The sequence below is a fragment of the Pleurodeles waltl genome, chromosome 5 (assembly GCF_031143425.1).
Source record: "Pleurodeles waltl isolate 20211129_DDA chromosome 5, aPleWal1.hap1.20221129, whole genome shotgun sequence".
Lineage (NCBI taxonomy): Eukaryota > Metazoa > Chordata > Amphibia > Caudata > Salamandridae > Pleurodeles > Pleurodeles waltl.
The window spans coordinates 1,551,774,675-1,551,918,853 of NC_090444.1; the positions used below are offsets into that span (position 1 = coordinate 1,551,774,675).

Here is a 144,179-nt window from a genome sequence, read left to right on the forward strand (position 1 = left end):
AAATCTTACCAACCTTTCTGGAAATATAAAGTCCCCGCTCTTACTGGGCCCATGGTCTATAGGATCTTTGCTGTAAATAAGTAATTAATCAGAAGCTGCAAATTAAAAGTTTATTTATTATCATGAATCAATTATGTTTTCATGGGAGTCAAGGATGAGATTTTGGTGTGGGTTTCAAAGCTTTATTAAATCTTTGAGTAACTTTTTGTATATTGAAAGTCATCAACATTAGTCAATGAAAATATCAGTACAATACAGAACAAAGCATAAAGCATGTTTAGAATAAGCTGATCCCTATTCTAAGTGATGGAGGGTGAAAGAAAAATGTCAGATAAAACCCATGAAGAGCTCCAAATTCAAGATGTGAAAGCATAAAGCTTTTCACATAAATTTCAAATCATAAGCAGAACCTCTCATAAAGAGAGGTTCAAGAAACTCAGTAGAATCTCAGAGCATCATAGATTCAGGCAGGAGAAATAAAGGATCTCCCAATATAAATCTGAGATGTATCAGCAAAGAGTCTAGGTCAGAGTAGATCTGAAGTGAAGGTCTCCTCCCTTGCTCTTGTAACACTCAGTTATATTGCATTTTTGTACCAGTATGTGTAACATATAGTAGCAGTTCCTAGTTGTCTCGTCCAATCAGGCAGCAGTCTCATCAGGGAAACAGGACATCGTCCGTCAACTAAGCAAACTAAACAAAGAGCTTCTAAATATAATATACAAATGTGCTACACATTGTAACCTGGCTATAAAGTCAGTCTTGGTTCCTATCGCCTCTTGCTATAAGGCAAAAACAGTTCATAGTTAAAGCACTCCATTACTAAATTAGACTTTCCTTCTCCCATAGCTTCTCTTTACAAAACGTATTCATAAATAAATATTCTACGAAAATTAAACTAAACATTCTAATACATTATTATATTTTATGAAAACTATGCCTATTGAAAAAGTTGAAAAATAACTCTTTTCTATTGGGTCTATTGTTTTAACGCTTTTGAAAGTTTCACTGAAAGTTTATACCTCATATTCTAAACTTTGGTAAGGGTAAAAGAAAGAAAGATAAATGCATTAGTCAGTGGTTTTAGCTAAAAAACATGTGGCTATGTAAGCTTACTGTGCACATCTGCGTTTAAAATACTGTTTTACGTTTAAGACCTACACGTTTATTCTACATGTTAATTACAATAATTTATATTTAGGTAAAACGCTCTCACACTTTTCTGCATCTTCCTAAGACTATCACTTCCAAACCCAGTGCAAAAACATTTGATTTTCCTTGAAGGTGTTGTCCTCTGCCAACAGCCTTCATGTTTTCAACAATGGGCGATATCTTTGTGGATATTCCTCTTGAATCGCTCCTTCAGACTTGATGTCGTGCACAGTCTTATTTGAGATTCTCCGTACTAGTATATTTGAAAACAGGATTGCTTACTGCCTCATCCACCTACTGCTGACAAAGAACCTGCTTCACGGAGCCAGGATGAAACGATCACCTTTGCTGTTAACATGAACAAATATAAAAAACTTACGATTAATAGTATGACAAGAACCAAATATGAGTTCCGTATGTAAATCTTTGAAGCCTTAAGCATAAAGAGCAGATTGCTGTGTGCATGCTTTTTATGTTTTAGACCTCTTGCGCTCCATTTGCACATACAAGTTCTATATTCACTTCTGTTGCTACAACAATAGACACAGTAAATGTTGCCAGTGAAAGACAAATGACTAATGTCTATGTGACTAGACTCTAAAATTAGCTAGATTTTGAACATATGCAGACAGTTGGGTGTGTGTAAAATTGAGCTTCAATGTTTGAAAATGTGTGTGAGTTGTAAATCGGAGTGTGTGTTCACAAATGTGATAAAAACCACCACAAAAACACTTGCCTTTAAACTACCAACAGCTGGAGCTGTCATGAACTGGTCCAGGGGAATGTAATCAACTTTTGGTGGAACACTACAGTCCAAAATAGTTTAGAACTCTTTTGTAAATTGACACAAAAATATCTAGATCATCATCAGCATGTGCGACTGCCGAAGGTAAATATATTGAGGCTGCCAGAATGGGAAAATGAGAAGTGGGAAAGCAATGGTTACTTTGACAAGCATTTTCAACCCTATTCCATCACTAGTATTGTGTAAAATAGACTAAGGAACGAGACTGACACTTGAGCATTTGTGCTTGCCCTTAGTGGTAAACACTGGTGCATGTTCATGATCCTCCACCACACGGTGGCGCAATCTATCTATTTTTAATAGAGTACTTCCACTTTCAACTATACAGTATATTTTAAAACAAGCATTTGCAACGCAGTTGGTCTCGCATTTGCCTAGTTAGACCTATTAGCATTGTAAACTCCTAACCGGACTTTTCTTGCCACATAAACTGAAAATTAAAAGTAAAACAGTTTCACATAAGTGAGATGATTCACAGCGCCACAACCACCATAATAATCAGCGTGAAGAGACACACAAAGGGAAAAAGAAGTTCACTCACAGGCAAAGTTATCTGCAAATGTGCAATTAGCCATTTAACAGGGATGGTGGCCAAGTAGTAACAAAATCTCCCCAAGGAGGGACAAACCATAAACCATTTACCAATGTCATCAAAGGATTTTTGAAGGGCAAGCCCACGAACGAGTGGTAGTGATGGGCTTGAGGTGGGCGTTGTTAAAAGCCCAGATACATACCAACACGTGGGAAAAGCAGCGCTTGCACGCTGCTATGCTCGACCTAAAAACTATGCAACTAGCACTTTCAGGTTATCCCTACAGTTCAAGATGGCCTGAAATAGTCTAATATATCACAATTGTTTAAGTGTGATTTTAAATATGTAAAGCTAGCACTGGCAATCAACAGCAAGGTGAGGAGAGGCGGGTGTTTCTAACTACAATGCAGGCCTGAGAAATACCTTGGGCTCGCGCACTTATGTTTTCGCAAATTAAGTACTGGATGTGAGCACCGGTCAGGAAATGGGGCTGGATACACCAAATTAACCTATATTTTTTAATTCAGCAAGTTGTTATATTTGGTGATTTGGCTATGAATGCTTCGACGAGATAACCATTTTTCACATATTGCAATTACAAACAACAGTTCAATAACTGGATCAGCCTATCATCTCCATACTGGTTAATATGAGCTCAATTACCATGCCAGCTTCGCTGTTGACTACTTGTCTCTCTTTATCTGCTCTCCGTTTAATCCCACATAACATCTCAGTGCCCTTTACTTCCGGCTAATTACTGCTGCTTGCAGCGTGGGGTGGGTGATTGCCCTTGGGTATTACCAGGGGGCAATGGCAGTTGTTAAGTGGCACTAGCTTTAGGAACTGAGAAGTGGATTTGCTGCGAAACTGTAGATTAGTTAAAGAAGGGAAGACCGACTCAAAAGTGGATACCCCATTCGGTCACATTTGTTCCTCCAATATTGTGTTTCGAAACATAAATCTTACTGGTGCCACTGGTCTGGTTCTAGGATGTGAGACGAAGAGATCCGTAGGCATGATCAACTACCAAATTGGGAGGAAACTGGGTTCTAACCATTGTAATGGCTGAGTACAAGAAAGAATGTTCCCAGACATCCAAGAGTAGGATGTGACAGAAGTAAGAAAGGGATCAGCAGCGTTCAGTCAGCTCATGGCCTTCACTGACTCCCAAAAGCTCCAGATCTGAGGACAGAAACAACCAAGTAAATGTGCCCAGGTGACAGTGCTCCCAGAAGCAACAAAGGGGCTGTGAACTCTACTCAGTATTTGCATTAACTTGAAAACAAGCTTACTAAGTATGCAAAACAGCGCAAGGAAAACAGCAAATGAAAAGGAAATCAAAAATTAAATGAACGAGTTAAATCCGAATACAGGGGATAAAAGTCCGACTAGAACTCGAAATTCCAAATTTTGTAATTCACAGTTCTTGAGACAAATTTAAGGGACAATTGAAAGTTATTAGAATATAATTAAGCAATACTAAATAAATACACATCATCCTTGTGGTGAAGCTGTGCTGCCCTGCACGAACACATTAATGATAGCTGTACAATACAGTATAAAATCTACAGAGCATGGGATCAGTGAGCAAAGTAGGGATTAAATCCTTTCGTGTGAAAACAGTCTAATGAGCCAGGGGAGAGAAAATCAGCAAAGCTCGGATTGTATTGAATGGTAAATTTCATTAAATATGTGTTGTTCAGTTTGGGGGACTTTCTGTAATACCCCGGTACTACCTCTTACACTGTTCACAACCAAAACCAAAGCTACCAATGAAAAGTTTACAAGACATCAACACTGGAAACCAACCGCAGGAGCACAACCCAAGAAATATCTAATTTAAACATGAATTAAAAAAATTAATCTAAAAAGATGAACGAAAAATGTGTGTAAATTAAAAATCCCAGATACACTTGTGAATACAGAAGAACCTCAATCAGCCATTGCTGCAACATATGTACTCAAATCCCTACAAAGTCGCCATCTGTTCACATTATAAGAATATAAACTCCTAATTTCTGGAAACCTTAGATGAACGTACAGAACACTGGGGAGAAAGGCATACACCAGTAACTCGAAACACAAAACTGGTTAAAAGCCAATTAGGAATCGAATCAAACTCAGCGAAAAGGAGCAAGAAAGGTCAAGTGCAGGTGAACCTCAGCTATACAAGGATAGATGGTGTTAGAGCCCCTGTGGAGGTCTTCTTCCTGCCTCGAGTTCAAAAACCACAAGCGCTCAGGTAAGTCACCATCACTATTCTCACCTATTGAGGTCGACTGAATCTTTGGACTTGGCGAAGAGTGTAGCAGTCAGAATCATTCAATCACAAATCAATTGCATTATACCTTAAACAATTCTAGACACCATGAACAATTAAACACTAAATCAAACTCCGAACCGGATAAAGTATCAAAGCTTTATTACAATATTACAATCCCAAAATCAATGTCACATATATGCTGTGCAAAACTGTTATAAACATAAATGAAAACCATAGGCTGGCCAAAACATCTGAAAGAATCAGCCTACTAAACATCAACACTGTTAGACAATCGAAAAGATTAACTTAGATTAACAACATTACAATATGCACATTATTGTTAGGATTTAAAGCAGATGATGGTGACATCAGTAGATCATCAAAATACAGTTTTCACAATCAATTTCAGAGCTCGGCCATCCTCATCACTTACTAGAATTGGAACTAGCATGTGTGGGAAAGGGCTAACACATGCGGGCAAAAGCAAAAATAAAAGAAAGACAAAAGTAATTTTTAAAAAACATCTGACTAGAGCAACTAACTCTAAAAACGCACTGGTGTAAATGCCTAAGATAAAAAGAAAACAAGAAATCACATTTAGTTATACCTTTCCTTATGGGACGGCAGACAGTAGTAGTTCATCAAGACAGGGCGGTCACCTTCTTCCGGCGACAGCTGACACCATCATTAGGACTGTGCAGAACATGGGCTTCACTTAGGACAGATCAGCAGTTCAGAATTAGTTTGTCTTACTAGTACTGAACCACGTAATAATTGGGGCAATTAAGACTATGATGAGAAAATCATCAGAGGACATATATGTGAAAGAATATCAGCAAACTTAAGCAGACTCTGACATAGTTCTGGACAGCTTCGGGACAAGCATAGGACTGCCTCTCAATTTCCAAGTTCTTCAATAATTAAAATATACTCAATTCTTGTGATTGGTCCTTCAAGTGAGCACACTTTGGACGTCAGTGTCAGCATCCAATCACTGAAGATGGCACTACCAAATTCTGTTACTTTTAAAAATCTTCTCAGCAAAATTCATTGTCATCTATATAAATCGCATGTTTCTAACAAAATATTACATTCTCTAGCTATTTGTTACTTGAGATCCTTTCTCACAGCACACAATAAACTAGGCTAATACTTTTCAAATGAGAACTACAAATTTTGTGTCCTGTTTGAAAACTAGAAGCAATAGTGTTACTTTGTTGCACCTAAAACATGTCTCTTGCCTACAATACAATAGGACATTGAGTAACATTGACATTAACAGCCTAGGAAAATAATTCAGGTCAGAGGAGACAGAATAAACAAGTGGTTTTCCATCACTGCTGCAAAATGAATCTTTTCAGGCCTTGTGAGCTCAAGAAGCCTTAATACACATTAATACACTCAATACAATAATAAACCTATTGTTCACCTTACAAATCATATATGTAAAGCAAATTATTTAATTGCAAATATTATTCATGACATGTTAAAACTAATTTAAACATGCATTTGTTTTTCTGGACACATGTAACTCGCAGTACTAAAATCCATTTAATCCAATATAAGTACGATTAATTCATATTCAATTAATGCTTTAAATAACACTTTTAATATTAATTCACATTAGTGCTTAATTTAATATGAATGCAAAACTCTCATGTTAAACATGGTGCACGATATGAATGGTGGCGACATGGTTCACCATAATTCAACCATGCACATTTTACAACTCATGGTATTTTCTCTATTAGGCCTTTAAGAATAGGTCACTTTGTCACCATATGCTAGCTTCTAAGCCACTAATATATAATCAACATTTGATCTCTCTCAATGGCATAGGGATGCAAACACACACAATACTAATTAAAATTGAAAAAAGGCACAATTCACAAAACGAGTCAATCAATGTGGAAACAACATTGGAGGAACTAGAGAAGCTTAGCAATACACTGGAGATGATATTGCAATTATAAAGATATAAGTGATAATTCCTTGAATTTAAGGCTGGGGAATAAAAGAGATAATTACAAAAACAACCTAAAGTAGTACTCAGGAGAGTACGCAATAATCCAACACAAGCTCAAAGTCTAGGCAGTTGAAATAAATCAAGAATGAACCTAATACCATAGCTAAATGCCTAATGATTTACTATCTGAATTCAGCACAAAGAGGAGGCAGCGCACATCTAAACTATGAGGAACAATAAATGAAAAAATAAGTGAATAGGCTGAATAGAAGAGGCTACCGTATACCCATCCTGGGTAGAGAAAAACTGGAATCCAAGGACTGGTGCAGTCAACGTACAACACTTGCACCCAGAATTCAGAAGAGGGCAGCTGTTGTAAATGACATTTTCTCCAGAATGAACACAGCAGAGGTGCTTGTAGAAACCATGCCCTAAATAGTGTCACACCACTCACCTTTGCAGTGGAAGAGGGGGGACAGTCTAAGGTGAGATGGTGATGTGGTTGTGTGTTGTTGATTAATATGATCTCTTCAAGTCAAAGGGAGGAAATCTGATATGGACCCAGAAAGGGAGGGAAGTATTCAAGACAGAGATGGTGGATCTAACCAAACAAATGTTTGACAATGTAAATGGCATAGTTTCCATTCAGGAATTTGAGGACAGAAAAATAATCAAGTTTATCAACAGTGATAAGTTTCTTGCATGTTTATGTTGTCTGCTTTGATAAATGAGATTAATTTTCTGTCCTTATGCTCACTGCTTCATTACCTCCCTTCTAATGGCATTTTTGATTACAGCAATTAGTTAAGAATAAGTATGGAAGTAGAGGTACTAATGTACACATAAGGAAATGGGTACAAAATATAGGAAGTGGTAGGAGTATTAAAGTATAGACAGTTTAACTGGAATTATGCATCAGTGGATGAACAAATTATGTGACACAATTTACACTATTATGCAGCAAAGAAAGAGAAATTGTGCACCAAGGAGTGGCATATTATGTGACAAAATATGTAATTAAGGTCAAATGATGCAATATATTCTTTGGCAATATTGTAAAACTATTGTAGCATAGTACTGGTACACTAGTGACTCCAGTGTTTAAGAAAGAAAACTGTAGACCTTGCGCAGATCATATTCAAAATGTTATTAACCAACCATTGTTGTTTTCAAATTTTGGCCCTCATTACAAGTTTGGTGGTCTTCGGGCAAGACCGCCATGCGAAATGGCACCACCATCCCGCCACTGGTGGCGGTAAAGCGACCGCCGGATTACGAGTCACAAAACACAAACCACCCAAAAACAGACACAAATCCAACACCGCCAGGCCAACCCACGGCGAAAGAGTGACTGATCAACTGCCGGCCCCACTGACACTATCCTAACTGTCATAGTTAGAGGCAACATCCAGCACAGTGGTACATGTACGGCGGTAAACCGTTGGCGGTTCGCAACGCGGCGGTACAAAAAGGCACCTCCAATAGTAGCCAACACCACATTGGCTAGTTCAAATATCCCACACCTGAAACTCACACACACACACCATGCACACCTGCACACACCACCATATACCACCCCCACGCACACACCCACAATCCCTAGTGACAACTAAGAACAGGTACACTCGACATGAAGCACACTCCAAACACAACAAAAACAGTTACACAGCACACATTGTATAAATTACCACCATAGCCCACATGCACCCACAGCCAAACACCCCATACCACCACACACCCTGCACTGCTCCTGACATGCACACCCCATACCTACCCCACAACATGTTACGCCAGAAGCACCCACGGTTCACCGACAATGAGTTGCGGGTCATGGTGGACATGATCATCACAGTAGAGCCGCAGCTGATGGGAGTCCAGGTACAGCAAACATCAATATGCAGGAAAATGGAGTTATAGCAGAGGATCGTTGACAGGGTTGACGCAGTCAGCACCTACCCACGCACAAGAGGGGACATCAGGAAGAGATGGAACAACCTCAGGGGGAAGGTCCGTTCCATGGCGTCCAGGCACCAGATAGCCATCAACACGACTGGCGGTGGGCCCCCACCTCCTCCCCTTCAGTTGACATCCTGGGACGAGAAGGTCCTGGACACCATGCAACCCGAGGGCCTGATTGGGATCAGCGGAGGGCTCGACTCTGGTAAGTCAACAATACTGCCAATCACCAACCACCCCTGCCTACCATGCTTCCCAACCACCCTCCAACCTACTCCAACCCACCCCACTACACCCGTCCCAATCTCTCCACACCCCTCCTCCACATGCCACAACACCCCACTCCCTCCATCCCTACTCACTCACTCACTCCTAATGAACGGATGACAACCACAACGTGAAGAACCACAGCTACCACAACCCAGCACAACCCACACTGCAACACACCACAGACCCACTGCACAGTGGAATATCTGCATGGTCCCAACACCTGGCAATGACAGCAATGCCAACCACCATCCACAACCCCCATGCCACATGGAAATCATGCCACAAACGCCTACAACAAAACAATGTCTGCATTGCAGCAACTGTCATTGCCATCACTGGGAAGAGCAAGTCGAGCCACTGCATGCATCACAACAGGGACATAAAAACTACAGTTACACAACTAATATCTACCATTTCCATCCACAGGTACCACTGCCACAGCCACCCTGCAGAGGATGCCAGGCTCAGACAGCTCTCCCGAGAATGAAGGCCCCACTGGATGTCTGGATGGGGACATCTTGCCTGGACAATCTGGGGCTACTGGACAGCCACCAACAGCAGACCCACCCTGGGCATTCTAGATGCCCCCATCCATGTGGCAACAACACCACAGCCAGCCCCTGAGCCCCAAACCTGTGCCCCAAGGACCTCACAATCAGAGGTGTGCCCCATAGTACAGGGGCCAGAGTCAAGGGCACACACCCCAGATAATGAAAGCCCTGCTGCTACTGGGAGTGGGCATACTGTGCCGGGCACAGGGGGCCTGGAGTAGTGGGAGGGGAACCGTGGTCCATAGCTCGGTGCAGCAAAACCAACTGACTGTCCAGGAGGCCCTCAACCAAGTCCTGGGTGTATACCAGCAGACCCAGGACACAGTGGCCCAGAGGCTGCAGGGGGAATTCCATTAGGAGGCCTTGCAACAGTTGCAGGCCCACAATGCTATAATGGCCTTCATAGCAGGGGTGCTCAAGGACCTGACCACCATCCTGTGTGAGTCCACCACCCACCAGCAGGCCCCTTCCACTGGCCACATCCCATCAGAGCCCTCCACGTCAGCGGCAGCCAGTGGTATGGAGGCCTTGCCACAGGACCTGCAGGACACCAACACCCGACCCCTGTAGCTGAGGAACCCCCACGCAAGTGAGGACGTCCACCTAACATCCAGCCGGACATGATGCCAAGACCAAGACCATGGCCAGGAAGTGACCCTCTCCTGAACATCCCCCCTTGTGTGTGACTGAGACACCCTGTCGTCTGTTCACTCCCATATCTCCGTTTCCTACAGCCAGCATACTGGACCTGGAATACACACAGCTGGCCTCACCACTCTGATGATCTCAGCCGCCATGACCCCACTCATCACCCGTTTCACTTGTCCCTCCTAAATGAACACCATTGAGCACAGTTACTGCCTACATCTTTATTTGTCATGAGTACGAATGGAACTGCCAATACATGTGCAACAGGCAACCCATCGCCCAGCACATGCATGGGAGGGTGACAGAGCAGGGAGCAAAATTCCGGGAGGTCGATCATGGAGCAGCCAGTGGCTTGAGATATGTGTCAAGGGAGGCAAAAGGTCAAGCAGGGCCCAGAGTACACCACTACAATGTTCTGAAAGGAGAGCAAGACAGGGACAACAATCACTGTAGGAGTCACAGATGCCAACTCAACACAAATGCACTGTAGCAACAGGTATCTAAGGCAGATATGGCAGTCAAGTCCACAACCATATGGCCAGTACCAACACACAAAAACAACATATACCTACCCAATGGTCCCACCCTCACAGCGCCCAGCGCCAGACCTGACCCCATACCCACTGTCACCCGATGCTGACTCCCAGGATAGATGCTTCACAGATAGCACTTGAACTGGCAGCTCAGGGAACATTGTACATACACGTTGATGGCACTAGTGCACCAGCAAAACAGCTGCCTGACCTGTGCACTGTGACTACCTAAGTCATGGGCACATGTGACACCCACCGCAACCCACCCAGAGTCAGAGCTGCAACCAATATCATCAGTAGTCACAGGCAACAGGTGGTAGCAGGGACAAGGCGAATAGTTGCAACATACCTGCATCTCATTCGAAGTACTGTTGAATCAGCTCTGCCCTGGAGTCAGCTCCATCCTCATCATCCTGCTCTTCATCACTCCACATGTCACCTTCATCAGCCATTAGTACAGCTACCCCCTCCTCTGCATCCAGCAATGGGATGTTACATCTCTGGGCCAGATTGTGCAGCAGGTCACAACGATCTGGCACACCTTCTGTGGGTTGTACAGCAGGGAAGGCCCGGAGATATGCAGACACCGGATTCCGGCCTTCGGTAGGCTGAAGCACCTCTCAATGACCTGTCTAGTACAACCGTGAGCCTCATTGTAACAGAGCTGGAACCTGGCCGTCACCTGGGAGATGTATTGGTCTGCGAGACACACAACCTGCACATTAACCAAATGAAAGTTTTTGTGGTTCCTAGAGACCTGTTCAATCCTTCTGGGTGGCACCAGGGCAATGTGGCCGCCATCAATGGCACCAATGACATGAGGGACGTGTGCCACTCTGTACAATGCAGCCTTGATAGTGTGCAACTCTGCACACTGGGGAAACCGGATGTAGCTGCCCAGAAGTTTGAGCAGGACACATAGTATATCCCTCAGGACGTTGCTAAACATGGGGTGCAACACCCCTGCTGCCAGGCCCACTATGATCTGGAAGGAGCCTGAGGCAAGGTAGTGGAGGATTGACAATGCCTGCACTGTGGGAGGGATGGCATTGGGATGGCGAATGGCAGGCAACAGATCTGGCTCCAACTGGGCCACCAGTTCCATGATGGTTTCACAGTTCAGGCGATAGGTCTGGATGACGTGGCGCTTTTCCAGGGTGGCAAGGTTGACTAGGGGCCTGTACACCGGTGCATTCTTCATCCTCAACCTTACATTGTACCTGGGAACAGGAGAGAGTTGGTATTATGTCGTGCACCATAGACTGTGTTGACTGTGTTGATGTGGCCACAGGTCACCAAATGTCACCCATGACGCACTAACGTTTCACACACAATACACATTGGACATGTAAAATGGCATCAGCCTGCCCTGCATGCATGGGACAGGTGGAAGTGAGGTTATCCCACCAGTGTAATACATCATGGTGGTAGGCGGTCACGACCACCGTGCAACTCACCATTGGTTAACACTTTTGCCTATGGGAGGCAGGAGCCAATGATGATCACCACCAGTGGTGACGGTGATGTCCGCTGTGGCCGTGACCGCCATTTAATGTGCTCCAGCTCCTTTGACTCCTGAACCTCGTGCACTGAAGACCTCCACTGCGTGTACTGCTCTGTTCTGACTCTGGTAGCCAAGATGCCACGTCATGCAGGAGATAGGGCCCCAGCCTTCATCTAGGAAGAGTTGGAGCGGCTCATGGACAGGGTCCTGCCCCTGTATGAACAGTTGTATTGGGCAGCAGGTGAGCCCAATGTCATTGTCCTGTATGTGAATTGTGCACATGGGGATGGGGCCTTGGTAAGTGGCAGTGTGTCTGGAGCATGGACATGGGTGAGGGGCTTAAGGCTACATTGGGTGATGACGTGTGGGTGTGGAAGTGTGATGTGTGCTGTCCACTGCTGTCCCAGGGATGTCACTCTACATGACTGTGTCCTTCTGTCTGTGTCACCAACGCAGGTCAACACCCATCAGAAGAAGGGGATTTGGCATGCCATCGCCAAGCAAGTGCAGACCCTGGGGGTCCATGCCCAGCAGAGCACCCACTGCAGAAAGCGGTGGGAGGACCTGAAACGCTGGGCCTGGAAGACCGTGGAGGCCCAGCTGGGATGTCTTCCCAACAAGGGAGTGGTGCCCGTCGGACCCTGACCCCCCTAATGACCTGCATATTGGCAGTGGCCTACCCTGAGGTGGATGGGGGCTTGAGGGCAGCACAGCAGCCACATGGGTGTAAATACCCATTCTCACTTGCTACATGTGGTGCCATAGTGGCTCTGAGTGGGCACCAAATGGTAGCTATGGCATGGGTGCTTGGTACAATGATGTCCACTATGGGTAGTGTCCATCTGGGCAGGATTTGCATCACAGTTGTGAGTAATGCCATGCAGTCACTGGTAGTGGGGCAGTTTCCTCCAATGTTGAAACTGTGTGGCCACCTATTAGTTAGATGTGCTTGCCAGCTCACCAACCACTGTGCCAGGGGTGGATCCGAGGACCCTCAATCAGCTGGTAGGCACTGCATGTGTAGTAGGGTAGGGTGCGTCAAGTGGTCACAGTGCTAATTGACAAAAGCCAAGTAGGCCTACCAACTAGCCATGCAGGATTCTGTTGGGTTTGCTGTCCTTAACATGCCTGTCTCAACGGCCATGGGTAATGGGCAGGTGTGGCGGGTATGCCACGCTTCATGTACATGTTTGCATCACTCACACCATCAGTCGTTGACAAGTACATTGTTCTAGTTTCCCCTAGTTGTAGGATGTGCAGGGGTGGGCAGAGTGTTTCATGGCATGGCATCAAAAGCTGATGTTTTACCCTGTGTTACTGTTGTGCTGGCATTGACCGATTGCACCCTGTCTCTCTCTCTCTCCATCCCTTTCCTCCTCTGTCTTTGTGTTCATCAGCATCATCTGGCAAAGGAGAGGGGGCACCGGCGAGTGGGGAAGCAGAAGCCCCTAGGACCCAGGAGGCTGACACCAACAGATCCAAGGAGACCAGTGGGAGGGAGGGTGAGGGGAGTGCCACGGGGGGGAAAAGGATCAACCACATCATCTTCTGATTCCTCCTCCGATGGTTGCTCCCTGGCAGTGGCGAATCCATCTGAGACCATCCCAGCACTATCCTTGTCTGCCATGCCCCTTACCAGCACCACCCTCCCTATAGCTCCCTACCCAGTTGCGCGTGCCCGCTCACCCAGGACGGTGGGCATCTCCTTCGCCGCAGGCACCTCTGCCCCAGCCCCAGTCAGCCCTGCTGCCCTCAATCAGGAGGCTATTGACCTCCTTAGGTCCATCTCTGTGGGGCAGACAACTATTGTGAATGTCATCCAGGGACTGGCATCCCAGAAGCAACAGAACAATGCGTTCCTGGAAGGCATTCACAGTGCCTTGTCTGGCCTACAGAGATCGTTTCAGGCTCTGGCCTCCTCCTTGATGGCAGCGAGTGTCCCTTCTTCTTCCTTCCACCCTCCAGCTACCTGTTCCCATACCCACATCCCTCTCCCCTCACTCATCCAAGGCACACCTAATGACCCACATGCATCCACATCAACAAACATGGTATGCAAGACAGAAATAAGCACCACAAACATCACCACACCTTGCACACACACAACAGACACATGCAGACATGACAACATCCACACCCTGCACCGACTCCCCCACCACCTCCCTGTAGGAGGCTGGCCTGGTTTGTGGTGGGCACAAAAGGTAAATACATCATATTCCAGGTCCAGTTATCCCTTATCAGTGAAATGTAGTCAGTGTCTAGAAGCCAGGCTGTCTAGAGGTAGCTGTAGGCAGAGCAGCCAAGGCTGAGCCAGTAGACATGCAAAGCTATTGCAATAGCACTGTAGTCACACAGTACTTACACGCATGAAAGACAATACTCAGTGTTACAAAAATAAAGTACTTTATTTTAGTCACACAATGCAAAAAATACTTTGTAGGCTACACTCCCTTAGGAGGAAAGTAAGTCACATAATATATACACTAGTAACCAGAAACAGGTAACTACACAGTAGGAAAATAGAGCAAATAGTGAAAAACACCATAGGTTGCAATGGGCCCAGGGGGAACACAAACCATATACTAAAATAGTGAAATGTGAAAGTCGGTTTCCCACCTAGGCCAGTGTAGGTTGTAGAGGGGTACAGGGAATGTAAGAAAACACCAAAGGTAAGTAAAATACCCCACCCCAGAGCCCAGGAAAGCAGGAGTAAAACACAGCAAGTTTCCTAAAACACAATAGAAGTTGTGATAGAAGATAATGCAAGAACCCGAAGAGACTGCAAGACACCAGTGATGGATTCCTGGACCTGACGACCTGTGGAAGAAAGGGACCAAGTCCAAGAAGCACTGAAGAGTCCAGGGAGAACAGGAGCCTCTGCTAACCCGGATGAAGTTGCAAAAGTGGAACCACCGGTGAGAAGCCAAAGTCAGTATTGCACCAAAGAAGACAGATGCGGGTTCCTGGTTGGTGCAGAAGACATCCCACCCCAGATGGATGAATGCAGTCTGGTTTACATCACTGGATTCCACCAACAACCCATGGTAAATGCAAAGCTCGCTGTTAGCACAAAATGGTGCTGCCCGGGACCAGGAGGGACCTGGTGGTCTCTACCCAGGAAGGGGAGACAGAGGTGGCTCTCAGCAACTCAGAGAGCCCTCAGGACACTAGGCAGCACACACAAGAGTCCCACAGCTCAGGGACAAAGAAGGTGCAAATGGAGGCCCACGCAGCATGACACAAAGGATTCCCACGCTGCTGAAGAACCACTCAGAAAGCTTTGCATTGAAGGATGGAGTGCTGGGGGCCTAAGCTGTCCTGTGCGTGAAGAACTTCTGGGAAGGTCACACACAAGCCTTGGCAACTGCAAGTCACACGGTGCACGGGGGTACTGTCTTGCATGGGGAGGCAAGCTCTTACCTCCACCTAATATGACAGATGGATGTTGGGACTGCCGGAGTCACTTTAGTCCACCACCCGTGTCACTGGATCCATGCCTGTTGTCTGGAGAGGGGACCCAAGCCACCGGTCATCATTGCAGAGAGATGCCTGCTGAAGCAGGGACGTGACTCTGTCACTCCACGGGAGATTCCTTTGGTTCTTCTGGCGCAGGCTGAAGGCAGGCAGTCCTCAGAGAATGTATGACCTGGAAACTGTTGCAGTTGCTGGCAGGAACTGAAGTTACAAGGTTGGAGAAGTCATCTTAGCTTTTTTGTTGTAGTTTGTAGAGTTCCTGGAGCAGTCAGTGGTTGATCCTTCTACAGAAAATGAAGTAAAGAATGCAGATGATTCCTGCTGGAGTCTTGCAATCCGAATCTGAGGAAACACCCTGAGGAGAGACCGTATATAGCCTTGAGAAGGGGATTGGTCACCTAACCAGGTAAGCACCTATCAGGAGGGGTCTCTAACATCACCCGCTGGCACTGGCCACTCAGATGCTCCCAGAGTTCCCTAAGCATCCTGAAAACAAGATGGCAGAACCCAGGGACACTCTGGAGGAGCTCTGGGTACCATCCCTGTGGTGGTGATGGACAGGGGAGTGGTCACTCCCCTTTCCTTTGTCCAGTTACACACCAGAGCAGGGACTGGGGGTCCCTGAACTGGTGTAGACTGGATTGTGCAAGGAGGGCACCATCTGTGCCCTTCAAAGCATTTCCAGAGGCTCTGGGAGGATACCCCTCCCATGCCTGTAATACCTATTTCCAATGGGAGAAGGTGTAACATCGTCTCCTAAAGGAAATGCATTGTTCTGCCTTCCTGGGATTCAGCTGCTCAAGACCCAGGAGGGAAAGAAGCCTGCCTGTGAGGTGGCAGCATCTGGGGCTGCAGTGGAAACCTCAGAAGGCTGGTAAGGCAGTAGAGGGGGGCATGGTGGAGCAACCAGGGTGCATGGGATTGTGCAACCAATACTGAAATCAGTATTGGGGTACAATTCCCAGTTGTTAGACACTTTAAATGGACATATTTGGAGTTACCATTGTAGAGCTACATATATGTATTGACCTATATGTAGTGCACCCTTATAATGGCTTCCCCGCACTCACAAAGTCCAGGAAAATGGGCCTGGATGACATACACACACAGGTACTAAGCACCTAGCCTTCAGGGTCTGAAGGTTAGACATATAGGTGACTTATAAGTGACCTGGTGGCTGTGAAATAGGGCTTACACTATTTCACTCAAGCTGCAATGGCAGTCCTGAAAAAGTGTTTGTATGAGTTCCTTATAGATGGTAAAAGAAATGCTGCAGCCCATAACGATCCCCTGGAACCCCAATGCCCTGGGTACCTAGGTACCATATACTAGGGACTTATAAGGGCGGTCCAATATACCAATTTGGAGTGGAATACTGGGTTACCAGTATGTAAGTACAAATTTGGAATCAGAGAGAGCATAAGCACTGGAGTTCTGCTTAGCAGGACTCTGGTGACACAGTTAAGCATAGTAACAAAAACAGTGAAAGAGACTGACAAGTAGGCTACAACATAGGAGCACTGTGGTCCTGACTAGCAGGATCCCAGTGACACAGTAAAAACACACTCACAAACACTAACAAACAAGCCAAAAATGGGGGTAGCCATGCTAGAAAGAGGCTACTTTTCACACTCCCCCCTCACAGTCAGTACACCGCTCACACCTGCAGTCAGCACCACATCAGTCACTGATCCAGCCGCATGTCCCCTCACTGCCACCCTCACCACATTATCTGACCCCCATTCATGCACCCTATATACCACTTGCACAGATTCCACGACAGTCAACACACCTACATGCAACACATCCACCCTACCTGCAGACACCACCCCGACATACACTCACACGTCCCCCACCATCTATTTGCATCTCCTTCCCACCTCCTCCCAGTACATCTAAACGCCTGCACTCACCCAGCAAACAGTCTCCCAGCACACACATTTCATCCACCCACGCACCTGCACCCAAGGCACCTCCATGTACACACCTCACAACCACACCCACTCCCTCCACCTTCAAATATCCTTACCTTGACCTCGCTTGTGTCCCCAAAACACGTTTCCTCCAAGAGTTTACCCTGCTCCCCACCACTGCCCGAGTCCCTTTTCCTCCCAAGCTACCTGCTACCCTTCCAAGGCCCTTGCATTCCGCCTCCGAGTCCACAACTGCCCCTCGCCATGCCCATCCACCACCTGCCACTTCTGCCCCTGTCATGTCCATTACTCCTCCTGCCAAACCCAAGCCCATGCCCACTCCCTCCACTTCCAAAGCCAAGCCTACTCCCTCCACTTCCAAGGCCAAGCCCAAAACCCCCCAGCTAAGCACCCCCTCCAAGAGCAAGTCCAAGGACCCCCTCCAAACCCACCCCTAAGGACACCCCCTCCAAGCCCAGACCAAACAACCCCCCTCCAAGCCCAAAGTCCCCCCGCCACTGCTGCCCTCACCCCTGAGGTGCCTGCATACCCCAGTAATGCCCCGCCCTATGAAGGCCTGCACTTTGCAGTCAGGAGTCAGGTTGGGGTATCACCTTGTGCCCACTGTGCTCGAGGCACTGTTGGACTTTTGGACTGGCCCTCAGGCCTGTGTGTACATAGTTTTATTCCTGATTTTACCATTTATAATATATATGTGCCACAACACCATTGGTGTTGATGGTACCTACCTTATCCTGGCTTTCCTTCCACATGTATGTGTGGTGGTTGTGGGTATTAGCATATATGCATGTGTGTATGTGTGTGTGTGTGTGTGTGTGTGTGTGTTAGAAATGGGGTCTTTGGCTGGCAGTCAGGTTACCCGCTGTCCAAGCAAGCACCCTCACTCTAGTCAGGTTAAAGGAGAATAACCCCCGTTCACCCTCTGGGTAGCTTGTCATGAGCAGGCAGGCTTAACTTCAGAAGCAAGGTGTAACTTATTTGTACCACCACACAGTAATTCAGTGAAAACACTACAAGATGGCACAACACAGGATTAGAAACATAGATAATATTTATCCAAACAAAACAAGACCAAAATGACAAAAATCCAACATACACAAGTCAAGTTATGAATTTTAAAAAGAATAAGAGACTAAGGGCCAGATGTAGCAAGCATTTTGCATGGTGCAAACTGCGAAAATCGCAGTTTGCGCCGTGAAAAATGACGATTGCGATGCTCATTCACAATTTGTGAGTCGGTACCGACTTGCAAATTGTGAATGCGACTCGCATATAGGAAGGGGTGTCCCCTTCCTATTTGCGACTTGCATCGCTATGCTAAATTGCTTTGTGACCGCGAATGCGGTCGCAAAGCAATTTCTGGTAACCCATTCGCAAAAGGGAAGGGGTCCCCATGGCACCCCTTCCCCTTTGTGAATGTTGCCAAAAAGGGTTTTTCAGAGCAGGCAGTGGTGCAATGGACCACTGCCTACTCTGAAAAACCGAAACCAAATGGTTTCGTTATTATTCTTATTTTGCATCTCATTTTCCTTTAAGGAAAACGGGCTGCAAAATTTTTTTAAAAACTGCTTTATTGAAAAAGCAGGCACAGACATGGAGGTCTGCTGTCTTCAGCAGGCCACCATCCCTGTGTGTGCAGGGACTCGCTATGGGGTTGCAAAATGTGACCCACCTCATTAATTTTAATGAGGTGGGTCTTTGCGACCCCATAGCGACTCGCAGACGGTGTCTGAGACACCGTTCTGCATCCGATTTTGTGAATCAGATATTGCGAGTCGCACCGACTCGCAATTTCCGATACGCAAAATCGGACCTACCTACATCTGGCCCTAAATCCTTAGAAAACAGTGAGAATGCTGTTATTGCACAAACGTATCTAGGTAGTGGCAAAAAAAGGCCGCACGGGCGGCTGTGCGTCGAAAAAGGCCAGTGATGTGAGGATTTCTTACTCGCAAGCAAGACCGTGCGTTGTTCCTCCTCCGGTCGAGTCAGCGTACGTCATTTCTTCTCTCCCGAACGAGAGCGATGCGCAGATCTGGACAGGCACCTCAGTTCCGGGCAGGCTTTGTGTTGATTTTCTGCACCCAGCAATGTTGCACTGTGTGGGGGCTTGAATCGTTAACAACAGCCACTGTGGGTGTTGCGCATCATTTCTCCAGCCGCATTGCGTCGATCTCCCAGCCGAGCAGGTGCAATGTCGATTTTAGCTGCGAGTACGGCTGCGCCTCGTTTATCAACTGCTAGGTAGGTGGTGCGTCAAAAGTTTCCTTGCACAGCTGGCTTTGTTGGATTTCTGTCCTTTTCCACCAGTTTCACCTTTCCAGAGCCCAGAGGCAGGTTAGGGCACCACTGGGCAGGTAGATCTCTCAGCAGAAAGCCCAGGTGCCGGCAGCAAGAAGTTTTTGATGTCCCTGAGACTTCAACAACAGGAGGCAAGCTCAGTTCAAGCCCTTGGAGATTCTTCACCGGTGGGAAGTCACACACAAGTCAGTTTTGGTCCTCTCTCAGGCAGAAGCAGCTACTGCAGGCCAACCCAGCAAAGCACAGTTACAGGCAAAGGGGCAGTACTCCTCCTGCAGCTTCCAGCTTTTCCCCTTGTCCGAGGTTCCTCTTGGTTCGAGAAGTAATCTGATTTTCAGGGGTTTTGGGTGCTCTTCTTATACCCGTTTCTACCTTTAAACTAGGACTACTTCAAAGAGAGGTTTCTGCTGTTTTCAAGATCCTGCCTTATCCAGGCCAGGACCCAGATACACACCATGGTGTTGGAGACTGCATTGTGTGAGGGCAAGCACAGCCCTTTCAGGTGTAAGGGACCACTCCTCCCCTCAGCCCAGATGACCCCAGCTCCCTTTGTGTCACTGTCTAGAGGAAAGGTGCAAACAGCCCAACTGTCAAACTGACCCAGACAGGGAATCCACAAACGAGTCTCAGAATGGTTTAAACAAGAAAATGCCTACTATCTAAAAGTGGCATTTTCAAACACACAATCTAAAAACCAACTTCACTCAAAGATGTATTTTTAAATTGTGAGTCCAGAGACCCCAAATTCCACATGTCTATCTGCTCCCAAAGGGAATCTGTGCTTTGATACTCTTTAAAGGCAGCCCCCATGTTAACCTATGAGAGCGATAGGCCTTCCAACAGTAAAAAACAAATTTGGCAGTATTTCACTGTCAGGACATGTAAAACACATAAGTACATGTCCCACCTTTAACATACACTGCACCCTGCCCATGGGGCTACCTAGGGCCTACCTTAGGGGTGTCTGACATGTATAAAACGAGAAGGCTTACACTTGGCAAGTGGGCACACTTGGATAAGCCAATGTACACATACAATCTACACAGGGAACACTTACACATTAGCACTTGTCAGCAGTGGTAAAGTGTCCAGAGCAAGCAAAAACAGCAGAAACAGAGTCCAGAACACAGAAACAACCTGGAAAGTAGAGGCAAAAAGTTAGGGGAGACCATGCCAATGTTGCCAAGTCTAACAGTGTGTGTTGGTATGGGTGTTTGTTTGCGTGTGTGGGCGTGGCTTCTCGTGTTGTATGTGTGTACTAATGTCGTTCCCTCCAGTGTGTGCTAGGCTGGTGTACTTACAGTTGGTATCTTGGTAGCCGTTGCAGGTCCGGGAGTTGCATGGCCAGGAAGAGCATTGGAAGGAGTTGCAATTTGCATGCCATGGCGCCTACAGATGTACCTGTGTTCCTGAGGGGGAAGTTCCCTTTTATATTGTTAATTTCTGCCAGGCTTTTGGTGGCAGTGGATCCACCCCAGAAATCCTGGTGGTGTGCAACCTCGTAATGTGGTCGTGGGATACTGCCTGACCGCTGGCCTGGAGATGGCTGCCACCAGCGGTCTGAACGGTAACTTGGCTGTGTTCTGCCGGTGCCTTCCCTGTACTTGTGATATGGCGGTCTTCACCACCGTGCCCGCAGCAGTGCGACCGCCAACCCACTGCGGCGGTCCACTGACCGCCAAACTTATAATGAGGGCCTTTGTTATTAACAAGACCACTTCATTACCACTGTTCTTTCTACTTCACTTAGTAAACTTGGTTGTGTATAACATATACACTGATGCACTTTACAGAAAATAAGCCTATATGTAAACACATTTTTTAAATTAAAAATGTGCCTCATTTATTCAGTACATCCCAGTTCTGTACTATAAAATATCTTCAGGTTTTGATTTATCCTGTTTTGACATTATAGGACCAACCTTCCAGTATGAAACAAGAAAGGTGTTTTAATTAACTCTGCAGACAAATCTCTTTCCACAGTCCATCAAAAGGTGAACATTTACATGATGTGGGATAAATTGCCATCTATACTTGCAGCAACCAACAGCTGAAATATAGACAGTTAACTTCTGCAAAGTGTGTGGGACAACATTGCACTCTGTGTACAACAGTTTTAATAAACGGTGATCCTTTTGTGGAATGATGCAGCACAGGCTGGATTTTGTGGCAAGTGCTCTATGGTTATTTTTACATAAAAATATCACTGGCCACAAGATTCGTTTTATCTGTGGCCCTGATTATGTGCAGGTGTAGAGAAACCAAAGTAGAGACAAGGGTAGAAGTAAATGGGTATTGTAAGGACTCTGGATGTTACCCATAAAAACCATCAGTTTTGTTTTTGCCTTTGGATCTCTAGTTTTGGGACCTTTCCTGTGGTGTGAGGACCTTGGATGGAGTTATGTCCACTGTAATGATATTTTAACATAATTTTGAGTTTTAAACTACAGTGTGATTTTTAGAACACGTCAACTGCAATAGGCAGATGGGGTAATGGATTCAAAGCCGGTTGTGCACAATATGGTCCCCTAGTTACTGGTGGCTAGGGCAGACTCCCACAACCTTCCAAAATGCTGAACTATCCAAATCCAGCTGAAATTGTTCCAGCAGGGCCTGGCATATTTTAATTTTAGGTGGTCGCTCTTGTGAGGTGTGGTTTAAATTTGTGAGGTTACTTAGAGGTTGGGATCACCAGATATCCCAGTAAAATCACAACCATAATTTGCTGGGATCAAGATATAGCCATATGAAGCAAGCTTTCAGGAAGAGCAGACATTCTAAAGTGGGCTAAAAATGTGCAAGCTGCAACAGATTCCACAATTTGTTAATATTTCCACTTGCTGAACAGTTCTCTGGTCTGTGTTCAGTAAAGTCCATGGTAATAGAAGAAGTGTTCCTTGCACCATGGAAGCCCCATGGTCATACCAGCATAGCCATGTAAGTCTGGACCCTACCAGGAGCAGTACCATATCAAAAGCACATCCACATTAAGTTATATTCATAGTTCAGCCCAAACCAGCAAATAGACATTATGCCCAGTCCTGGTACCATTTTAAACACCAATCTACATGCAATCAAATCAGAACATGTTTTAATCACTTGCACACACAATTTACCAATATAGACTAAGGGCCTTATTTAGATCTTGGCAGAGGGGAATACTCCATCACATATGACGGATATCCCGTCCACCATATTAGATCTAATTTGATCCTATGGAGATCATAATACAGCAGATGGGATATCCATCACATTTGTGAGTGAGTATTCCCTCTGCCAAGATCTAAATCAGACCCTACGTTGCCCCACACCAAACTAATGGCTAAGCTTGCTACCCTCCAGAATGAAAAAATGGTTGTGTCTTTTGACATACACATCATTACATGTAATGTTTTGCATATGCATACGAGGATAGAACTCGCAAATATCCTATATAGTCTATTGGTAAAGAATACAATAGTCTTTTCTACTGTTGCTGGCCACTATCCAATATGAGGCACATCTAACCAAAATATATCACTAAAAACCAAAAACATCATCCACCTACTGCTCTGAGACTGCTCAGAAACAAATTCAAAACAGTAAAGGCTACCAGATTTCTGGAATCATTACAAGACCATATAAATTGTGGAAATGCACCATATAAATGCACATAATAAAAAATATATATATATATACTACTAGAAATGCCTAATTATTGGCTATTGAAATTGCGTTTCCAGGGAACATTTTTAGAAGAAGGAGAAATAAAAAGCTAGCTATTCCTTTGTTTAAAAACAGGCAATTCTACTCAGTGACCTTGTTTCCCCATTCTCTAGCAGCAAGCTTTGCAACTCAACTGATATGTTATTTCAGTGTAGCAGCAATGTCATTATCTTATAGTACGTGAGTACCAAGGCACAACTAAACTGTTATGTGTGGCTTTGATTGGAGGCCATTAGCATTGAATATAGGATTCAAAATTTGGTTGGTCACTTTTCTTATGTCACAGCAGTGAAAAACCAACGCAGGTTTTAACTGCTGTGGCGTCAATGAAATCCTGTGCTGCTCTGGTCTTCATTTGACTTGCTTGAACCATTAGAGTCCCAAATGGATTGTTGGAATGGAACATTGTGCTTTTCTATTGGGTTTCCTTTGTGTCTACACAAATCTGATGGAGATAGGCTTGTCCACTGCTCACTACCAATTCTCCTGTCACCTATGAGGTTGTAGAGAGCTGCTTCTGACAGGTGCGATTGTTACACTCTGAACATTTTGCTGAAAGCTACTGTCTACAAAGGTATGGATGTCCACAGTCACAATTGAGATTGGAGATCAAAGCAACCGGGTAGGGAGTGGGGTGGGGTTTTGAATGTCAATGAGAGAATATTTAGGTCACACAAGATTGTGACCGGAAGATCAAGGCCGAAAATATCAAAAGGTAAGTATGTATACATGTTTTATATCTCTGTCAGTGCACTCACCTTCTTGATATTTTCATCATGGATATTCTGGTCATGCTATTGTGTGACCTCGATATTGCCTCCTCAATGTTCCATAATACAATCAGAAGAGGAAGGAAAAAAAAAGAGGCTGGTTGTGGAGAGCGTCAAGATGCTACGTAAGGGGTTTAATCAATAATGTTCAGATAGGATGGGGAAATGGATTTACCACAGGTAGAGGGAGGGATAGAACACCAAGGGCCATATTTATACTTTTTGACGCAAAACTGCGCTAACGCAGTTTTGCGCCAAAAAAATTTGCGCCGGCTAACGCTATTCTGAAGCGCCATGCGGGCGCCGTATTTATTCAATGACGTTAGCCGGCGTTAGCCGCCGGCGCTGTCTGGTGTGCTTTAAAAAAAACGACGTACACCAGGCAGCGCCGGCGTAGGGGGAAAATGGCGTATGGGCGTCCACAAATGGTGCAAGTCAGGCTGAGGCAAAAAAATCGCCACAACCCGATTTGCGCCATTTTTTTACGACGCCCATCCCCCATTGAAATGACTCCTGTCTTAGCAAAGACAGGAGTTATGCCCCCTTGCCCAATGGCCATGCCCAGGGGACTTCTGTCCCCTGGGCATGGTCATTGGGCATAGTGGCATGTAGGGGGGCACAAATCAGGCCCCCCTATGCCACAAAAAAAAATACTTACCTGGACTTACCTTAATGTCCCTGGGGTGGGTCCCTCCATCCTTGGGTGTCCTCCTGGGGTGGGCAAGGGTGGCAGGGGGTGTCCCTGGGGGCAGGGGAGGGCACCTCTTTGCTCATTCTGAGCCCACAGGTCCCTTAACGCCTGCCCTGACCCAGGCGCTAAAATCCGGCGCTAATGCGGGTTTTTTAGACCCGCCCACTCCCGGGCGTCATTTTTGCCCGGGAGTATAAATACGACGCATATGCATCAGAGTCATTTTTTAAGACGGGAACGCCTACCTTGCATATCATTAACGCAAGGAAGGTGTTCATGCAAAAAAATGACGCTAACTCCATGAACTTTGGCGCTAGACGCGTCTAACGCCAAAGTATAAATATGGAGTTAGTTTTGCGTCTAATTTGCGTCGAAAAAAACGACGCAAATTCGGCGCAAACGGAGTATAAATATGCCCCCAAGAGTATTTGATTGGGAGAGAGAAGGACACTGCACTGCGTTGATGGGAAGTTTGTAAGTACACCCGGGAGCAGATTTATCATCACTTTGCCCCTGGGCAAACTTGCACAAAGTGAAGCAAACCAGCGCAAAGATATACGATTTACTTTTCAGCACTGTAAGGTAGCCTGTAAGGTAACACAAATAGCAGTTTGTGATACTTTGCATCAAGGGTGGATCCCATTGTTGGTAGTGGGCATTCCCACTACCACCCAATGGTTCTTGACACAAATCTAATCTACTAAAAAAAACTAATGCTTTCTGGAGGAAATCATTAAGGGCCTGATTTAATTCTAAGTACCATTGTTTTCTATGCCATTTATATTTCGGCGGATGGGATATGCATCACCGTTGCAATAGAGTAACCTCTCCACCAAGATCTAAATCAGGCGCAAGTTGGCAAAATCATTTCTCCAAACTTTTCCAATATTGCATGTGTGCTGCACTTTACAGCACACCTCCAACGTGGCGAAAGTTTTGTATTATGTCTAAGCACAGTGTGGTGTACCTTTCCAGTACAAAACAATCTAGACATCACACACACAGCTTTGAACTATGGACCCCTCCTCCCCACTGGTACAACTTAGTGCAGTGCAGGAATTTTGGCTGCAGTGCTGCCTTGCAGTGTAAATTAGTAACTGTGTCCCTCTGGTATTGTGTTAGATTTATTATTCCGGAGACTGTTGCAAGCATAGTGGGTAAGGGTGTCAGGATGGTAGGTATGTTTTCAATATATTTTGGGAGGGCCTGCTGCAGAGGGTTGCAGGAAGAATGTAAGGTGGAGAGAACCTGAGGGAGGTGAAATTTAAGAATAATATTATATGTGACTCTCCCATAACTTCTCTCCCCCTGCACATTTGCTCCACAGGATCAGCTTACTGGGTAGTAAAAATGTAGTTGGGGGGGTGTCCTACACTGTATAAAATTATCAGAACATCAGCGATAACCAGACCTTCACTATCGAAGTCCATTTTATGTCATTAGGAATATCTCGGTGGAAAACAACCCGGGTATTAATAGTTACAATTCTATACACAACAAAGAAACTAAATACGTGTTAATACACGTTTTGTCGGCTTCTGTGTAATATATACTTATTCACTGATACTATTCTCATATGCCTGCATGTACGATTACAAGCGTTCTTTTCAGCTGACCTTCTTCCTGAATCATGGCAAAGCCACAAATAAGGCGCAGTTGATTGCCCCCCCCCCCCCACCCCCCGCCAGCCCCCATCCCCCCGAGCAGTTCAAAGTAAATTGCGTGAAACATGCAGCTTTTTCGACAAATACTCATGGCGTCTGTCCCCTTGAAGACAGACGGATCTGACATACCTGTGGGAATGAGATCATGCGCGCCAGTGATGGAACAAGGTGTCAGCACCAGAGTGCAGCCCGGGGGACTGTGTCCTTTTGAACTCTGAGGGAATCAGACCCTGAAACCCACTGCAAACTTCGAGTTTCCGTCTGTGCCATTTTTGCATGACTCAGAACCAGCTTTCTTAGCTGTCTCAGTGTCCTGGGATTAACCACAGTGCATTCTCCAAACCACTATTGCTTTATAATATCGTTTAATTCACTGAACTGTCCTTTTGCTTCTTCCAGAAAATCTAATTTATCAGAGATAAATACCTCTATTCAAGGACAACGAATACGGGTCAAGCTTGAGGTTTTAGAAAACATGACGTTAGCAATAAACTGTATTTGTCCTATCCCTGGAAATACTTCCAGAGGTCTGGTATGTTTTATCGTTAATCACGAGCACTGAGATTGTTCAAAGAACGTCATAAACAAAGCTTCATTTTTTGTCTGGGTGGTGAAAAGAGGGGCTGTGAGAAACATGAATGAGCAAGTTCTGCTGACTGTGGCGACCGCGCGGCTCGACTAAGTGCCTGCGAGCATATTTCCCATGCGGTTCACTGCTGTGAGGAAGCTTTGTTTTTAAATAAATGTGGTTAGAAACGATAGGAATTATCAAAAAAGAAAGGGAAGGGAATACAGTGAACAAAAGATGATTTAGATGCCAGAACAATATACATTTTGGAATGAAAAGCCGTTAAAAATATTAATAGAAGTGAATGAATACCCATACTAATAAGATAGGGTCCGAGGAAGACTGAGGGCCTGATTATGATCTTGGCGGATGGGATATTCAGTCACAAACCTGACGGATATCCCGCCCACCGTATTACAAATTCCATAGAATATAATGAAACGCGTAATTTGCAAGCGGGATATGCGTCAGGTTTGTGACATACTGTCTCATCCACCGAGATCTTAGTACGGCCCTAAGAAGAAGGAAAGATGAAGAAACAATGTAAGGAAAAAATGGGGACAGGAGAGGATGCATCAATAGTGGAAGGTGGGAAAAAAGACAGAAGGAAGAAAGGTGGGAGCAAGTCACAAAGAGAAGAATCAAATGAACAGGGTAGGAGGGAGGCACGAATCAGAAGAAAGTAGAACAAAAGGGAGAGAGGAACAGAGGTAGAAAGTAGGGCAGGGAGGAATATCATGAGGAAGGAAGCGACGAAGGAATTAGGAAGGGAACACAGAAGCCTGTGATACAGAGAGGCGGAAGGGAGAGGGGAAAGAAGGAAAGGAGAGATGAAGGGAGGAGGAAAGAAAGGAAGAAGAGGAGGGACAAAGAGAGGCATCAAGGAAGCAAGACATAATGAAAGGGAAGAGGCAAGGGCAGAAAGGTTGTGAACGAGAGAAATGAAGAAGGCTGGAAAAAAACAAAAAAAGGAGGCTGGAGTGAAGGAAAGCAAGAAGGAAGTAAGGAAGAAAAAAAGCAAGATGGGAGAATAGAAGGGAACAAGGTTGGACAGAGGTAGAGAAGGCAGACAGAAGGAAGGAAGGAATTAATGGCCTGATTAAAAGTTCTGCGGATGGGTTACTCCGTCACAAATGTGAAGGATATCCCGTCTGCCATATTATAAATTAATGCACTTGTGGAGCTGAGCGACTGAGCTAAACAAGCTGGCCACCCGTACTAGATTTTACCAATGCCTGCATAAAAATTACTTTTTTCTGCCTACACAGGCTACTTTAACAATATACTTTCTACCTCTCTTAAGGCTGCTACCAGCGCTTTCCCCGGATTCTTCGCCATTGGATTTTTTCATGTTTTTTCAACATGTGTGTCTGCTGAGCTGCTCACCGTTCTGTCATGGGGTGAAGCTGCATTCAGGAATGGGTTGACTGAGGCAGTACCAGTCCCGCTGTTCGTTTTAGCTGCTGCACCTACTGCTACTGTGGTGATTTTCCTTTTAATCTGTTCATTATCTTTCGTTCTTCATTTTCTTGACTTTTTGCGGCATTTTACTAACTTGGAGGGAAAAAATGTCCATGTCATTTATAATAAATGCAAACCACAATTTCTCTCCCAATCAAATCAGAAATTGTTGATCCTGCTGAATCTGCTTAATCCACATTTTTGAAAAAATAACAGGCTGTCTACTCTAACCCGACAATATTGTCTCAGAAATCGAAAATATTTGGAAGGATATGGCAGGTCTGTCAATAAAAGTCTCAGATAATGCAATCAAAATTTAAGATAATAAATTAAAAATTGACACCATTCTGCCCATTGCCACCATAGTACTTCTGATGAGTAATATCTTACTGGATTTAGAAAATCATAACAGGCAATATAATTTTCACATTTTTAACCTGCCTGAAGTTGTTGAAGGCAATCACTGTAGACCTTACCTAGTGAACATTTTACCTAGCCTTTTACGTTTGAAATTTCCAGAATATTTTGAAATTGATAAAGCACATTGGATTCAATCCCATCTCAATCCAAGTAACACAAAACCTCGTCAAGTGGTACTGTGCCATCACCATTTAGTAATGATATGGGAAGCTGCAAGAGATATTCCTTCTCTTCTGGTCAGTGGTAACAATATTTTCATTCATCAATACTTCGCCAAAGAAACAATTAATATTTTGTAGGAAAGTAGCCTCTTTCTAGCCTTGTTACCCCCACTTTTGGCCTGTTTGTGAGTATATGTCAGGGTGTTTTCACTGTCTCACTGGGATCCTGCTAGCCAGGTCCCAGTGCTCATAGTGAAAACCCTATGTTGTAAGTATGTTTGTTATGTGTCACTGGGATCCTGCCAGCCAGGACCCCAGTGCTCATAAGTTTGTGGCCTATATGTGTTCCCTGTGTGGTGCCTAACTGTCTCACTGAGGCTCTGCTAACCAGAACCTCAGTGGTTATGCGCTCTCTCTGCTTTCCAAAGTTGTCACTTACAGGCTAGTGACTAAATTGACCAATTCACATTGGCATACTGGTACACCCATTTAATTCCCTTGTATATGGTACTAAGGTACCCAGGGTATTGGGGTTCCAGGAGATCCCTATGGGCTGCAACATTTATTTTGCCACCCATAGGGAGCTCTGACAATTCTTACACAGGCCTGCCACTGCAGCCTGCGTGAAATAACGTCCACGTTATTTCACAGCCATTTACCACTGCACATAAGTAACTTATAAGTTACCTATATGTCTAGCCTTCACCTGGTGAAGGTTGGGTGCAAAGTTATTTAGTGTGTGGGCACCCTGGCACTAGCCAAGGTGCCCCCACATCGTTCCGGGCAAATTCCCCGGACTTTGTGAGGGACACCATTACACACGTGCACTATATATAGGTCACTACCTATGTATAGCGTCACAATGATAACTCCAAACATGGCCATGTAACATGTCTAAGATCATGGAATTATCACCATTCCATGATCCCCCGGGTCTCTAGCACAGAACCCGGGTACTGCCAAACTGCCTTTTCAGGGTTTCCACTGCAGCTGCTGCTGCTGCCTACCCCTCAGACAGGTTTCTGCCCCCCTGGGGTCCAGGCAGCCCTGGCCCAGGAAGGCAGAACAAAGGATTTCCTCTTTGGAAATAGGTGTGAAGGGCTGGGGAGGAGTAGCCTCCCCCAGCCTCTGGAAATGCTTTGATGGGCACAGATGGTGCCCATCTCTGCATAAGCCAGTCTACACCGGTTCAGGGATCCCCCAGCCCTGCTCTGGTGCAAAACTGGATAAAGGAAAGGGGAGTGACCACTCCCCTGACCAGTACCTCCCAGGGGAGGTCCCCAGAGCTCCTCCAGTGTGTCCCAGACCTCTGCCGTCTTGGAAACAGAGGTGTTGGGGGCACACTGGACTGCTATGAGTGGCCAGTGCCAGCAGGTGCCGTCAGAGGCTCCTTCTGATAGGCTCTTACCTCTCTTGGTAGCCAATCCTCCTAACCTGGTAGCCAAACCTCCTTTTCTGGCTATTTAGGGTCTCTGCTTTGGGGAATTCTTCAGATAACGAATGCAGGAGCTCACCAGAGTTCCTCTGCATCTCCCTCTTCACCTTCTACCAAAGGATCGGCCGCTGACTGCTCAGGACGCCTGCAAAACCGCAACAAAGTAGCCAGACGACTACTAGCAACATTGTAGCGCCTCATCCTGACGGCTTTCTCGACTGTTTCGAGGTGGTGCATGCTCTGGGGGTAGCCTGCCTTCACCCTGCACCAGAAGCTCCGAAGAAATCTCCTGTGGGTCGACGGAATCTTCCCCCTGCTAACGCAGGCACCAAAAGACTGCAACACTGGTCCTCTGGGTCCCCTCTCATACTGACGAGCGTGGTCCCTGGAACTCACCAACTCTGTCCAAGTGACTCCCACAGTCAGGTGACTCTTCAGTCCAAGTTTGGTGGAGGTAAGTCCTTGCCTCCCTACGCTAGACTGCATTGCTGGGTACCGCATGATTTGCAGCTGCTCCGGCTCCTGTGCACTCTTCCAGGATTTCCTTCATGCACAGCCAAGCCTGGGTCCCTGCACTCCTTCCTGCAGTGCACAACCTTCTGAGTTGTCCTCCGGCGTCGTAGGACTCCCTTTTGTGACTTCACGTCGACTCTGGTTCACTTTCCTTCCAAGTGCCTGTTCAGGTACTTTTGCGGGTGCTGCCTGCTTCTGTTAGGGCTCCCTAAGTTGCTGGGTGCCCCTTCTGTCTCCTCCTCCAAGTGGCGACATCCTGGTCCCTCCTGGGCCACAGCAGCACCCAAAAACCTCTACCACAACCCTTGCGGCTAGCAAGGCTTGTTTGTAGTCTTTCTGCATGGGAACACCTCTGCAAGCTTCATCGCGATGTGGGACATCCGTCTTCCCAAGGAAAAGTCCCTAGTCCTCTTCTTTCTTGCAGAACTTCAAGCTTCTTCCAACCGGTGGCAGCTTCCTTGCACCCTTAGCTGGCATTTCCTGGGCTCCTGCCCACTCTCGACACTGTCGCGACTATTGGACTTGGTCCCCTTGTCTTACAGGTACTCAGGTCCGGAAATCCACTGTTGTTGCATTGCTGGTGTTTGTTCTTCCAGCAGAATCCCCCTATCACGACTTCTGTGCTCTCTGGGGGTCATAGGTGCACTTTACACCTACTTTTCAGGGTCTTGGGGTGGGCTATTTTTCTAACCCTCACTGTTTTCTTACAGTCCCAGTGACCCTCTACAAGCTCACATAGGTTTGGGGTCCATTTGTGGTTCGCATTCCACTTTTGGAGTACATGGTTTGTATTGCCCCTATACCTATGTGCTCCTATTGCAATCTATTGTAATTCTACACTGTTTGCATTACTTTTCTTGCTATTACTTACCTAATTTTGGTTTGTGTACATATATCTTGTGTATATATTTTATCCTCATACTGAGGGTACTCACTGAGATACTTTTGGCATATTGTCATAAAAATAAAATACCTTTATTTTTAGTAACTCTGTGTATTGTGTTTTCTTATGATATTGTGCATATGACACCAGTGGTATAGTAGGAGCTTTACATGTCTCCTAGTTCAGCCTAAGCTGCTTTGCCATAGCTACCTTCTATCAGCCTAAGCTGCTAGAAACACCTCTTCTACACTAATAAGGGATAACTGGACCTGGCACAAGGTGTAAGTACCTCTGGTACCCACTACAAGCCAGGCTAGCCTCCTACATATTTGCAAAGAATTTACAGCACTGCGGCCAAGACTAAGAAGCTCTGGATTTAAAAAGGGCCTTTTCGATCCTTCCACTGTGAGAAATTGGAAAGGTGACATCTCTAAATCATTCCAATGCCTGGATGACCCCTATACCTTTTTGGATCAACATTCTACTCCCTCTATGGATACCAACAAGATGCCTTCCTGAGATTAATGTAATTCGTATTTCTCCTCCCTTTTCTGATTATCCTTTCATAAGATATTACTGTTCAGGGCCTCATTTCCTCTGGCTACTCTTGTACATGCATGTGTGTGATTTTATATCTTTATTAATGTTTTCATATTGTCTTTTATATGTTCGTCTTCGTCTTTCCTTTTCATTATTTTTTTTCTTAGTGCTAATTCTTTCGTTTGGTGACAAATGTTATTCTCTTTTCACATTGTTCAAGAATACCTATCAATTACTTTTCTTTCCTATTACTTATGGGTTTAGATAACATCAGCAGAATTAAAATAGTTTTTTTTTAATGTTAAAGGTTTACAACACCCAGTTAAACATATGAACATTTTAGATTATTTAGCATGACATAAAGCTGATATCTGTTTGCTTCAAGAAACACATATTAAAAACAGAATTGACAATACTATTTTACATGTAATTAATATTTGCCGTTCAACAGTAGATGATCCAACCTTTTGGACTCATTTTACCTTTGAAGTGCTAAGATTAGGTTCCACCCCCCTTATTGTTGGAGGTGACTTTATTCTGATATGCAATCCCCTGGTAGACAGAATTTCTTCTGCTGCATATCATCCTCCCAAGGCATTTTATGTTCTCAAATCTTTTTTTAAAACTACCAAACATGTAGATATTTGGCGCTTACACCACCCAACAGATACAAATTTTACTTTACTTTTTCTAATCCTCATAATTCATATTCCCAAATTGATTATTTACTAACCTCTTGTAATTTAAATAATTCAATTTCAAACCTTATTATTAACAATAGTAATATTTCGGACCCTGGGCTCACTTCTCTAATTTTACAGCTAGATACTACTCAAAATTCTCAACCCAAATGGCATATGAATGTTGATGTTGCTCTCAATGATGATAATAAGACAAACATTTTATCTGCCATTAATGATTATTTGTCGTAGAATCCCGAAGGCTCTACTTCTCATGTCAACTGTTGGGAAGCTTGCATCAGAGGTGTAATTATATCTATAATAATGGCACATGAAAATAAATCATTTAATTTTAAACTCAAAGAATTGGATAAACAAATAGCTAAATCTGAATGCTTATTTATTGAATCTAATAATCTGACCTACAAAGCACACTTACACAAACTTTGCTATGAATTAAATTCACTTTTAAGCAAAAGAGCTTGCATCCAAGTTTCTAATAACAAGGCTAAATTTTGTAGCAGTGCTAACTGATCTGGGTGGCTTCTGACAAATTACCTTTGTATTAAATGAGATAAAAATCAAATAAATGTTATTCATGGACCCAATGGGAAAATTGCTAAACCCATGCAGAAAGTGTTGGTGAATTTATAGAATACAGTAATCCTTGTTCTATTGACACTCATAATATTGATAGGTTGACAGAATTTTGTGGTTACAATATATAACATATCAATCAGTTAAATCTAAACTAGACATGGCCATCTCCAAAGAAGAGATTTCATCAGCCATTAAAAAACTGAAACCACTTAAAGCACCAGGTCCAGATGGTATTCCAGCAACATTTTAGAAAGAGTTTTCTCCTCACCTTTTACCTCATTTATTCCAGTTATTTACTTACTTTAGTATCTCAGAGACAACATCTGTCTCCTTCACTGATGCCTTGATCATTGTTCTTCCTAAACCAAATAAAGATGTTACCAAAGTTTCAAACTATCGACCTATATCTTAAATTAATCAAGATTGTAAACTTTAGATTCTAGCTACCAGATTATCAATGATGCTATTCACACAGATCAAACTAGTTTCATGAAAAAACAGATACTCTGCTAGTAACACTAGACTGTGATTCCATGCAATTGAAGCTAGTCCATCTTTTTCTCTTGTCTCTGGACTTTTAGCACTTGATGCTGAAAAAGCTTTTGATAACGTCCATTGGCAATATTTATTCCATTCTCTTTCTGCATTCAATTTTGGCAATTAATTTATACGTATGATATCAGCACACTACTCATGTCTTTCTGCCAGACTATTTATCAATGGCCAATTTTCCAAAAACGTACAACTTTTTAGAGACATTAGATAAGATTGTCCCTTATCACCATTACTTTTCTTCCTGGCTATTGAACCATTACTTTCATCCATCAGAAATTCTAATCAAGTCCAGGACCTTACTAATAATGTTATCATTAAAACCTCAATTTATGCAGATGATATTCTTTTGTATATTAGTAGTCCAAATTCCTCCATGCCCCATCTCTTCTATCTCATACAAATCTATTCCCAGGTTTCAGGGTACACATTAAACACTAAAAAAACTGATTTATTTTCTTCAAAGGTCCACTGCGTCCCAGATATGCTCTCCAACAATGATATAATATGGCAAAAAGAAAATATTTCGGTATTCTATTCTCTTACTCTATTAATTAAACAATCAATTACATTGAACTGTGATCACATTCTCACCAAAATTAAAGATAAACTGCACATTTGGTCTTCCTTTACATTTATCTTGGTGGGAGAAAATTGAATCTATCAAATTGGTTATTGCCCCACACATTTTCTCTTTTTTATCTATGCTCCCAACTCATTTTTCCCCTCAGTTATTTAAAAAATATTGATGAACTCGTATGTAAATGTATTTGGAATAACAAAGCAACTTGTTTAATCTAGAAAAAAAATAAAAATTGCAAAACTTAATGTGGATCTTGACTTGCTGGATTGTCTTAAATATCATAAGGGTTTTATTTTAAAACAAGGTTCTCTCTGGTCTAGTCACCTGGACCTATCTGATTCACCCATGTGGCTTCATGTTGAACAAGTATTGGTTTCACCCTTTCCTTTACCTGCTTTATTAACTATGTCTAATCCTACCACCTTGGCAAAATCACCTGCCATTCTTAAACCTATCAAAATAAGTTTTCAAGGCATTCGTTCATTATTTCAATCACCTATTTTAAATACTATGGAACCCTTGTGGTGGTATAACCCATAGCTAAAACTAAATCATACCATTAAATTATGGAAGTCTCAAATTAAAGCAGGTATTTTTTATTTAAAGATATTTATCACAATAATACATTTTTTTACTTTCTCTGAACTGCAACAATCATTACCTCTACCTTCCACTTATAGCTATAAATATGTAATTTTGTGTAACTCCGTTCTTTATTCTTTCCCTAACAAATTACTTGAAATCTCCACCTCTGACTTGGGAATTTACATTCAAACACTGGCTATATCCCCACATGCTGTTTCAAACTTTTACAAAACATTACATAATTTAATTGAGGATAATATACATTTTCTTAATACTCTTTGGAATAATGAACTCGCCAACACTGTTTGTTTAGATACATGGAGGAAATTATGGATGATAAAAATTTCTGGTTGGCTTCCTGTCACGTTATATCAAACTAACTAATGTATCCTATTTAATTGTTTTTTGACTCTTCTGAAATTATTTACCTCAAGCTTTTCGATTCCCCAAATTTCTGGCACTGTAAATTGAATTCCGGCTCCTTAAGACATGTTTTGTATTATTGCCCTATTGTTTCAAGTTTTTAGAAGGCAGTTTGGGGTAGTATTAGGAAAATACTCAATATTTCTGATAATGTTTCTTATGTTGTGTTTATTTGAATATCTGTTTCCTTATCCACCACTATGTCGGATTTGAATAACAAAACTATTTGATTTTTTGCTGTCTTCTGCTCTCAAATCACTTTCCACAAACCAGAAAAATGCTGCTCTATCATCAGTCCATACGTGGTGGTCTTGGATAATTGTTTTTAGACGTGCAGCTAATTTAACTCTGAGGGGTGTTGTTCATAAAAATATTGCTTAACAAATATTGTAGAAACCGGTTGATGAATATATTGCATTATATTTATAAAGTATACTGTTTATAGGATATAGATTATTGTGTTACATTTAATATGGTTGCATTGTAGATAACTAGCTCTACTTTGCTTTATTTATACTAAAGTTCTTTCTTTTTAATTTTAACGTTATTGTATCATGCACATTTTTACACCTACATTCCTCATAACATTCTGTATTTTAATTATTGAAATATTTATGTACTTTTTCAACCCTCTTTTTTGTATGGTCTCTTCATCTTAACAAACATTTCAATAAACTATTTTGAACACAAGTTAATGCACTTGTAATATGGCAGATGGGATATCTATCATGTTTGCGGCAGAGAAACTTGTGTGCCAATATGTAAATTAGACCATTGGTTTGTTTAAAGTTTTTCATAGTCTCAAAAAGAGAACAATTTACAAATTTAATATTTCATAATTAGAGAAATACTCTATCACAATTTGAAAAACAATTCACATTATCCTGACAATCCAATGGGTAGAGGTAAAGAAACGAATCAAAGAAAGGAAAAAAGGAAGAACAGCCATGAGGCAGGAATGAAACGTACTGAAAGTGGTTGCGGGTCATCTTCCTTCTTTCTCAACTCAAACAAAGCAATTGCTGGGCTCCAGGGACTTAGTTATGTTGTGTTACATTTTCTGAAGCTTTTCTACTGTAGCACTGCACCTTTTCGAGGGATGGATGCTATGCCACCTCTTCCACTACTCTTCTGCAGTTGAGGGACTATGTATACAGAAAGGTAGGGAGAGAGAAATGCATTCAGGAATGAAGCATGCATAGATGAAAGGAAGAAAGGTAGGACGGATTGGAGAAATTGGGTAAGAAACTCATGTCGAGTTTCTTTTTAGCATTATATATTTAGTTATAGCTATGAACCTTAGGAAGCATATCCTGAGGGTGTATATACCAAAGACTAATATGAATGCAACGTGTAATCTCCGGTCATATGTTAATGATTGTAACAGTAGTCATGTTAACATCAGACAAATCCATGCAGTAATGCCACTGGCCCAAAATATAAGGCCAATGTCGCATGAAACCTCTTTTTTGCAGGCAGGGTGTTCTTCTTTGTACAGTACTTACTTAGTTGCCCCAAATCTAAAGTTTTGCCACTCTTACATGTGTTGTAGATTTGAGACATTATGTAAGGCTTTGTGACCATTTTGTGTGCCAGACACACAGCAACTCTCTTTTAATAGAAAGACAGTTACCTTGTAGGTTTGGCTGAAACAGCTTTTTTCCTCACGGAGCTAACAATATTTATTGATACAGAGTTGTAAAAGGTCAGTCTCTCCCAGCCATAGTTTTTTTTCTAGGTGTCATTAACACAGAGGCAGCTCTGGGGCTGGTGGCACCAGTTGTGACAGTCTTATTTGACGCCCTTCATGATCTCCTCCAGGAATTCCCTCACTGCCACTCTCCAGCAGTGCACCTCATCCCTCCATGCCCTTTCTCTGACATACATTTTATTTTTTTATAGTGCTACTCATAGTTCTCTCACACTCAGTTCTTTGATCTGTGTGGTACACGTTCTTTGCAGCAGGCATGTTAACCCTCTGTGCTACTTTATGATGAGTCAAAACTTCCACTGGACACAATTTTTATCTCTCACCAGGTGGAACATTAATCACTGGAGTTTTCTTGACATTTTTATTGTTGTCTGACAATAAACAACTGCTAGACACATAAGAAAGTTCACAGTGCTTTTAACCCAACAGTTATTTATAAACACAGTGCAGACCATAATGGGTCAGAAGAGGTGAATCAATATTCATGTAGTTGATTAGTGTTAAGGTTTATAAACCTTTAAAATGTGACAGTGTAATTTGTTGGAGCAATAAACATACCATACTGACTTTGAGGTGTTAGCAATCTCTATGCAAGGAAACTGTATTCAAACACTTGTATTTGGGTTGAACCACATTATTTTGCCCTCTACTAGGGATGCTGTCCGATCACTTACAAATTTTGCTGCACAGACTTAGCATTTTATGACCTGTGCCCATTATTTAGCACTATTCTGCATTTAATACCCACCCATGGCACATTACTTCTGTTTAATTCAATTAATTTACTGCAGCATTTGCTATTTACTATTTTATGTGTGCTGCTTTAAAGGTTTATAATAAACTTTCATTGTTTTCCAATTTCTAAACTCAAACTACTTTTTTGAGTCAGCCCTTCCTTACGGACTGCTTTTTGAAATGCTGATTGTTATGAATCTTGACTAAAGGGACCCATTTCCTCAAATACTGTGAGGGCAATGCTGTTCTTGATCCACCTCAATATTTAGGAGTGCCACTTTAATGCAGACTTCTTAGGGCCTTGCTCGCCTACACAGTGCTGTGAACAGAGCAATTTCTGTACTTAGTACAAACAATATATAGAAAAAAACTCAAAACAAGCCCAAGCCACAAAACAATGTTGATGTCTACACTGGTTTGTGTGTTCTTCTTGTTCTGCTTTTCTTTCTATAGGCTGCTGTGTTTGACCTTTAAACAAAGGCTGTGTTAGATCTGGCTTACTTGGAGTGGTTTTCCCTGTCTTTTTGCCTCTGCTTCCTGTATTTTTGATTGTGTGCTGGACTTCATTTTTGCTGGTTTTGGTACTCTGCGCACTTTACCACTGCTCACCAGTGCTAAAGGGCAAGTGCTCCATGTATAAATTGTGATTATGGTTGGTTAGGCCTGACTGGCATATCTGATTTACTAGTAAATCCCTAGTAAAGTGCACTAGAGGTGCCCAGGGCCTGTAAATCAAATGCTACTTGTGGCTCTACAGCACTGATTGTGCCACCCACATGAGCAGCCCTGTAAACATTTCTCAGACCTGCCACTGCAGTGTCTATGTGTGCAGCCCTGCACTGCCAATTCGACCTGACAAGTTTACCCACTTGCCAGGCCCAAACCTACCCTTTTACTACATGTACGTCACCCCTAAGGTAGGCCCTAGGTAGCCCTCTGGGCAAGGTGCAGTGTATTTAAAAGGTAGGACATGTACTGGTGTGTTTTACATGTCCTGATAGTGAAACACTGCCAAATTCGTTGTTCACTATTGCAAGTCCTATCTCTCCCATAGGTAAACATCAAGACTGCCTTTAAATATCCTCTAAGTGCAGTTCCCCATTGGAAGCAGGTAGAGGTGTGGAGTTTGGGGTCTCTGAACTCATAATTTAAAAAAACATTGTTTGGTAAAGTTGGTTTTAGATTGTCTGTTTGTAAATGCCACTTTTAGAAAGTGGGCATTTTCTTCTTAACCATTATGTGCCTCTGTGTGCCTATGGAATCCACGTCTGGGTCAGACTGACAGTGGGCTGTTTGTGAATTCCCTCTAGACAGTGACACAAAAGGAGCTGAGGTGTGTCCTGCATATCCTGATGAGTCTCCTGGGCTAAAGTGGAAAGGGAGGAGTGGGCCCCTGCACCTGAAAGGGCAGTGCCTGTCCTCACACATTGCAGTCCCTTAAGCCCCTGGCAGTGTCTGGGGCCAGGCCTGGGCAAGGCAGGATCTTGTGAACAACAGAGACTTTCCTTCGAAGTTTGCCTGCTTCAAAGGCAGAAATGAGTGTAAGTAGTGGACCTAAAACCCCAGACTTTTAGAACACTTCTGGATCAAGAGGAATCTCTGCCAAGGAGAAGAGCTGAAGAGCTGGAGGAGGAGTACTGCCCCTTTGCTGTGTGTTCTTTGCTGGGTTGGCCTGCAGTTGCTGCTTCTGCCTTAAAGAGGACAACGACTGGTCTTGCTGTGTTTCCTGCTTGTGTAGTTTCTCCAAGGGCTTGTACTGAACTTGCCTCCTGTTAAGGACATCAAAGACTTCATCAGCCAGCACCTAGGCTCTCTTGCTGAGACCCCTACCCTGCCAAGTGATGCCCCGTCCAATCCTTGGGCCCTTAAAAGGAGGAGCTGGTGAATCCAAGGTGAAAATCCACGCACCGGAGCCTAGCGCCAGAAAAATCGATGCAGCGCCTGCACTGCAGCTGAAAAATCAACACAAAAACCAGTAAAATCGATTCATTGCCAGCTCAGTGTGGATTCATTGCTGCTGTGGATCCAGATTTTCCACACATCATACCTGGGCATCAAAATCTTCTAAATCACCGCACAGACGGCATCTATTGATTTCTATGGATTAAGGCTCTTTTTACTCTAAAAAATCATATCTTTGCTTGAGTATGTTGGATTTTTGTCGTTTTGGTCTTGTTTGATTTAGATACCTCTTGGCAATTCATCTGGTGTGGAGTTATTTTGTGGTGTTTTCACTGTGTTACTGAGTGTGTTGGTACAAATACTTTACATATTGCCTCTGAGATAAGCCTGACTGCTTGTGCCAAGCTACAAAAACGGGGAGCAGGAGTTAACCTAGGTGTGTACCTCCCTACCCTGGCTAGAGTGAGGGTCTCTGCTTGGACAGAGTGCAAACTGACTGCCAACCAGAGACTCCATTTCTAACATTGGTGGCAGTGATGGGATAGGACTTGTATTTGTACTTGACATACAGTGATATGTGTACACTTGTCAAAGTTTGACTCTTGCTCTAGGCAAGACTACTGGTTTAAGGATGACAGTACTTATGTTTGTAGGCGACTATGCCAGTCCTACAACAAGTCGCAACTGTCGTTGCAACTTCCTGGCTCACAAGCTGTATCTCACCAAAAACCCAAACAGTAGAAGGTGATTTGTGGCAGCCTTTACGCATGGACTCAAGGGTGGGACATCTCAGGGAGTATTGTAGTTAATCGGAGATTACCCCTTTCTCACATGAACAGCATGTCTCGGTCAACTACACAGGCAATGAAGGAGATGCAGTAAAGTTTTCAATAGGTTTTATTAACAAGACTGCAATCTACAATAAGTTGCATGGGCTGCAATGAGTAGGATAATGAACAGTGCAAGAAACATAATTGTGAGCACAAGAGTCATTAATACAAAGACCCACAACATCTTGCAATAACATAAAATGACATGAGATATGAAATATGTCCTAATACCCTAGCATAATGAACCTAACCCCTAACCTAAAGAGAGCTAGGTGTGTTAAACCTAATCTGCCAGTACCATGTCCATGAGAAGAGCCCCCAACCCTCGTTAAGTTGGAATGAGGTCTCTAGATCAGACTCTGTGTGGACACGAAGACTATGTAGGGTAAAAGTCGCTGGGAGATGGGGGCACAAGTCACAAGCCACTGCAAGCCAGAAGGCTAAGCTAACTCCTACTTCCCATTAAAAGAAGACAGGATTCACTACACCCTCCCCATTGCCGGAACAAAGCATGATGCCATGGGATGACGCCACTGAAGGGGAAATGAATTCAAGCTTAAAATGCTCTGGACTAAAACAATCTAAAATCATTAAAAACAGGCTAAAAATCGTATTTAAAAACATGTAAAAAAAAGCTTAAAACATACAAAGAGACACAATGTTGAATATGACAAGCACAGCTGGCCAAAGTAAAAGGCAATAAACGCAAAACTTTGAATTTGGTAAGACAAACCACAAATCAAATCTATTTAACAGTGGTCATGATCTTTAAGAGTGTCTTCGAAGCCATTGAATGGAAAGGCCTTCAGGAAAGAGGCCACATCGTCAGATGTCAGATCGATGACAAGATAGGCAGATGGATCCACGGAGCAGTAGTGTGTGCCAGTCTATGTGCAGGACCTCTTGCAGGGGCGGCACTCTCCACAGTGCCAAAAAGAGCCAGATCGTTCACCAAGGGCAGCTCATAAGGGGCCTTGCGAATCAGCCTTAGTCTCAAGGGGCACGACCGTGACTGAGCCCTCATCAGGAACATCAGCAGTTCTTGGTCCACAGGAGGCACTGGCAGAACAGCAAAACACTGTAGGCAAATATTTGAAGAGGCACCACGCGCAGCGAAAGACTGGCTGCACGCACCATAGGAGTGGTTTAAATGACAATGACTAATCACGCTCCAACTCTTCCATCGATGGAGCATTAAAGAACTGAACCATGCGTTCACGGCACAGCTGGGCTGGTGGCAGTAGCTCCATCACTTTGTTTAGCTGGATAGGCACAACCACTGCGAATCAGAAGCAATAGCAGTAGTATTCCGCCTATTAACGCCAAAGTTATAGGAAAGCTGCCAAACACACTGGAAAAGAGTGAATGGATGACTGAAGGAATGACTCCGAGCACAGTCTGGAAGATGGACACAAATCCAGACCCAACAGCCTTAAAGAAATGGACAATCACCATAGTACTCGAAGCGTTGAAAATTCTGGATACCAGCACCCCAAAGTGCTTGGGGAAGGTGGTATTTAATAGGGATTGTATCTCGGCTGATGATCTTGCTATCTGGAGAGCATACATCTCTCTAGCCGATGTCAACACAACTTGTTTCTGGAACAGTAGCACATTTAGGGGGTCATTCTGACCCTGGCGGTCTTTGACCGCCAGGGTCGCGAATGACGGAAGCACCGCCAACAGGCTGGCCGTGCTTCCAAGCCCATTCTGACCGCGGCGGTAAAGCTGCGGTCAGAAAACAGGGGCTGGCGGTTTCCCGCCGTTTTTCCCCCGGCTGGGCGACTCCGCCAGGGCAGCGCTGCAAGCAGCACTGCCATGGGGATTCTGACCCCCTTCCCGCCAGCCTGTTTCTGGCGGTTGTCACTGCCAGGAAGAGCCTGGCGGGAACGGGTGTCTTGGAACCCCTGGGGGCCCCTGCACTGCCCATGCCACTGGCATGGGCAGTGCAGGGGCCCCCTAACAGGGCCCCATGAAGCTTTTCACTGTCTGCATAGCAGACAGTGAAAAGCGCGACGGGTGCAACTGCACCCGTCGCACCGCCACAACACCGCCGGCTCCATTGGGAGCCGGCTCCTGTGTTGCGGCCCTCATTCCCGCTGGGCCGGCGGGCGCTAACTTGCTTAGCGCCCGCCGGCCCAGCGGGAATGTCAGAATAGGGGAAGCAGTATTTTGGCCGCGTGGCGGCCAAATGGAGCTTCCCACCTGGCGGGCGGCAACCGCCGCCCGCCAGAGTCAGAATGACCGCCTTAGTCTGCTCAGCTTGTCAAAATTTACATTAGTAGTATCAATGTGAGGCCACATTTCTGCTACTCTTATCTCTCGTGTGGAGGGGTATAAAACATGTAGCGCAACACATAATGACCTTAGAGACTGAAACAGCGCTTGCAATTCCTGGTTGCATACCGCAATAACTTTGGTCACTCAGCACCACATAACTTCCATTAGTACAGGAAATGCTGGTCGAATCAACGGGACGGGAGTACCCTTCAGAAAACAGTCCAAGTTCACGACCCCTGCATTGCAAAGATCGTGAAGGGACACCTGCTTGCGGATCATTGAATGACAAAAGTAGTCTCACATTCGCTTCCGCTAAGAAAGACCTTTGTTTCGCCGTTCAGACACTTGTATTCAAAGGGCAACTCCCACTTTTCTTTCATATAGCTATTGCCTAGACACTTGTATCTGCCCACGGCAAGATGGTTCAAGCATTTCGAAAAAGGAAAAGTGGAAATGGGCAGATTTATAATTCCATGTGGGAGCCATACTGTTGATGGACTTTCTGCAACTGTGAAAGGCAACTTCTCTAACATTTCTATGTGAAGCATGGTAAAACTCGCTTCCCTTTTAGCCATTGTCTGTTGTTCCCTGGACAAATTAAAAGCAGCAAACAAGTCACTACCGTTAATGTACTTCCATGGAACAGAGCAGTTTTTCAGAATCTGTAGTGTCCAAACTAACTGCATGATGGAACGCAGCTGTCTTTGTCCATGGTATAAAAGGGACATATCTGTCTGAGTAATGTCAGTCGCAGACAACACTATGTTAGTTAGGGAATAAATTCTGTATGACAGTGTTCATGTCAATGTGAACAACAGCTAAAGCCTTTTCTAAATTTTCTTTGTCTATCTGCCTTAAATGAGCAGCAGCTTCTATCTGAGAAAGCTTCCAGATCTCATTGTATATGGCATAGATGAATCTTTTTGAGCGTGGTTTTCTTGGACCTAACAAGAAGTCCTGTAAGTCTAGGGCCCTCATTACAACCCTGGTGGTTGGTGTAAAAGTGGCGATAATGCCGCAAACAGGCTGGCAGCAATTACTGCCAAATTATGACTGTGGCAGATAGATCTCAGATAGACAGCCACTTTACCACACCGACCGCCAGGGTGGAAACAACAGGTACCACGGCGGTAGCCACCTACAGCCAGGCAGAAGTCAATGTTACGACCACCGTATTAAGACATGAAAATCCACCACCTGTACCGGGGCGGTACCATTGACATCAAAAGCCTGGCGGAAACACTGCACAGAAGTGAAAGGATTCACCATTGGAGACACAGGAAACAACCTCACTGCCATGGAGACCGAGCTGCATGTCTTCCACATGATCTTCCAGGTGCTGCTCCACCATGAACACCAACGACGGCGAAGATGAGGACGGTGAGTACAGACGCCTAGCACACAAGGGAGGGAGGAGAGGAAAAACAGAGTGACACACACACATGCACAACACACACCCTATACACACACACCATACACACAACCAGCTGCACAAGAAAACAAGTTATTCCCCCAAATCGGGTGAATAATGCAAGGACAAAATACATTTACTAAAGTGAGTAATAAGATCAACACAGTATAAATAAAGATTTTGCCAATGTAACAGATATTTACAATTGTACAGTTCATGGGACACTGCCCAGTCCTCAGTTTGCGTGGGCCACATGGCCACAGGCCAAAGTCCAAGGCCCCATTCGTCACCTGCATCAAGACGGAGAGAACACTGCAGGGGCATTAGTTGGTTAATAGGCAGGCACCTCAGGGGGACGGGAGAAGGGGGGCACCTAAGCCTGGAGATTAAACAAGACCATTGGTTCTGGAGGGGGCAACATGCCCTGTGCTTGGTCCTGGGGAGTGCAGTCCCTCAGGTGGGTGACTTGCGCACTTGCTCTGTAAGAGGCAACATGCCCTGTGCTTGGTCCTAGGGAGTGCAAGGCCACAGTCTCTCAGGTGGGTGACTTGCCCACTTGCTCTGCAGGGGGCAACATGCCCTGGGTTTGGTCCTGGGGAGTGCAGGGCCACAGTCTCTGAGGTGGGTGAGTTGCCCACTTACTCTGGAGGGGGCAACATGCCCTGTGCTTGGTCCTGGGGAGTGCAAGGCCACAGTCTCTCAAGTGGTTGTCTTACCCACTGGTTCTGGAGGGAGCATCATGCCCTGTGCTCTTTATCCTGGGGAGGCTGGGGTTGGTGGGTGTCTTACCCACTGGTTCTGGAGGGTCATCATGTCCTGTGCTCTTGATCCTGGGGAGGCTGGGGTTGCTGGGTGTCTTACCCACTGGTTCTGGAGGGGGCAACATGCCCTGTGCGTGGTCCTGGGGAATGCAAGACCACTGTCTACAAGGTGGGTGTCATATCCACTGGATTTGCAGGGGGCAGCCCGCACAGCAGCCCATGGAGGCAGGATTACATACCGTCTGTCGTCAGTGATGGCTGCTCACTGGTGGTAGTGGTGCTGCTGCAGCCACTGGTGGAGGGAAGCTCCAGCCCATCCCTTGTAGCCTCGGATGGCTGCCCACTGGTGGTGGTGGTGGTGGTGCTGCTGCTGCTGGCTGGGGGAAGCTCCAGCCCATCCCTGCAGCCTTGGATGGCTTCCCAGTGGTGGTGGTGGTGGTGCTGCTGCTGGTGGGGGGAGGCTCCAGTCCATCCCCTGCAGCCTCGGATGGCTTCCTACTGGTGGTGGTGGTGCTGCTACTGCTGGTGGGGGGAGGCTCCAGCCCATCCACTGCAGCCTCGGATGGCTGCACAAACATGGTTGGTGGTGGGGGCTCCATCTGAATTCCTACTCCACGTCCCTTGTCCTTCCTGCCTGCTAGTGCTGGCTCCTTGGTCTTCCTGGCAGCAGCTGGGGCAAGCTCCTTGGTCTTCTTGGCAGCAGGTGGGGCAGGCTCCTTGGCCTTCTTGACAGCAGCTGGGGCAGGCTCCTTGGTCTTCTTGGCAGCAGGTGGGGCAGGCTTCTTGGCAGCAGCTGGGGCAGGCTCCTTACCCTTGAGGCTGCCTGGTGCATGCTCCTTCACCCTGAGGACATGTGCCCTGGATCTTTTCCCACCACGAGTGGGTGTGGTGACTACTGGGCCCGTGGACTGGGTGGCTGAGGTGCTTGGCTGGGTTTTTGCCACCCTGGCCAGATGTGCAGGATGGGGGGATGGGTAGGGAAGAGGTCAATGATGGATAGGAAAAGCTTTATAAGGACATTGGGGTGAGAAGAAGGAGAAGGTTTGGGAGTGAATGAAGGGAGTGGTTGTGGTTGTAGGTGGTGTATATCTGCTGATTTTGGGTGCAGATGTATGGGCTGGACACTGTTGTGAGGTGGATGGCTGTTGGGTGTCTGAGTGCTTGCGTTTGTGTACTATAGGAAGGGGGACAGACACAGTGGGAGAGGAGACAGGGGATGTGTGCATGGCTGTTGTGGAGGTGTCTGCCAGGGAGGTGTGTGTTCTGCTAGGTGTGGTGGTGATGCTGGTAGTGGATGATGGTGTAGTACATGCAGGTGTGAGTGTTGACGAAACTGGGAGGGAGGAGGAGGAGAAGGAAGAAAGAGAGACAGTGGACATTGTGGAGGTTGGTATGTCTGCATCTGGATGGTGTTTGTGTGCGTGCCTGTGGCATGAAGTGTGGTGCTTGTGTTTTCCTGTGCCACTCTTGTGTGTTGTCTTATGTGCATGCTCGTCTGCCTGTGTGCTTGGGATAGGTTGGGGTTGAGGGGAATGGGTTTGGGAAGAGGAAGTTGGAGGAGGGAGAGTGGAAACAGGGACAATTGAGGCCATCAGAAGGGAGGCCAGAGCCTGGATCAATCTCTGTTGGGCCGCCAAACCACTGTGAATGCCCTCCAGGAATGCACTAGTCTTTTGCATCTGTGCTGCCAGCCCCTGGATGGCTTTCACAATGGTTGCCTGCCCTACAGAGATGGTTCTAAGGAGGTCAATAGCCTCCTCACTCAGAGCAGCTGGGCTCAATGGGGCAGGGCCTGAGGTGTCTGGGGCGAAGGAGATGCCCACCCTCCTGGGTGAGCAGGCACAGGCAACTCGCTGAGGGGCTGCTGGGAGGGGGATGCTGGTATGGGGGGTGGCGGCTGTAGCTGGGGTGGTCACAGAGGTGTCTGCCACCATCAGGGAGCTTCCATTGGAGGAAGTATCTATGTCCGAACTGTCCTCTCCAGTCTCCGCCGTGGTGCTCCGCTCACCCTCCGTCCCACAGGTGCCCTCACCATCGGTGGACTCTGCCTCCTGGGTCCTGTGGGATGCAGCTCCCTCCGTCACTGGTGCCTCTGCACCTCCACCAGATGATGCTAATGCACATAAGGAAATGGTGACAAAACAAAAAGGGAGGGGAGAGACAAAGGATACACTTGGTCAGTGGCTACACCAACCCCACCCTTGGCGTACACAGCACACTCACACATAGGGTTCAGGCCTATGCACTATGCATTGCACTACCAGTGATATTGCTAGCCACCAAGGCATGGGGAGGGACACACACCGGCAAATCCAGCACACCTGGGACCCACGCAGCCTTGACCAGCAGTGGATGCCTACAAGCTAGGAAGCAGGATTATCCCTTCTGGACCCTTGCCACCAAGGGACCTATGCTGCAATGTCAGGCCTGGCCTAGAGGCACCCACTGACACACATCCCCCACCCAGATAGCACCCTACCATGCGTAGGTTGTAATGATGGGCACTGTAATTACCCCCTTGTGGCTGCTGTGACACCCTCAAGTGCCCATCCAGCTCTGGATAGGCCACTGCCACTATGCAGGCCATCAGGGGGGTCAGGCTTCAACAGGCACCCCTTCCTCATTGGGAGGCCATCCCCAGCTGGGCCTCCAAGGTCTTCCGTGCCCAGCATCTCAGGTCCTCCCACTGTTTCTGACAGTGGGTACTCTGCCTGCCGTAGGGCCCCAGAGTCCGCACGTCCTTGGTGATGGCACGCCATATAGCCTTCTTTTGATGGGTGCTGACCTGCAGAGGGAATACACACAGGAAAATGGAATTAGTCAAACAGTCCTGCCTGTTACACCTATGGCCCACCATGCCACTTCACATCACCATTTCCACACACATGGCCCAGCACATAACCTGTATGCCGCCCGGGGGACATCCACCCACCCCACTGTCAACACTAGGACAGTGCGCGCTCTACAGGCATCTAGAATGCAAAAACCCAACACTTGCAAGATAAAGTAATTTATGCATTGTGATGATATGTTATTGTTTAACCTTTTGCATTGCAGAATTCCATCCAAAAGATTCATTTTTAAGGTGCTTATAAATACTGTACATTTACAATGTATTGCTGCAGACATTCAGAGTGTGTTAGGGTGTGGTCCCTTTCCAGGGCCTTCTGGAGACTTTCCCTGCAACATGCCTGGGCGTAGTTCTAGGCTGGGCCAAGACTCTATAAAAGAGAGTCAGCCCAACTTCCAGTGCTCACTATTCAGAGGTCCCGGTGCAGAGCAGCAGCTTCTTCCTGAGCTCCTGTCCCGGCGGCCTATTTGGATTTTCCAGTCTTCTGCACTCATCTCTCATTGGTGATCACTGTTTCCAGGCGGTAAGACGGTGTTTGGACATTTCCCAACACCGTAACTGAGAATCTTCATATTCTTGCTTTTAATTCTTAAATGAATAACAGATTACTTGTGCGCTGCCATTTTTTGACATTTGTATAGTGGTTTGCAAATAGGGAGGACGCGCAATTTATTCCATAAAGATTTGACTTTGTTATTACATTATTGTTCATTGCGTGCTGATATTTCTTGACATTTACATGATGTTTTACGAGTTGGCAAGACGTGCAACTCGTTTCATGAGCATTTAACTTTGTTGTTCATTGCGCGCTATCTTTTCTTGACATTTACATGGTGGCATTCGAATCGGCAACGCGCGCGATTCTTTCCTTGAGTGTTTTTTCATGTTGTTCATTGTGTGCTACTATTTCTTGGCATTTGTATGGTGGCATTTGAATCGGCAAGACGCGCAATTCTTTCCTTGTGTATAAATAATGTAAGTTACTGTGCGCTACCATTCTAAGACATTTTCTTGGTAGCATTTCAAGTTGACACGTCGCGTGATTTATTCCTTAAATCTACGTTGTGTGATTTCATGGTGCACAAACCTTTATGGTGTTTAATACTCATATAAAAATCTGCAATGTGCACAATTTGCTTCCAAATGTTTTTTCTGAGATGAACACAACAGTACCAGAATTTTAGATGTAATGCTGTGTGTTCCTGATATGTATTCATAAAAGGAGATTCATATGGTAGTTTAGAAATTGCTCAGAGTGTTTCCTGATTCTCATGCTAAAGAAAGTACTTGAATCTGAAAGTCCTATTTAACTTTTCCTGTTTCCTCCTCAGGTATTCGGTCATCTAAAGCCTAGTCAGTTTTAGGATTATTCCAGGGTTGTTCATGTTTTTTCGGAAAAGACGAAGCTTAGAGTTGTAGCATGGTACTGATTTTATGAGATGTAATTTTGATGTTGTGTTTTAACCTTTTGCTTCCTACAGGTCTCCTTCCCAGCTGTTCCCGTCCTAATCCCCTTTTCCCCGCTTGGACTCTCTTAGACTCTGTGATAAATCTAATCAGAGTATTGGAGCTGTCTTGTGGTGGAAGTGTTGGGAACGTGCCCGGCCCCGAGGATCTAGTGACTCTGACACCCACCTTACCTGAGGCCTCCACACACCACTCCATGCATTCATGCCACATGCATCATGTCCACAGTGTACTTACCTGTTGGTCTGGAGGCCCATACAGCAGTCCATACTGGGGTAGGACCCCATCCACCAGTCTCTCCAACTCCGCCGAAGTGAAGGCAGGGGCCCTTTCCCCAGTCATACGGGCCATGGTAGGTTCCAGACACAGGTCACAGCAGCACATGCAGTGTAGGTCCTCTCCTGTTGAAGATCAGATAGCAAGTGAGGAATCTGATATAAAATGGTGATCACGTATACCGTCACCGCCGGCGTACATCACCATTGGCCACGTCAGCAGAATTGCCTCTCCTCCACCTGTTCCTCCACATAGGACAGGCGGATGCAATTTCGGGGGAGGCAGGCCCTGGATAATTACTGCATCACTGTTTAAATTTGGAGATACAGGACAATTATCACTGACCCATTACAATTTGTCAGCTTTTGTTGCCCCATTGTTCAGTTTGTGACAGGCTCCTCACTCTTTTGTCCCTTAGATTGCTGCTGCTGTGGATGAATAGGAGATGGAGACATACCCCTGTGTACAGAGCCCTGGTGGACTTGGCAACAATGGAGGACAGGCACATTATCCTCACCTATAGACTTGACAGGGCAACAATCACGGAGCTGTGTGCCCAATTGGAGCCTGGTCTGATATCTGCTATCCGTCACCCCACTGGGATCCCCCTCTTGTGCAAGTTCTATCAGTGCTCCCATGTCAATGCTAAGTATCCTGGATCGGTGCATGATGCCTTTGTCCTGAGGAATAGCAGCATCTCAAATGTGATGGCCCAACTACAGAGGCACAGAGTGTGGCTAATAGATGAGCTCTGGTTCCCACCCAGTATATGTTGGCACATGGGTATGGTGTGGGCCATATGGGATGGTGTGTGGCTAAATGATGTCCCTCAATATTTGCAGGTGACTCTGGTTACCCAAACCTATCATGGCTACTGACCCCTGTGAGGAATGCCAGGACAAGGGCAGAAGAACGTTACAATGAGGCACATGGGCAAACCAGAAGGATCATAGAAAGAACCTTTGGCCTCCTGAAGGCCAGGTTTTGGTGCCTCCTTCTAACAGTGGATCCCTGCGCTACTCACCCAAGAAGGTCTACCAGATAATAGTGGCATGCTGCATGTTGCACAACCTTGCCCTGAGATGCCATGTACCTTTTCTGCAGGAGGAGGAGGAGGCTGGAGATGTCTGTGTGGCAGCAGTGGACCCTGTGGACAATGAAGATGATAAGGCAGAGGATGAGGACACAAGAACAGCAGTGATCAGAGATTATTTCCAATGACACACAGGTAAGACAGTGTTACTTCACATTTCATTGTCATTATTTGAAGTTATTTCTCACTTCTATGCCCACTTACTGTACCCTTTGGCAATTCATTTTACAGATGTTGGTGCCTCACAATAGCTCCTGGTGTGACAACTGCAGCCAACTACAGGTCTTCCATATGTGCTCATTTACTGCACAGTTGAATTGCAATGTGTTTGTACATGGTTAAACGTATAAATACTTAAAATAATTGACATACTCCATATTTCTATTTTTTCCAAGGGTGTTTATTGAAGTGCTAAGGTATTGAAGGGCAAGTGCAATGGGATGGGGTGATGATGGGGGAAATTCCAGGGTATAGTTCCAGTCTGTAGCACAGGTGCATTGTCCATAGGGACATAGGAAGGGGAGCAATGGCAGTTCAAGGTGGACAGGGTGACAGAGTAGGACACAAGGGTGACAATCAGGAGAGTCTCATTTCCCGGCAGGGGTCTTGGCAATAGTCTCTGGCTTCTGCCTGGATCGCAGGGAACGTTGGCGGGTGGTTCTCCTTCTGCAGGGGGAGGGGTGCTGGTGGCCTTTGAGTCCTGTGGCGGGTCCTGCTGTCCACTAGTGGCAGCGGAGGTGGAAGGCAGTTCAGATGTCTGGCTAGTGGCAGGGGCCCGCTGTTGTGAGACTGCCTCCCTCATAATATTGGCCATGTCTGCCAGCACCCGTGCTATGGAGACCAGGGTGTTGTTGATGGCCTGTAAGTCCTCCCTGATCCCCTGGTACTGTCCCTCCTGCAGCCGCCTGTTCTCCTGCACATTGTCCAGGGTCTGGCCCATCGTGTCCTCGGAATGTTGGTATGCTCCTAGGATTTCTGCAAGTGCCTCCTGGAGAGTTGGTTCCCTGGACCTGTCCTCCCCATGGTGCACAGAAGTTCTTCTAATTTCCTCAGTTTTCCTGTGCCTCTGTCCCCTGAAACGTGTGCCCAACTGACCCCAGGTCCCTGATTGTCATGGGCTTGATGTGTGCCCTGGGGTCCCTGTAGCGGTGGACACACTGCTGATTGATGTGTCCTGGGGACAGAGGTGTGGGTACGTTGTGTGGGCGATGTGGTGGTGTTTCCTGATGGGGGAGGCCCTGTGGTGTGTGACTGGGCCTGGGTAACTGATTGTCAAGAGGTCCCCAATGGGCCAGGTTGGTCATCCAGATCCAGGCGACCAGAGTTGCTGTCATCACTGTGGGCCTCTTCAGTTGGAGGACTGGATATTGCTGGCACCTCCTCTCCGGTGATACCTGTGGGGATGTAAATGATGTGTTATTGTGTCTGTGTCTGACATTATGTGCATCAGTGTCTTGCCCTCTATGGTTGTATTTGCCCTGGCAGCTTCCACTTGTGTAAGTTGGTATGTGGTGGGCTAGCTGATTCTCTCTAGTGTTCATGCTTTGGTGATAGGTGTCCATGCAGGGCTGAGTGGTGTCCATGCATTGGTATGGCATGCATGGCTTGGCATTGGGATGAGTGAGATGTGATGGTGGGGTGTGTGGAAAGTGGGGGAGTGATGGGAGTGTGGGTGAGGGTGAGGGTGGGGTATGTGATGGCATGCAGGTAGGGGGGTGAAAGTAGTAAAGAGTTGACTTACCAGAGTCCAGTCCTCCTCCTACTCTGGCAGGTCCTCAGGATCCATGATTGACAAGACTTGCTCCTCCCATGCTGTTAGTTTGGGGGAAGAGGTGGGGGTGCACCGCCAGTCCTCTGTACAGCGAGTTGATGTCTTGCTGCAATGGAATGTACCTTCCCCCGTAGGTCGTTCCACCTCTTCCTGATGTCATCCCTAGTTCTTTGGTACTGTCCCACGGTGTTCACCCTGTCCCCGATCCTCCGCCATAGCTCCATCTTCCTAGCTATCGATATCTGCTGCACCTGTGCTCCAAACAGTTGTGGCTCTACCATGATGATTTCCTCCACCATGACCCTTAGCTCCTCCTCCTTCCTACACGTAGCTTCTGTGAGGAATTTCACATCGCACTCACACTTCATTTAGGCCAAGTATGGACTGAGCATTGCTGAAAAGTTAATGCAAATGGGTCTCCTAGAACTTCAGGCAAGGAAAAGGTACATTTTAAAAAGTTACTTTTCTTTAATATTTATTAATAAGTTAGACTTCTCCATTGAATTTAATTCTTAATAACTACTAAAAAATAAGGCGGTCATTCTGACTTTGGCGGGCGGCGGAGGCCGCCCGCCAAAGTCCCGCCGTCAGAATACCGCTGCGCGGTCAGAAGACCGCCGCGGTAATTCTGAGTTTCCCGCTGGGCCTTCGGGGCGACCGCCAGAAGGCCGCCCGCCAGCCCAGCGGGAAACCCCCTTCCATGAGGATGCCGGCTCCGAATGGAGCCGGCGGAGTGGAAGGGGTGGGACGGGTGCAGTTGCACCCGTCGCGATTTTCCGTGTCTGCTTGGCAGACACTGAAAATCTTGGTGGGGCCCTGTTAGGGGGCCCCTGCAGTGCCCATGCCATTGGCATGGGCACTGCAGGGGCCCCCAGGGGCCCCACGACTCCCGTTACCGCCAGCCAGGTTCTGGCGGTCAAAACCGCCAGAACCAGGCTGGCGGTAAGGGGCTCGGAATCCCCGCCATGGAGGATTCCCTTGGGCAGCGGGAAACCGGCGGGACACCGCCGGTTTCCCGTTTCTGACCACGGCTGTACCGCCGCAGTCAGAATGCCCATGGATGCACCGCCAGCCTGTTGGCGGTGCATCCGCGGTCCCCGGCCCTGGCGGTAGTCAACCGCCAGGGTCGGAATGACCCCCTAAGTGTTTAATTATTTTTCTAGCTAGTGCTACTACTGAGATAAAGTATTAGTATTTTAATATGTATGACATTTTCTACATGTGACAGCTAGACCTCCCAAAGTGAAAATAGCTTTTACGGCCTTGTCATGTAAAGACATGGTAGCATTAGTGTCCTACATGTCCCATTTTTACCTACCATGCCCTTACCTTGTGGGCTAAAGACTTAGCTAACTAGAAGACACTTATTAATATTTAAAAGGAAGGGTTTTTACCAGTCAAAAAGGGATGTTTTAACAGGTCGCACTGCAGGGTTAACACTGTAGTAGTCAGGCTACCATGGTAGGCCTAAAGCCATGTTGTCCTTTGTCACACTAGTGAATGGCACAAGAGGTGCTGCATTTCACAGATAACATTTAACTTTTCATGCCATGGCTGTATTTTCACATCATATATTATGGCATTAGAGGAAAGTTAAGTTTACCAGTGTTATTAAACTTTAGAGATCAGAACACCTACATTGGGACCTGTTTGGCAGTGTTCAAGTGCCACAGAAAGAGTAAAAAAAACAGAAGCATCAGTACAGAAAAAAATGGAGGTGATCATGCCAAAAATTACACTTTCCTACAAATGTTAATGGGGACTCGCAAACCTCAATATTAAAGCCACTAGCAATTTTGGTTGGGACAGTTCAGCCATCTACAGGCTTTCTTATACTCCCCCAGAATATGTGTCTCCTTCGCCCATGCACTTGTCTGCATAAGTCCCATCTGTGCATGGCAGCCTATAATGTCTGTATTTGCTTCTATATATACGTTCTCTATGAGTGCCTTCAGTGATGTCTGAGTGTGGGCACTTTTTCAGTGCAATTTATGAGGATAGTGAATGAATACTGTCACATGCAAACAATGAATGGGTTATCCAAATAATCAAGGCAAGAGTGCGTTTCGTTTCAAATAATTAGTGTAACACATTTCTGAGACCTGACAATATAACCATCCTGGTTATGAAAAGCAAACTTCCAGCAATTTATTTCATTGTTGGAAGTATTGGTCCTTCCTTACGAACTGTTCTGCATTTCTTTTGGAAATGGATTTGTCTGCTGAACGGTGATAAATAACCCAGAAAATAAAGTATAATTCCAAACTCAGAGCAGGATTTACACAGAACCAAGCCTGTGCTTTGTCATCGGCAGCTGGAATGATCACTCTTGGGCCACGTTACTTGAGATTATTAAAAAAAAAGCTGGCCAAAGAGCGTTTCCAGTTTTCGGTGGTCTGGTGTTTAGAATAGCGCTGTTTAAATATGTATTGACATTCCTAGTGTTCGCTTGTCCACATTCTAAAAGTTTCATGGGCATAATCCGCAGTGAAGAAAATTGCTTCCTGTACAACTTCCAACTGAGACACTGTCAAGACTTTACTTTGTTAACTCTCATTTTAGCCGCAGTGGCATACCGAGTGTTTAAGACTCCGGAAATCCATCCGTAAATCGTGTTCAGAATAAACTACAACGTGACAAATAAGCACGAGAATTTTTATCAGCCGAATTTTGTCTTAATGACCTGAAGCACTGTCTAAAACATAAATTACAGTGTTTCATTTGCACAGTGTGAGCATGTATTCCAATCGGTCATAAAAGCGTGAGAAAACGATGAGTCAGACGTCTCACTGAATAGACCACTAGCTGCTGATGAGAACTGGGGGATTGCCCACAAAGGCTCCAGTCCAGGCATGGTCGAAACAGTCGTCCATCCTTACGATGCTGATAAACCAGTTAAATAAAATGAAGTTCACACCACCAACATAAAGTCTTTGCATACAGCGCAACAGCTACACAGACAGCCACATTACCGATAAACCAAAAGAGAGCAAGGACAACATGCGCCCAGGACAACAGACTTAACATCGTCTAAGTAGTAAACAGCAGTGCCTAAAACTTTGGAGCAGCCCAAGTCAAAAAGGAAGATCTTCCTGGAGTCATTCTGAAGTCATCTGATGACTCTGACTGGGCTATTTCTGTAATTATCTGCTGGAGTCATCTGAAACCATCCTGAAGTATGTGTATAGGGCGAAATATTTAAATGAGATGACTCTGGAGTCATCAGAGAAAGTACTCTAGGATGATGATCTGATTATTTCAATTGAAGTGTGTGATGATCTTTAACTATTCAAGGAATACTAATTGACAACTTCAGGATCAAAGTAAATTACTCCAGGATGATCACATGACAACTTAATGATGAGCATAGATTACTCCAAGATGATTTCGTGACAACTTCAGAATGAATGGGAAATACTCTAGGATGAGTCCATGACAACTGCACGATGATAGTGGATTACTCTATGCGGATTTTCTGATTAATTCAGGATAGGCCTGGATAAGTCAAGAATTAGTTGCAAACCCACTCTCACCACAATTTCTCCATGAACTCATATTTCTAAAGTGACATTTTAGTTGTGTATTTAGTCTCGGAAAATTAACACACTAAGGCCCTCATTCTGACCCTGGCGGTCGGCGGAGAGACGGCGGTCGGACCGCGAACAGACCGGCGGTATTAAAAATGGCATTCTGACCGCGGCGGTCCCCGCCGCGACCGACCGCCACTTCTCCACTCCGACCGCCGCGGCGGTCATGACCGCGGGGCTGGAGTTTGCGCACTCCGGCCCGGCGGTCGTCCCAAGACCGCCAAGGGTATTATGACCCTGCCTACCGCCGCGGTTTCTTGCGGGCGGGAACCGCCGTGCGAACCATGGCGGTAAGCACTATCGGGGCCAGGGAATTCCTTCCCTGGCACTGATAGGGGTCTCCCCCACCCACCACTACCCACCCGAGTCCTCCCCCCACACCCTCCACCCCCCTGCCACCCCCCAGAGGTGGTACGAACCCCCTCCCCACCCCCACCCCGACATGCACATACATGCACCCCGACATGCACACACCCCCAACATGCACATATACACACCCCCTACACACACATACACAACGGGGACACATACCCGCACACATACATGCCGACATGCACACCCGCCGAACTAAACACATTGCCCATAGGCACAGCAGCACTCCCCGCCCGCATGCACGCACTCACACACCCCCTCTACACACTCACACGCACACCCCCATGCACGGACACATCACACAACACCCCCCCACCTCCTCCCCTCACGGACGATCAACTTACCTTGTGCGTTGGTCCTCCGGGAGGTGACAGGAGCCATGGGGAGGTGACCGCCAACAGAAGACCGCCACACAGAAATGTGGGTCGTAATTCTGTGGGCGGTGTTCTGCTGGCGTGGCGGTGGAGGTTGACCAGTCTCCACTTTCCCGCCGACCGCCAGTGTGGCTGCTGGCGGTTTTCCGGCGGAACGCTCCCAGCGGTCAGAATGCGCACAGCGGCATACCGCCGCGGTCGGCGGTCTTCACCGCGGCGGTAACTCGGCGGTCTTGCGAAAAGACCGCCAAGGTCAGAATGAGGGCCTAAGTATATTATAAATTACAATAGTGGAACAGAGCCTTTATAAGCCCAGCACACAAGAGACTGCTTAGGTTTAAAGTGTTTGTGAGACCAACATGATTTAGGTATTCAAAAAATACTTTTTTATGGTTACTCATGAATAATATGATAGAGGTACAGTCTAGATGCCATGCAATACTTTGTTTAATACACTTATTTATCCTCATTTTACCTTAGGATTGCCACACTCTCTGTCTGCAAACATGTCTGGGAGATGATGGTTTACATCCAATTTAATTGTAGATGTAGAAGTTCACTGTAAGGTAGGTCACAGGGTTGAATAGTGATTTGTGGTGGCAAACTATACCAAAGAAGTGAGGGTGTTGAAGCATCACGCATGGAGATACAAGCAGACGAGCAATGACAGCACCTGCCCAATTCATCAGCTTCGAGTGGTGATTGTTACAGTGAAGCATTCCTGTGCACCAATTAAGAACCATTCTGGGGCTTTATTACTTAGCCCAGTCACATAGACCTAGTTGCACATTTTTAGATGGTAAAAAAAGTCGAACTCAGCCAACTGAAGTATGTTTCCAAATCCTGAACCTTTCCTGAGCATGCCAGGACTTTCAAAATAACATCTGCTAGTTAATGCATATTGGTTCCTTATGTTTGAAAGGGCAACTTCTTAGAAAATACGGGGCAGATTTAAGAGCGCTTAGGGCCTCCTTGCACCACAGTAGCATAATTTTTTAATGCTAATGTGGCCCACCGAGGCCAAAATCAGTGCACCAAATTTACAAAGTGGTGCAATGCATGCATTGTGCCATTTTGTGACCCTTTGCGCTACATTATGCCTGCAGCAGGCATAATGTATGCAAAGGGGGCGTTCCCCCATTGGGGGGGTGAAAAAATGGCGCAAAGAAATCTAAGAGATTTCTTTCCATCACTTTTTTCACCGATTCGGAGCAGGCGTTAAAAGGAGGCACACCACTATTTACATGGGCCTCTGGGAGCTTTGCAGGATTAGCGTCAACATTTTCAGGATAATCCTGCAAAGTTCAGAACTAGCGTCAAAAATGTTGACACTAGTTCCCTAACTACTGCCATGGCGTGCTGTATCTTAGATACGGCGCACACATAGTGGCATTGGAGGGGCTGCCTGTAAAGAGTCATTGCAGGTGGTGCCAGAGTTCAGGGTGTGTGCAGTGGGAATCTTGGGCGTGTGATGGCGGGAGTCGGGGGGGTTGGCGCAAAGGATGCATGCATGTTCTGAGGGTAAGTACAGGGGGATGCCTTCAGAGGTCAGTACAGGGGATGTCTGTAAGGGGGAAAAGAGGGAGTAGTGGAGTGGTGGCCAGAGGTTGAGCATAGGGCATGCTAATGTGCGAGTGCAGGAGAGGTCCACTTGTCGAGTGAGCGATAAGCCCGTTTGTCTGCATTGGTAGTGATATCTGTTTATGCAGGTTATGAGTGCAAGAGGGTTCCTGTGGGGGTGCAGGGGATGAATGAGACAATGACTATAGGGGGGATGCACTTAAATGCCTGGGCCCATATTTATACTTTTTGACGCTAAACTGCGCTAACGCAGTTTAGCGTCAAAAACTTTTGCGCCGTCTAACGCCATTCTGAAGCGCCATGCGGGCGCCGTATTTATGGAATGGCGTTAGACGGCGCAATCAGACCGGCGCTGCCTGGTTTGCGTGGGAAAAAACCACGTAGACCAGACAGCGCCGGCGTAGGGGGAAAATGGCGTATGGGCGTCTTAAAATGGGGCAAGTCAGGTTACGTCGAAAAAATCGTCGTAACCCGACTTGCGCCATTTTTTTTCGACGCCCATCCCCCATCAACATGACTCCTATCATTGTAAAGATAGGAGTCATGCCCCCTTGCCCAATGGCCATGCCCAGGGGACTTCTGTCCCCTGGGCATGGTCATTGGGCATAGTGGCATGTAGGGGGGCACAAATCAGGCCCCCCTATGCCACAAAAAATTAAAAAAAAAATACTTACCTGAACTTACCTTAATGTCCATGGGATGGGTCCCTCCGTCCTTGGGTGTCCTCCTGGGGTGGCCAAGGGTGGCAGGGGGGGTCCCTGGGGGCAGGGGAGGGCACTCTGGGCTCATTTTGAGCCCACTTGTCCCTTAACGCCATGCCTGACCCAGGCGTTAAAAAGCGGCGCAAATGCGCCGTTTTTAGCCACGCCCACTCCCGGGCGTCTCTTTTGCCCGGGAGTATAAATACCACGTAAAGGCCTGGGAGTCATTTTTAAGACGGGAACGCCTCCCTTGCATATCATTAACGCAAGGAAGGGGTTCACGCTAAAAAATGACGCACATTCCGGGAACTTTGGCGCTAGACGCCTCTAACGCCATAGTATAAATATGGCGTTAGTTGGCGTTAGTTTAGCGTCGAATTTGCGTCGAAAAAAAAGACGCAAATTCGGCGCAAACGGAGTATAAATACGGGCCCTGATGTGGATGTCTGTAGTTGGCCAGTGCACAGGGTCAGCCTTGTGATGCCTAGAGGATGTTAGTCCAGGGTGTGTGTGTGTGAGTGCAGGGGGTTACTTGAGCAAGGGCATTGGACTAAGTGAAAGGGTGGCTGCACAGGGATGAGTGCAAGGGGTGCTTGAATGTGTACCTGTGTGTCTGAGTGCAGTGGGTGCCCGTATGAAGGCAGGGGGAGCTTGTGTGAGTGTGCAGCAGGAAGGATGTGATTTAAGGGAGCATCATATTAAAGCAATGCTTGCTAATTTGAAGAGCTGCAGGACATGCAGCCTGGTGTTGCTTATGCTAACTGAGCTTCTAAAATCCCCCCAAAACTGTGGAAAATATTCAGGTAGTTAAACACAATTTTGGGGCATCTTCTTTAAGAACCAAGGTCCAGGAGTGGAACCCCTTTGTGGTTGCCACTTTTCCCTCTACAGCCATTCTAAATCTGGGTAACCTGCAAAGTAGCCTTGCTGTTGCGACCTGGAGAAAAAAAAGGAAGAACTTACCAACCTGTCACAGTACTGTCAAGTAGTGGGATTGTGTCTCACACAAGAAGTTACCAGGTCCCCAAAGAAAGTCTTCAGCTGACTGTGGGAGGAAAAGCTGCAGGACAGAGTCTGTCCAGGAGCCTCATGGTCAGCTCAATTGCTGAGGAGAAAGTAAGAACATCACCTGTTTTGAGAAACTGCTCCATTGTCTTCATAGAAAAAGGTTAGCCTGTATCACCTCTGACCCATCGCATGCCTGCAGGTTACCCGTTTCCACCATGCTTCAGGCCCAGGGGTCAAGGAGGCTGTCAGTCTTCACAACCATGGCAAAGAATCCAGGTCAACTGGTTGGAGGATGTCGACCTGATTCTGAATTATTCTTTCATCCCTTCCAGTTCAAGAAATACTGTAGGTTGAAGCCACAATCATGTCTAATGGCCAATAGCCAGTGGCAAATGGTGTTCAGATTTATTGCTGAGGGTTCCCCTGTCATCAAAACATTTTGTCCAAAACCAGTAGATCTTAATATACCAATAAAGATACATTTCAAGGGAACAGACCCATTCTCTTCTACCCATCCCCATGCACAGTCTAAACACCGGACAAAATGAAAATCCTTTCATCACCCCGCATCATGTTGCACACTCAAGCAAACCTAAAGACCTTTAGGTGGTTGGATACTGCTTGTTGGGGGACTTCTGTTTTGAATCACACCTTTTACTCAAACTAAAAACAGACTTTGGAACTGCTTCCAGTGTGTGTCCTAGCGAGATTGCTACATCTCTGTCCGCTTAATAGATCTCACAACAGGAACTCTCTTGAAGGTCCTCGAGCCAACTCAAACTAAGCCCCATTGGATAAAACGGCCCTTAGTACTATGTAGGTAGGAAGATATCTGAGGTTATAACTCATCCATAGAAGGTGCAATCACCTTCTGGCATTTATGTGTCTTCACTTTAAATGAACTATTTACATATCTGTTACTTATAGTTATTGTACTTTTCAAACAAGCTCTGATTGCGATTTGCTATCCTATTTAGAGTGCATCAGTATTAACCCTAGGATATCAGTTGTGAACAATGCCAATTGGATGCTTATACTGGGTTGACACTGCGTTTTCTTCTCCTCAAATTATTAACATCGATCTGCAAGTGATGCATCGTAAAGACAAAAGAAGGCCCGATGGGCCATTTACAATTGGGACAAACCGTGGTCTGATGCTGAAGCTTTTTTTCCTAATAACTGAGTTTTTAAACTGTTTTTATGCTTTCAATGTAGAGTGCATGGCAACCCCATGTATTTCACCATGGTATTAGCAAGTGCTCTCCTTTGCAGTTTCAACTGTGGAAGAAGTTTAGACAAACAAACACTAAATAATAATTAAATCGATGCACCTGCACCACTTATAAACCCCCCAAAACATGGATAAATCAGTTTTAAATAGGCCTCGGAGAGTGTTTATTTATTTTATGGTAAGCCATTTTATGGTAAGCCATTGACTTCTAAAACCCACCACTCGAAGCATTCTTGCACAATCACAGAAAGCGTGTTATATTAAAATGAATTTTATTCAATTACAAATCCACTCTTAAAGCTATAACAGTATTTTGGCAAAATGCTAGCATGCCCATCGAGGCAAGCACATTATGTGATCGAGGTATACCACATTAAAGTATTCTCTGTTAAAAAGAAAATCAAATTTTTAAATACAGCCTATGCTTAAAAACACACACACAATGGTCTACTAACCATATCTGTGCCATGTACACAAGCGTACGTTCCCGAGCTCTGTTTTTAAATTACAGGCTGCTATGTCCTAATACTGAAAGTACACAGGAGGCGAGGTGCACCTTAAAGCCTGTGTTTCAGCCCAGCATGTACAGCCATAGGAATGCAACTTCATCGGATCTCTTGAAAAGGAATAAACTATTTCCAAGGCGACTGCAAAAATAGATCAATGGAAACACATGGTTTGTACTTCCTGGAAAGAACAGCAAATACATAGGAAGCGCCATTTCAGATGATTTCGCTTTCCAACACCGTAGCTTCGACGTGCATACTGCATTGTGCTGCAGATAATACGACTTCCGGCACCTACGGAAGTGCGTATATGATGCTTCGAATAAGGTCCGGGGGGGGATCTGCCGAAGAATGAGGTCTCTCCCCCGTGGTCTTTGGGGAGGGTATATAGAGAGGCTCGATGTAGGAAGTTGGCTCTGTATGTGCTATTTCAAAGTAAGGAATAGTATGCACAGAGTCCAAGGGTTCCCCTTAGAGGTAAAATAGTGGTAAAAAGAGATAATACTAATGCTCTATTTTGTGGTAGTGTGGTCGAGCAGTAGGCTTATCCAAGGAGTAGTGTTAAGCATTTGTTGTACATACACATAGACAATAAATGAGGTACACACACTCAGAGACAAATCCAGCCAATAGGTTTTGTATAGAAAAATATCTTTTTCTTAGTTTATTTTAAGAACCACAGGTTCAAATTTAACATGTAATATCTTGTTTGAAAGGTATTGCAGGTAAGTACATTCGGAACTTTGAATTATTTCAATTGCATGTATACTTTTCAAGTTATTCACAAATAGCTATTTTAAAAGTGGACACACTGCAATTTTCACAGTTCCTGGGGGAGGTAAGTTTTTGTTAGTTTTACCAGGTAAGTACGACACTTACAGGGTTCAGTTCTTGGTCCAAGGTAGCCCACCGTTGGGGGTTCAGAGCAACCCCAAAGTTACCACACCAGCAGCTCAGGGCCGGTCAGGTGCAGAGTTCAAAGTGGTGCCCAAAACGCATAGGCTTCAATGGAGAGAAGGGGGTGCCCCGGTTCCAGTCTGCCAGCAGGTAAGTACCCGCGTCTTCGGAGGGCAGACCAGGGGGGTTTTGTAGGGCACCGGGGGGGACACAAGCCCACACAGAAATGTCACCCTCAGCGGCGCGGGGGCGGCCGGGTGCAGTGTTAGAACAAGCGTCGGGTTCGCAATGGAAGTCAATGAGAGATCAAGGGATCTCTTCAGCGCTGCAGGCAGGCAAGGGGGGGCTTCCTCGGGGAAACCTCCACTTGGGCAAGGGAGAGGGACTCCTGGGGGTCACTTCTGCAGTGAAAGTCCGGTCCTTCGGGTCCTGGGGGCTGCGGGTGCAGGGTCTTTTCCAGGCGTCGGGACTTAGGTTTCAGAGAGTCGCGGTCAGGGGAAGCCTCGGGATTCCCTCTGCAGGCGGCGCTGTGGGGGCTCAGGGGGGACAGGTTTTGGTACTCACAGTCGTAGAGTAGTCCGGGGGTCCTCCCTGAGGTGTTGGTTCTCCACCAGCCGAGTCGGGGTCGCCGGGTGCAGTGTTGCAAGTCTCACGCTTCTTGCGGGGAGATTGCAGGGTTCTTTGAAGCTGCTTCTTTGGATAAAGTTGCAGTCTTTTTGGAGCAGGTCCGCTGTCCTCGGGAGTTTCTTGTCGTCGTCGAAGCAGGGCAGTCCTCAGAGGATTCAGAGGTCGCTGGTCCCTTTGGAAGGCGTCGCTGGAGCAGAGTTCTTTGGAAGGCAGGAGACAGGCCGGTGAGTTTCTGGAGCCAAGGCAGTTGTTGTCTTCTGGTCTTCCTCTGCAGGGGTTTTCAGCTAGGCAGTCCTTCTTCTTGTTGTTGCAGGAATCTAATTTTCTAGGGTTCAGGGTAGCCCTTAAATACTAAATTTAAGGGCGTGTTTAGGTCTGGGGGGTTAGTAGCCAATGGCTACTAGCCCTGAGGGTGGGTACACCCTCTTTGTGCCTCCTCCCAAGGGGAGGGGGTCACAATCCTAACCCTATTGGGGGAATCCTCCATCTGCAAGATGGAGGATTTCTAAAAGTTAGAGTCACCTCAGCTCAGGACACCTTAGGGGCTGTCCTGACTGGCCAGTGACTCCTCCTTGTTATTCTCATTATTTTCTACGGCCTTGCCGCCAAAAGTGGGGGCCGGGGCCGGAGGGGGCGGGCAACTCCACTAGCTGGAGTGTCCTGCGGTGCTGTGACAAAGGGGTGAGCCTTTGAGGCTCACCGCCAGGTGTTACAGCTCCTGCCTGGGGGAGGTGTTAGCATCTCCACCCAGTGCAGGCTTTGTTACTGGCCTCAGAGTGACAAAGGCACTCTCCCCATGGGGCCAGCAACATGTCTCTAGTGTGGCAGGCTGCTGGAACTAGTCAGCCTACACAGACAGTCGGTTAAGTTTCAGGGGGCACCTCTAAGGTGCCCTCTGGGGTGTATTTTGCAATAAAATGTACACTGGCATCAGTGTGCATTTATTGTGCTGAGAAGTTTGATACCAAACTTCTCAGTTTTCAGTGTAGCCATTATGGTGCTGTGGAGTTCGTGCAAAACAGACTCCCAGACCATATACTCCTATGGCTACCCTGCACTTACAATGTCTAAGGTTTTGTTTAGACACTGTAGGGGTACCATGCTCATGCACTGGTACCCTCACCTATGGTATAGTGCACCCTGCCTTAGGGCTGTAAGGCCTGCTAGAGGGGTGGCTGACCTATACTTGCATAGGCAGTGAGAGGCTGGCATGGCACCCTGAGGGGAGTGCCATGTCGACTTACTCGTTTTGTTCTCACTAGCACACCCAAGCTGGCAAGCAGTGTGTCTGTGCTGAGTGAGAGGTCTCCAGGGTGGCATAAGACATGCTGCAGCCCTTAGAGACCTTCCTTGGCATCAGGGCCCTTGGTACTAGAAGTACCAGTTACAAGGGACTTATCTGGATGCCAGGGTCTGCCAATTGTGGATACAAAAGTACAGGTTAGGGAAAGAACACTGGTGCTGGGGCCTGGTTAGCAGGCCTCAGCACACTTTCAATTGTAAACATAGCATCAGCAAAGGCAAAAAGTCAGGGGGCAACCATGCCAAGGAGGCATTTCCTTACACAACCCCCCCCCAAACGAAAGAGGATGAGACTAACCTTTCCCAAGAGAGTCTTCATTTTCTAAGTGGAAGAACCTGGAAAGGCCATCTGCATTGGCATGGGCAGTCCCAGGTCTGTGTTCCACTATAAAGTCCATTCCCTGTAGGGAGATGGACCACCTCAACAGTTTTGGATTTTCACCTTTCATTTGCATCAGCCATTTGAGAGGTCTGTGGTCAGTTTGAACTAGGAAGTGAGTCCCAAAGAGGTATGGTCTCAGCTTCTTCAGGGACCAAACCACAGCAAAGGCCTCCCTCTCAATGGCACTCCAACGCTGCTCCCTGGGGAGTAACCTCCTGCTAATGAAAGCAACAGGCTGGTCAAGGCCATCATCATTTGTTTGGGACAAAACTGCCCCTATCCCATGTTCAGAGGCATCTGTCTGCACAATGAACTGCTTAGAATAATCTGGAGCTTTTAGAACTGGTGCTGAGCACATTGCTTGTTTCAGGGTGTCAAAGGCCTGTTGGCATTCTACAGTCCAGTTCACTTTCTTGGGCATTTTCTTGGAGGTGAGTTCAGTGAGGGCTGTCACAATGGATCCATATCCCTTCACAAACCTCCTGTAATACCCAGTCAAGCCAAGGAATGCCCTGACTTGAGTCTGGGTTTTTGGAGCTACCCAGTCCAGAATAGTCTGGATCTTGGGTTGGAGTGGCTGAACTTGGCCTCCACCTACAAGGTGGCCCAAGTAAACCACAGTTCCCTGCCCTATCTGGCATTTGGATGCCTTGATAGAGAGGCCTGAAGATTGCAGAGCCTTCAAAACCTTCTTCAGGTGGACCAGGTGATCCTGCCAGGTGGAGCTAAAGACAGCAATATCATCCAGATAAGCTGTGCTAAAGGACTCCAAACCAGCAAGGACTTGATTCACCAACCTTTGGAAGGTGGCAGGGGCATTCTTTAAACCAAAGGGCATAACAGTAAACTGATAATGCCCATCAGGTGTGGAGAATGCTGTTTTCTCTTTTGCTCCAGGTGCCATTTTTATTTGCCAGTACCCTGCTGTTAAGTCAAAGGTACTTAAGAATTTGGCAGCACCTAATTTGTCTATGAGCTCATCAGCTCTAGGAATTGGATGGGCGTCTGGGTGACAGAGTTGAGCCCTCTGTAGTCCACACAAAACCTCATCTCTTTCTTTCCATCTTTGGTGTGAGGTTTGGGGACTAAGACCACTGGGCTAGCCCAGGGGCTGTCAGAGCGCTCAATTACTCCCAATTCCAGCATCTTGTGGACTTCCACCTTGATGCTTTCCTTAACATGGTCAGACTGTCTAAAAATTTTGTTTTTGACAGGCATGCTGTCTCCTGTGTCCACATCATGGGTACACAGGTGTGTCTGACCAGGGGTTAGGGAGAAGAGTTCAGGAAACTGTTGTAGGACTCTCCTACAATCAGCTTGCTGTTGGCCAGAGAGGGTGTCTGAGTAGATCACTCCATCTACTGAGCCATCTTTTGGGTCTGATGACAGAAGATCAGGGAGAGGTTCACTCTCTGCCTCCTGATCCTCATCTGTTACCATCAACAGATTTACATCAGCCCTGTCATGGAAGAGCTTAAGGCGGTTCACATGGATCACCCTCTTGGGGCTCCTGCTTGTGCCCAGGTCCACCAGGTAGGTGACCTGACTCTTCCTTTCGAGCACTGGGTAAGGGCCACTCCATTTGTCCTGAAGTGCCCTGGGAGCCACAGGCTCCAGAACCCAGACTTTCTGCCCTGGTTGGAACTCAACCATAGCAGCCTTTTGGTCATACCAAAACTTCTGGAGCTGTTGGCTGGCCTCAAGGTTTTTGCTTGCCTTTTCCATGTACTCTGCCATTCTAGAGCGAAGGCCAAGTACATAGTCCACTATGTCCTGTTTAGGCTCATGAAGAGGTCTCTCCCAGCCTTCTTTAACAAGAGCAAGTGGTCCCCTTACAGGGTGACCAAACAGAAGTTCAAAGGGTGAGAATCCTACTCCCTTCTGTGGCACCTCTCTGTAAGCGAAAAGCAGACATGGCAAGAGGACATCCCATCTCCTTTTGAGCTTTTCTGGGAGCCCCATGATCATGCCTTTTAATGTCTTGTTGAATCTCTCAACTAAGCCATTAGTTTGTGGATGGTATGGTGTAGTGAATTTGTAAGTCACCCCACACTCATTCCACATGTGTTTTAGGTATGCTGACATGAAGTTGGTACCTCTGTCAGACACCACCTCCTTAGGGAAACCCACTCTGGTAAAGATACCAATGAGGGCCTTGGCTACTGCAGGGGCAGTATGTAAAGAAATGGCTCCCTGTTGCAGTTACCCCCCACTTTTTGCCTGATACTGATGCTGACTTGACTGAGAAGTGTGCTGGGACCCTGCTAACCAGGCCCCAGCACCAGTGTTCCTTCACCTAAAATGTACCATTGTATCCACAATTGGCACACCCTGGCATTCAGATAAGTCCCTTGTAACTGGTACTTCTAGTACCAAGGGCCCTGATGCCAAGGAAGGTCTCTAAGGGCTGCAGCATGTCTTATGCCACCCTGGAGACCTCTCACTCAGCACAGACACACTGCTTACCAGCTTGTGTGTGCTAGTGAGGACAAAACGAGTAAGTCGACATGGCACTCCCCTCAGGGTGCCATGCCAGCCTCTCACTGCCTATGCAGTATAGGTAAGACACCCCTCTAGCAGGCCTTACAGCCCTAAGGCAGGGTGCACTATACCATAGGTGAGGGTACCAGTGCATGAGCATGGTACCCCTACAGTGTCTAAACAAAACCTTAGACATTGTAAGTGCAGGGTAGCCATAAGAGTATATGGTCTGGGAGTCTGTCAAACACGAACTCCACAGCACCATAATGGCTACACTGAAAACTGGGAAGTTTGGTATCAAACTTCTCAGCACAATAAATGCACACTGATGCCAGTGTACATTTTATTGTAAAATACACCACAGAGGGCACCTTAGAGGTGCCCCCTGAAACTTAACCGACTATCTGTGTAGGCTGACTAGTTTTAGCAGCCTGCCACAAACCGAGACATGTTGCTGGCCCCATGGGGAGAGTGCCTTTGTCACTCTGAGGCCAGTAACAAAGCCTGCACTGGGTGGAGATGCTAACACCTCTCCCAGGCAGGAATTGTCACACCTGGCGGTGAGCCTCAAAGGCTCACCTCCTTTGTGCCAACCCAGCAGGACACTCCAGCTAGTGGAGTTGCCCGCCCCCTCCGGCCAGGCCCCACTTTTGGCGGCAAGGCCGGAGAAAATAATGAGAATAACAAGGAGGAGTCACTGGCCAGTCAGGACAGCCCCTAAGGTGTCCTGAGCTGAGGTGACTCTAACTTTTAGAAATCCTCCATCTTGCAGATGGAGGATTCCCCCAATAGGGTTAGGATTGTGACCCCCTCCCCTTGGGAGGAGGCACAAAGAGGGTGTACCCACCCTCAGGGCTAGTAGCCATTGGCTACTAACCCCCCAGACCTAAACACGCCCTTAAATTTAGTATTTAAGGGCTACCCTGAACCCTAGAAAATTAGATTCCTGCAACAAGAAGAAGGACTGCCCAGCTGAAAACCCCTGCAGCGGAAGACCAGAAGACGACAACTGCCTTGGCTCCAGAAACTCACCGGCCTGTCTCCTGCCTTCCAAAGATCCTGCTCCAGCGACGCCTTCCGAAGGGACCAGCGACCTCGACATCCTCTGAGGACTGCCCCTGCTTCGAAAAGACAAGAAACTCCCGAGGACAGCGGACCTGCTCCAAGAAAAGCTGCAACTTTGTTCCAGCAGCTTTAAAGAACCCTGCAAGCTCCCCGCAAGAAGCGTGAGACTTGCAACACTGCACCCGGCGACCCCGACTCGGCTGGTGGAGATCCGACACCTCAGGAGGGACCCCAGGACTACTCTGATACTGTGAGTACCAAAACCTGTCCCCCCTGAGCCCCCACAGCGCCGCCTGCAGAGGGAATCCCGAGGCTTCCCCTGACCGCGACTCTTTGAATCTAAAGTCCCGACGCCTGGGAGAGACCCTGCACCCGCAGCCCCCAGGACCTGAAGGACCGGACTTTCACTGGAGAAGCGACCCCCAGGAGTCCCTCTCCCTTGCCCAAGTGGAGGTTTCCCCGAGGAACCCCCCCCCCTTGCCTGCCTGCAGCGCTGAAGAGATCCCGAGATCTCTCATAGACTAACATTGCGAACCCGACGCTTGTTTCTACACTGCACCCGGCCGCCCCCGCGCCGCTGAGGGTGAAATTTCTGTGTGGACTTGTGTCCCCCCCGGTGCCCTACAAAACCCCCTTCTCTCCATTCTAGCCTATGTGTTTTGGGCACCACTTTGAACTCTGCACCTGACCGGCCCTGAGCTGCTGGTGTGGTGACTTTGGGGTTGCTCTGAACCCCCAACGGTGGGCTACCTTGGACCAAGAACTGAACCCTGTAAGCGTCTTACTTACCTGGTAAAACTAATCAAAACTTACCTCCCCTAGGAACTGTGAAAATTGCACTAAGTGTCCACTTTTAAAACAGCTATTTGTCAATAACTTGAAAAGTATACATGCAATTTTGATGATTTGAAGTTCCTAAAGTACTTACCTGCAATACCTTTCGAATGAGCTATTACATGTAGAATTTGAACCTGTGGTTCTTAAAATAAACTAAGAAAAGATATTTTTCTATATAAAAACCTATTGGCTGGATTTGTCTCTGAGTGTGTGTACCTCATTTATTGTCTATGTGTATGTGCAACAAATGCTTAACACTACTCCTTGGATAAGCCTACTGCTCGACCACACTACCACAAAATAGAGCATTAGTATTATCTATTTTTACCACTATTTTACCTCTAAGGGGAACCCTTGGACTCTGTGCATGCTATTCCTTACTTTGAAATAGCACATACAGAGCCAACTTCCTACATTGGTGGATCAGCGGTGGGGTACAAGACTTTGCATTTGCTGGACTACTCAGCCAATACCTGATCACACGACAAATTCCAAAATTGTCATTAGAAATTGATTTTTGCAATTTGAAAAGTTTTCTAAATTCTTAAAAGACCTGCTAGGGCCTTGTGTTAGATCCTGTTTAGCATTTCTTTTAGAGTTTAAAAGTTTGTAAAAGTTTGAATTAGATTCTAGAACCAGTTGTAGATTCTTAAAAAGTATTCCAACTTTTAGAAGCAAAATGTCTAGCACAGATGTGACGGTGGTGGAACTCGACACCACACCTTACCTCCATCTTAAGATGAGGGAGCTAAGGTCACTCTGTAAAATAAAGAAAATAACAATGGGCCCCAAACCTACCAAAATACAGCTCCAGGAGCTTTTGGCAGAGTTTGAAAAGGCCAACCCCTCTGAGGGTGGCAACTCAGAGGAAGAGGATAGTGACTTGGAGGAAAATTCCCCCCTACCAGTCCTATCTAGGGAGAACAGGGTCCCTCAAACCCTGACTCCAAAAATAATAGTCAGAGATGCTGGTTCCCTCACAGGAGAGACCAACACCTCTGAAATCACTGAGGATAACTCCAGTGAAGATGACCCCCTGTTAGCCAGGATGGTCAAAAGATTGGCTTTGGAAAAGCAGCTCCTAGCCATAGAAAGGGAAAGAAAAGAGATGGGCCTAGGTCCCATCAATGGTGGCAGCAACTTAAATAGGGTCAGAGATTCTCCTGACATCCTAAAAATCCCCAAAGGGATTGTAACAAAATATGAAGATGGTGATGACATCACCAAATGGTTCACAGCTTTTGAGAGGGCTTGTGTAACCAGAAAAGTAAACAGATCTCACTGGGGTGCTCTCCTTTGGGAAATGTTCACTGGAAAGTGTAGGGATAGACTCCTCACACTCTCTGGAAAAGATGCAGAATCTTATGACCTCATGAAGGGTACCCTGATTGAGGGCTTTGGATTCTCCACTGAGGAGTATAGAATTAGATTCAGGGGGGCTCAAAAATCCTCGAGCCAGACCTGGGTTGATTTTGTAGACTACTCAGTCAAAACACTGGATGGTTGGTTAACTGGAAATGAAGTGTGTAACTATGTTGGGCTTTATAATTTGTTTATGAAAGAACACATTTTAAGTAACTGCTTCAATGAAAAGTTGCATCAGTATCTGGTAGACCTAGGTCCAATTTCTCCCCAAGAATTGGGAAAGAAGGCAGACCACTGGGTCAAGACTAGGGTAACCAAAACTTCCACTGGGGGTGACCAAAAGAAAGGGGTTACAAAAACTCCCCAGGAGAAAGTGGGTGACACTAGAAACAAAGAAAAAGAGTCCTCTGTAGGCCCCCAAAAACCAGAACAGGTGGGTGGGCCCCAAGACACAACCCAAAACAAAGGTGGGTACCAGGGTAAGAACTGGGATGCCACTAAGGCATGGTGCCACAACTGTAAACAGTCTGGGCACCACACCAAGGACACTTCTTGTCCCAAAAACAAACCCCAGAACAAGATTCCAGGGGTAACCAGTGTAGCCATGGGAGATGACTCCTCAGATGAGGAGGTCTTCATAGCCTTCAACTGGAAACAGGGCCCAACAGGTGAGTTGGAGATTCCAGAGGGAAGTAGACACTTCCACCACCTACTGGTGAATGGAATCCCAACCACTGCCCTGAGAGACACTTGTGCCAGTCACACTATTGTGCATGACAGGCTGGTGCTCTCAAACCAGTACATCCCAGGTGAGACTGCCAGGGTAAGAGTTAGCCTAGACAGGGTCACTAAGAGACCTGTGGCTTTAGTGCCCATAGAAGTGGGTGGCACTCTTAGCTGGAGAAGGGTAGTAGTCAGTACAGACCTCCCCCTTGATTGTCTCCTTGGAAATGACTACCCAGAGGTTAGTCAGAGCCCAAGAGAGGGACTGGTCCAGTGCCAGTCCTCTCCCAAGGATTCTGGAAGTCCTGCCTCTGCAGTAAATGCAAGCAGACCCCAGAAGAAGAAGAAAAGAAAACAGAGTAGGAAGGGTGGACAACCTTTAGCCAAGGTTACAGCAAGCCAAGGAGATTCTGCTCCAGTAGGGGAGAACTCCAAAAATGGCCCTGATAAAGTCCAACCTGACCCACAAGAAGTCCTGGCTAGTCAGGCAACTGTTAAACCTGAGTGGGTGGCTCCTCAGCTAACAGAAGAAAGAGTGGAAGAAGGGTGTTTACTACAAGATGTGGTAACCCCCCACTCTAATACAGCAGACAGGCAACCTGAACCCAAAGAAGCCTGTAACTTAGCCCCTTCCCTTTTAGGTGAAGAGCTAAAGGTGTGGTTCTGGGCACTGACAGCTGTCAGTGGCCTCTGCTGGGTGTTAGCCTTTATGGCTGCACTATCCTTGGCATGGTGGTCTGACCCCATGCCAAATAACAAGTTAGGCCCCCTGACCCTGTTGGTCATGGTGGGGTTACTCCAGCTCTGGGTAACCTCTTTGGGTAAGCTAGGGGTGACCCTGGCTAAGATAAGATTAGCAGAGGTGGATACCTCTGACCTCAAAATAGAGAGAATGGGTGAAGACATAAAAAGCACAGACAAGAGGCAGTTCAGACTAGGTCCTATCACTGTGGAAGTGGGTCAGTTCCCCAGAGGGAATGACCTGAACAGGAGGATGTAAGGCAGAGTAGGCCCTGCAACAAACCAGCCATTTCCTCTACTCTTCCTCGCCTGACAGACTAGGAAGACTCTTCCAGCGTTGGCTGAGTCTCCTGGCCTGTGGGCTGGGGGGGGCTTGTGTAAAGAAATGGCTCCCTGTTGCAGTTACCCCCCACTTTTTGCCTGATACTGATGCTGACTTGACTGAGAAGTGTGCTGGGACCCTGCTAACCAGGCCCCAGCACCAGTGTTCCTTCACCTAAAATGTACCATTGTATCCACAATTGGCACACCCTGGCATTCAGATAAGTCCCTTGTAACTGGTACTTCTAGTACCAAGGGCCCTGATGCCAAGGAAGGTCTCTAAGGGCTGCAGCATGTCTTATGCCACCCTGGAGACCTCTCACTCAGCACAGACACACTGCTTACCAGCTTGTGTGTGCTAGTGAGGACAAAACGAGTAAGTCGACATGGCACTCCCCTCAGGGTGCCATGCCAGCCTCTCACTGCCTATGCAGTATAGGTAAGACACCCCTCTAGCAGGCCTTACAGCCCTAAGGCAGGGTGCACTATACCATAGGTGAGGGTACCAGTGCATGAGCATGGTACCCCTACAGTGTCTAAACAAAACCTTAGACATTGTAAGTGCAGGGTAGCCATAAGAGTATATGGTCTGGGAGTCTGTCAAACACGAACTCCACAGCACCATAATGGCTACACTGAAAACTGGGAAGTTTGGTATCAAACTTCTCAGCACAATAAATGCACACTGACGCCAGTGTACATTTTATTGTAAAATACACCACAGAGGGCACCTTAGAGGTGCCCCCTGAAACTTAACCGACTATCTGTGTAGGCTGACTAGTTTTAGCAGCCTGCCACAAACCGAGACATGTTGCTGGCCCCATGGGGAGAGTGCCTTTGTCACTCTGAGGCCAGTAACAAAGCCTGCACTGGGTGGAGATGCTAACACCTCTCCCAGGCATGAATTGTCACACCTGGCGGTGAGCCTCAAAGGCTCACCTCCTTTGTGCCAACCCAGCAGGACACTCCAGCTAGTGGAGTTGCCCGCCCCCTCCGGCCAGGCCCCACTTTTGGCGGCAAGGCCGGAGAAAATAATGAGAATAACAAGGAGGAGTCACTGGCCAGTCAGGACAGCCCCTAAGGTGTCCTGAGCTGAGGTGACTCTAACTTTTAGAAATCCTCCATCTTGCAGATGGAGGATTCCCCCAATAGGGTTAGGATTGTGACCCCCTCCCCTTGGGAGGAGGCACAAAGAGGGTGTACCCACCCTCAGGGCTAGTAGCCATTGGCTACTAACCCCCCAGACCTAAACACGCCCTTAAATTTAGTATTTAAGGGCTACCCTGAACCCTAGAAAATTAGATTCCTGCAACAAGAAGAAGGACTGCCCAGCTGAAAACCCCTGCAGCGGAAGACCAGAAGACGACAACTGCCTTGGCTCCAGAAACTCACCGGCCTGTCTCCTGCCTTCCAAAGATCCTGCTCCAGCGACGCCTTCCGAAGGGACCAGCGACCTCGACATCCTCTGAGGACTGCCCCTGCTTCGAAAAGACAAGAAACTCCAGAGGACAGCGGACCTGCTCCAAGAAAAGCTGCAACTTTGTTCCAGCAGCTTTAAAGAACCCTGCAAGCTCCCCGCAAGAAGCGTGAGACTTGCAACACTGCACCCGGCGACCCCGACTCGGCTGGTGGAGATCCGACACCTCAGGAGGGACCCCAGGACTACTCTGATACTGTGAGTACCAAAACCTGTCCCCCCTGAGCCCCCACAGCGCCGCCTGCAGAGGGAATCCCGAGGCTTCCCCTGACCGCGACTCTTTGAATCTAAAGTCCCGACGCCTGGGAGAGACCCTGCACCCGCAGCCCCCAGGACCTGAAGGACCGGACTTTCACTGGAGAAGCGACCCCCAGGAGTCCCTCTCCCTTGCCCAAGTGGAGGTTTCCCCGAGGAACCCCCCCCCTTGCCTGCCTGCAGCGCTGAAGAGATCCCGAGATCTCTCATAGACTAACATTGCGAACCCGACGCTTGTTTCTACACTGCACCCGGCCGCCCCCGCGCCGCTGAGGGTGAAATTTCTGTGTGGACTTGTGTCCCCCCCGGTGCCCTACAAAACCCCCTTCTCTCCATTCTAGCCTATGTGTTTTGGGCACCACTTTGAACTCTGCACCTGACCGGCCCTGAGCTGCTGGTGTGGTGACTTTGGGGTTGCTCTGAACCCCCAACGGTGGGCTACCTTGGACCAAGAACTGAACCCTGTAAGCGTCTTACTTACCTGGTAAAACTAATCAAAACTTACCTCCCCTAGGAACTGTGAAAATTGCACTAAGTGTCCACTTTTAAAACAGCTATTTGTCAATAACTTGAAAAGTATACATGCAATTTTGATGATTTGAAGTTCCTAAAGTACTTACCTGCAATACCTTTCGAATGAGCTATTACATGTAGAATTTGAACCTGTGGTTCTTAAAATAAACTAAGAAAAGATATTTTTCTATATAAAAACCTATTGGCTGGATTTGTCTCTGAGTGTGTGTACCTCATTTATTGTCTATGTGTATGTGCAACAAATGCTTAACACTACTCCTTGGATAAGCCTACTGCTCGACCACACTACCACAAAATAGAGCATTAGTATTATCTATTTTTACCACTATTTTACCTCTAAGGGGAACCCTTGGACTCTGTGCATGCTATTCCTTACTTTGAAATAGCACATACAGAGCCAACTTCCTACACAGTAGTTGACCTAAGGGGAATAGCTTCAGGATACCTAGTAGCATGATCCACTACTACTAGGATATACATATTTCCTGAGGCTGTGGGAGGTTCTAGTGGACCAACTATGTCCACACCCACTCTTTCAAAGGGGACCCCCACCACTGGAAGTGGAATGAGGGGGGCCTTTGGATGCCCACCTGTCTTACCACTGGCTTGACAGGTGGGGCAGGAGAGGCAAAACTCCTTAACCTTGTGGGACATATTGGGCCAGTAGAAGTGGTTGACTAACCTCTCCCACGTCTTGGTTTGTCCCAAATGCCCAGCAAGGGGAATATCATGGGCTAAGGTCAGAATAAACTCTCTGAACGACTGAGGCACTACCACTCTCCTAGTGGCACCAGGTTTGGGGTCTCTGGCCTCAGTGTACAGGAGTACATCTTCCCAATAGACCCTATGTGTTCCATTTTTCTTGCCCTTGGACTCTTCAGCAGCTTGCTGCCTAAGGCCTTCAAGAGAGGGACAGGTTTCTTGTCCCTTACACAGCTCCTCCCTTGAGGGTCCCCCTGGGCCTAAGAGCTCAACCTGATAAGGTTCAAGCTCCAAAGGCTCAGTTCCCTCAGAGGGCAGAACTTCTTCCTGAGAAGAGAGGTTCTCTTTTTCTGACTGTGTTGCAGTTGGTTTCCCAACTGACTTTCCTTTTCTCTTGGTAGGCTGGGCCTTTCTTCCAGACTCCAGCTCTACTTTTTCACCCTGTGCCTTGCATTGTGCTCTTGTTTTTACACACACCAGTTCAGGGATACCCAGCATGGCTGCATGGGTTTTTAGTTCTACCTCAGCCCATGCTGAGGACTCCAGGTCATTTCCAAGCAGACAGTCTACTGGGATGTTTGAGGAGACCACCACCTGTTTCAGGCCATTGACCCCTCCCCATTCTAAAGTTACCATTGCCATGGGATGTGCTTTAGTCTGATTGTCAGCGTTGGTGACTGTATAGGTTTTTCCAGTCAGGTATTGGCCAGGGGAAACCAGTTTCTCTGTCACCATGGTGACACTGGCACCTGTATCCCTCAGGCCCTCTACACTTGTCCCATTAATAAAGAGCTGCTGCCTGTATTTTTGCATGTTGGCCGGCCAGGCAGCTAGTGTGGCTAAATCCACCCCACCCTCAGAGACTAGAGTAGCTTCAGTGTGGACCCTGATTTGCTCTGGGCACATTGTTGATCCCACTTGGAGACTAGCCATTCCAGTGTTACCTGGATTGGAGTTTGGAGTGGAACCTTTCTTGGGACAGGCCTTGTCTCCAGTTTGGTGTCCAGGCTGATTACAGCTACGACACCAGGCCTTTTTGGGATCAAAGTTTTTACCCTTGTACCCAGGATTGTTTTGTGAAGAGGCTCTGGGCCCACCCTCCTGTGCAGGTTTTTGGGGGCCTGTAGAAGACTCTTGACTATTTTTATTTTTGGCTGTCTCACCACCTTTCCCCTGGGGAGGTTTTGTGACCCCTTTCTTTTGGTCACCCCCTGTGGAAGTTTTGGACACCCTAGTCTTGACCCAATGGTCCGCCTTCTTTCCCAATTCTTGGGGAGAAATTGGTCCTAGGTCCACCAGATGCTGATGCAGTTTGTCATTGAAACAATTACTTAACAGGTGTTCTTTCACAAATAAATTGTACAGCCCATCATAATTACTTACACCACTGCCTTGAATCCAACCATCTAGTGTTTTTACTGAGTAGTCTACAAAGTCAACCCAGGTCTGGCTCGAGGATTTTTGAGCCCCCCTGAATCTAATCCTATACTCCTCAGTGGAGAATCCAAAGCCCTCAATCAGGGTACCCTTCATGAGGTCATAAGATTCTGCATCTTTTCCAGAGAGTGTGAGGAGTCTATCCCTACACTTTCCTGTGAACATTTCCCAAAGGAGAGCACCCAGTGAGATTTGTTCACTTTTCTGGTTACACAAGCCCTCTCAAAAGCTGTGAACCATTTGGTGATGTCATCACCATCTTCATATTTAGTTACAATCCCTTTGGGGATTTTCAACATGTCAGGAGAATCTCTGACCCTAGTTATGTTGCTGCCACCATTGATGGGTCCTAGGCCCATCTCTTGTCTTTCCCTTTCTATGGCTAGGATCTGTCTTTCCAAAGCCAATCTTTTGGCCATCCTGGCTAATTGGATGTCCTCTTCACTGGAGTTATCCTCAGTGATTTCAGAGAGGTTGGTCCCTCCTGTGAGGGAACCAGCATCTCTGACTATGATTTGTGGAGTCAGGGCTTGAGAAGCCCTGTTCTCCCTAAGTAGGACTGGAGGGGGGGAATTTCCCTCCAAGTCACTATCTTCATCCTCTGTGTTGCCATCCTCAGAGTGGTTGGCTTTTTCAAACTCTGCCAAAAGCTCCTGGAGCTGTACTTTGGTAGGTTTGGAGCCCATTGCTATTTTCTTTAGTTTACAGAGTGACCTTAGCTCTCTCATCTGTACATGGAGGTAAGGTGTGGTGTTGAGTTCCACCACATTCACATCTGTGCTAGACATTATGCTTCTAAAAGTTGGAATACTTTTTAAGAAACTAAACTGGTTCTAGAATCTAATTCAAACTTTTAACATACTTTTAAACTCTAAAAGAAATGCTAACAGGGACTAACACAAGGCCCTAGCAGGACTTTTAAGAATTTAGTAAACTTTTCAAATTGCAAAAATCTATTTCTAATGACAATTTTGGAATTTGTCGTGTGATCAGGTATTGGCTGAGTAGTCCAGCAAATGCAAAGACTTGTACCCCACCGCTGATCCACCAATGTAGGAAGTTGGCTCTGTATGTGCTATTTCAAAGTAAGGAATAGCATGCACAGAGTCCAAGGGTTCCCCTTAGAGGTAAAATAGTGGTAAAAAGAGATAATACTAATGCTCTATTTTGTGGTAGTGTGGTCGAGCAGTAGGCTTATCCAAGGAGTAGTGTTAAGCATTTGTTGTACATACACATAGACAATAAATGAGGTACACACACTCAGAGACAAATCCAGCCAATAGGTTTTGTATAGAAAAATATCTTTTTCTTAGTTTATTTTAAGAACCACAGGTTCAAATTTAACATGTAATATCTTGTTTGAAAGGTATTGCAGGTAAGTACATTAGGAACTTTGAATTATTTCAATTGCATGTATACTTTTCAAGTTATTCACAAATAGCTATTTTAAAAGTGGACACAGTGCAATTTTCACAGTTCCTGGGGGAGGTAAGTTTTTGTTAGTTTTACCAGGTAAGTACGACACTTACAGGGTTCAGTTCTTGGTCCAAGGTAGCCCACCGTTGGGGGTTCAGAGCAACCCCAAAGTTACCACACCAGCAGCTCAGGGCCGGTCAGGTGCAGAGTTCAAAGTGGTGCCCAAAACGCATAGCCTTCAATGGAGAGAAGGGGGTGCCCCGGTTCCAGTCTGCCAGCAGGTAAGTACCCGCGTCTTCGGAGGGCAGACCAGGGGGGTTTTGTAGGGCACCGGGGGGGACACAAGCCCACACAGAAATTTCACCCTCAGCGGCGCGGGGGCGGCCGGGTGCAGTGTTAGAACAAGCGTCGGGTTCGCAATGGAAGTCAATGAGAGATCAAGGGATCTCTTCAGCGCTGCAGGCAGGCAAGGGGGGGCTTCCTCGGGGAAACCTCCACTTGGGCAAGGGAGAGGGACTCCTGGGGGTCACTTCTGCAGTGAAAGTCCGGTCCTTCGGGTCCTGGGGGCTGCGGGTGCAGGGTCTTTTCCAGGCGTCGGGACTTAGGTTTCAGGAAGTCGCGGTCAGGGGAAGCCTCGGGATTCCCTCTGCAGGCGGCGCTGTGGGGGCTCAGGGGGGACAGGTTTTGGTACTCACAGTCGTAGAGTAGTCCGGGGGTCCTCCCTGAGGTGTTGGTTCTCCACCAGCCGAGTCGGGGTCGCCGGGTGCAGTGTTGCAAGTCTCACGCTTCTTGCGGGGAGATTGCAGGGTTCTTTAAAGCTGCTTCTTTGGATAAAGTTGCAGTCTTTTTGGAGCAGGTCCGCTGTCCTCGGGAGTTTCTTGTCGTCGTTGAAGCAGGGCAGTCCTCAGAGGATTCAGAGGTCGCTGGTCCCTTTGGAAGGCGTCGCTGGAGCAGAGTTCTTTGGAAGGCAGGAGACAGGCCGGTGAGTTTCTGGAGCCAAGGCAGTTGTTGTCTTCTGGTCTTCCTCTGCAGGGGTTTTCAGCTAGGCAGTCCTTCTTCTTGTTGTTGCAGGAATCTAATTTTCTAGGGTTCAGGGTAGCCCTTAAATACTAAATTTAAGGGCGTGTTTAGGTCTGGGGGGTTAGTAGCCAATGGCTACTAGCCCTGAGGGTGGGTACACCCTCTTTGTGCCTCCTCCCAAGGGGAGGGGGTCACAATCCTAACCCTATTGGGGGAATCCTCCATCTGTAAGATGGAGGATTTCTAAAAGTTAGAGTCACCTCAGCTCAGGACACCTTAGGGGCTGTCCTGACTGGCCAGTGACTCCTCCTTGTTATTCTCATTATTTTCTACGGCCTTGCCGCCAAAAGTGGGGGCCGGGGCCGGAGGGGGCGGGCAACTCCACTAGCTGGAGTGTCCTGCGGTGCTGTGACAAAGGGGTGAGCCTTTGAGGCTCACCGCCAGGTGTTACAGCTCCTGCCTGGGGGAGGTGTTAGCATCTCCACCCAGTGCAGGCTTTGTTACTGGCCTCAGAGTGACAAAGGCACTCTCCCCATGGGGCCAGCAACATGTCTCTAGTGTGGCAGGCTGCTGGAACTAGTCAGCCTACACAGACAGTCGGTTAAGTTTCAGGGGGCACCTCTAAGGTGCCCTCTGGGGTGTATTTTGCAATAAAATGTACACTGGCATCAGTGTGCATTTATTGTGCTGAGAAGTTTGATACCAAACTTCTCAGTTTTCAGTGTAGCCATTATGGTGCTGTGGAGTTCGTGCAAAACAGACTCCCAGACCATATACTCCTATGGCTACCCTGCACTTACAATGTCTAAGGTTTTGTTTAGACACTGTAGGGGTACCATGCTCATGCACTGGTACCCTCACCTATGGTATAGTGCACCCTGCCTTAGGGCTGTAAGGCCTGCTAGAGGGGTGGCTGACCTATACTTGCATAGGCAGTGAGAGGCTGGCATGGCACCCTGAGGGGAGTGCCATGTCGACTTACTCGTTTTGTTCTCACTAGCACACACAAGCTGGCAAGCAGTGTGTCTGTGCTGAGTGAGAGGTCTCCAGGGTGGCATAAGACATGCTGCAGCCCTTAGAGACCTTCCTTGGCATCAGGGCCCTTGGTACTAGAAGTACCAGTTACAAGGGACTTATCTGGATGCCAGGGTCTGCCAATTGTGGATACAAAAGTACAGGTTAGGGAAAGAACACTGGTGCTGGGGCCTGGTTAGCAGGCCTCAGCACACTTTCAATTGTAAACATAGCATCAGCAAAGGCAAAAAGTCAGGGGGCAACCATGCCAAGGAGGCATTTCCTTACACTCGTTTTTTAGGGCAGGAACTTTTTTCACTTTCTCGACTTTTTTCGGAGTAATTTTCCATTGCAGAGATTGTCGTGCCTTTTCATTTAATAAACGCGCACAGAGATAATATCGCTTCAATAATTCGGGCGTGCATTCACTTACGTGAGGCTTCAGTAGTCTGCGAGTCGTACCCGTGACTTGGTGTTACGACGCAGCTCTTTGCGTGGGCGTAGGTCGCGTCCGAGGGCATTTTTTTCTAGAATGGAGGCCGGCTTCGTTGAGGAGGCGCTGGTGTTGCTGCGCCGGGCCCGGCACATGGACCTCGTAAATCAGGAGGCCCTTAATGCGCTTTGCCCGTAGGGCGGCACAGGGGGTTGCGGCCGCCATGCTGGCGTGCTCGCCGCCACACTCCCCGAGCCGGGGAGCGAAAGTGAGGAGTCCTGGGCGGGCCGCGGGGGTCGGCGGCGGGCAGGCGAAAGTCTCTGGGGCCGGCCGCGCGGCTCTCAACGGGCCGGTTTCAGAAGGCGGGTTGGGGTATTGCAGCGAGGCCGCGGGCAGGTTCTTAAGTCAGGGTAAGGCAGAGTCGAGCAGCGAAGAAGGGAGCTGGGGTGGGCGAGAACCCCGAGGGTACAGAAGGGCAGGGGGCAGCAGGGAGCTTGCAACTAGAGACTGCTAGTTGTAGTGAGGATGAGGAGGTGGAGGGGGGCTTTGGATATGGGGAGACAGTAGACCCATCCATACCTATATCTAAGAAATGGCCCACTATGCTTGAGTGGAGCACCACTGATAGTGAAGGAGAGGAGGTAGGAGCAGGACAAGGGATTCAGAGGACTCATTCCTCCTCCCCCCGTCCGCGTTGTAGAATTCCGCGCCGGGTTTATGGGGACCGGGTGGGAAAAGGGCGAGGCAAGCCCCCTGGGGATGGGTTGTCCCGGGAGGCAGGGGTGGGTGATAGAACGCGGGGTGGTGTTCAGTACAGGGATAATGTTTTTGCCAGCACGCCGGACCTTTTTTGGCAGATTGAATGGAGTGGCATAGTGCAGCCAGGCGAGCCAGGGGCGGCTCGGATACCCTGGTGTGAAGATCAGGCAGAGCCTAGTGCGGCCGGCCGGTGTGCGTCAACAGGCGGACAGAAGGGACAGAAGAAGAGGGGGTTGACTGCGGACGCTTCTGAGGGGTTGTGTGGTAGTACGGGTCTTGCGCCCGACGACGCCGCCACTCTTTGGTAGCAGCGTCCGGGTCCGTTAAGGCTTCAGCGGAGTAAGGCTCGGCGTCACGTGGGTGTGGAGCCAACGCGTGAGTTGCATCCACAGGGCACCCGGGCGGCGGTGATACAAGGAGGGGACCAGTGGTGCGAGGAGGCGTGTTTGTTAGATTTTGATGAGGGCAGTGTGGAGGAAGGCGAGTTAGTGGATGAAGGGGAGGAGGAGGATTGGTGGGCACAGGGTGGGGCGGGGCCCACTAATGCTCTGTCTCAGTCGTTTCAGAGGTCACTGCAGGTGCAACCAGCGGTCGGAAAGGCGTTGGATGGAGCCCACGTTGGTAGACGGAAGGCACAGGAGCGGCCACCGTCGTTTACTGCAGGTGAGGAGAGCTCTGTCGTGCGCAGGGTATCTGTTGCGGTTGAGGCGACTGGGGACCTGGGTAATGGTGCAGCGCGACTGGTCAGGGGCATCTACGTGTCCAATGTGGGCGTCGGGACAGACGGGGCATCTGAGCCGGAGCCCATAAAAGGGGAAGGAGGAGAGAAGGCGGCGGATAGCGGAGTCAAGGCAGGTGGGGAGGGCGTTAACTCTGGAAGCAGCAAGCAGCAGGGGGATAAGGCGGATCAGCCGCTACCTAAGCGGGCACGTTTGCCTTACATGGGCACAGCTAAGCCATTGGGGGCTCACCTTATGCAGTCAACTAAGGAGAAGACTTGGAAAGGGGAATATGTGGAGGTGCTAAAACTTCTACACGGGGAAGTGCGAGCAAAAGAAGGCTCAAAAGAAGAGGAGTTTGAACTAGCCAAACGGCCGAGGGTGCCGGTGAATATCGAGAATTGGACGGCGGCTTTCTTCCTTTTCGCCAGCGTCTATTGCGAGCGGTATCCAGAGAGGTCTGTCGCATTGTTCAAGTATATGGATATCATACGGAAAGCTCACCTCAATTATGGGGGGTTTGCTTGGCAACAGTACGATGAGGAGTTTCGTGCACGTATGGTGGCGGATCCGGACGTTAAGTGGGGGGAGATAGATGCTGACCTTTGGCAGCACACTATGGGTCCGGCGGAATTTGGCAAAACCGTTTTTACAGCCAGTGGCTTGCCCATCACTTACCGGCCCTTTCGAGAGCGCCCCACCCAAGGGGTGAAGAACGGGGGCAATAACCAGTCTGGAGCCAGTTCTTCGGGAAGCGGGAGGACGGGGGCCTGTTGGGATTACAACAAGGGGATCTGCCACAGGGAATATTGTACATTTCGGCACGAATGTTCAAAATGTGCAGGAAGACATCCGCTCACTAATTGCTCCGGGCAACCGTCCACAGGAGCATCGCCCGGTCAGGGACAGGGGTCATGGGGACGGGATCAGTCAGGGACCGTGGGGCGAGACACAAGGTTTAGACAGGGACCTGCTGGAAAGGGCTCGTACTCCGGTTAAGGTGGACGTCTTGGCGGCGTGGTTGCGTCTTTATCCGAACGTGAGGGACGCGGACGTACTGCGTCGGGGTTTCACCCAAGGTTTTAGGTTGTGGTATGAGGGCCCGCTACAACGTCGGTGGGCAGATAACTTGCGATCATTGAAGGGGAAGGAAGAGTTGGTTCGGGCAAAATTGGAAAAGGAGGTGGCTGAGGGCCGCATGGCGGGCCCCTTTTCACAATGGCCTTTGCCCAACCTCAGTGTGTCCCCCATTGGCGTGGTGCCTAAGAAAGAAAGGGGACAATACCGTTTGATCCAACATTTGTCTTGGCCCGAGGGCTTTTCGGTGAACGACTTCATTCCGGAGGAATGCACGCGCGTGTCGTATGCGTCGGTTGATGTGGCCATTGGTATGGTTGATGGGTTGGGGCCCGGGGCTTTGATGGCGAAGACGGATATCAAGTCAGCATTTCGCTTGCTCCCGGTCCACCCGGATGATTTTGAACTGCTGGGGATTCAGTTTGGTGGATTTTGGTTCGTGGACAAAGCTCTGCCTATGGGGTGTGCGAGCTCGTGCGCACTGTTTGAATGCTTCAGTTCTTGCCTGCAATGGATTTTCATGGAAGCGTCCGGATATGCTCAGGTTACGCATTATCTGGATGACTTCTTTTTTGCGGCAGAGGCTGATTCTCCGCGGTGCGCGGAGATGTTACAGAAATTTCAAAAGATCATGGGGGACCTTGGTGTGCCCTTGGCCCCTGAGAAGACAGTGGGGCCTGGTACAGCGGTGTCTTTTTTAGGCATCGAACTGGATACTGTGGCAGGGACGGCGAGGCTGCCGGAGGAAAAGAGGGTGGACATGATCCACAAGATTTTCCACTTGCTGGGGAAAGAGAAAGTCACGGTGCACGAGGTGCAGGTGTTGTTGGGCCACTTGAACTTTGCATGCAGGGTCGTAAGGGTGGGGAGGAAATTTTCTCGCCGCTTAGCCTTAGCACTTGCGGGTAAAACAATGCCTCACCATCATGTGTGGATCAGAGCAGGAGTTCGGGAAGATCTTAGGATGTGGCTTACTTTCCTGGAATCTTTCAATGGCATTCCCTTGAAGGCTTGGCAGGAGTGGGAATGGGGCGTGCAGATCTTTTCAGATGTGTCTGGGGCGACGGGATTTGGAATTTATTGGGAGGGCAGGTGGTGTGCGAAGGAGTGGCCGTCCGAATGGATGAGAGGAGGGCGGAGCATTGCATTCTTGGAACTTTTCCCTCTGGTGATAGTGGTGTGTTTGTGGAGGGATGCTTTAAGACATAAGAAAGTGTTGTTTAGGGTGGACAATTTGGCAGTGGTCCAGTTGGTGAACAGGCAGTCAGCGAGAGAACCCCAGGTCCTCGGGTTACTTTGGGTTTTTGTGCTGCAGTGTTTAAAGCTTGACATTGCGTTTCGGGCGTGACATGTGCCGGGAGTAGACAATGACATTGCCGATGCTTTGTCTCGTTCACAGTGGGACAGATTCCATGGGTTGGTCACGGGCACGGAGTTGTGCAGGACGGAGATGCCGGAAGCGCTATGGAGCATAGGCACGAGAGGATGCTTCAGCTGGTGGTAAACACTTTGGCCCCTTCAACTCGCTGGGCGTATGCAAAGGCATGGGAGGAGTTTAGACAAACGGGTGCGCGCAGAAGGAACTGGCCAGAGGATGCGGCGGAAGATGTGGTTCAGTTCATATTGACATTGATCGAGAAAGGTCAGTTTCGGGTGACGATAGCGGGTAAGCTCGCCGCTCTGGGTTTTATGGATAAATGCTTGTGGGGTTACCAGCCGACGGCTGGGGAATCGGGTCAGAGGATGCTGGAAGGTTGGGCCCTGGAAGGGGGTATGGCGGTGCGTAATCGTCGCCTGGTGTCTCTGCGCCTTTTAAAAGACTTGTCGGGGGCGTTGGCGTCGGTGTGTTCTTCAGAGAGGGAGGTTATCCTTTTTCAGACGCTGATGTCCTGGATGTTTTTCGGGGCTTTTCGGGTGTCGGAGTTACTTGGGTCGCAACGATCGTCAGGGATCTGCTGGTCGGAGGTGCATCTTGGGGCTCGAGGCGTCACCGTGCACATTCACAGTTTGAAGACCGATAAGAGGAGCTCCGGAGCAGTTGTTTTCCTCAGGCGTTACCCTGTTACGTCAATATGCCCGTTAGCGATGGGGCGGCATTGGAGTCTCCAGGCTGGTAGCGCGGGGGCATCGTTTTTAGACATGGGGACGGTACCAGGGCCACACCTTCCCAGTTGCTGGCGGTGTTATGGAAGGGGCTGGTATCCCTAGGTGAGGATCCCCGTCTTTTTGGCACCCATTCTTTCAGGATCGGGGCGGAGGCGGGGAGGAAGGGGTGGACAAGGGAGTCTCTCATGTCTCTGGGCAGGTGGAAGTCTGATTCTTTCAGAAGGTATATCAGGGGGCGGGAGGTATCAGAAGGGGGTGCGTATTAATTCTCTTCTTTCTGTTTCAGGTGTCGTAGCCGGACCCGAGGTGGAGGTTGTGCTCATTTAGGTAGTCAGCCACTCGTTTGTAAAATGGGCTCGGCGGACATCTTTGGGTGAGAATTTGGGCCTGGACCTACGTCGATATCAAGTCCGTTGGTTTGGGAAGGGGGGTATGAGTTGGCAGGAGCTTTTACCGCGTTTGCAAGGGGTTCGGGGGGGAGCCCCTGCCCTGATGTTTTCTGCCTCCACTTGGGGGAGAATGACATGGTAGTGAAGACGGGTTTGGATTTGTTGAAGGCAATGAAGAGGGACTTGTTGTTGAGTTTGTCACAGTGGTGCGGATCGCATGTTTTGTTTACGGGTTTTGTTCGGCATCGGGTGTGGAGAGGGGCGCGAAAACCAGGGGCAGTTGAAAGGGCCAGGAGAAAGGTTAATAAGGAGATGAGGAGCTTTTGTTTGGAGAAGGGCATTACGTTTTTGGAGCATAAGGATTTACGTTTTGAAGATTCTGAATTTTTCAGGGATGATGGAGTACATTTGTCTTTTATAGGGATGGAGCTGTACCTCTTCCAGTTGAAGGACGCATTGAGAGCCTTGTTTCGGGAGCCATAACGCGTTGGGGGGGGCAGAAAAAGGCCGCAGGGCTTTTTCTGGTGGCGGTGAGGAGAGCTGGCAGCCTACGAAACACGTGCGGATGGGCAGGATGGCAGAGCAATTTTGGATAGTGAGGGGGTACAGCAGCAGGTCGCGACGGGCAGGAAGGAAGATTGAAAGTGTTCAGGAGGAGAACAAACGAGTAGGATTGTGAATTAGCTAAACAGGAGTTGAGACGGGCAGCAGGAGAAGGGGAGGGGGGAGGTTGGGGTTGGGAGGGAGGATTGTGTGGTTAGGTGGTCTTGATGTCTAGTGAGGCTTTAGTTTTGTAAGGCAAAGGCTGAGGTTAAAATGTTGTAAGTGCACCTGTTCCAATAAAGCGGCCTTTTACACACAGCAACGGTGTCGAGTTTCCGTGACTCTCCTCCCCAATGGGATCCCGGGGGGAACCTGCCAAAGAATGAGGTCTCCCCCCGGGGTCTTTGGGGAGGGTGGTGCGGTCCGAGGCGCCGTGGGCTAATTTGGGCGTTTTTTGGGCTCTGGGGAGGGGGGTATATAGAGAGGCCATTTTGTCGCCGCCCACCATTTTGTCATAAGGTGACACGGTGGCCGGCTCGTTTTTTAGGGCAGGAACTTTTTTCCCCGCCCTCCCTCCTCCTTTTTTCTTGTTAGCGCCCCCTTTTATTTTTCTCTGGGGCTCTTTCTTTTGTCTTTTTCGGTTTGTGGTTACCCCTAAATTTGAGGCCGTTAGATTCTGACCAGGTGCACAATTGGGGCTGTTTGTTATGGTTTAGCGTCGCTGAGGAACAGGTGTGAGTGGCGGTGAGGAGAGCTGGCAGTCAACGAAACACGTGCGGATGGGCAGGATGGCAGGGCAATTTTGGATAGTAGGGGGGGGTACAGCAGCAGGTCGCGACGGGCAGGAAGGAAGATTGAAAGTGTTCAGGCGAAGAACAAATGAGTAGGATTGTGAAGTAGCTAAACAGGAGTTGAGACGGGTGGCAGGAGAACCTGACAGGGAGGGGGGAAGTTGGGGTAGGGGAGGATTGTGTGGTTAGGTGGTCTTGATGTCTAGTGAGGCTTTATTTTTGTAAGGCAAAGGCTGAGGTTAAAATGTTGTAAGTGCACCTGTTCCAATAAAGCGGCCTTTTACACACAGCAACAGTGTCGAGTTACCGTGACTCTCCTCCCCAATGCAACATTTGCGTTTTCTTCTCTGTGATAGGATGTATACGGGAAATAGAAGTGGCCGGGGCGTGCACTCAACTGTGTTGTCTTAAAACAGCAACTTTCAGTCTGGTGCATGAAAAAGGGAAAACTCAAAACCGGGGAAAGCAGAATACAAAGTTTGCGGATATACATCAGTTGGACGTATATAAAGTCGATCCCTATGAAGTTCCACCCGTCCCCTGGCTGTTAGCCCAGAGTATGTTGCATTCTGGGACATGTAGTTTCGGATGTGGACTAAACTTTGTAGCAATCTCAGAAATCACTTCACAAAAGCCATAGGCATTAGTCACGATGCAATACGAGGTCAGGTATTGTGCACATCTTGACACTATGAGTGTCTGAGGCTCATAGTGTTGTATCAGGTCACTAAAAAATTTGGGAACATATCGTTTTACTACATTAGTGTACTCCTCCCTCTCTCATCTGCTTATCTGCCAGGCCCTAAATGGTGGTCTTAAAAACACTTGTCAAGTCCATTCATTAAGAACTAGCTTAATTTGGATCTAGGATACATTAATTCAGTTGTTTGGTTGGCTTCAGTGTCTGTTTAATAGACCATCCGTGCATGCTGTAAATGAAAACGTGCTGCAGAGAGCAGTCACGACCTAAACAACAATTTCAGATGAGATATCGAAAGTCCATCAAAAATAAGTGTAACAATTACTTAAAATTTACTTCATGTCTTCAAAATGATTTGAAGGGAGAGAGAAGCACTGTCTTTTGGATTTTGTTTGTGGGTTTGATCATAATCGGTTTAGAAGTATAGAAATACGGGATTGATCATGTATGCTCCTTTTTTAATAACAATGATGTTTAATCTTTGTTTTGGAATAATAGAAATAGCATATTTATAACAAAGAGCTTGTGAAAATAATCTACAAATATGCAAGAAATCCGCTATAGCTTTACATTCCTGACAAAAACTATGGTGTACACATGTGACAGAATTAGCAAATCATTGTAAAACCATCACAAATCATTTAGCGTGAATTGCAAAAATGGTACTGCTCAGCAGTAATCCATAAAACATCCTGACGTCATCAGGAACAATCACACCTTGAGAAGTAATCAGAGACTCATTTGTAAGTCATCTTGAAATCATCAGTCAGAGTTTCTGAACTCTGCTGATGACTTCAAGAGCTTGATGATGTCTGATGATGTGAAAATGACTTCTAAGGTAGTTGGATGATCATCCAATGGCTCTGGGATGGCTTCTAAAGTAATCCTGTTTGACCTGGTCGAAGCTACTTGGTGGCGTGCAGCAGCGGGGGCACTGGGTGAAGCACAGAAGAGCAGCACAGGTACAGGTACAAGTGGGAGCACGATTAAAGGCCCATATGAGCACAGTGATCTATGATATGTATTGAGCGCTGCATGTTCATAGAAGCAGCGTGTGAGGTGTTCCAGGCAGCACTGGCTGATGTGAGGTCAGGAGTCCAGGGTTTTGTGCATTAGGGGGGTATAGAGTGAAGTGCAGCGGGGGACACCGAGTGTAGAGCAGACAGATAGAGGTTGATATCAGAGAGCTGCACCAGCCAGACTTACATAGCTAATCCAGTACTATTTTGTTTTGCATTCTGACATTATTTACCTTTAATGAAACAATAATTACACAGCAAAATACATCGAAAAAATAAATAGTTTAGTAGTGCCATGGTAGAATCTGAGAACGAAGGAAAGTAATGCTCACTCTTCCTCTGTAAAGTATGTCAATGATTTCGCTAAAAGCAACGGGACGCTGTTTGATGGTAGATACCAAATATACATTACTCGTGCTCAGAAGGATGAATAGAACATCATTTAACCATAGCATACTTATTTTGAGTATATGTAGATAATTTATTTGTATGTCACATGTGTTTTGGTCCTTTTGATTTCCGCCTCAATACAATCAACGTGTTTTGCAAAACATTTTTATTGTGAGTAATAAATATTGTGAAAATCAATCATAAAAATAAGATAAATATTCCACCAAATATGTTGTTAATACCTTAATTGACCCTCGTGCAAAATTGACAAAAAGCAGACATTGCTCTGAACAGTGATCACAATGTTCGACACTTGTGAGGAGATGTATACACTTAAATACATCTTCAGTGTTCTCCAGTCCTGATGTGGTGACCTCTGACTTACTATAGAGGTCAAAGAGCCATCGCTGACCCTCAGTTTCTAATTATTTCAATGGAGCCAAGTCATTCGTCTTTTTATGTATACAGACATGTCACCTTCTCATGTCTGTCAATTGATTATGCATCCGCATAATATAGTGTTATCTTTATCTTGAAATGATCTGTTGATGGGGAAGCTGCGTGGCCTGCCTGTGCAACGTACTTGTTTTAGCTGATACACCACTACTCACCTCTACATTCACGTGTGAAACTTCAGGTCGTGCAACGTAAAGATTGTGAGCCAATCCAAAGCAATGGGCATCAGTCAAAAGAGCAATTAAAATAACTGTGTATGAGAAGACGAGACTGCTCGATCACCATCTAGCACTGTGAAGTAATATTGCGGCACCATGTTTACCGTGGCCTTACTTAATGGAAATAATGATTAATTTTGAACAGCACTCTGGTGAAAACTGAAGATGCAACATCCGCATGTCGCAACAACTAAACTTTACACATGCATTATCCTGCTGGGACGAATGCCAAACCTGCAATTCCACGCAGCACAACCAATCCCTTATTCCTATATTTAACGAAGATTTTGTATGAACAATTGCTGCGAGCACAATTTATTTGCCATTATCATCCCTCTCATCTATTAGAAAATGTTGCTACGGAATCTGTATCTTGGGATAGCTACCTGTTTCTATGAGAATTCATAGCCATTTTGTCTCTGCTGGTTTGGTGTGATAATTAAATTCGATTTATCCACACACTATAGGTAACTTAAATAAAACGTGCCTTTGACAGATGTTTATTGTTACCAAACTCAGTGCTACTCATTTATCGACTTCGAAGGATAACGGACTAGTAGACCACTAGGACTCCAAACTCCCACGGACAAGCAAAATGGTTGCGGAGTGAGGGACTCTCGGCCCCTCCCACTTGACGCCTCAACGCTGGATTCTGGAACCCAGTGAGCACACAAGCATGGAGTGCACGTCTGCGCTGGATTAGGCTCCGTTTTTCGTGCTCCCCCTCCCTTTTGGATTTTCGTCGGCGGTGCTCCTCTCCCTGAATCTCGGAGATTTTCTGGAGGAATCAACGCCGGGAGAGAAAGGCACTCGGCTGTCATTGGAGGGTAAAAGGCTTTTGGTGTAGTCTGACTGTATGTATCTTTCCACGGTGCAAGCCAGAGCACGTTTCTGTTAATATTTTTAAGGTGTTGGTATCTTTCTAGGTGAATAAGTGACGGCTGGATGCTAAGTATCAGTGAAGTGTTTAGGACTTGGTTTTCACTGGTGAAAATGGCACCCAAAAGCATAAGAAGTGTGACAGATAAAAATGAAAGTGTATGCCAGGCATGTTTGGCAAAAGAAGGCAGTGATGGTCACGCCATCGGGAAACAGGCTTTGGGTGGGTCAACAAAAATTGGCTGTAAGATCAACGCTGGGGCTGTGAGAGATGGGAGGGATCAATCTAAAGGTGCCCAGCCCGATAATAAGCCTAAAGATAAACCGCAAAATAAGACACAACCAAGTATAACGGACTTCCTCGCTTATGAGGACTCAGGCCCCTTACCTAAGGACCCCCTATCCCTATGGAAGCCTCAGGAGAGGCAAGAAGTGTGGAATTGGGGGTATGCATGGAGATGAAGCCTGGGAGAACAGCCTGAACTCTAAGGCCCGTATTTATACTTTTTGTAGAGCCGCATTTGCGTCATTTTTTGACACAAAAGCGGCGCAAACGTACAAAATACAATTGTATTTTGTATATCTCGGTATTGATATCACCCCAAGGGTAGGAGAGATTGTTAATTTGAATCTGGGCCCGATATTAGTTAAAGCAAAACAGGATTTGAATAGATGGAATAATTTACATATGTCTATAATAATGGGAAGATGCACTATGGTTAAAATGATCCTTCGCCCTAAGCTGCTGTAGATCTTTCAGGCTATACCACTGAGTTTTCCTAACTCTCGGTTTAAAGAGATAGATTGGTTAGTAATGAGATTTATATGGGCATATGGTAAATGAAGAAGGGCGGGCAAATTTATGTCTCTACCTCGGGAAAAGGTAGGGTGGTCTCTTCCGAATTTGAAACTATATCAGCTTACAGCAGCCTTTCAGTATATGCGCCCATTGTTGGGAGAAAAACAAAGCGAGATGGGGATAGAATATTGCCCATACATTTACGAGCTGTTGACAGGACCAATAGCTAGTGGAAGCTTGCTGATTTTTCATGAACCTGGGTACTACAAGAAAGTACGATTCAAGGTACTTGAGGCCTCCTATGGATGTTGGCGGCCATGGCGGAAAAAGATTGGGCTTGGAAGATTTAATTACTATACTTTAATAAATAATAACCAGTCTCTGCCTGTAATATTCAAGGATCAGTATGCTGCAAAATGGGCCTTTTTATGTATATGAAGGTTAGGAGATTTTTATGATGAGCTTAGAGTGAAATCATTCGAGGATTTTCGACAGCAGTTTGGACGTGAGCAGAGAGATTTTTTAAAATATTTACAGATAAGAGATTTCTTAAGTAAAAAGGTTGGGGGGGCACAAGGGTTTGTAAATATTCCTTTTCTGGAGAATATAATCGAAAAACCTAATATAACAATAAGATCAATTTACTCGATGCTGATGTTAGAACAGCCTAATGACTTAGAGAAATATAGTGAGAAGTGGAAGGGTACATTTGAGAATGGTGGTACTATCTTTTTTAAATCACTAGAGCTTGGGTGTACCATGTTATTATCCTCAGCGCTACAAGCGCAGCATTATAAGACGTTGTATGATTTATATTATACCCCAGCTCATTTAGCTAAATGGGGTGGACAGGAAGGGATACGTTGTCCAAGGTGTGGGATGTTCAGGGCAGATATCACCCATATGTTTGCCACCTGTGGGAAACTGACGGCGTTGAAAGACGGGGTCCAGTTAGCATTAAAAGGAGTAGTGGAATATGAAGTTCAGCTTACCCCTGAGATTATGGTTTTGGGTATCGCGGAGAAAGTGAGGGAAATGGATAGAGCTTTTATATTTATGGCCGTGGCGGTCTATTGATTGTGTATTGCATCTGCATGGTTGGATTCATCGCCCCCTTCCTATCAACAGTGGCTGGGCAAATTGCTATCTGTGTATCATCTTGAAATTGCCCTGTACAAACGGAAGGGGAGACAGGCTAGGAGAAAAGGGCAGCTGATATGGGGGCGGTTTCAAGATTGGATTCATTCCCGTTAATGGTTATTGGGGGGTTGTTCCAAGTTTTTCTCACTGATATTTGAACCGCTTTTCTCTTTCCTTTTTTATTTGAACCTGATTATGATTGTCATGTATCCTAGATCTTTTTCTTCTATGGACTAAATCTCTTGTGGGACTAACTAATATAATTCATTTTCTTTCTTTTCCGAATAAGAAAAAAAAGGACTCCAACCTGTGGCCATGAGGTCAAACTCATGTCCCTGGAGTAGACACCTTGGTTCCCTGAGCCACCAGACCCGCCCCGTAGGTGGAGATATGATATACATGGGTATTTCTTGTCTCTCACCACTCTACCCCACCCTTCCTCCTTTGGGACTCTTACTAAAGTTGTCTTAACTTTGTCTGAGTATCTGCTTACAGTGATGGGAAGCATTTTGCCCTAAATCATTGTTGTGTGGTGTGGGGAACAAAATGTGATGCTGAATTGTTGATATTTGTGTTTAATGTATTTCTCAACAAACAGATTTAAACCTAAAAATAAACACACAGCTGTTCTACTCACCTCACCTTCCCCTGAAATTTCAAAAGACTGTCAAGCCTACTGCATTTCCCTTTTCTACTTTTTCTCCTTTTCGTATGCTGATGATTCCAATACTGTTTCTTCAATCCTTAATGAGCTGTTGCTTAGTGATGCTCACTTTTATGCAGCACCTTAGTGGATTTGCAGAGATGTTTCCTTATTGCTGGCCTCTATCATCTACCACAGTTTTAACATTTCTTAAATGGAGAACCATGATCCGACTAGTTTCAAATAAGGCATCAGGCTTACACTGTTGGTAAAAAACATCTATCTATTCAATCACCACCTTGTCATTGCTCACTAAAAGTTTGGAGAAACGTGATGTCTCCCAATTACAATATTTCTTAAGTCATCAACATGTCTTGTCCACCATATAGTTTAGTTATAGTATCGGCGATGTGACACACAACTCTTATAGCTGACTGGGACAACACTCATAGGAATATAGATGGTGGAGTAAGTACTGTCCTTGTTTTGTTAGACTTCTTCGCAACCTTCAATGCACTAGACTGTCCTATCCATCAGGAAAGACTTAAGTCTGTAGTCTATATCAATGGCCAGACAGTAGGCTGGTTCACTATTTTTTTACAATAGCAATCTCAGTGAGTGACCCTGGGTGAAAAATTCATTTTCTTCCTCTCCAGACAGGGTTTAACATTTTCTCCCAGGTTCTATAATGTCTTCTCATTTCAACCATTCTTACACCAATGACGCCCAACCATATATTGACTTCATCACGCAGGTTTGTGACATCACTATCACCTGAAAGCACCTTAGATAATAATCGAGGGCTGGTCATTCATTTGGATTCTAATAATTGGAGTTCACAGCTCAACTTTCCATTTTCTTTCAGTTATTGGACGCGTTATGTATCTTTAAACGTCTAAGGACAACAGACTTTAATGCTCATCAGAACATGTTATCTGTTTACCTTTGTTAAGGTGCTGCATGTCATAGTGCTTCATTAATCTGGGCATGATGGCATGTAATATACATCTACAGACCTATTTAATCAAACATACACTGTGGTGTAGCAGCCACCTCACATTAAAGCAGATCACACTATATTTATCAGATGATGTGATAAATGATGTGTATTATTAAAGTAGCTTGACAGGTCCATCTTAACAAAATAGAATGATACGTTCTAGTGGTCCACATCAAAGACAGAACAAACAAGTGTTGAAAGATCTCAATTTATTTTATGACTGGAAATAATTCTAGGAATGAAAAAGTAAAACTATGAAAAATTAATGTGAACTGCAACTACCAGAAAGTATTAGGGCCACATTAGTATGCAACTTCTGAGACATGTAATGTGAGGCATCTTCATGTGACAGTGCTGCCAGACCCCTTTGTGATATAAATGAGCATATCTAATAAGAATGTGATCCAGTGCAGCAAATCATCTTATTGCGATGCACTGCGTCACAGGGAAAGGGAAGGAATGCACCGTACGTAAGGCAATTTGGCGCATTCCTGCTTTTTACCCTGCATTTGCGCCCTTTTGGCAGCCTAGACCTAATGCAGACACATTCACCACAGTGCAAGGGTGCCTGCATTGCATGCAGGATTGGTTTTGTGCAGGAAGGGGTACCTCCCTGCACAAAAGAAATCCCCTGAGGCATTTTCCTCTTGTGCTGAAGAATGCAACGAGGAGAAATGAGGATTTGTTTCCTCGTTATGCCTCCCTTGGGAAGATGTAGCATTTTGGAGCATTCCCAGGTTTACCAGTGTTGGAAAATAGGTTATTGATAGGGCAGGTAGGTACCTACACCTAGCAACAAGCCACCAACCTCCACAAAAGTACAGTTAGGTCTCAGTAAATTAATCCCAGCTCTACCCTTGGTAGCTTAGCATCGAGCGTCAAGGCTTAACTTAGGAGACAAAGTGTAAAGCATTCAAATATCACACAACAGTAATTAAATAAAACACAGGAAACAGTTTAAAAATCCAAAACCAATTTATAAAAATAGCTTATATTTTTATCTTTAAAATGACACAAAAACGATTAAAATCGGTTCAGGGGAACCGGAGATATGAATTTTTAAAGTATTATTATTTTCTAGCGCTCAGAAACGAAAAGCGCCAATCGGGTCATCTGGTTGCACCAGGACCGGGGCAAAGTCAAACTTTCAGGCCGACCGCGATGGAGCCCTGCTCGGCTACAAGTCGCGGGAGGCCTCGGTCAAAAAGTTACCTTCTGACTTAGTCTCTTTTTCGATGTTTTTCTTCCCCGGGACGAACCTGCCAGTTGGATCCGACCTCCTGGAGCCCTTGTCCGGATACGCGAAGTCGGTTTCCTCGGTGGTGATTTTTACCTTCGGACTTAGTCGTTTTTTCGAGATGAAAATCCTTCGACCGGGGTAAACCTGGATCTTGATCCGACGTCCGTGGAGCCCTTCTCGGATACGATGGCTGGAAGGTCCCGGTCAACTTTTTACGTTCGGACTTAGTCTTTTTTTCGGATGTTTTTCTTGACCGGGACGAACCACGAAGTCAGGCCGGGTCGCGGTTGAGGCAAGCCGGCTAGAATTTCCGCGTCGAGTCGGTCACTTTATGGAGCTTTTTTCTAAAATTTCTCCAATCTTTTCCAAACTTCTGGGGCTTCACCCAGATGTTCTTTTAAGGTTCTTTTGGGGTCCACAGCTCACCCCAAGGGTCCAGAAGTTCTGTGATGGTCCTTGGGAAGTGCGGACTTCAACTCCCAGAGTGCACCTGGCGCAGACTCCTTTTTGGCCACTGGACAGTGGTCAGCTGGTCACTTTTTCAGGAGTTGGTGCAGGGGACTCTGGTTAGCAATTTTTCACCTGTAGCAAACAGGGAGTCCCTCCTTGAACCAGTGGAAGCCAGGCAAAGTCCTTCTTGTGGTGAAGCCCAAGTGTGCAGCTGGTGCAGTCTTTCTGAGTGCAGGGTCCAGGTGCAGGCCAGGGGTCCAGCAGGGCAGTCCTTCTTCTCCTTGTAGTTCTTTCTTCTTGAAATTTGGTGGGGATCTGAGGCGTGGGTGCAGGTCTGCCAGTTTTATCCTTGCTCCTGGGTGAAAAGCAGGGGGGCCCTGGTCCTCCAATCAGGGACAGGGTCGTCCCCCTGTGATGACCACTTCCTGGGAAGTGTGGCAAAAATCCATCCCAGAAGGCAATAGTCTCTAAAAATCCAAAATGGATGAATCTGATTTTTGGAGGAGAGATCTGGCTGAGCCCACCCACTGGTGTGGCTAAAAATCATAAACACACCCCTCTCCTGCCCTCTCCTAATCTAATCAAGGGGGCACCTAGCTGTCTGGGGTTGCAGGATGTGGGGGTGTTGCTGGGTGCTCCAGATGTCCTTCTCTGCCTTTGAAGACCAGTTTGGCAGCCCTCCCCCTTCCTGCTTCCCCATCTGCTGAGGGGAGATTCTCTCCCCCAAGCACATTCCTTTGTGTGAAGTCAGGCCACTTCACACCTCATTAAAGTAGCCTGGCAGAAGCTGCTGCAGGCTGGCCAATCAGAGCACAGCAGCAAAAACAATGCAGAGCTGAAATTGGCAACTTTTTAGGTAAAGTCTAAACTTTTTACCTGCACTAGTTATATTAAATCCAACAACTGGAAGTTGTGGGATTTATTATAACAATCAATTTGATACCAAATTCTTGGTATGTAACATTTAAGGAGACTTTAAAATTTAAAATAAAGTCTGCCAATTCTAGCCTATGAAGGCCATTTACTTCAATGAGGGAAAAACGAATTTGGCTGTTTTTACCTCACCAGGGCTTATAAATCTATTTTTATAAAGTCCCTGCTTATAGTTACATGGCACCCAGCCCTAGGGGCACATAGGGCACACCTTAGGGGTGACTTATATGTAAAAATAAGGTAGTTTAAGACTTTGGAAGTACCTTTAATTCCAAAGTCGAATTTGCATATAACTTTAATTTAAAAGCAGCCAGCAAGGCAGGCTTGCTTTTAAAATGACACTGGGCACCTCAGCAATGCACCTAGGTGTGCACCACCTATGCTGTGGTCCCTAAACCTACATGCCCTACCATATACTAGGGACTTATAGGTAGGTTAACTTAGCCAATTATAATTAGCCTAATTTGCATATCCATTTTACACAGAGCACAGGCCCTGGGACTGGTTAGCAGTACCCAGGGCACCATCAGAGTCAGGAAAACACCAGCATAAAGTGGAAAATGGGGGCAAAAAGTTAGGGGGCCTCTGCAATCAGCCCCAGTTTCTCACACAACCCCCCCCCAGCCCACACGCCCAGGAGACTCAGCCCAACCCTGGGAGAGTCTTCCTGGCTTGTTAGGCGAGGAAGACAGTGAAGAAAACTGGCTGTCCCTTTGCAGGGCCTACTCTGCCTTATATCCTCCTGTCAGGGTCACTCCCTCTGGGTAGTGAAGCCATCCCAACAGTAAAAGGACCCAACCCAAACTGAAACTTCCCTCTAGGGGGGTCTTCCTCCTCTCTCTCTGCCAACTTGGGTAGTGAGGTGCCCACCTCCCCTACTCCTAACTTTGCTAGGGCAAGACCTAGCTTACCCAAAGAAGTCACCCAACACTTGAGCAACCCCACCATGACCAATAGGGTCAGGGGGCCTACTTTGCTATTGGCCTTGGGGTCTGCCTCCCAGGCCAAGTACAGTGCTGCCAGGAAGGCTAGCACCCAGCAGAGGCTACTGACAGCTGTCAGTACCCAGAACCACACCCTAAGCTCTCCACTGACAGGTGGCTGAGCTGCTTTAGGGGCATCTTTGGGGTCCTGGCACCCCTCTTGCTGTCTAGAGTGGGGGGCTACCACCTCCTGTGGCAGACACCCTCCTTCCACTCTCCCTTCTGTCAGTGCAGGGGCAACACCTTGCATCTGGACAGCTGCCTGACTACTCAGGACTTCCTTGGGGTCAGGTGAGGCCTCACCAGTGCCAACTCTGGGCTCCCCCCCTACTGGGGCAGAAGGCCTTTGGCTCCCTGGAACTCTCTTTAAGAGTGGCCTACCCTTCCTTTTCTTCTTTCCTTTTCTTGGGGACCCCTGTCTCCTAACTGTAGGGACTGACTCCCCAGGACTTTGGGTTGGGGGGGCGCCCTGGGCGACCACCCCATCTGTGACCAGACTCACCTCTGGGAGGTCATTGCCCAGGATACAATCTAGGGGAAGGTCAGCACTGACTACCACCCTAATCCAGTCAAGGATACCCTCCCTCTCTAGGGGCACTATGGCTACAGGTTTGGAGGTGACCTCCCCTGTGGCTATCCTGACTTTCCTTGTCTTTCCTGGGACATACATGTCTGGGGTCACTAACCGGTCACTCACTACAGTGTGACTGGCACAGGTGTCTCTCAGGCCAGTGGTAGGGATCCCATTCACTTGAATGTGGTGGAAGTGCCTACTCCCACCCTCAGGGATCACCAGCTTACCATCTGGTCCTGTCTCCCAGCACAATGCTAGGAGGACTTCATCATCTGAGGAATCCTCCTCTATGGCTACACTGGACAGCCCAGTGCTAACCACTTTCTTTGGACAGGCTGCATCTCCTCTGAAGTGACCTGTCTGCTGACAGTCAAAGCAAGCCCTACTGTCCAAGAGCTTTTTTAACCCTGGGTCTCCCTGTCTCTGCATGTCAGATTGGGAGTGGGATTTACTCTCCTCCTTCTTAGGGTTCTGGGGTACAGAGGGAGTCTCTTTGGTGGGCTTACCACCTCCCTCCTTAGGTTTTTGGGGACCTGTCCCCCCCTTCTTGGAGTCTCCCCCCTGGGACTTGACAACCACCCTGGTTCTCAACCACTCATCAGCTGCCTCCCCTAGCTCTCTAGGGTTGGTCAGCTTAGAGTCCACTAGATGCTGGCGTAACCTTTCTTGGATACAATTGGTCAAGATGTGCTCTCTCATGATCAGATTGTATAACCCCTCATAAGTATTTACTTTGTTGCCAATAATCCAGCCCTCTAGTGCCTTTAGTGAGGTGTCCACAAAGTCAACCCAAGACTGGGTACTGACCTTCTGGGTGTCCCTGAACTTCATTCTATATTGCTCTGGGGTCAGACCAAACTTCTTGACTAAGCACCTCTTCATACTAGGGTATGAATCTGCCTCCTCCCCCCTTAAGGTCAGAAGCCTATCCCTCCCTGAGTTGGGGACCAACTCCCACAAAAGGGAACCCCAGTATTGAGGCCTAACCCTTCTCATTTGGAGTGCCCTCTCAAAGGCCCCTAGCCACTTATCTATGTCATCCCCCTCTACATAAGCAGGAACCACCCCCTTGGGTAATCTGGGGCAAACTCCCCCACCCATGGACACCTCAGCTTCTTTATCGCTGCTTCCATCTTTTTTTTCTTTGCTTGCCCACTTTTTCTTTTCTAGGGCAAGCTTATCTGCTTCCAAAGCTATGTAGGCTAGCTGGGCTTCCAGCTCTCTTTCCCTGATGGATGGGTTCTCTCCTCCTGAAAGGACCCTCTTCCTACCACTAGCTTTGGGTCTGCCCCTAGTGACTGTATCCAGTGAGGACCGTTCCTCCTCTTCCTCACTTGGGGTCTGATGCCTTCCCTCCCCTGAGTGGTTAGAGTTAGCATCTTCCTCTTTTTCTTCCTCCACTGGAGCTTCCTCTGTCTCTACCTCTTGGGCCTCAGCCCATGCTGTCAGGGATGTGATCAGGATTTGCTTCCTGAGATCAGTGGTTGCAGGCAACCCTCTTTCAATACACAACCCCCTAAGCTGGACTACGGTCAGTGTGGGTAGGCTAGCCAGATCAAGCTCCATGGTTCCCTAGTTTTGTGTCACCAAAAACTTTTTGCAAAAATTGGAAACAAGAATTTAGAAAAATTACAAAAATTCAATAATTGAAATTAATCCAAATTAATTTTTTAAAAAAATTAAAATTAAAAACAATTTTTGCACTAGGACAATTTAAAGGATTTTTAATTTGTTTTATCTAAAACTGTAACGTGATATTGAACACAAGTACAGGATCCTGTCGCTGCTTCCAATTATGTTGGAAAATAGGTTATTGATAGGGCAGGTAGGTACCTACACCTAGCAACAAGCCACCAACCTCCACAAAAGTACAGTTAGGTCTCAGTAAATTAATCCCAGCTCTACCCTTGGTAGCTTAGCATCGAGCGTCAAGGCTTAACTTAGGAGACAAAGTGTAAAGCATTCAAATATCACACAACAGTAATTAAATAAAACACAGGAAACAGTTTAAAAATCCAAAACCAATTTATAAAAATAGCTTATATTTTTATCTTTAAAATGACACAAAAACTATTAAAATCGGTTCAGGGGAACCGGAGATATGAATTTTTAAAGTATTATTATTTTCTAGCGCTCAGAAACGAAAAGCGCCAATCGGGTCATCTGGTTGCACCAGGACCGGGGCAAAGTCAAACTTTCAGGCCGACCGCGATGGAGCCCTGCTCGGCTACAAGTCGCGGGAGGCCTCGGTCAAAAAGTTACCTTCTGACTTAGTCTCTTTTTCGATGTTTTTCTTCCCCGGGACGAACCTGCCAGTTGGATCCGACCTCCTGGAGCCCTTGTCCGGATACGCGAAGTCGGTTTCCTCGGTGGTGATTTTTACCTTCGGACTTAGTCGTTTTTTCGAGATGAAAATCCTTCGACCGGGGTAAACCTGGATCTTGATCCGACGTCCGTGGAGCCCTTCTCGGATACGATGGCTGGAAGGTCCCGGTCAACTTTTTACGTTCGGACTTAGTCTTTTTTTCGGATGTTTTTCTTGACCGGGACGAACCACGAAGTCAGGCCGGGTCGCGGTTGAGGCAAGCCGGCTAGAATTTCCGCGTCGAGTCGGTCACTTTATGGAGCTTTTTTCTAAAATTTCTCCAATCTTTTCCAAACTTCTGGGGCTTCACCCAGATGTTCTTTTAAGGTTCTTTTGGGGTCCACAGCTCACCCCAAGGGTCCAGAAGTTCTGTGATGGTCCTTGGGAAGTGCGGACTTCAACTCCCAGAGTGCACCTGGCGCAGACTCCTTTTTGGCCACTGGACAGTGGTCAGCTGGTCACTTTTTCAGGAGTTGGTGCAGGGGACTCTGGTTAGCAATTTTTCACCTGTAGCAAACAGGGAGTCCCTCCTTGAACCAGTGGAAGCCAGGCAAAGTCCTTCTTGTGGTGAAGCCCAAGTGTGCAGCTGGTGCAGTCTTTCTGAGTGCAGGGTCCAGGTGCAGGCCAGGGGTCCAGCAGGGCAGTCCTTCTTCTCCTTGTAGTTCTTTCTTCTTGAAATTTGGTGGGGATCTGAGGCGTGGGTGCAGGTCTGCCAGTTTTATCCTTGCTCCTGGGTGAAAAGCAGGGGGGCCCTGGTCCTCCAATCAGGGACAGGGTCGTCCCCCTGTGATGACCACTTCCTGGGAAGTGTGGCAAAAATCCATCCCAGAAGGCAATAGTCTCTAAAAATCCAAAATGGATGAATCTGATTTTTGGAGGAGAGATCTGGGTGAGCCCACCCACTGGTGTGGCTAAAAATCATAAACACACCCCTCTCCTGCCCTCTCCTAATCTAATCAAGGGGGCACCTAGCTGTCTGGGGTTGCAGGATGTGGGGGTGTTGCTGGGTGCTCCAGATGTCCTTCTCTGCCTTTGAAGACCAGTTTGGCAGCCCTCCCCCTTCCTGCTTCCCCATCTGCTGAGGGGAGATTCTCTCCCCCAAGCACATTCCTTTGTGTGAAGTCAGGCCACTTCACACCTCATTAAAGTAGCCTGGCAGAAGCTGCTGCAGGCTGGCCAATCAGAGCACAGCAGCAAAAACAATGCAGAGCTGAAATTGGCAACTTTTTAGGTAAAGTCTAAACTTTTTACCTGCACTAGTTATATTAAATCCAACAACTGGAAGTTGTGGGATTTATTATAACAATCAATTTGATACCAAATTCTTGGTATGTAACATTTAAGGAGACTTTAAAATTTAAAATAAAGTCTGCCCATTCTAGCCTATGAAGGCCATTTACTTCAATGAGGGAAAAACGAATTTGGCTGTTTTTACCTCACCAGGGCTTATAAATCTATTTTTATAAAGTCCCTGCTTATAGTTACATGGCACCCAGCCCTAGGGGCACATAGGGCACACCTTAGGGGTGACTTATATGTAAAAATAAGGTAGTTTAAGACTTTGGAAGTACCTTTAATTCCAAAGTCGAATTTGCATATAACTTTAATTTAAAAGCAGCCAGCAAGGCAGGCTTGCTTTTAAAATGACACTGGGCACCTCAGCAATGCACCTAGGTGTGCACCACCTATGCTGTGGTCCCTAAACCTACATGCCCTACCATATACTAGGGACTTATAGGTAGGTTAACTTAGCCAATTATAATTAGCCTAATTTGCATATCCATTTTACACAGAGCACAGGCCCTGGGACTGGTTAGCAGTACCCAGGGCACCATCAGAGTCAGGAAAACACCAGCATAAAGTGGAAAATGGGGGCAAAAAGTTAGGGGGCCTCTGCAATCAGCCCCAGTTTCTCACACAACCCCCCCCCAGCCCACACGCCCAGGAGACTCAGCCCAACCCTGGGAGAGTCTTCCTGGCTTGTTAGGCGAGGAAGACAGTGAAGAAAACTGGCTGTCCCTTTGCAGGGCCTACTCTGCCTTATATCCTCCTGTCAGGGTCACTCCCTCTGGGTAGTGAAGCCATCCCAACAGTAAAAGGACCCAACCCAAACTGAAACTTCCCTCTAGGGGGGTCTTCCTCCTCTCTCTCTGCCAACTTGGGTAGTGAGGTGCCCACCTCCCCTACTCCTAACTTTGCTAGGGCAAGACCTAGCTTACCCAAAGAAGTCACCCAACACTTGAGCAACCCCACCATGACCAATAGGGTCAGGGGGCCTACTTTGCTATTGGCCTTGGGGTCTGCCTCCCAGGCCAAGTACAGTGCTGCCAGGAAGGCTAGCACCCAGCAGAGGCTACTGACAGCTGTCAGTACCCAGAACCACACCCTAAGCTCTCCACTGACAGGTGGCTGAGCTGCTTTAGGGGCATCTTTGGGGTCCTGGCACCCCTCTTGCTGTCTAGAGTGGGGGGCTACCACCTCCTGTGGCAGACACCCTCCTTCCACTCTCCCTTCTGTCAGTGCAGGGGCAACACCTTGCATCTGGACAGCTGCCTGACTACTCAGGACTTCCTTGGGGTCAGGTGAGGCCTCACCAGTGCCAACTCTGGGCTCCCCCCCTACTGGGGCAGAAGGCCTTTGGCTCCCTGGAACTCTCTTTAAGAGTGGCCTACCCTTCCTTTTCTTCTTTCCTTTTCTTGGGGACCCCTGTCTCCTAACTGTAGGGACTGACTCCCCAGGACTTTGGGTTGGGGGGGCGCCCTGGGCGACCACCCCATCTGTGACCAGACTCACCTCTGGGAGGTCATTGCCCAGGATACAATCTAGGGGAAGGTCAGCACTGACTACCACCCTAATCCAGTCAAGGATACCCTCCCTCTCTAGGGGCACTATGGCTACAGGTTTGGAGGTGACCTCCCCTGTGGCTATCCTGACTTTCCTTGTCTTTCCTGGGACATACATGTCTGGGGTCACTAACCGGTCACTCACTACAGTGTGACTGGCACAGGTGTCTCTCAGGCCAGTGGTAGGGATCCCATTCACTTGAATGTGGTGGAAGTGCCTACTCCCACCCTCAGGGATCACCAGCTTACCATCTGGTCCTGTCTCCCAGCACAATGCTAGGAGGACTTCATCATCTGAGGAATCCTCCTCTATGGCTACACTGGACAGCCCAGTGCTAACCACTTTCTTTGGACAGGCTGCATCTCCTCTGAAGTGACCTGTCTGCTGACAGTCAAAGCAAGCCCTACTGTCCAAGAGCTTTTTTAACCCTGGGTCTCCCTGTCTCTGCATGTCAGATTGGGAGTGGGATTTACTCTCCTCCTTCTTAGGGTTCTGGGGTACAGAGGGAGTCTCTTTGGTGGGCTTACCACCTCCCTCCTTAGGTTTTTGGGGACCTGTCCCCCCCTTCTTGGAGTCTCCCCCCTGGGACTTGACAACCACCCTGGTTCTCAACCACTCATCAGCTGCCTCCCCTAGCTCTCTAGGGTTGGTCAGCTTAGAGTCCACTAGATGCTGGCGTAACCTTTCTTGGATACAATTGGTCAAGATGTGCTCTCTCATGATCAGATTGTATAACCCCTCATAAGTATTTACTTTGTTGCCAATAATCCAGCCCTCTAGTGCCTTTAGTGAGGTGTCCACAAAGTCAACCCAAGACTGGGTACTGACCTTCTGGGTGTCCCTGAACTTCATTCTATATTGCTCTGGGGTCAGACCAAACTTCTTGACTAAGCACCTCTTCATACTAGGGTATGAATCTGCCTCCTCCCCCCTTAAGGTCAGAAGCCTATCCCTCCCTGAGTTGGGGACCAACTCCCACAAAAGGGAACCCCAGTATTGAGGCCTAACCCTTCTCATTTGGAGTGCCCTCTCAAAGGCCCCTAGCCACTTATCTATGTCATCCCCCTCTACATAAGCAGGAACCACCCCCTTGGGTAATCTGGGGCAAACTCCCCCACCCATGGACACCTCAGCTTCTTTATCGCTGCTTCCATCTTTTTTTTCTTTGCTTGCCCACTTTTTCTTTTCTAGGGCAAGCTTATCTGCTTCCAAAGCTATGTAGGCTAGCTGGGCTTCCAGCTCTCTTTCCCTGATGGATGGGTTCTCTCCTCCTGAAAGGACCCTCTTCCTACCACTAGCTTTGGGTCTGCCCCTAGTGACTGTATCCAGTGAGGACCGTTCCTCCTCTTCCTCACTTGGGGTCTGATGCCTTCCCTCCCCTGAGTGGTTAGAGTTAGCATCTTCCTCTTTTTCTTCCTCCACTGGAGCTTCCTCTGTCTCTACCTCTTGGGCCTCAGCCCATGCTGTCAGGGATGTGATCAGGATTTGCTTCCTGAGATCAGTGGTTGCAGGCAACCCTCTTTCAATACACAACCCCCTAAGCTGGACTACGGTCAGTGTGGGTAGGCTAGCCAGATCAAGCTCCATGGTTCCCTAGTTTTGTGTCACCAAAAACTTTTTGCAAAAATTGGAAACAAGAATTTAGAAAAATTACAAAAATTCAATAATTGAAATTAATCCAAATTAATTTTTTAAAAAAATTAAAATTAAAAACAATTTTTGCACTAGGACAATTTAAAGGATTTTTAATTTGTTTTATCTAAAACTGTAACGTGATATTGAACACAAGTACAGGATCCTGTCGCTGCTTCCAATTATGTTGGAAAATAGGTTATTGATAGGGCAGGTAGGTACCTACACCTAGCAACAAGCCACCAACCTCCACAAAAGTACAGTTAGGTCTCAGTAAATTAATCCCAGCTCTACCCTTGGTAGCTTAGCATCGAGCGTCAAGGCTTAACTTAGGAGACAAAGTGTAAAGCATTCAAATATCACACAACAGTAATTAAATAAAACACAGGAAACAGTTTAAAAATCCAAAACCAATTTATAAAAATAGCTTATATTTTTATCTTTAAAATGACACAAAAACGATTAAAATCGGTTCAGGGGAACCGGAGATATGAATTTTTAAAGTATTATTATTTTCTAGCGCTCAGAAACGAAAAGCGCCAATCGGGTCATCTGGTTGCACCAGGACCGGGGCAAAGTCAAACTTTCAGGCCGACCGCGATGGAGCCCTGCTCGGCTACAAGTCGCGGGAGGCCTCGGTCAAAAAGTTACCTTCTGACTTAGTCTCTTTTTCGATGTTTTTCTTCCCCGGGACGAACCTGCCAGTTGGATCCGACCTCCTGGAGCCCTTGTCCGGATACGCGAAGTCGGTTTCCTCGGTGGTGATTTTTACCTTCGGACTTAGTCGTTTTTTCGAGATGAAAATCCTTCGACCGGGGTAAACCTGGATCTTGATCCGACGTCCGTGGAGCCCTTCTCGGATACGATGGCTGGAAGGTCCCGGTCAACTTTTTACGTTCGGACTTAGTCTTTTTTTCGGATGTTTTTCTTGACCGGGACGAACCACGAAGTCAGGCCGGGTCGCGGTTGAGGCAAGCCGGCTAGAATTTCCGCGTCGAGTCGGTCACTTTATGGAGCTGTTTTCTAAAATTTCTCCAATCTTTTCCAAACTTCTGGGGCTTCACCCAGATGTTCTTTTAAGGTTCTTTTGGGGTCCACAGCTCACCCCAAGGGTCCAGAAGTTCTGTGATGGTCCTTGGGAAGTGCGGACTTCAACTCCCAGAGTGCACCTGGCGCAGACTCCTTTTTGGCCACTGGACAGTGGTCAGCTGGTCACTTTTTCAGGAGTTGGTGCAGGGGACTCTGGTTAGCAATTTTTCACCTGTAGCAAACAGGGAGTCCCTCCTTGAACCAGTGGAAGCCAGGCAAAGTCCTTCTTGTGGTGAAGCCCAAGTGTGCAGCTGGTGCAGTCTTTCTGAGTGCAGGGTCCAGGTGCAGGCCAGGGGTCCAGCAGGGCAGTCCTTCTTCTCCTTGTAGTTCTTTCTTCTTGAAATTTGGTGGGGATCTGAGGCGTGGGTGCAGGTCTGCCAGTTTTATCCTTGCTCCTGGGTGAAAAGCAGGGGGGCCCTGGTCCTCCAATCAGGGACAGGGTCGTCCCCCTGTGATGACCACTTCCTGGGAAGTGTGGCAAAAATCCATCCCAGAAGGCAATAGTCTCTAAAAATCCAAAATGGATGAATCTGATTTTTGGAGGAGAGATCTGGCTGAGCCCACCCACTGGTGTGGCTAAAAATCATAAACACACCCCTCTCCTGCCCTCTCCTAATCTAATCAAGGGGGCACCTAGCTGTCTGGGGTTGCAGGATGTGGGGGTGTTGCTGGGTGCTCCAGATGTCCTTCTCTGCCTTTGAAGACCAGTTTGGCAGCCCTCCCCCTTCCTGCTTCCCCATCTGCTGAGGGGAGATTCTCTCCCCCAAGCACATTCCTTTGTGTGAAGTCAGGCCACTTCACACCTCATTAAAGTAGCCTGGCAGAAGCTGCTGCAGGCTGGCCAATCAGAGCACAGCAGCAAAAACAATGCAGAGCTGAAATTGGCAACTTTTTAGGTAAAGTCTAAACTTTTTACCTGCACTAGTTATATTAAATCCAACAACTGGAAGTTGTGGGATTTATTATAACAATCAATTTGATACCAAATTCTTGGTATGTAACATTTAAGGAGACTTTAAAATTTAAAATAAAGTCTGCCCATTCTAGCCTATGAAGGCCATTTACTTCAATGAGGGAAAAACGAATTTGGCTGTTTTTACCTCACCAGGGCTTATAAATCTATTTTTATAAAGTCCCTGCTTATAGTTACATGGCACCCAGCCCTAGGGGCACATAGGGCACACCTTAGGGGTGACTTATATGTAAAAATAAGGTAGTTTAAGACTTTGGAAGTACCTTTAATTCCAAAGTCGAATTTGCATATAACTTTAATTTAAAAGCAGCCAGCAAGGCAGGCTTGCTTTTAAAATGACACTGGGCACCTCAGCAATGCACCTAGGTGTGCACCACCTATGCTGTGGTCCCTAAACCTACATGCCCTACCATATACTAGGGACTTATAGGTAGGTTAACTTAGCCAATTATAATTAGCCTAATTTGCATATCCATTTTACACAGAGCACAGGCCCTGGGACTGGTTAGCAGTACCCAGGGCACCATCAGAGTCAGGAAAACACCAGCATAAAGTGGAAAATGGGGGCAAAAAGTTAGGGGGCCTCTGCAATCAGCCCCAGTTTCTCACAACCAGTGTTGGTAAATCTGGGAATGCATCAACATCCATGGATGTTGCATGGGAGCACCCATGCAATGCCTTCCTAGGGCAGAGTATTGTGCTGTGTTGCCTTACTGCAGATTTATGGAGCTGCTCAGGGCCATGCAAAGGGGCCTTTCATTGCTTCATAAATTACATATAAAGTTTGTGTTGTGCATGTACCACGATGCGTGGTGCATACACGATGCAGACCAACTCTTAAATATGCCCCCATTATATTCACAGCAAAATATGCTCCCATTGAGTGCTTTACAAGATGCCTGAATAGATAGTTAATGTTGGACTTAGTCCAGTCGTCATCAAAAGACTGCATCATCTTTGGCACTAAAAGTAGAGATGCACAAACCTCTCTTCAAAATCCACCAATCTTTAATAGCCTTCCAGTGTCTTTAACAGTGAACCATCTGAGAACTATTCTAATCAGGCTATTTATTTGACTCCGACAAACTAAGACTGTCGTGAGCGGGGAGGCAGACTAGCTGCCAGCCAAGATAGCTGCCTGACAATGGAGCTCCGCGCATCATCAGACGTATTTTAGGAGCCGGAGCCGTTTTTCTTCAGATTTCATGGCGCTTTGCACATATTAGCCTGTTGGATGTTTTAGTGAGCCTTTTTAACGTTTTAAATGCTGCCTAGCTTCTTTCCATGACTTTTAAAATATGTTTTTACATTTCTCCTCACGTGAGCGGCCATCTTGAATAACTATTGCTTGCCAATATGATGTACTTATTTCTTTGATCTTTGAATCTTCGATGGCTTCGCTTGCAGTTTTTGCACAAGCCATGTAATTCATTTTTGCTGCCTCATCAATATATATTTGGAGTTCCTGTGTCACTTGCTTCCTTATTGATGGCTTTCATTTTTATATGGGCAAAATAAAGAAAATTAAATCTTTGTCACATCACTTCTCTTCAACTGACAAACCTTCGCAGTTTTTACAATTGGATACTTCTGCGGCAGCATCTTTTTCTACCAAGTCAAAGATGTCTTCCCCATCTTCTTCTTTGCCTAAAGTCTCTCAGAATACTTCTACAACTACTCATAAGAGGGTCAAACAAGACCCACCTTCACCAGTAAAATCTCCCTCACCGATCTCTCTTGAACTTGTGCTTCACAAAATACGTACACTGCGTCCTTTTATTGAAGAAACTAATTCTCGGATGCAAAATCTTGATACTAAGTGGTCTCAAATGGAAGTAAGAGTCTCTGTTTGGAGCAAAGAGTCAGTGACGTGCAAGATGAAACAAATAAAATTACTAGTTTGGAGAAGGAAGTGGCAACCTGTAATCTGTAAAAACATTTTCTCCTCATAAAATGCATAAACAATTTAAGGCATTTCTCTCACAATGTAATTTAATTGATTCATTGGAAGTGTGGCACAATGGTTAGAGCGGCAGAACCTGAAGCAGAAATCTGGCTCAAGACCAGGGTTCAAGTCCCGCTTTGGCAGGTCTTGGGCTCAATTCCCTTGGACCAGATAATTCTCGCCTCGGTGCCTAATCTAATTAATGAGTGCAACTCTGGGCAATAGCTTGCTTAATCTCCACAACGGCCCCAACAGCACTTGGATGCCTGGCTTCATCCTGGGGGTGCCCAGGAGTGGGCACCTCACAGGGAAAAGCCAGGAGGGGTTCCATAGTGGTATGAGTACAGCGCCTTGAGACCCTAATGGGTGAGTAGTGCGCTATACAAGTGCAAAGTTTACAGTTTATTCATGGAGAACCGGTAATCCTGATAGTAGGGAGTTTTCGTTTTATTCTCCACCACATGGCTCCTTATCTAGACTTGACCATATTTTTGTTTCAAAATCACTTTCCCAAAATCTTATTAATTCCTCCTTTGAACCTATCGTACTATCTGATCATGCTCCAATCATTACAGATTTTGATTTGCTCCCAGTGCACAAATCCAATAGGTGGCGATTTAATAATTAATTGTTGCTTGATTCTAAATTTTCCACATCCTTTGTTGCCTTTGCGGAGGAATTTTTCTGATTTAATGAGATTCTCATGTTTTCCCACAATTGTTATGGGATTCGTTTAAAGCTGCAGCTCGTGAACATATAATAAAGTTTGTCTCTAACAAAAAGAAAACTTTTAATATACATCATCAAACTCTACTTCTAAAAATTAAATGTTTAGAACATCAATATTATTCTTCCTCTTCTAATTTTATTCTACAAGAACTTATTCAAGCAAAATTGAATTTAACAAAATTTCGATGGATAATGCCTCCTCTCTTCTTCTACGTAGTAGCGCCCGCTATTATGGGGGTCGAAATAGATCAGGGAAGCTTCTGGCTAATTATTTAAAAGTACGAAAGCAACGCCACACAATGAAGTCTATAATTACAGATATTGGTAAGTCACTTTTTAAAGATGACAATATTTTAGCTGAATTCATCAATTATTACCAAACACTTTATACTCCTGAGTCAGTCCCGACCTCTTTACAGATTGATGATTATTTAAAGAAAATTCCAAACCCTAATAAGACTCTAGCTGATGTTTCTTCACTTGAAGTAGATATTTCTTCGTCAGAATTTTCGTCAGAATTTTTTAAAGCCCTTCAGTCTCCTGGTCCGGATGGATTCACAGTGGAATATTTTCTACATTTTTCTGACATTTTACTTCCAAAACTTGTACAGCTTTTTCAATTCTTCTCGGGCTCTGGCTGTACAGGGGGAACATTTCAAGAAGCCTCGATTTGTTTAATTCCAAAGAAAGGTAAGGATCATACTCTTTGTAAAAATTATAGGCCAGTTTCTCTGCTCAATACGGATTATAAAATCTTTGCTAAATTGTTAGCCTTACGTCTTGATCCCCTTTTACCTGCGCTGATAAGTAAGGAACAAACTGGTTTTGGCAAAGGTAGACTTGCTTCTGACAACTGTAGAACATTCCTCAATGTACTCAGCAAAGCTTCCGCTCTTTCGTACTCGTTAGCAGCAATTTCCATAGATGCTGAGAAAGTGTTTGATCGGTTAGACTAGTCTTTTCTATTAAAAACTTTAGCCTGGCATGGTTTAGGGCCTCATTTCATTTCATTTATCTCTTTGCTCCATCAGTCGGCAATGGCAGCGATATTGGTGAATGGGAAATTTTCTAGATACTTTTTATTAAGTCGAGGCGTTCGTCAAGGCTGTCCGCTCTCTCCACTACTATTTCTCCTAGCTCTACAGCCTTTTCTATCCTGTAGTAGAAAGAACATTAAAATTGAGGGTTTCCAATATGGTGATAAACACTTAAAATTAACGGCATATGCAGTTGACATACTTTTATTTATTTCAAACCTTGACCTCTAGATTCCATCTCTACTTCGGGAGATATAAGGCTTTTCTTTGATTTCGGGTTATAAGATAAATTCGGATAAAACTGAAATCCTTCCTTTAACAAAATTTTGTTTTAGATCATCGTTCGATATTACTGACTTTCCTTGGAATACTTCCAAGATTAAATATTTATATATTTGGTTCACCTCTTCCATTGAAAAGTCCATTGAAGTAAATATCTCTAATGCTTTAGAGAAGGTTGATAGATCCCTTTTGTTATGTAATCCCTTATTTTTATCTTGGTGGGGTCTTCTTGACTCTATCAAAATGATGATTTCTCCTAACATTTTATATATCCTATCCATGATTCCGATTCCTCTGCCTGTTACTTTTTTTAAACAACTTGACTCCAGATTGTCTAAATTCCTTTGGAACAATAAGAAATCTAGAATTTCTCTTAGTCAGTTTTGCCATTCTTAACAGGAGGGGGAGCCAATTTCCCTGATTTCCGACTGTATCCTTTTGTTTGTGTCAAGCTTCTAAATGGATCTCCTTGTCAAGCTCTGTGTTTACTCCCTTATGTTGGATATTGAATGTTCTTTTTTTCTAACTTTTTTTCCTAGTGAGGTGGTATCCTTTTCTTAGAATATTTTGCTTATCTCCTCCCCGCTTCTTAAACATATGTGTGCTCTTCTGTGTTCTTACTATTTATCTCCAACCGTCACTTATTCCTCTTTTCTAAATTCCCCTATTTGGGATAATCGTCTCATCATCATCAATAAAAAAAACTTTATTTTGGAAATCCTGGAGACAAAGAGATATAGCGTGGGTCAAAGATTTATTTTCCAATGATACTCCACTTTCATTTTCACAATTCCAACTTCTATTTCATTGTCCTAATTCCTTTATGCCTAAATATTTTCTTCTTATTAATATTATTCTTGATGTACTTTTTTTATTGCCTTCCCTTCCTTCTTCTTCGGAACTACCTTTTTCTTTGTCCTCCTTTCTTACCTCATTTCCTAAGGCATCAAACATTTATAATCGTTTTCATTCTCCTGTTTTGACATGGCCTAAATCTAAAATTGAATCTCAATGGGAATTATATTTGGGATGTACCTGTACTATTCCCTTTTGGAATAAGAGAATAAGATATGGCAGAGATCTTATAGAATATCTAGATCAGCTTCTACCACCCAGTCACTTTTCTTTCTTTATCACAGACTTTATTTTACCCCCTCTACTATAGTTACATTTTCTGTATCCTCAACTTCAAATTGTTGGTCATGCGATAGCCCAAAGGGAGACCTTATGCATATCCTCTTTGAATGTCCTCCCACTGTCTCCTTCAGGAGAAAATTTTGGGGTCAGCTTACCTCCATTTTTCATTTGCGATCCCAATTATCTCCCTCAGTGCTTTTTCTAGGTAGCCTCTCTGCTCACACTGTTTCAGATGATAATTTAAAGTTGTTGGATCGCATGTTAGCTTCTCACTACGCAATATTTGCGTTCTCGCTTGTCCCTGTTCCTTTCACGTTCGCCAGTGGGGCACACTTCAATTACATTTCGGACGCGGTGGGTAGCGGTGTTTTTTTTTTTTTTTTGTGATTGTCATAACATTTATTTTGTGGGTTAGATTTGGAGTTTTAACAAAGACTGATGTACCGAATATTTACTGATCCTTGGATTCAACACTTATATTGATATGAAATCGTACCTTAAAGGATATAACCCTGTGAAATTAGGTAATTATAAGTGGAGCATTGTAGGCTCACTTTTAATTTTTGGACTTTCTGTGCAAGGTTTAGCATTATTCTTTGTTTTTTCATTTGCATTTTTTATTTTTTAGTTTCTAACGTGTGCATATAGAATTTTGGGGTCATCATTTACTTACCAGTTCGTATTTCATGGACGCTGTTGGTTGACGGTTGAAATGGGTCAACCTCTGAAGGATTAGGAGGTATGACTTCTAAGTGTTTCTGCATGATTATTAACACAGTGGTGTCTTTTCACATGAACACTCGAACTTGTGGCTAGTGCAAGCCAGTGGTTGTTGTTCTATTAACCATTTAGCTTGGTACTTGTGGGTAGACGTATCTAATTCCATTTCTTTGGGTCCCTTTCCACCTATTTGGGATATCACTGTTAGAAACAAGACACTGTACGGTCAACACTTCGGCCATTTTGTTTTAGGCTCCAGCTGGAGTTTTTTCACTAAGTTTCTCACTAAATCTCCTTTTCGAGACCTTTAAAGACCGAGTTCTAGTATTTTGGTTGCTAATTCAATGTACATATTTACAATTTTAGCCCTGAAGAAGTCGTTTGGGAGTGGATTGGAGTTTTCCCAAGACGAAACACGTGTTGGAGCCCTGTAGAAGTCGTTTGGGAGTGGATTGGAGTTTTCCCAAGACGAAACACGTGTTGGCTTAAATTGTACTGTCATGGAGATGTGGTCAGACGCGGCTTGAGTTGTATTGTTATAAAGACATGTGTATATTAATGAGGAACAACTATTCAAAGCACTGAACAAAAAGGGACTTTTACAATCATGTATTAAAAGTTGATGCTGGACTCTCTTTAATGATCTATTGACTATCTTTATAATAAGTTTCTGTTAGGTGTGCCGCACTACATATTATCGCATGTTAGCTTTAGCCTTTCAGCAAATTACTCTTAATTGGAATAAATCATTCTAGATTTCCTATAAGGCTTGGTGGTATAATGTTTGTCACTATCATAGGCTAGATATTACTTTTACCACTTTATGCTCCCCCTCCATAAATAGAGATCTGTATTGGTTACCTTTGAATGATTCTCTTACTGCTGTTGCTTGCAATTCTAGTAATTGTACATTATCTGAGAATTTTAAGCCACCATGAAAGGTTTGTTTCTCTGTTCTTGATTGAATTTAATTTTAGCTCAACTTTATGCTTTACTGAATATCACTGTTTTAGCTTTTTAATACCCTTTGAATCTTCCTTATTTTCATTGGTCTTGTTCTGTTTTTTATTGTTTTTCCCCTATTTTACATTTTAAAATGTTAAACAGCTTTTACAATTCCTTTCATGTTTATATTATTTTCATTGTGACAGATATCTTGTATTGTTATTATGAGATCCATATGTATTTTGATTTTTAAAAGCTGATTTACCTTAAAAAACAAAAGACTGTGGAGAGCGGTTGCTTCCACAAACTCAACAGAATAGCAGCCATTCTTCCATAGCTTTTCGATGAACTTCAATCATTTGAAATTGGGGCTGCAATGCATTCCCGACATACTACTACAAAACTTTATAAACAGAACTCCCAGTCTTTAAGATAGCTGGACTACAAAGGTTTCAAAAAGCACTAGGAAGACATTAATTTGTTTCTTACATTTAAATGCCTTTAAACATTGGAACTGTTCTATTTGTTTAATTGAATATCGCCACGCCATGCTGTGTGGGCCCTTTGTGTCATGAATAAAATTATTCATGTCAGTGCCTTTTTTTAAAGTCTCCGCCAGAGCCATGGATATATAGAGCCATCTTTGTTCAGAAATTGCTAATCTCTCTTTCACTCCCAGACCAGTTGTGGCTCTCTGTCAACCTTTGCAAAATGCTCAGAAAAGGTTATTTTCTAAGGTACAGTACATTAATTACATCAGCTGCCAGAGGCCCTATTATTAGTAGTATGTGCCATATTAATGCTGACAATTAGTCAGTCTCATACTTAAAGGCAGATTTTGAAAATGACATCTGGCTAGAACCCACTGTAAGTGAAATAAATGGTCAGCCATACATAACCACAGTTCATAATAACCTTTCATTAGATATATGTACTTGCAGTCTGTTCTTACAATTGAATACTCACCCTTTGCGCTGGAATATTAGCAAAGAAATCCCTTAGGCTATTCCTGGACACTGAAAATAGTGTTCCCATTTTTCATGTATTTTTTCATTCTTTTTTTTATAACAAATTCCAATTAAACCCTTGCACAATTAAGGGCTATAATAAGAACCAGCGCACAGACCACTTATTCTTTAACCCAGCTATGGAGGATAAACTTCGGAATACTGATGGAAAACAGAGTTCGGGTGGTCCAATGCCAGGTACTAGATGGGGGCTCCATATGATGAAATGAATAACTGGGTGCTGTTGGTGAGATGTGAGTGATGTTAGTGACCACGAAGAAAAAAAACAGGATATCTCAGAACCCAGCAAATCAGCATAATACTTGCAGTGAATGGGCTCCCTTTCTGGATTTAGGTAGCGTTTTGCTGAATGGCATTGCCTTATCCCAGAATCCATGACCCTAGAGAGGTTAGCCAAAGGGTAGATACTGATGTTATAAATAAATATTGACTTCCCTGTTTTTTGTAAGACACGCTGTAATGGTAAAATCAGCATGCAACTATAGCGTAAATAAATGAGCCCTTAGAATGTAAGTAAGCTTCAGCCTTCTGTTGATCTTGAGTATTTCTTGTCCTGGAGGTTCCTGCAGGGCTACACTAGGTATTCTTGTGAGGCAAACAACCAGGGAGATTAAAATAGAGGAGGTGTGTTCACAGGCCATTGCTCTTACAATGTTTCCTCAGATCTAATACGGCTATAATCTAAGGGTTCCTTGTATTCCTTGTATGTTGTCAGTTATATACACCAAACAGTTGGTCAGCTTGTGAACCTTACCCATTCAGTTGCCTTTGTATTGTACTGTCGCTTGGACAATGTAGCTGCTAGTTTGGCGTGTTTCACGTGCTTAGGCAAGCACAGATACTAGCAGAGGCATTTGATCTCTATGGTCAAGGAGAATGGAAATGTATCTCATAATTTTCCTCCCTTCATAGCGGCCGCACCCCCCACCAGGTCGCCCACCTGGATCCAACAAACTCAGACCACACCAATTTTGCTTTTATGTAAGAATTTAGGCTGCAGTTTATTAGGCAATATTCAACTTACAAGCGATCCTTCAACCACCATTTTCAATTTTTCAAAGAGCTATTGCCCTTCTTTTCATGGGCCTCCAAAGCACTGTGCCCTACATTCAGTAACGGCCAGTCTGCCCCAGGTGCCCTGTCACCTTGGGGTGTGTAACCATTCATTTGCTTCCAGGGCAAGAGTCTGCTTCAGCCCCAACCGGAACAAGCCTGTGCCCTCCTTGTCACGGCCCCAAGCACTGTGCCCTACATTCAGTGCTGGCCAGTCTGACCCAGGTCCCCTATCACCTTGGGTGTAACCATTAATTTGCATTCCGGGCAAGAGTCTGTTTCCAGCCCCAACCGGGTGACCTTTCACTTCCGGTGCATCCACTCAGTTCCTTCCTGGTAAGCGTCTGCTTCCAACCCAGCCGGATGACCTTTCACTTCCGGCACCACCACACCTTCTTTTCGGGCAAGCGCCTGCTTCCAGCCCACCGGGTGACCATTCACTTCTGGTATCACTATTCATTTCATTCAGGGCAAGCGTCAGCTTTCAGCCCAAGAATTAATTGATATCCTGGGTGAACGGTTCCACCCATCTCTGCCAGTTGACCTAGTCACCTCTACACCAACTTCTTCTGGGCCACAGGCTCTGCCCTTGATTGTTTTCCTTCCGGTTCAACACACAAGGCCATTGTGGTAGCCTGCCAGTACCACCCTGGGTCCTGACTGTCATCTGTTTGTGGTCTGTTCCCCTCCAGCAACTTGCCATCATTCTTTAGGATCACATTGTAAGTACAGCCATGCCTTCCTTGGAGCTTTTGTTGCCAGCAATGCCCCCCAGAGCCTCAATTCTTCAGCTCTACAAATAACCTTTTGCATTCAATGCTGCCCATCTGACATGTGCACCCCATTCGGACAGTGATAGTCTGGCTCCAGCAAATTAGGCTATGCTTAATCCCACCTACGGCCACCCCCAACAGGAATTTGGACACAAGGTTGTTAAGCCTTCATCTTGACAACTATATACTATCTTGGGATTGAGCCCCTATCTAGGACCTCCTGGGAATGATCTCTGACGATACCACCTCTGTGGCATCCATGGTCCTAGCCAACTCATTGAGGGACTCCTTCATAATCTGAAACAAGTTGTCCCTACCGATAGCTGGGAGGTCATTCCCTCCCCAGGTGGATGGTAAAAATATCTGAGTTCCTTTCCCGGGCTCAGCATGCCTGAATCTTTCCCCTGCAACCCAGGCTTTGTGAGCCATTCGACCCTTGTGCGTCGGAACAGGAAAATTGCATTCCCACCCTCCTCCCCCTGTTGCCGACTCTTTATGTCCTTCAACACTCCTGACAGCATGCTCCCACTGGCCCATTCCACTCCTTGAACAGGCATCAATTCAGAGAACTCATCCAATTCACCAGTTTCAGGCATGATGGTAACCTCCTTGTTAGCAGATCCCTTTCCCTCAGGACTGCCACTGAGGCATGCACAAGGGATTTGTTTTTTTTGTGCTATCCCCTAACACCTCCATAATCTTTTGTTGTAGCTCTTGGTAGCACACTGATCCACCCTTGTTAGTGTTTAGGTATTACCAGTCATAAAATTCCTTATCGTGACTCCTCTATGTCCTTTGAATGTGCATTCTCGTGAGGGGGGGGATTCTCGTCTCCAGGCCATGGCCAGCCCCCCCACTACTGTTGGCTTATGTTGATGTTGCAAATGGGGTATAAAACTGCTCAGAAATTCTCCAGCCTGGCAGTTCACATCCTGGGTCACCCCTACCAGGACCTGCCTCGTCGTCCGAGGCCAGACCTAAATCGACGCTGTGGGGCACTTCCTCCTCAGGACTCGTCTGATCCTCCTCCCTTTTGCAGCTGACCTAAAATGAAATAGGCATTAGCATAATGAAAGGTATCACTGTTATTGGTGTGCAAGTGTGGGCACCTTCGTTATATTGTGACTAGTGAACCCTGAAAATCATTGGGGTAATGGAACGGACTTAGGGGTGAGTGCACCTGTAAATGCAGATGGACCTGACTCAATGAGGAGAAATAAGAAGATTTGTCCTACTTCCTTTCCCCTTCTCAGCCCGGTAAACCTACGCTTTACTTAACCTTGCCATTGGGCCCCAATTATGAAAATGGAGAAAGGGGGTATGTGGGGCATTTACTGTATAGCGAAAAGGTGAATTCTAAAAATAGTGAAGTGGGAGAGAGGGTTGGGTGGTATAAGTACTTGGAAATACAGGTGGGCTCAGTCCATCCATAATAGCACTAGAAATAGTTTACAAGAGGAGAGAAAACAGCTCAGCCCCCACTGTCTTCCTTTTACTGTGCCTCCCATTCCTGCATTGCTCTACCCAGTTGCTTAGACTTACATTGTGTTCTTGCCCTGGCCCTTTATATTTCTTCCTGTTTCCCTTTGCTACATCAGTGATGACTGATTTTGACCAAATCGTGTGATCACCTTTACTCCGGGGAACCCTAACCCCTTCGCCACATCACTGGACTCTCCTTCCTTATAACCTATATTAGAAAACAACTTGTTAACAATCTTGTTCACCTTCACCCGACCACATGACTGCCACCCTGCTGTCCCTCGCTCTCCCCTCAGACACGTGCCTTGCAACCTGATATGGCCATAGAGCTACCCCATGCTTTTTCCCCAAAAGCCTGCTAGGTGTGTCCTACTGTTCCTTGAAATTACTGTATTGAGCGGGGTTAGCTTTCGCACGTTGTATGCACTCAAGCCGCTTTGACTACCCACTCATCTTTCCTTCAGATGTTTGCTCGTCACTAAGTGGTGCTTACTTGTGTCCAGGCTACCTGCCCTTATCTTTCCCCCTGCCCATATTGCATGATTACCTGCCAATGTTCCCTTTTATTTTGTGTGATAGTCTTTAAATTCCATCTGTGAAAAATTCTTTGTCTAAAACATCTTTTGTTAAACTTTAATCAGCTATACTGCACCCACCTACAATCCCTTCCCATTACACCGCAGACATAAAAACTTTTGAATCCCCAATATAAAATTATCTCTTTTAGCACTGGTTTTGCTGCACTGTGACTTATTCCCATGCTCGGAGTTAAAATCTGTTTTGCGTGCACAAACCTCCAACCCTTTCTGCCTTTCACATTCCCATGCTCGGATGCAAAACTTTTTTGCGTGCACCAACCTACTACTCTTTCTGCCTTTCACAAAGACCTTCTATATTATATGCCGTACCTCACTCCCCTTGACCCACCTTACACCGATGTGGTGCACTGGGGGGGGGGAGAAGGAGGGGAGAGTGCTCAGTATCTCCCAACTCCCTCCACCCCAAACCCCTGGCGAGGTGCCTTGCACAGCCACCCAAGTTAGAAGAGGGCCAAGGTATACCTCCCACCACACATTCATATGGCCCACAAATCGAAACGAATGGGTAAAATTGAGAGAGGCTGCCCAGTCTACTTATTTCTTAATGCACGCAGGTATCCTGTGACCGGCAGGCACGCAGGAACTCCCCTGATCACAGCCTTTTACCCTTTTTGCACTTTATATCTGAGACTTGGCCCAGGGGCATTCAAGCACTTTACATATGCACTCAATTAGCATACGCAAGATCACATTCACTTTTTTAGCATGTCGTTTATGGGCACAGTGGCCTTAAGTGAGGATGTTCTTCAACCAACAGCGGGAGTCAAACTCTGCTCCTCAGATACAAAGTCAGCAGTTCCTGCCCTGCGGCCACTTCAATTCCCCTCCTTGAAATACCTACATGCACCAGGTACAATAAGAGCATCAGCAGTACAAGTCCCCTCCCACCAAAAACAAGAACCATTGTTTTACAAACACTACATAAAGCAGCAGAAGCCGTTCAATCAATCAAAAAATGTATAGAGCGCACTACTCACCGGTTAGGGTCTCAAGGCGCTGGGGGGAGGGAGGAGAGGGAGGAAAGGTCACTGTTCGAATAGCCATGTCTTTAGTTTTTTCCTGAAGAGCTGGAGGTCCTGGGTCTTGCAGAGGTTGGTGGGGAGGGAGTTCCAGGCCTTGGGGGCGAGGTAGGAGAAGGAGGTGCGTTTGATGCGGGGGATTGTGGCAAGTGCGAGGTCGGCAAATCGGAAGTGGCGGATGGGAGTGTGGAAGTTCACTCCTTGGTTGAGGTAGGCTGGGCCGTCGTTGTGGAGGGATTTGTGGGCATGGATGAGGATTTTGAAGGTGATCTTCTTGTCGATGGGAAGCCAGTGAAGGGATTTGAGGTGTGGTGAGATGTGTTTATGGCGAGGGAGATCTAGGATGAGGCGTGCGGCTGGGTTTTGGATTCTCTGGAGTCTGTGTTTGAGTTTGAGTGTGATGCCGGCGTAGAGGGCGTTACTGTAGTCTAACCTGCTGCTGATGAGTGCGTGGGTGACGGTCTTTCTGGTCTCTATGGGAATCCATTTGAAGGTTTTTTTCAGCGTGCGGAGTGTGTTGAAACAGGAGGAGGTGACGGCCTTGATTTGTTGGGTCATGGAGAGGGAGGGATCCGGGATGATGCTGAGGTTGCATGCGTGGTTTGCAGGGGTTGGGGAGGACCTAGGGCGGTGGGCCACCAGGCGTCGTCCCATATGGTTTTGTTGGGACCAAAAATGATTATTTCGGTTTTCTTGGAGTTGAGCTTGAGGTGGTTGGCAGTCATCCAGGTGCCGGTGTCGAGGAGTGCAGCGTGGAGGTTGGTTTTGGCAGTAGTAGGGTTGCGTGTGAGGGAAATGATGAGTTGGGTGTCGTCTGCGTAGGAGAGGATGGTGATTCAGTGTGGTTGGATTATGTTGGCGAGTGGGGTCATGTAAATGTTGAAGAGGGTGGGGCTGAGGGAGGATCCCTGGGGGACACCGCAGATGATTTTGGTGGCGGTGGATTGGAAAGAAGGGAGGCAGACTTTTTGGGTTCTATCGGTGAGGAAAGAGGTGAGCCAGTCGAGGGCTTTGTGTCGGATCCCTGCATTGTGGAGGTGTGTGCGGAATGTGTGATGGCAGACTGTGTCAAAGGCCGCGGAGAGGTCTAGGAGGATGAGTGCGATGGTCTCACCCTTATTGACTCTGGTTCTGATGTCGTCTGTGCATGCGATGAAGGCGGTTTCCGTGCTGTGGTTCTTGCGGAAGTCCGGACTGGGAGGGGTCGAGTGTGTTGTTTTCCTCTAGGAAGTGGGATAGGCGTGTGTTTACTAGTTTTTCCGTGACCTTGGTGGGGAAAGGGAGGAGAGAGATGGGGCGGTAGTTGGAGAGGTCGTCTGGGTCAGCTTTGGGCTTTTTTAGGCGTGCAGTGATTTCTGCGTGCTTCCAGGGGTCTGGGAAGGTGGTGGTGTCGAATGATGTGTTGATTATGTCGCGAAGCATGGGGGCGATGGTTGGACTGGCTTTGTTGTAGATGTGGTGGGGGCCGGGGTCGGAGGGGGATCCAGAGTGGATGGAGTTCATAGTTGTTTCAGTTTCTTTGACGGTGGTTGGGGCCCAAGTGATAAGTAGGTTGGAGTGGTGTGGGGGGTCTGTGTCGGGCAGGTGGGGGGGTGTTCGGGGGGGAGTGTGGTGTGAAACTATTGTGTATGTCTAGGATTTTGCGGTGGAAGTGGTTTGAGAGGGAGTCGCAGAGGAGTTGTGTGTGCGTGGGGTCTATGTTGCTGGCTTTGGGTTTGGAGAGCTCTTTGATGATGGTAAAGAGTTCTTTGCTGTTGTGGGAGTTGTTGTCTATGCGTTCCTTGTGGTATGCTCTTTTGGTGGTGCGTATGAGTTGGTGGTGAGTGTGGATGCTGGTTTTGAGGGAGGAGAAGTTAGTGGTTGAGTGTTCCTGTCGCCAGGCTTTCTCAGCTTTGCGGCATTTGCGTTTGGAGTCTTGGAGTTCAGTGGTGAACCATGGGGCGTTCTTGATGTTGCGGTTGGTGATGTTTTTTCTGAGGGGGGCGAGTGTGTCTGCGCAGGTGGTGATCTACTTTGTGAGGTTGCGGGCAGCAGTGTTGGGGTCGTTGGTGTGGGCGTGCTTGTTCTGTGCTAGTTGGGAGTTCAGGTGTTCAGTGGGATCTTGTCCCACAGGCAGTAGGGCGTGGTGTGACGTTGGCAGTGTGTGGGGGGTTTGGCGAAGGAGAAATGGATGCAGTGGTGGTCGGTCCAGTGGAGTTCGGTGGTGTGGGTGTAGGTTATGTGTTGGATCAAAGTGAAGATTGTGTTGTTCATGCTTTGCGCACTTTATGAGTGCCAAGTTGTGTTCATGGCTGCAAGTATGGTCGACCCATCAGATTACCAGGGCCCAGGTTAGTGATGTGCCCTTCCTTTCGTGGTGTTTGCAGTAGTTTTTAGATCATCTTAGAGTCCCTTGTTGCTCAATTGAGCGTAATTTCTGATATTTATTAGTCCCCCCCCACTTCGTTGCTTGATTTGCTCATTTGAAGGTAGTAATCAAACTCACCCCTTTCTACCCTGAATCCGTGACTGTTAACGATAGCAATCTGACCTTGGAAACTACTGTTGAACATCCGTCTTGAATCCTGAAACCCCATTCTTATGACCTGATGTAAACCCCAGTGTGGGCATGCCAGAGAAGGGAAAGAAGGAACTGTGAGGGATCTGTTTCCCCGCCCAGGCCCCTCCGGCCCCAACCCCTGACACAGTGCCTTGCAACCCACCCCACCGCCAGAGTGACCGAAGCTGTGCTTACACCCTGTAAGTGTACGATTGATCAAATGTTTGGCTGGAAGATGTGCTCAATATAGTTTACCTTCTTTTTAACCGTACTATCAGATTACTACTGCCCTCCAATTATGAGGCTATCACGCATAACCCTCGCTGTGCTGACGATCTACCCCAACATTAACCATTCTGTGCTGCCTTTTACTGCAAGCCACCGCTGCATAACCCAGCTTCTCCCTGTAAATCACGAGCCGAAAACCTAACTGCCTTTTCATTTGCAATGCACATGTACCCATGATAGCACGGATACCCATGCGACTCTATGTGGGCACCAAACCCTGGACATTTATGGCAGGTGCCCATAATATCAAATGGCAGCCGCCCTGGCCCGAGCACTCAGTTCAGCGGAGCCTGACCGCACAGCTGGCCTCTAATGAGATCAGACCTCAGGAGAAAAAAACACTTGGCTCCCCTGAGGCATGCGCGTTCCTACCTCAATGCAGCCTGTGCCTGATAAATGATGGTGTATGAGCCATAGCTACGCCTCAGAAAGGAATGATTTGCCCAGTGCTCTACTTGGCAGCTCCCTCGCCGAGAAAGGTTGAAAGAATGTGACAGCAAAATGCTGACAGTCGCTTGAAAAACCATTGGACACCCAATTAGAGTGGATATGTGGACGGTGCACATTCTGCCGCAAGCGCCTTAACCCTCCATGCTGTTGTATAGTGAGCCAAAATGACAGTGGACACAGTTCTGTACAGCCTCTTAGGGACATTAACAACCACAGTTATTCTGACATTTTATTGGTGCCTGAAACAGTGATTAATTTGTAAATAAAAACGTGCCAGTGCTCAAAGCCCTACTCTTAAGCACGTGGCAGCTGCACTTAAATTGAATCCTAAGTAAGGCAAAGTTATCCTGAAGTCATCTCAGGGCTCTTCAATCCATATACAACCACTCCCTGCACCTACAGCTCACTCTTGCAGCTGTTTACTTTCCCTGTTGGGACCCTTTTCCCTTTTTTTTATCTCCATCTTTCCCAATGTGTCTTTGCTCGCAGTAAATGCTTGTGGCAAAAATTAAGTGCCGGCCCTCAAAATCAAATGCCGGTACTGACCAAAAACCGTTAAAGGCCGTCGGGAAGGTTGTAATGCATATTAGCACCGTGATCACTACAGTTACTTAATAGTTCTGCTGTCTGGAAAACAGCTGGATGCCCTCAGGAAGCTCATATGCTTCTAACCCAGCGCTCCCCAGCAGAGTCAGCACCAGGAACGGCTGCACAGCACCACCTTGCAGCCCGCTCCGAAGAGGAATTGTCAACATGGCGCAGCATAACAAATGACCTGTCCCTTTCCATAGCAACAGCACACACTCTGTTCCCGAGGCAGGGGCCATGCGAATTTGCTCCCCACTGTGCATCACCACCGGCCTGCATTCCCAACTACGGCCCCCAGCGAGGCAGTCATCCAACAGCGAAGTGCGCCAATAGCAACACTGTCCCCAGTGCTTAATTGGTGAATAATCGTGCCAGTGCCCAAAGCTCTCCTCTGAAACGCAGCTTCTGCAATTACATATGGGAGCACAGAATACTGAGGCTGCTAATCCTGAAGCCATTTCAGGCCTTTTCATCCATTTATGGCCACTCCCTGCTCCTTTTAGCTCACTCTTGCAGCTTCCTTTCTCCCTTTGTGATGCTCTTTGTCTTTCCCATATGAGTCTTTTGCTTGCAGTAAATGCCTGAGGCAGAAAATTAAGGGCCGTATTTATACTCCGTTTGCGCCGAATTTGCGTCGTTTTTTTGGACGCAAATTCGACGCTAAACTAACGCCAACTAACGCCATATTTATACTATGGCGTTAGAGGCGAATAGCGCCAAAGTTCCCGGAATGTGCGTCATTTTTTAGCGTGAACCCCTTCCTTGCGTTAATGATATGCAAGGGAGGCGTTCCCGTCTAAAAAATGACTCCCAGGCCTTTACGTGGTATTTATACTCCCGGGCAAAAGTGACGCCCGGGAGTGGGCGTGGCTAAAAACGGCGCATTTGCGCCGCTTTTTAACGCCTGGGTCAGGCATGGCGTTAAGGGACAAGTGGGCTCAAAATGAGCCCAGAGTGCCCTCCCCTGCCCCCAGGGACCCCCCCTGCCACCCTTGCCCACCCCAGGAGGACACCCAAGGCTGGAGGGACCCACCCCAGGGACATTCAGGTAAGTATTATTTTTTTTTTTTAATAATTTTTTTTGGCATAGGGGGGCCTGATTTGTGCCCCCCTACATGCCACTATGCCCAATGACCATGCCCAGGGGACAGAAGTCCCCTGGGCATGGCCATTGGGCAAGGGGGCATGACTCCTATCTTTACAATGATAGGAGTCATGTTGATGGGGGATGGGCGTCGAAAATAAATGGCGCAAGTCGGGTTACGACGATTTTTTCGACGTAACCTGACTTGCCCCATTTTAAGACGCCCATGCGCCATTTTCCCCCTACGCCGGCGCTGCCTGGTGTACGTGGTTTTTCTCGCGCACACCAGGCAGCGCCGGTCTGCTTGCGCCGGCTAACGCCATTCAATAAATACGGCGCCCGCATGGCGCTGCAGAATGGCGTTAGCCGGCGCAAAACTTTTTGACGCTAAACTGCGTTAGCGCAGTTTAGTGTCAAAAAGTATAAATATGGGCCTAAGTGCCGACCCTCCCAGCGATCACAAGCAGCATCAAGGTGACCCGGCCAATAACTGAGTATATAAACTGCAGAGGTGATCCCTCCGATAAAGGAAGCAGCAACCCTGAGCTGTCTTACAGTAACTAGAAAGTGAAGCGTCCATACCGATGGATAATTAAATCTTGCTACAAGCGGTCTTCTGCGCACTTTCTGGAAGTCACATTCGAATGTGCGTATAAACAGACGCGTTGATATATACACACGCCCTGAAAACATGTTTATTGAAATATTGCCGTTGACGAATGCATACAGCGAATAAACTTGACGCCACACAGTCCTCTCTCCCCTCTGCATGGAGACATGGCACCCACCTCCCCCGGCAGGCGTAACCACTCTGCCCTTACCCATGCATGGTACCACACAGATACAGCACCCCCAAACATCCCTCCGCCCCTTCCCCATGTGGAGGAATGTCCAGATGAGGAGCCCTAACAAGGGCTCCCTGGGAGGCCCCTTCCCCTCCGCCTCATTCCCAGGCCTATGGAGGATACCCCGCCCCCCATAAGGATGTTGCCTCCGTTGACAAAACAACTGTCTTGACTGAGTGATATTATCCTGACCTGCACCTACTGACGATGCAGATGGCACGCCAGATCGAATCATGAAAACCCTTGTCAATGCCTCAGACGTGAGCTGCAACTTTAGCAGTGAGCACAGCCGGCAACTCGGAGTGTGCAAATTGCAACTTGGAGGCCAATTTGTACACTGGTCAATGGGAAACTAACAGTCCAAGAATGCAGTTGCCATAACCTTGAATAAATTGCCCTGTATATGTCCTGTGTAACTCTGCCTGAGTAAATTGCTCTGTGCATCGATATGAACCTATCACGAATCAAAAGTCTATTCTGGAGGTTTGAAACTCTGTTGCACCGTGTGCTGTCCTAAGGCCAGCACTGTCCGTCGCTATGTAACAGGCGAAAGACAAAAGGTTCCGTGGAAGACTACCAACTTTCAGCAGTGATGCGTCTCTGCACAAGGCCCTTTACCCCCAATCTGCCCAAGCCTGGCATCGATATTCCGGTGGTATTCAAATCATCACAAAGTAATTATCTTATACTCCGGCCCAATCTTCTCTTGTTTGCTCTCCTTCGCCTGAAGGGGTCCAGCTCTCCAGCCCCACGAGCAGCCCCGCTGTAATCCCTTGTCTAAAGCCGGTGACATTAGGGAATCATCAAACAGGTGAAGAGCATTGCCAATTAGGAGGAACCAAATGGCAATCGGACCAATCAATCAATCACAGACATTTATAAAGCGCGCTACTTACCCGTTAGGTTTCCAAGGCGCTGAGGGGGGGGGGGGGGGTGACTGCTACTGCTTGAAGAGCCAGGTCTTGAGGAGTCTTCTGAAGGCGAGTAGGTCTTGAGTCTGTCGGAGGTAGGGAGGGAGCGTGTTCCAGGTCTTGGCGGCAAGGTAGGAGAAGGATCGGCCGCCGGAGGTGGTTAGTTGGATGCGGGGGACGGTGGCGAGGGCGAGGCTCGCGGATCGCAGTTGGCGGGTCGGCGTGTAGAAATTGAGTCTGTTGTTGAGGTAGGTGGTGCCGGCGTTGTGGAGTGCTTTGTGTGTGTGGGTGAGGAGCTTGAAGGTGACCCTCTTGTCGACGGGAAGCCAGTGAAGCTCTTTGAGGTGTGGGGTGATGTGGCTGTGGCGGGGTGTGCTGGTGATGAGTCGGGCTGAGGCGTTTTGGATGCGTTGAAGTCGTTTGAGGTGTTTTGCTGGGATTCCTGCATAGAGTGCGTTGCCGTAGTCCAATCTGCTGCTGACGAGGGCGCGGGTCACTGTCTTCCTGGTGTTGGTCGGGATCCACTTGTAGATCCTGCAGAGGGTGCAGAGGGTGTTGTAGCAGGAGGAGGTGATGGCGCTGACTTGTCTGTCCATGGAGAGTGAGGAGTTGAGGATGAAACCCAAGTTGCGGGCGTGGTTGGTGGGCGTTGGAGCTGTTCCCAGGGTGGTGGGCCACCACGAGTCGTCCCAGGCGGAGGGGGATGTCCCGAGGATGAGGATTTCTGTCTTGTCGGTGTTCAGTTTCAGGCGGCTATTTCTCATCCAGTCAGCGACTGCTTTCATTCCTTCGTGGAGGTTGGCTTTCGCGGTGGTGGGGTCGTTGGTGAGGGAGAGGATGAGCTGGGTTTCGTCGGCGTAGGTGATGATGTTGAGGTCGTGATGGCGGGCCACTTGTGCTAGGGGGGCCATGTAGATGTTGAACAGCGTCGGGCTCAGGGCGGAGCCCTGGGGGACGCCGCAGATGATGTTGTTGGCTTCTGAGCGGAAGGGTGGGAGGCGGACGGTCTGTGTTCTGCCGGAGAGGAAGGATGAGGTCCAGGCTAGGGCTTTTTCCTGGATTCCGGCTTCTTGGAGGCGTGATAGTAGGGTGCGGTGGCAGACCGTGTCGAAAGCCGCTGAGAGTTCTAGGAGGATGAGGGCGGAGGTTTCGCTGTGGTCGAGTTGGTATCTGATGTCATCTGTGGCGGCGATGAGGGCGGTCTCGGTGCTGTGGTTGCGTCTAAATCCGGTTTGCGAGGGGTCGAGGATGTTGTTGTCTTCGATGTGGCGTGTCAGTTGAAGGTTGACGATCTTTTCTGCGACTTTCGCTGGGTAAGGGAGGAGGGAGATGGGGCAGAAGTTCTTGAGGTCCTTGGGGTCGGCTTTGGGTTTCTTGAGGAGGGCGTTGATGTCTGCGTGCTTCCAGCTTTCCGTGAAGGTGCCTGTTTCGAAGGAGGCGTTGACGATCTTGCGGAGTTGGGGCGCGATGATAGAGTCGGCTTTGTTGAAGATGTGGTGGGGGCAGGGGGCAGTCGGTGATCCGGAGTGGATGGAGTTCATGATTTTGCGTGTTTCGTCGACGTTGGACCAGGCGGTGATGGGGTTGGCGATGCTTGGGTTCGGGGTGGTGACGGAGGTGGGCGTGGTCGGGGTGTTGAAGCTGCTGTGGATGTCGGCGATCTTGCTGTGGAAAAAAACGGCGAGGGAGTCGCAGAGTTCCTGAGAGGGCGGGATGTCGTTGACGTTGGCGCTGGGGGTGGACAGTTCCTTTACGATGCGGAAGAGCTCATTGCTGTCGTGTGCGTTGTTGTCTAGGCGGTCTTTGAAGGAGGACCTCTTGGTGGTCCTGATGAGGTGGTGGTGTCGGCGGGTGGCGTCTTTGAGGGTTGCGTGGTTGTCCGGTGTGCGTTCTTGGAGCCATTTCTTTTCCAGTTTCCTGCAGGCGCGTTTGGAGGCCAGGAGTTCGTCGGTGAACCAGGAGGCTTTCTTGTTGGCAAGGTTGCTGGGGGGTTTCTTCAGCAGGGCGAGGATGTTGACGCAGTTGTTGATCCATTGTCTGAAGTTGCAGGCCGCGGTGTCTGGGTCGGTGGGCTCGTTCGGCGGATTCTGGGAGAGGGTGCTGAGAAGTTGTTCTTCAGTGACTTTGCCCCATCTGCGGCGGGGGAGTTGGCGGCTGTGGTGGTGTGCGGTGTTTTTGTTGTAGGTGAAGTGGATGCACCAGTGGTCGGTCCAGTAGGGTTCGGTGGTGTCGTTGAAGGTAACGTGGTCGCTGGTGGAGAAGATGGCATCCAGTGTGTGTCCGGCGGCGTGGGTTGGTGACGTGACGAGTTGTCTGAGTCCGAGGTTCGTGAGGTTGCTGATCAGCGTGGTGGAGTTGTGGTCGTTGTTGTTCTCGAGGTGAAGGTTGAGGTCCCCGAGGAGGATGTAGTCCGTGGAGGCGAGTGCGTGGGTGCTTGCGAGGTCAGCGATGGCGTCGCAGAACTGGGCCCGTGGTCTGGGGGGTCTGTAGACGAGCGTTCCTCTGAGGGTGGTGTTGGGGTCGGTGTGGATCTGGAAGTGTAGAATCTCGGCGGTGTTGAAGTGGTCGTCGGTGTGGGTGGTGATCTTGAGGGTGGACTTGTGGATGATGGCGATTCCTCCTCCGTAGCCATGGGTGCGGTCCCTGCAGGAGATCTTGTATCCGTCTGGGATGGCGATGGTGATGTCTGGCGCGGATGAGTCATTCCACCATGTCTCGGTCAAGAAGGCTACGTCCGGGGCGGTGCTGTCGAGCAGGTCCCAGAGTTCCACGGCGTGTTTGCGTGCGGAGCGGGTGTTGAGGAGTATGCAGCGGAGGTGGTACGGTCTGGCGGTTGTTGGTTTGGTGATTTGGTCGCAGGTGAAGTGGCAGTTGCGGCAGGCGAAAGATCCGTGGGTGTGCTTCGGGGCGGCTTGGTAGCAGTGTTGGTCTCGGGCATTGTTGAGTGCGTGGAGGGAAGCGGCGTCGTAGCTAAGACTGGGCGGTGTGCGGTGCGGAGTGCGAGGTCCAGGGGCTCTGGCGCTGGGCGCGGTCCAGGTGCGGACGGGTGCAGACAGGCTTGCCGGAGGTGCGCCATCGGCGCGCCCGCTGCACAGTCGCGTAGCGACCTGCATTAAGAGGGGGTGGAGGGAGGGAGGAGGAGCTGGGGGTGGGAGGGGGGCGGGGCTGAAGCGGCGAGAAAACGGGCGAGGGAGCGGCGAGTGGGGAGGGGGGGTGAGAAATAACGCTAGGTAGCTGGAGGGGAGGGGGAGGTGGGAGGGCAGGGGGTGTAGAGTAGGAGAAAATAGGGAAGCGGGCGGATGGCAGTGGATTGGGGGCGGGGGGGTCAGAGGAGGAGGGAGACGCGCAAGGGGAGAGAGCAAAGATGCAGTACAAAGCACACAGAGAGGACAAAAAATAACGTGACTACTATGCAACAAATACTAGGACAACCAGAGGCAGCACAAGGGCACAACTTGAAATAACAGAGACAACGTGACTATAATGCAGTGAATACAGTGGGCACAAACAGAGAAAAACAGAGAAAAAAACAGACATGACAGAAGCAAACCTTACTGCCCACTACTGGGCCACCAGGGATGAGGCGCAGGCGGGAGCCTGCAGGTGGAGGGGGGCCTCGAACACGGGCAGCAGCGGCAGTCAGGGACAGAGCACCTGCAGGGTGCGCTGCGCGGCGGGGGGAGCGTCCTGTCCTGACAACAAGGTTGGAGTTAACCAACAGCAACCTTAACTCCAGGCACCGTCTAATGAAGAGCAGATGCCTCACAAGGACTTAAGTCCATTGAGGCAACACTTCACGCAGCTCTTCACTACCATAGGCCACAAAACAACCCATGGCCATAATCAATCATCTGCCACGGCCTCCGGTGAATGATCAGAGTATGACAAAACAAAGCTGCATAACCCAGCACAACCCCTCACCCCCCAGCATGAAATTGAAATAGCACCCTGGATATCTAACATCCATAATGTAACATGCCAGATATTGTACCTACGCCAATTGTGATAATATTATATAAGAACCGCACAAATCACAACCACAAGCATGCAGTAATTAAGCTACACACCTGACCCATCTCCCTAATATGTAAACAAGACTCCCCTATCGGATCATTAAAACTGGCACCACACTACACTTTACACCTTTTGTGAAACTGAACCAGTCCCTACCCTGCCCCACTGCCCCCATAGCCCTCCCCAACTCCATACCCTCCCTCCTCACCTCGGGTAATGTAGCAGCAGCACCTCTGTCCTCTGAAGAATCCTCAGGAGAAAGAGGGCCCGTGCCAGGCACCCGCAGTTAAATACCTTCCATTCCCCAGCACATTCCTATCACTAAATTTATGACTGGGCTGGACCAGGTGTCCCACTTCTTAATTAGTAACCTCCTTGCCTGCCTTATCTCCCTCTCTTACACCTGCCAAGCCCAGGTTCTGCTCCCTGGGGGTGGCCTCCACTAAGCCCCATGATCTTGCCGTATCTCTTCACCCAATTGGATGGGGGGCCAAACCAAGGGGCATACTATTTCTAAGATCCAGAGTGGAAGGTGAAGGGGATACTTTCATCAAGGTATTGGCTCCCTCTTTTAAAAGTACAGACTAAATGGGGACATTGGTAGATCTGAAAGTATATTCACAACAGGTTGTATATTGTGGGCAATGTAACATAATAAAACATTGATTAAGGCATAACACCTTGATTAAGTGGCAAAGGAGGGATACAGCATTGCTTTGTGATTTTTAAATGCAATTCACATAAATCCCTCTGATTCACCGTCTCACTCACCTACCTTGTTATCGTACGCAGCCAGAGACCACATGATGTGGACATATAGGAGGTAATTTCAACCTCGGCGGTCTTTTCACAAGACCGCCGAGGGACCGCCGTGCTGAAGACCACCTGCTTGTGGTTTTCCGCTTGGCGAATTATGACTGTTGGCAGCCCTCCGTCCTTTTGCGGACGGAGAGCCACCAGCAGCTATACTGGCGGTCGGCGGGGAAGTGGAGGTTGCTCCACCTCCACCCCCGTCAACAGAACACCGCCCACCGAATCACGTTCCGTGATTCAGCGTGGTGGTGTTCTGTTGACGGGGTGCTGGCGGCCGAGCAGCCCCCATGGATCCCGTCCCCTCCCAGAGGATCAATGGACCCGGTAAGTTGATTGTCTGTTAGGGGAGGGGGTGGGGGGGTGTTGTGTGTTGTGTGCGTGCATAGGGGTGTGTGTGTGAGTATGAAGAGGGGGTGTGTGAGTGTGTGTATGCATGCGGGGGGTGTAGTGTGTTTGGAAATGTGTGCGTGTCTGCCTGTATGTATGTCTGTATGGATGTGTGCGTGTATGTCTGAATGTGGGTGTGCGTGTATGACTGTGTGTGTGTGTCTTTTGGCATGTTTGTTTGTGTGTGGGGGGTATGTGTGTTGGTGGTGTCTGCATGCTTGTCGGGTGTGTGTCTGTGTAGTGATGTCGGGGGTAGGGGTGGGGAGGGGGGTTCTGCCACCTTTGGGGGGTGGCAGGGGGTGGGGGATGTCGGGGAAGGACTCAGGGTGGAGGGTGGTGGAGACCCCTATCAGTGCCAGGGAAGGGATTCCCTGGCACTGATAGTGCTTACCGCCATGGATTTCATGGCGGTGCCCAACCCCATGAAATCCATGGAGGTCAGCCGGGTCATGATACCGCCGGCGGTCTTGTGACGGCCGCCGGGCTGGAGACCCAAGTCTCCAGCCCAGCGGTCGTCTCCGCCCTGGTGTTCGGTTCGGAGAAGTGGCGGATGACCATGGAGGTAACCGCCATGGTCATAATTCCAAATTTTTTACCACCAGCCTGTTGGCTGTAAGACCGCCACTTCTCCGCCAACCGCCAGGGTTGTAATGAGGGCCATAATGTTTTTTCAGGTTTAATTCCTCGTTTTAGAGCATTTCATTTGCATTCTGTGTGTTAAATCTACCGTTCCTCTTTAGTTTTTCCCCATACTTCTCCCTTCCTTCACTGCCTGCTTTTTACTACACAAGCCCCTCACATTCCAGTCATACCTTCCAGTAACTCCCCAAAAAAGTATATGCATATTTGCAAAGCACATACCCACGTTTCTGATAGGTGCTCTAAGTGAACCTGAGTTTGCATGTGCATCCACCGCTCTCTATTGTGCCTCCTTATCTGGTACATTCTCATGTGGTCAGAAAAGAGTCCCTTCTTCCTCACTTTCTCACCCTTCAGTCCTTCTGTCTCTCTCTCTCTCTTGAAGAACCCCCTCCCACCCTGCCTGCTGTACATACTTGGGGGGAGTGGTAGAAAGTGACAGAGGCGACAGCAGTGGCCCCTTGCCATAAAACACAGCCTTCAAAGGTGCTGTAGTCTACTGGTGGCATGGCCTGCAGCACAGCGAAGAAGGACACAGACATGTTTCATAAACACTCGAGAGCCCTAAGCTGACAACACCCGTTTTTTTAGGGGATATTTATTTCCTTTTCTGACAACTGCATCAGAACACACCAACTCTCCTGTGCTCACAGGGTCATTCCATCATCTCCCCTCCCAAAAGTGTGCAACTTGGTGTTGCAGGAGTGATGCAACACAATATTCCCCCTTTACCATGGAAAGAAAAAAAAAACAGCTGCAACATGCACAAGCAATTTAAGTAACTTTAATTAAAGTCCTCAGAGTCCATGAGGCATGACGTGCAGTTATCACGGTTGGGGCACCTCCAATCACACACAAAGTCATTGTACCATTGGGACTGTCCTGGATTGGGTCTCAGGTCATATCGTCATTGACCATCTTGGGCTGAAAGTTCTGGTGTTGACCTACCTGAGGTTGGTGGCCAGAGGTGGATGGAGTCAGACCACCGGACACCTCAAGTGGACCCTGGTCATAAGAGATGGTGATCTACTCTGATCAATGTCAGGATTCTCTTGGGCCAGTTCACCTCCGAAGTCACTGTCGGCTTGATTGTCTGTCACTGTGGCTTCCATTCTGCATTCTTGGTGGTCAAACTTAAACAAGTGAGAGGTCTTCTTGAAGTGGGATGTGTTCCTGGTGTTGGATTCTGACCCTCTTTGAGTGGTCACCATGGTTCCTTTGATCCCAGGTATTATCCACAGGGTTATCTTGAAGGGGAGGTAGAACTTGCCTCTCGGATGGCGATCCTTCATGAGGATGTTATTTCCTACTTTGAGAGTACTCACTCGAGCTCTCTTCCTCCTAAATGGGTATTTGTTGTTGTGCGTTCCTTAGAAGTCAGGGTTCTCATTAGGCATTCTACTTCCCTGTTTTTTTTAGGCCAGTGAGGCATGATACATCGGTGCTTGAAGTTTCTGTAGCAAATAAAGTCTGCTCATTCATGTCCACTGAAGGGGGGACCATTGTCTATCTATACCTCTTCAAAGTAACTTAGGGTCACCATCCTTTTTTAGGTTTTGGGCATGACTTCTGCCATCGACATACTGGATACTATATCAACTTCGGTGTACTGGGAGAAGTCATTCACTACCACCAGCATGTGGGACCTGTCTGGTAGGCTGCCCAAGTCGGTGCTGACCCACTGCCACAGTTTAGCTTGGCCTTCATCTTTGACAACCGGTGCTGGGGGGTTTGGTTGACCAGTGGCTTGACAGGCAGCGCAATTCTTCACAACTTCCTCTACTTTCTGGTCAAGGTCAGTAAACCAGATTTTGCTTCTCAGTCTGCTTTTTGATTTGCCTGTGTCCTGGTGGACTCCATGTGCCAGCAGGATGACTCTTCGAGGCGAAGGCCTCTTAGCAGGAATCCATCTATAGTGGTTGACAATTCGTGGCATATGTCAATGCGGGCTTGGAGTATCAACTTTGCGTTTGTGGTGAGGTACTATGCTGGACATTGCAGGGGGCACTAGTCATTAGATAGGGTTGCACTGATTGCACTCTCTAGACAGTCATCGTGCGTTGTGGCTTGCACAACCTCAGCTAGCATCATGGGGGACAGGTCTTGATCGGTCCACCACAGGTGGATCTATTTCTTGGACTTGTGAGCTTCTTCTGGCAGGGTGGCTGGGGAGGAGTGGTGTGAATGGAAGTCTGCCAGGTTGCAGGTGCCAGGGCAATACTCAGCTGTGAAATTGAATTCCTGCAGTTGCAGAATCGATTTCTCGATCCTTGGAGGAGGTTTAGATGAGGAGTCAGGAAATAGCAGGACTAACTGTTTGTGGTCACTGCAAATGGTGACCATACAAGTAAAGGTGGAAATGTCAGCAGTCCTAGAGTATTGCGATTGCCTTCTGTTCAATCTGTGAATACTGTTGTTCTGTTGGTGTGGATGACTGGCTAGCATATGCAATGAGTGCCCACTCTCTACACTCCTTGCATTGAGTCAGCACTGCGCCTAGAAGGTAGGGCTGGCATCCACAACTAGTTGCGGGGGCAAAGTAAACCAGGTTGGTGTTAGCTGAGACCACTGCTTTGTTTTCTGGAAAGCTTCCTCTTGCTCGTCTCCCCACACCCATCCCATGAACTGAATGTGTTGGTGAGTTCTCTAAGGGGGCTAGTGAGATCAGTCAGTCATTTTTAATATTTTCCCTTATACCAATCCTTCACTATATTTTTCTTGACCGGTTATACACCATTCTTAAAAAGATCTCCAGCAAAGAGCCCCCTTGTGGGGCCCGTCAGGCATTGCAGCACCGGCCTGACGAGGAGCTGGGCCCTATGATGAAGCATGTCACCGGAAGGTGAGTGAGGGCTCTTGCTTCTAAAATTTTGGTTTCCATTTATTGATTGAACCACCCTCTTGAAAGAAACCTTCTGTATTTTTTTGGAACCATTTGTAACCTTTTTTGATTTATTGACTATTGGGAACTTTACACACGGGACCAGGAGTTTGTTCTCCAAATATCCCATTTTTGCCCCTCTTTTTGTTGTTTTCTTGACAACCACACCAACCACAGATGCGGTTGACAGTCTTCGGTTTCGCAGTTTCTGATTTGGGCTTTCACAATAATTGTTGCAGGCAGCATTGATTGGTTCCTCCTTAATGAGTGTCAACTGGTATGGGTCTATGTGGACTGTGGCGGCTTTCAAGAGTTCGTCTGAGCGCCCTACTGTCAGGATGTCCCTCATCGACATGTTTGGTTCTTGCGGTATTCTGGGCTCACACTTCATCTTGTCGTAGTTTGGACTCTTGCTCTAGGCAAGACTGCTGGTTAAAGGATGACAGTACTTTTGCTTGTAGGCAACTATGCCTATCCTACAACAAGTCGCAATTGTTATCCCAACCTTACCAGCTCACTAGCAGCACCTCACCAGAAACACAATGGTAAAAGGTGATTTGTGGCAGTCTTTATGCATGGACTCAAGAACAAGACATCTCAGAGAGTGTCATGGTTAATCGGAAATTACCCCTTTCTCACAGATATATCATGTCTCATACAAACACAGGCAATGACAAAGATGCAGTAAAGTTTCAATAGTTTTTATTTAACACAACTGCAATTTGCGGTAAGTTACATGGGCTGCAATGATTAGTATAATGAATATTGCAAGGAGCAGAATTGTGAAGACGAGAGTCATTATTACAAAGACCCCCACCATGTTGCAATGCATGTAAAAGACATTTGAGATGCAAAATGCACTAATACCCTAATGTGATAGGCCTAACCTCCTACCTAAAGGAGAGCTGGGTTTGCTAAACCTAATCTGCCAATGCCATGTCCAAGAGAGGAGCCCCCAACCTTCGTTACCTTGGAATGAGTGCTCTATCTCAGACTCCACAGGGACACGAAGACTGGGTGAGTGTCAAGACAACGTGCAGCATCGATAGCGATGGTGGCGATGTCCTCTGGTTGGAATCCCTCTGATTATCTGTCTAAAGTGCGATGTATTTATACAGATCTACCAGGACCTCTGACGTAGGTGTGTTCCCAAACAAGAGATAACAGACATGCTTGGGACGGCAATTATTATAAACGAATCCCTCGAAAGTATAGAGAGGGAAAATCCCTAAGTGTGAACACCTACTGTTTGTTTGTCTTTGTCACTTGATCTTGACGCCTTAGCGCAGTGGCACTGATAATGCAAAGCATAACAAGTGGCCTAACTATAAACAAGGCAGCCATCTTAGATGAATTAAATAATTTAGGCCCATATTTATACTTTTTTCGCACCGAATTTGCGCCGCTTTTTGACGTAAAAACGGCGCAAATTTACGAAATGCAATTGTATTTTGCAAGTTTGCGCCGTTTCTGCGTAAAAAAATGACGCAAATGCGGCGCTAAAAAAGTATAAATATGGGCCTAAATGGCTAAAACAGAACAAGGTAAGTAGGTTAAAACTCCCTAGGTACCGGGGGCACAAGTCTGCAAGCCAGAGGCTAAGCTAACTCCTGTTATCCCATTAAAACAAACTAGGATTCACTACAATCTTCCTCATTAGGGTGCGTGCAAGTGCTAGCAACCTCTTTCAGGCAGCTGTAAAAGATGTTGATGGACTCATCTGGCTGCTGCTTTGCTTAGCGTAGGAGAAAATGCTCATAGTCGGGATTGGTGTATGACTCAAAGAGCGTAGTGATGGTATTCTTCAGGGTGGTGTATGTGCACAGAGGTCCAGCTTCCACAACAGTCTTGGAGAGTTTATAGATGCCTGCACCACCAAGGTGAATGAGTAATGCAGGCTTCCGGTCATCTGCAATCCCCACCGCCAAAAAGGAGGTCTCTACCTGTTTCCAGCGGGCAGCTATTGATGGTGGTCGGCCTGTGATTGTGAATAGCTCAATGGCAGGGATGTACGATAAAATGATAATGCAGAGGAGGCTGCATTAGCAATGCTGGGTGATTGCGTAGCAGGTGGCAGGGAAGATGGCTCTTGCAGGTAGGTGTGCTAGAGTAGGATTGTGCACCTTTGCAGGTGCGTGCATGGCATAGGCAGGCATCCAGCAATGCAGATGCAGGTCCAGCAGGAGGGCAAGCGTTCGCCAGATGGGGCGTGGCTTGGAGTTGACAGAGCTGTGCATTGCAGGGGGTCTCACAAGGGAAGCCGGGCAACACAGTGGGGAAGAGCCCAGGGCTTTGGGTGAGTGGCTGTCGGAATGCTGCAGGGTGATACTTATACAGTGGCCTGGAGGCAGTGCTGCGCATGTCAGATTGTGGTTTCAACACACGTGGTGGGCTTTTTTTGTCAGATAGGCTCCCTGTAGATTTCTTGTCCCCCAGACTCGACACAGCAGCTGAGAGCAGCAGGCAGCTGCAGAAGTCCTGCATTTGTGCATGGCCTCAACAGGCCTGCAGGGCTTCACACTGTGCATGTGGTGGTAATTTTGTTTTGTTTGTTACTGAGGCTAAAGCTGCAGCCGCCCAGAGCAGCCTGGGCTGCTGGGCAGGGATCTCAGTTGCGCACAGGAGCATGGGTGATGGCAGGTTGTTCCAGGAGGCAGGCGGGTCGGCGGTACTTATGGGTGTGAGTCAGGCTCCCTCGTCACCAATGTAGTGTACTGGTGGCAGAGCCAGCAGTGCAGCAAAGAAGGACACAGACACGTTTGTAAACTCTTGTGGTATGTAAACTGACCACACTCATTTTCACAGGCTATTTATTTCCTTTTCCGACAAGTGTGTCAGAACACACCTACCCTCTGGTGCTCGCAGGGGCTATTATCCTCCCTCCCACAAGTGTGTAACTTGATGTTGCCGGAGTGACCCAACACTACAGGTGCCAGCCCACCTGGGTAATTCCCGATGGAAAAAATGGACAGTCCGAGCTTGGACCAGTTATCCTCTTACAGTGAACGTACTCCACATCAACCTGCGTGATCATTTCTCCTGTGCATGTGTTGCACAGCACGTGTCGCATAGTTTGATTATCTGTTTACAAGATAATTGGCTTGGCAGGACTTTTTATACTTCTTTCAGGGTTTCATTTCCAAAGAATACATTTTGTTTGCATGAGGGAAAAACCCATCATCTTCATGAGCACAGAAGGAGAAAACAATCACAAATTAAGTCTTGAAAATTGCCAACACAACACTGTGCCTATTGAGGGAAACATGTGTGCAAGTTTCTGTACATATGCAAGGCTGTTAGACCTGACAGTATTAGGGTGGCCTTTGCCCAATGTTTTGGCTGCCTGCCTTCCTTCATTTTTTTTAATCTCCTTTTAGCTGTTTTTAGTGCTCTGAGCACTTTACCACTGCTGACCAGTGCTAAAGTGCTTGTGCTCTCTCCCCTAAACATTTTTACATTAGTTCATAGCCAATTGGCATATTTAATTTGACTGTTTCACAGCCACATTGACTTGGCATTTAAAATTACTTCTCAAGCCTTAAATTTCCCTTTTCTCCGACATAAGTCACCCCTACGGTAGGCCCTAGGTAACCCATAGGGCAGGGTATTATGTAAGTAAAAGGCAGGACATGCACGTATATGTTTTACATGTCCTGGCGGTGGAAAACTAAAAAAATCGTTTTTCATTACTTTGAAGCCTGCTCCTCTGATAGGCCAGCATTAGGCATTCTCTTATATGCTTTTAAGAGGCAATTTCTTATCTGAGTGGAATAAACTTGTTATATTTGGTATTAGTTGGAATGTTAGTAAGAAATACTACTTACAGGTGAAATTGGATTCTACATTACTATTTCAGAAATTCCACTTTTAGAAAATAGGCATTTCTCTGCACTTACTGCCATCTGTTTATCCAATCCATGTCTGGTCTGTGCAGGTTGACAGCTCCCCTTGTGCATTCCACTCAGACATAAACAAAGGACATTCAGCTGCACCTGTATTCTTCTGCATACAGATGGGTTTCCCTGGGCAGCAGGGGTGGAGGGGCTCTCTCTTACACTTCAAAGGCCAGTAGCCTGCCCTCACACAAAGGAATGATAACCCCCCACAGGGCTCCTGACAGACAGGGCTAGGTCGAAAGGGGAACTTGTGCACTTCAAAACCACTCTTTGAAGCTTCTTCCACTTCAATGGCACTTTTGGGTATATATACTGGGTCTATGACCCCACCAAATCAGACACCTCTGGACCTATAACTGGTCTCTGTCAGAGGAATGCCCTGGCTGCTCATCTGGACGGCTTTGCTGGAAAGAGGCCTGTGTGTTGCCCTGCCACCCGCTGTGTTGACCCCTGACTCTGCTGGAAGGGCAGAAAATCACTGCAACGCCTGCAAAATTCAACGCAACGCCTGCCGGATCAACACAGCACCTGCCTCATAGCTGAAAAACCATTGCTTTGCCTACCGGACAGATGCACCGCCTATTGCCTCTGCTCAACACGTTTTAGGTTTTCCACGCATCATCCCTGTATCTCAATGAGGAACCAAGGCTGCGCTCCTGGAAACTGATGCTTCGCTTTGCACCATGGAAAGAAACAATGCATTGCCTTTGCCGTGATGGAAAAACTGATAAGTTGCTTTACTTTTCAACGCATCTCCTCCTCTGCGTTGTTATTTTTTACGCATCCCAGGTACTGTGTGTTACAGGGGTACAACACCTGATTCTTAAGAATTGAGACTCATTTAAACCTTTACAAAGTGTTATCTTGACTTGTGCATATTGGATTTGGTTGTTTTGGTCTTATTTTATATGTTCCTAAGCCAGTGTGGAGTACTTTTGTGGTGCTTTCGCTGTGTTACTGTATTAGTTGTTGAACAAATACTTCACACATTGCCTTCTAAACTAAGCCTGGCTGCTCTGTGACAAGCTACCGGAGGGTGAGCACAGGATAATTTAGGTGTGTTGTGACTTACCCTGACTAGGATTGTGGTCCCTACTTGGACAGGGTACATACCTATGCCAACTAGAGACCCAATTTCTATAGAGGCTTTTAAAATTATACTATCCTGGATGTCCGTAAACCACAAGGCTGCCCCTTTGGAGGTCTGTCAATCTGGATGCACATTGAGTTAGACTGTAAAGATGATACATTAAATATAAATAGCTGGGATTTTCAAGAGCTATTTATATAAGTCAGGACCAAGATTCCAAATTTTTATGTATTCAGCGTAGGCAGGGGAACGAGGGAAGGGGTGAGTGGGGGGTATTTGGGCACAGTGAGGAATTATCTAAACTGGATACGTTGCTGTCCAGTAGTCAAACCTACTGTAGACCATACATTGACCCCATAATAATAATGGAACCTTAAATGCATCCTACGAGCCAACACATTAATTTAATAAGCTAGCTGAAGAAGAGAATGAGGTATTGGGGTTTTAATCATTCTCTGGTTCTCTCATTCATGTACCTTCCAAAAGCTCATTCTAGCTATCAACTTTAACCATAACACATGGGCTTATAATGCATGCAATGGCACAGTAACACCAGATAGCAGCACACATCGAAAATCAAATTGATTATATAATTATAAATCTATCAACCTGTCATTTGAGCCAAAACATGGTTGTTAAAGATTGGACTGAAAGTGAATCTGCACCCTTAATTTTACATTTGGGATGAAGTTTATTTTAACTTGCATTGTGAGGAAAAAGTTGATAATAGTATCAGTTTGGTTATAAATAGTAACAGAAGAAGACACAAATGAATTCCCCAGATTAGGCCAAGATACTACCTATGGTTTCCTGGACCTTCCCTCCTGAGATTGCTTCCACTTCAGTTTGCTGGAACCTACTCAATATACATCATATTATAATGCATTGGTTGAGCAGATTTCTATACTCATGTCTAAGCCCTGCGTTCACCAAAGTCCAGAGTGAGGGTAATTCACAACCCAGGTGGAGCAAACAACATAATCTTGTTAAGTCCCACCTGCAGACAGCAGTAAAAAAACATACCGGAATGAATGAAGCTTGTGGTTAGACCTTAGGTATTTAGGTTTTTTGCTTGTGGAATAGTATTTAGCACTTAGAAAATCATCACTGTATGTGATCTTTGTTTACTTAAGGTATACGTATGATACTTGCCCCACACTTGTCTCTGGGATGCATGAGTAAACCTTCATGTCCTACAGGCATTGTTAAGGGTCTTCATGGTACTGCATGATGGGAATTATGCTTAGGTTATATGCAGACCAAAAAGAAAGGTCACAAGACCTCTCTCAGATGACAAGAGGGTGTAGTGGAGCTGCTCTTTGGCCCCCACGTTGTTCATCCCATATGTTAATCAGATATCTGAATATGCCCAGGAGACAGTAGGTGATGCACCAATGTTAAGAGCGGCAAATAGCAGCCCTTCTGTTTGCCGATAGTTCTTTAAATGCCAAGGGGTCTACAAGTGTTGCTGAATTTGTTCTTTGGCTTCTGCAAACTGATGGGTTTGGTGGTTAGCCTTGATAAGACAAAATGCATAATCTATAGACCTCAGATTAAGCAAGGACATCACTCTAGAGACAGTGCTAGACCTTCATGACCTGGGATACTGGGTACTTGTAATACAGAAGATGGGATATCCACCACATTTGTGATAGAGTACCCCATCTGTCGAGCTTAGTCACAATGGAAAGTGGGTGAAATAGGATCACAAGTTTAGCATGGTCTTGGCTCAGCACATGGGTGCCATGCTGCTTTTTATTAAGAAATTGGGTTAGGCTTTTTTATCTTTGGCGCTTGAAGTTTACAAAGCGCAGGAGCAAAACCCGGTCTTTGATGAGACAAAGTTATGAGGTTTTGCAAACACCTTCATGCAGATTACAAGTGTCAATCAGTTAAAAAAATAAAACTTGAGGCTTCCAGAAACCAAAGGACATAAAAGTTACCAACTGTAGGAAGTTGGCTCTGTATGCACTATTTCAAAGTAAGGAATAGTATGCACAGAGTCCAAGGGTTCCCCTTAGAGGTAAGATAGTGGCAAAAAGAGATAATACTAATGCTCTATTTTGTGGTAGTGTGGTCGAGCAGTAGGCTTATGAAGGGATTAGTGTTAAGCATTTGTTGTACATACACACAGGCAATAAATGAGGAACACACACTCAGAGACAATTCCAGGCCAATAGGTTTTGTTATAGAAAAATATATTTTCTTAGTTTATTTTAAGAACCACAGGTTCAAATTCTACATGTAATATCTCATTTGAAAGGTATTGCAGGTAAGTACTTTAGGAACTTTGAATTATCACAGTAGCATATATACTTTTTACATAAAACACAATAAGCTGTTTTAAAAGTGGACACAGTGCAATTTTCACAGTTCCTGGGGGAGGTAAAGTATTGTTAGTTCTTGCAGGTAAGTAAACCACCTACGGGGTTCAAATTGGGGTCCAAGGTAGCCCACCGTTGGGGGTTCAGAGCAACCCTAAAGTCACCACACCAGCAGCTCAGGGCCGGTCAGGTGCAGAGTTCAAAGTGGTGCCCAAAACGCATAGGCTTCAATGGAGAGAAGGGGGTGCCCCGGTTCCAGTCTGCCAGCAGGTAAGTACCTGCGTCTTCGGAGGGCAGACCACGGGGGTTTTGTAGGGCACCGGGGGGGACACAAGTCCACACAGAAAGTACACCCTCAGCAGCGCGGGGG

General features: G+C 47.0%; 1 long non-coding RNA gene across 1 annotated transcript; it reads right to left on the minus strand.

Moving 5' to 3' along the window:
* Window positions 1–212: 212 nt before the first annotated feature.
* On the minus strand, window positions 213–81,938 carry LOC138297406 (uncharacterized). The gene is made up of 4 exons (XR_011204083.1): window positions 81,601–81,938; window positions 34,282–34,339; window positions 28,674–28,837; window positions 213–1,500 (listed from the first exon to the last, which is right to left on the minus strand). It is a non-coding gene; the product is annotated as an uncharacterized lncRNA (long non-coding RNA).
* Window positions 81,939–144,179: the final 62,241 nt, after the last annotated feature.